This window comes from Magnolia sinica, chromosome 1 (assembly GCF_029962835.1).
Source record: "Magnolia sinica isolate HGM2019 chromosome 1, MsV1, whole genome shotgun sequence".
NCBI classification, from domain to species: domain Eukaryota; kingdom Viridiplantae; phylum Streptophyta; class Magnoliopsida; order Magnoliales; family Magnoliaceae; genus Magnolia; species Magnolia sinica.
Window position 1 is genome coordinate 3953006 of NC_080573.1, and position 144179 is coordinate 4097184.

Below are 144179 nucleotides of genomic sequence, written 5' to 3' on the forward strand. Positions count from 1 at the left end.
AACTTAGTTTGACCTAGATCCATGGTCAGGGAGCTTAAGTCTGACCGCACGTGAAAAAGGAGCCACCAGAAGTGCTCCGATGGGCTGAAACAGACACCCTTTGGATATAACCTAAGTATACCTTGGCCTTGGGGCCATTTCCATCAGTCGTGGGCCTATATAAGGACCTTAAACCCTCTCTCTCTCACCTCATACGAATTTGAGAAACTCTAGGGGAGAGAGGAGAGAAAAGAGAAGGGAACAGAGAGAAAGTGAGAGTGAGAGTGGGAGTTAGTTGTCGGGGTCTTTCCTTGACGCTCCACGTGCTTAACCACCATCCTTGTATCGCTATACGGGCGATTCTGACACCGTACTTGGGTAAGGAATCCTAATCCTAACCTGTTTTAGGGTTTTCAACTATTGTATTAGATGAAATAGCTAACCTATTCCCTAATATAGGTTGTTGTGGTGCCGTAGACACAGACTCAGTATACAAACTGAGTTCGATACGCGTTTACCGGTAAAAGGTGCAGACTATGAACGTATAGGTTATGGTTTTCAAGGCTTTCAATGTCGGTTAATGGTTTATTACTGATGTGGGTGCTATTTCACATGTCAAATGCGATGTTTGTTTCGCGTTTCAGATATATATGAACTATATTGAGTTTAGTGTATTCTATGTATTTGTAGAAAGGATCATATACGTATGGAATTTGAAAGTGTGTTTGCCATGATTAATTGTCATGTGTTCATACTAGTTATACGTGTAACAACTCCTTGGCAAAAGGATTTGCCCCAGTATATGTTATGGCCAACATACATTGTGTATGTTAAAAAGGGGTAGTCTAAGTGTTCGTAAAAATGTCTGAATGAGCAAGTACTTGGCATCAGGTACTTTATATGAGTGTTGAGATAAGATTCTCAACTATCTTGACTATGCGTATGATTTTCTCCATGCAACTTATATTATATTGTCTTTTTACTTATGAAATGCGCATGTGTGAATTTCTGTGTATGTTGTATTTCATAACAAGCTTAAATGGTTGTAGGATTGGAATTATGTGTTTATTACTGCTTTGACTATTTCATACGAATACTTGTTGGAATTGGATATGTTTGGGACTACAATATAGTCCAGGCAATCGATAACAGGCCCTGATTTAGTGGCTGAGGTTGTTTTCGCCCCACATGATGTGTTCGATGAGTCCGAGCCGTACTTCAGTTGTCGACAGTGGTTAGGCCACACAGAGTGCTCGTGCATTTCATGTCGATCAATTCGATGTGTGCTCGTACCGGTCGAGCTCGTTAAGTAACCCGATTGACCCGATGTATGTTCACCATGTATGGACGCTGCTGCTTGAATCTAAGGTACCAAACTCACCAGTGAAAACCCTTTAACCTTGGTACCTCGATCCGCTAAGACTCATGAGCTAGGCATGGTGGTATGGGACACCGTGGTTGAGCTGTCAGCCTACGTTGGGGTGACGAGCCTCCCCGTAGTGTCCAGTAAACAACACAGCCTCGTGAGCCGAATACGGTAGTATGGGACACTATATTCGAGCTGTCGGCCTACACTGATGAGGTGACGAGCCCTTTGTAGTGACCTCGAGCATACTCTAAGACTGCATAGAGGCGACGACCATTTCCATATCAACAAGAGTACAAATTAGGCCTACACTAATAAGGTGACGAGCCCTTTGTAGTGACCTAGAACCGTAATATCATATGAGATTTACTAGGACTGACAACCTTAGAATGGATCATCGTTTGGGAATTGATATAAGGGAGGTACCTTAGCTTCCCAATTCTGTTGTATGAAAAGGACTAATAAGAACTTGGCAATCACGCTCATGCACCGCACTGCATGTGCCGTTTGGCGTTGAGTAGAGAACACGAGGAAGTAACTGACATGCGCCACCGTTAGATGAAGATCACAGAGGGAGTGCAGGAGAGGGCATACATCATTTATTCATACCATTCTTGCATTAATCAGAGTACTTAAGGATGTTTGATTGTATTATTTTATCATTAGTGCTTGACTGAATTGAGAACATGTTAATCTTTGCTTTATTGTTCCACTGAGTTGATCACTCACTCCCACGTTACGGGACGGTATTTTAAACACCAACCAGACTCTGTCTTAGTTGCAGATGGAGACCCGACTAATGAGGAAGAGACGGACTTCGTAGACGATGAGGATGTTTTCTCATATATGCAGTATTCAAGCGGGTTTATATAGACCGCTTTGATCGGTGGGGCTTCAGGGTCATACTTGTGGACTATCACATTTTTAAAAAAAAAATTGTATTTTAAAATAGTACTTGTAATTATTGACCTGGCAACGCATACATACTTTGGGGACCTATACTGGTTTATAAAGTTATATATATTCGTTTCAATCTTCCGCTTACGTACTACAATTGTCCCTGGATTATATTTTGTTGTTTTGGGCTTAATCTTATTCATGTTTTATGCACTAATACAAACAACATGCAACCATCATTAAATATGTTGCATAAGTGATGTGTTGGAACTCGAGAGTTGGGTTTTACTCGACCCCCGATTTTCAGGGCGTTACAAGTTGGTATCAGAGCATGATTTAGATTAAACCAGACCTGGGTTATGGTCACACGATGTGTGCTGACGCATTTAGACCTTGGTTGGTGCGAGAAAAGTGTAGGAACAAGCTTAGGTTTCCCAGTTTCGCCAATTGGCGAAATTTACCGAAAACGATCGCTGAAATCGGGTCTGTACATATCTGTGATAGCTTGAGACAACCCCGGATCACCCTTAGACCGTCTATTGACGGGTTTAGACCACGATTTACCACATCCCAGCCTTCAGCAATCAATAAATGTGAATATACATCAGAAAATACACGTAATGACCTGAAACGACTCAAAGGGAAGTCGGGGGTCAAATGGGACACCTCCAGGGGGACCTAGGATGGGACCCACACATTTTTAAGGTCCAAGGGGCAGGAGGACCTCGCCCCACCAGCGAGCCATCACCGGTTTGTCAAAAGGTTGGCGAGGGCCTCGCCGGTTCCGCGAGGCCTCGCCGCCTGGCGGGCGGGTTCGGGCCGACGCTTCTAGGGGGTTGTATGACCCACTGATGTATGTTGGGTCGATTTTAACCCCCCCCCCCATAATACTCCCCCTCTTCACAACATACCCCTCCAAGCTCTCCCTTTTCTTCAAAAACTCTTATTTCTCTCTCAAATCTCCCTTCCATCCACCCATTTCCTCATTTTCCTTCAATACACACACCCCTCCACCATTTCCTATCAAAACCCTCTCCTATCTCTCTCTTTTCCTTCGATTTGAGTGCATAAATCTCTCATTTGTGTCTCATATACCTCCAAGCCCAACAACCCATCTCATTCCCACATATCATTCCACTCCAATGGCTTTATTCGAGCTTGTGACGGCCATTTTCTCGATTTCCACCATCATCTTTATCATGGGAAAGAAAAGGCCTCCGGTGGATGAAGCCGGGCCTAGTAGCCCTACTAGTTCAAGGAGGCTAAGAGGCATCACCGCTAGTGCAAGCGTTAATCGAGAGATAAGGACTAAGCGGGAGCTTGATCCCAGGGCTCTCCTTGAAAGAATCCTTCTGACGGATATGTCTCATGGGAGATTTCATGGTCGCAGGGTCCTTTTTGAAGCTCATGTGGATGAGAGGCTCTTTGGGCAATATCTGGTGATGGACTGCCTGGTCGAGGCCTGGTGGGATCCCGTATTTAAGGGCGAGTACAGCGTAAATGTGGGCACAGTCCGAGCCTTCTACACCCACATTCGAGAGCCTATGCTGGAGCCCTTGCAGGTCAAGATCCCAGTGGGTAGAGATCGGGAGGCCACAATTGATGCTGGCTTGATAGCCCGACTCATGAGAATGCCGCTTGGCGAGGCCCATGCAAGGAAGAAGAATTTGAGGAGTGCACGTGAAAGGGATCGCCGCACGCGATTCCTTTGTAAACAACTGGCCCACTGGAATCCAAACAACAGCGTCCTAGCAACCAATATGACTGACGACTTCCGTCTGCTCCACCATATCTTCACGTACAATATGTACCCCAGGTGGAGCAACCGCAGTGAGTGCACCCACCTGATGGTAGATTTCCTATACCAATTGGGGCAGGGAGCAAGGTTGTTCGTGCCTACTTATGTTCTGCGACAGATAGTTCTTATCGCACGCTCTACTAGAGCGTCTGATTCGTTCCCATTCGGCCGACTCACATGCAAGCATGTGAGTTTTGCTACAAACTTGGGGCGGAAATGCCGGTGCCGACCCATTATATCAACGAAACTACTCTCAATCAGATGGAAATCGGGTCATGGCAGCGGCAAGCCCGACTTGATGAGAGTGAGGATAAGACAGCTATGTGAGGAGTATGAAAGCGAAGAGGAAAATAGAGAAGAGATAGAGGAGGAACAGGAAGAAGAAGAGGAGCCTCAGGACACAGATGAGAGCTCCCCTCCTACGACATTGGAGCCTGACACTGAACGGGCTGCTAGGGAAGCCAGCTTAGCTCGGCTTGAGGAGGGCCAGGCGGCCCTGCGATAGGAGATTATTGATGTCAGGGCCCTCGTGAAGCATATTTTCTTGTTTAGTCCCTGCACATCTGCATGCACACACATATATGCCTTATATTGCATTAATAGGTGATCATGATCTCAGGCACTTGCAAAAAATGATTTACAGTTTAAGTGACAATCAAGAGACACATTTATTTGAATAGCTAGCAATGTTTTCTACACTCAACTAGAATTTTCATGGTAAATGATGATTCAAGGGAGATCTATATGAATCAGATTCTTGATCCTAATCTTAGCTGAGATTGTCTCACCATTCCCTCCCATAATATAAACAAAGCAGACATTGACTCATCATCTCACCTTTGTCCATAAGGTCATCCAAAAAAATACCAAAATCAATCCAATAACAACACAACAACTAGCTACGATGCGACGATTGCTCTAGCTAATAGCCTATGGTCACCACCTGCATCAAGTGCAAAGTCCACATGGAGAAAAGATCAAATATCATGACAAGGAAAGCTATGAAAAGAGAAAAGATCATATCTTCATGTCCAAGGATGTAGAACGATATAGGAAAAGAAATTCACTTTTTACAATGAGATGTATACGTCAAATCTAAGACTCAGTGTGTTAGATCTTTGAAAGTTTTGGTTTACTCTCTATTGCCATAATTGAAGCATACCTATAAAGATGAGAAGAAAAGAAAAAGATTTCACCACTTACCACCACTTATCAAACTAAAAACACCGAAACCAGAAGGAAGAAAAAAAGAGAAAATATCTAAGAGTGTTTTTTTTTTTTTTTGAAGCAACAAGATTTCATTAGAAAAGTGGTGAGATACTGCACCAAGAGTTGAGTTCTAGTGACATGTTAGAAGTTTTTGTAAACAAACTCTTTTCCATATGAAGCATCTCCAGACCTTGGTGTTATGCAAAAAGTGCATCCAGAGGATGGGAAACACCTCTCACTTTCATCCAAACTCAACAGTTGGTATAAAAATAAAAATAAAAAATTTGACATCATAACAAGATGTAAAATATGAACCACCACAAACTTCATCAATTTTTATCAGAAACAGTAATACAAAGTGGCAGCTGAATATAAACATGCATTCCAAATTAATGAGAACAGCCACGGCTACTTCCCTGTATGCCAACCTCGGCTTTAACTCCTCTAGAATTTCAGTACTATCTTCTCGACCGATTTCAAACGTACTCTTTTGATACAAGTGGGTAGATTGAGAACATGTTATAGGTGTGAACCACACATGAGAACCTCCACCAAGATCTAATGCAGAAGACATAATGATGCTGAATCTAACACTGCCAACTCCCAGGACAGGATACCTGTAATATGGCCAGCCTTCCATCACTAGATGGTAAACCAACCTTTATAATCTTGTCAAAACGACCATTTTAACAGAAAATTATATTATATTTACTCTAGAACTTAAAGGACAGTTCTTAATGCATGCCTGTGATGTTGAAACTTAATTTGAACCCATCCATCTTAGTTAGTATTTGAAGCAAACCTTGCACCCTTTCAGCGCCACCCTACAAGCCATATGTGAGCAAACCCATTATTTACCAACAGTGCCTAATAGTGATAGCTAAAATATAGAGGTAAGCAACTTTACATCTGGAATTTCCTCAAAATCATGAAATTTTGAAATAGAAGTGGCACCCTAAATAAAGGCTTTCAGCTATTGGAAACCACCATTGGTTGCATAAAGTGACATGAGGCGCATAAAGTAGATAACAACGATGAAGACTCCATGACAGCAAAACTCAATTTTGAAAGCAACTAATATGGTTTTTTTTTTTTTTTTTTTTAAAAAAAAAAAAAAAAACCACAGACTATACCATCCAAAATTTTTAGTAAAAAACCACGTCTAAGGATTATCCTGTCAAAAGATTCCAGCAAATCAAAACTGCATAAAAATATTTCATTTTTTCTTGGCATCCCTTAAGTCAAAAAACATGACAGCCATCCAATAGTATCTAAACCAGCCTTCTAAAACTTGTAGCATCTTAAGAATTAGGAAATGGGAAAAGATCTTTACCCGTCAATAGATGAGACTGTCACAGACATCCAACTACCTATCCACATTTTTTGCCCACTTTTTGAAAAACTAGCATTAATAGAAACTTAAATTTGCATGGAACTCCTACCAACCACCAAATGGGCAGTGGGGTATCTTGGTACAGAATCCCATGTCTACCAAAGGGAACGAGTGAGTCATGCTTTGGAAATTTATAACAAAGAGCAAAAATCAAAGCACCCGTTGCACATGAAACAATGGATTTTACATGTACCTAAAAAGCACGTTACAAAGATGTAAGACTGCCCACCAACCTAAGAATCTAGAATGAATGAGTAGAAGTAATTAAGAGATAAAGAGACAACAGTTAATTAAGATATGGTATCAAATGAGGGAATACAGATTCTATAAATTAGCTTATCTTAACTTACCATCCATAAATGCCCCCTTTGTGAGACAGTGCTCACATTGTATCTTGTATTGGGGAAATTGATCATTCTTGCAATTTAACACATCCAAACATGGCCTAAGATCAGCAGTACAGAATCTGCTGGATATCCATATCAACAGTACCAGAGCAGAAATTGTACTATGTTGATTGCTCTCCAATGCAATTGCTCTATTGGTATGTTTTTTTTATAGGTTTTTAACACATGCATTGAGAAATGAAGATGAACGAAAAATGCACCTATAGCCAGGATGTACAGTATATGAATGGACTGGATGAGAAGCTCGGCTTGTTCTGTTTGCAGTTGGAATTTCCGTATCCCTTCTCTGTAGCTGCTACCGAATGCCACTAGCAAAAAGATTGAAATGAGATATGTCAAAACTCATCATAAATTGCTTATGATTCAAAAAAGTCACTTTTGTTGGACAATCATAACCATCCATCCATTGCTCAGGGAAAGGATGGCTACAAGAATAGGGACAAATCACGAATAGGTTGGATCATCTGATCAATGTGATTTTTGAGCCCATAAAAATGTCATCTGGACTTTATAGGTAGTTCAGATTGATTTTTGAACCTAATTTGTTGTAGATAGTGTGGCCCACACCCCACTTAGAAGCAGTCAGGATGATTAGCTTGTGGTTGCATGCATCTGACTTTATGACACCCTTAACTAGGTTTTCTATTGTGATTACATGTAAAATATGCTATACTGTGGTGTTTCTCACCATCTTTATGAGATCCAAACCAATCATAAGGTAGCCTATAGGTTGAATGGGCCATAACCCAAATATATATCACACTGATTTAACAATCCTAACCATTCTATTATAGAACTTGTATGGAAAGAAATCATATGGTTATAAGAAGTGTCAAACAAAGTTAATTTGACCAATTCAATTTTTCCAAGCCAAGGGTTGGAATTGTCCAATCAGTCTGAATTTTGGGATATGAACCATCTAAGGTGGGGCCAACCTACCTGATGAGAGTTCAGATCTCATAAAAGTTTGCCACATACTATACAAAACATGCAGATCAATCAGAATATGAGATCCAATCAAGAAATTTAAGTTCATTAAAAGGTTGGAGCATGGCACAACATATTCATCATTTCAAAGTCCCATTTTTAATACCTTTGCAACATCAAGCACATGTTGGACAAGTACAGGATGCTTCCACCGCTCCCTATGGTGCAACATGCCTAACTCTTGGATTTGACTGATTCTTAGGATCCTTGGTGAAAATGTGACTGCACCTAATGGGCAGGGTGGATCTGATGATTTTTTTTTCCTACACAGCTCTCCGGCAGCGCAAGCAACTTTTTCGGTGTGCCTACACAAGTCAGCTAGCAGATTCCTATAAAATCCCAATATTATCCAAACAAATCATACTCTAATAGGTCACTATCCCTGAAATGCAAATCCATTAATCAATATAGAAAAACGAAAGATACAAACACATCACCTCTGCAACCTCAAATCCGATCCCGAAAATAAACAAAACCCACATCCGATATCTTCTCAAACCCAGATTAAAACAGCAAACCTAAATCAAATGTATGAATGTTCCCCCCTCAAACCAATCTCAAAAATCATCCAACATGATAAAAAACCAAAAACCCACATCGAATCCGCAAATCAAAATAGAGCAATTCCATACCAAATCAAATAAGAGATCCAATCAATCACCAAATCTCATGAGCTATTTAAACAAACAAGCAAACACCCAATTGAAAATCTCCATCAAAGCATTGGAACCAGACCCGATTCGACTGGTAACATCTTATACAATCCACATAAGCAATCAAAAGAAAACCCATCTCAGATTTCAGTCAAAGAATACAAACAGAAACGAGGAAAACAAACTTGAGGGAAAGTCTCGTTCTGAGCCCATATGCTTCTATCGTGTCCGATGAATGCCGCAGCCGTGAGAAATGGCTCTACCTATATAGAGATCTTCTTCTCCTTCTCCTTCTTATTCTCCTTTTTGCGGCGAAAGGGGTTTTTGAAGATTGAGAGATGGGTTTTGGGAGGTCTGTTGCATGCGGGAGAAAAGGGCAGACTGAGATGGAGAGGCCGAGTGCATGAGGGAGAGCGGGAGATCGAGAGAGGGCGAGGGAGATGGAGAGGCTGAGTGCGAGAAAGAGAGAGAGAGAGAGAGATGGAGAGAGAGATTGAGAGATGGGTTTTGGGAGGTTTGCTACGCGCGGGAGAAAAGGGCTAACTGATTTCTATTTGGGAGGGTGCGTTTCGTTTTGAGAGGGGCGCATGATGGACGGCCCATAAAGACTTTGGGTTTTAGGACCGTGGGGCCCACCGTGATGTATTTTATTTATCCATTCCGTCCATTAATTTTAAAATATTATTTTAAGTGTTTATGTAAAAAATGAGTCAGATCGAAGCTATAAGAAGACCACACAACATATTAACCATAGAAAATTAATTTTTATTATTTCTTATAGTGTGTTCGACTTAGACCTTTAATCTACATAATTTTTAGGCTCATCGAATGAAATTGTATATCAAAATTGATGGACAGCTTAGATCAAAAAAATATATTCAAATGGGCTCCATGGAGTCCCTTAAGCATTATCAATATCTAATAAGGTGGTGGCAAAGATGTAAGCTTTAGCTACGGATCAATCGGGTTTTAGCTACGGATTAAATTCGTAGTTTTGCTACTACGGATTTAATCCGTACCCAAAAAGTTTCAATGTCCAAGCCCCATGCTCGATTTTTTGGTATTGCGTGGTGATTGAATGCCTGCAATTGAAGATTTTCTACAACCCAGTGTAATATTTATTTGCCATCCAACCTGTTGGTAATGTCCCACAGACTTGGATGGAAAAAAAAAAACAAATAACAGCTTGATCCAAAATTCGTTGGCCCACAAGAAATTTTTAATGGTGGTAATTCAACCCTTACTATATGGTTAACCTGAGATTTGGATCTACCTCATTTTTTAAGACCATGGCCTAAAATGATCTGTCAAAATGGATGGACAGCACGGATATACAACACATACATCACATCGAGGTGGGTCCCATGATCAGGGCTTGACCGACTAAGCTGTTACCCTGCCTCACCTAATCGGCTAATCCTCACCGTGTATGCTGTGTTAGGTGTGATTTGGTGAAGTCTTACGATCAGACGGTCAACAAAGCGTGTGTTAAGGGAGAGCTGATCCAGTGTTTCCAGCGGAACACTAGCTGTCGCGCATAAACGTGGCATAGATCGTTCAGATCATGACCGTTCATCCTGTGGGGTCTTCCGCTGGTTGCCCACTAACTTAAAATTCCCTATTAGAACTATAATATGATTTACTCATTGCGATCGTTTCTCATTAGATGTTAGCCGTGATTTTTTAGTGTCCAATCGCACCTTCTAGATTAGTCGCTCAGAATCCTCAGAGCAGACAATTTTTGGTTAACCATCAATCCTCTGGTGCACGAGAGAAGTGTACAGTCCAGATCCTGGCTCATATATGCAGTGTGATCTAAGCATGATATAAAGGCGTAGTAACTTCAGTGCCCCCAGAGGCACTGGATCAGCCAGAAGACGAAAGAGAAGGGAAAAATGAGAATGATCATATAATGTGGCTGTATCACAAGTGATAATGCAGCCATTCTTTTACCACACGTAGAATATCTTATCCGTACATAAGATGGACCCCACAATGATGATCCCCTGATATGAAAATCAGGTCCATCAACTCAATTGGGTGGATCATATCTGTTTCTTGATATTCAGTGTCCCACTCAATGTATGACAGACGGTCCTTAGAACCACAACCAATCTAAGATTTGCCCCAACAAACAGACGGTCTAGTTTGTCGTTTGAGTCCATTTCTATATATATGATATGACCATCCATTTTATAACCTGTTGATTGGATGGTTGGGATCATCCCATCCCATCATTGTGATTGCCTCTGAAATGTGTGCTGGACGTAATGGACATCCCAGATTGATAGATAGTGTTCTCATGCAGTGATCAGTAGCACTGTAACGTTTTCCCAATCAAATACAAACGTGATATAATACAAAACATTCAAATCATTTTTCCGCCACAAAACTACCACCAACCAGCCAAACGGCTCATAAACGCGACCAGATCGTCCGATCCTCTCCATACTCTCCCGCTTCCTTCAACAGATTTAACCAAAAACTTCTGAGATTGTCGTGGTGGTAGGGATCACTTGGACACTCGGAATCTCCATTCAGAACGGGAGAGAACTGCAATTGAAGCAATGGTTCGACCATCGCAGACAATTCAATATAATTTTCCATGATAATCTTGTTGCAATTCAAGGAATTGCTGCTTGAGGGAGATGAATTGCCGAAAGACTGTTGGCCACACATGTGAATGTAGCTGGAATTTTCTGATCCTGTGATGGTTGGAATATTCAAGGGTGAGGGAACAGACCGTGACTCTTCCTTTGATGCTCCGGCGTTACATTTGGATATTTCCACGGCAGGCCGGCTGGTTTCTTTCATCGTTGGATTTTGTTTCTGCCGCCTTTTCAGGTGAGTATACCAAACGTTTTTAATTTCATTGTCCGTTCTACCTGGTAATCTTGCCGCGATCGTAGACCATCTATAAACAAGCGAAGAGCATTAGATAACATTTATGTAACTGTTTGGAGTGGAAGAACTTGAATGTAACACGCAATCTTCTAAGGAGATTTGGACAGGCTATATTAATGAGGTGATTTGTGGCTTGCCTGTGCAGGTCGTGCCCCTCCATCAAATGGGGACCACCTCGAACTTGTTTTGGGCCGAAAGCAAAGATGGTTCACTTGTCCAGTAGGCCTCATGTTTATGTTGAATATTATAGACAGTTGCTCAGCATTTTTTCCAAATTCCATTACTATTCTAGACCAGGTGTGACCCACATGAAAAGTGGCATGGGCTTATATTTCAGGTGGCTATTTTCATACAAGTAATTTAAGTTAATAATCCAGATTATGGGTTCTGGTTTAAATGTATATCATTAAAATAATATTACTCTTATTCAGTGATCTGGTTAAAAACGAAAAATAACCAATGGTCTTATTTCAAGAAATAAGTGTCCACTTATGAGGGGTTAGGATCATTCAACCAATCTCATTTGTGACAACAACTTAGTGTTGGGGTTCTGCCCTTTAAAGACAATTTTTATACTTTCTATACGTTTCTTTTTAATGATACATTCATTCGAATTCTTTCTTTTTTTTCCCTGGTGTGGCCCATTTTAAATGTATCATTAAAATAATATTACTCTCTATACATTCATTTATTCACTTATTAGTCTCATTAATGTGTGTGGAACATCAAAAACATGTTATGGAAATATGTTGGACATTAAGATTGAACACAATGGACATTGGCCAAGAAAGAACTGTGCCGTGGATCTCAATACCTTGTTGGCCATTACCACTTATTGGGCTGTAAGACACGTAGTATTCTTATTTTGGTTATCTTGTGTGGGGAGATTGATGACGAGACGAAAAGGAAGGTGTCCACCAACGTGATCAATGACGAATCAGTGCGCTTGTTCCCTACCCACATAAGAGTGACAATGCCATGAAATCGGTGGCGTTTGCAGGGACAAAAATGGAAATCTGCTTTTTGCTTTCTCGACTGGCTACGGGATGGGCTCCAACAATCTTGCCGAGCTGCGTGCAATTCATGATGGAGTTAGCCTCTGTCTGGATCCAGGGCTGCATAATATCGAAATTGAATCTGACTCCAAGATCGCTCTAAACCTCCTTGGGAAGGTGCGCACCCTTGGCCTCAGAGATATTGGGTCTCCAGAATTTCAACCTTGATTCAGATTGGTGCTTGCTCTCTCAACCATACTCTCAGGGAGGGCAATGGGCCGGCTGATGCCATGGCCCGTATGGGTAGTGAGCTCCAAACGACCTCTATTATCCCCCATGCATCTTCCCTTCCGAGGCAGATTAGGGGGCTGATTTTCCTAGATAAAGTCGGTCTTGGAACGATTAGAACCAGGCCAGCTAAGTCCGTTTAGTGATTGTCTGGTCTGATCTTTTGGTTGTTTTTTCTTTTCTTGATATAATAGGAGAGGCCCTAGCTTTTTGTGGTTCGCCCTCCCGAATCTCCAGTTTGTACATTCCCTGTTTATAATATCAATGATATGGAGGTTTTTTGGAAAAACAAAAAAAGGCTCCTAGTGTTGAATCCGTTGGACACTTATATTGACAGGAAAGATTCAAGTCTATAAACTGAAAGGTCAAAAATACCTAGACTAGATCGACTCAATCCGTTGGACCACAGGATTGGACACAATGTACAGGGACGACCACCCTTCAAACTTATTTTCCTCTGGTGTGGCCCACCTAAATCATGGATGAGCCTAAATTTTTATATGGCATCAATTGTTTGTGTAGATTTTACATTATCAGTACAGTGAGCCCTGTAATAAAATAAAATAAAATAAAAAAGCAATAGTGTGTCTATCCTCCAACTGTTTCCTTTGGTGTGGCCCACATAAATCATGAGTTGGCCTGATTTTTGGCCCCAGGCCTAACAATGGATGAAGCAATTATTGCTTGGGGTGAACTACTCTTGTGCATCAGCTCGGCAATACAGTTCTCATGCATCAGTCAGACCATACTCCAGTGCTAACATGTGACATTCTCCCTGCTCTTGGTATAGATAGGGGAGAGACTTTCTAACTTGAAGGATCAACATTTTCATTCTTCACATACGGACAGCGTTTTTTGGTTTTTTTTTTTTTCATTCTTTTTGTAGCAAAAGGGAGAATTTTTTTTGTTTCTTCTTTTTTTAGGAAAAGGGAGAAATATTATCGATACCGGAAGCCAACTGTACGTACGGGAAATTAATAACATTCAGGCAGACCCTTGATCTGGAGTTTTGACTTCTAGAAACTTGTTGATATCTAAACGAGAATCCTCGCGCTAATTAAGATTGAATCTTATTTTCCAAAAAAAAAAAAATCATTGTGCTTCGAAACTTAATACTTATCGGTAGTGGGTTCTACAATTTAGTCCGTTTAATTTCAGTTAACACATGCCACTTATACCATTTCTACCTACATACATATCAAGCATCCTACGAAGCCAGAGTATCAAATAACTCCTTATGGCATAGGTGTGGGATCAGAGCTTCCCATTACGGCACACTGATAGATCTTCTGGCCTCAGTGTAAACAAACGAGGAGCTATTTAAGCAACCCGATTTTTAGTACAGCAAGTTAACAGCGTAGTCCACGTAATGGAAATATCAGACCTCATGCACTTGTGCTATTTTGGCAAGTATTCATGCATATTAATGGAAAGGCTCCCCACCTGCATGAGGCCATCTCGGTCCATTCATACAACATGGGTTTTTTCATTCTACTTATAAGGGATCTTTACCTCACCCAGAGTAATTGGTATAAGGCGAAGATGATGATGATACAAAGAACATTACAAAATTCAGGTTTCAAGTATAGAAATGAATGGAAATTTGGATCCAAACTTGAATCTGGTCTTGATCCGAAGGCTTGCAAACGAAAATCATGCCTAATATTCATATTTTTGAAATAAAAAAGGCTCCTACGAAGCGAAAGTTGGTCAATCCATACCTATTACCAAGCAAATCATGTAATTCGATGATAGTTTCTTCCTCTTCCCTGCTATAGTTCCCTCTTTTAATATCTGGTTTCAGATAATTCATCCACCTGAATCTGCAACTCTTTCCACACCTTAATAAGCCTGCAAGTACGAATAATTAAATACAGTACGCAAAATAAGAAATTTTCTGAGCCCACCCACACCCTACTAATTACAAGCGCGTTCAAGATCTGAGATTTGCATAGGATAGGCCACACCATTTGGATCTTATGATCTTGGAAATCAGCTATTTAACATTCAAGTGGGGCCCACTGCATGAAACAAGTGGATATAAGTGTTTTAGCCATCCATTTTTTTCGGATCAATGAACTGTGGACCCCCACTTGTGTAAGATCAAGATTGACACCGTGGAATGCTGCCTAAATGAAGAGAGGAATGTCATGAGATTGGTAATCTCAATAAAAGAGTGCTCTTCCTTAATGTAAGTTGAATTTCTGGTGTATTTTATTTTATATTTTGTGTTCTCTTGCATATTGCAATGCGTTTGTTAATCCGTTCCTATATATACTTTGATCCACCAATATTGTAACAGTCGCGGATGATCAACTCGGCTAAGATGAAACAGCCCTCTCAATTGGAAAATGATAATTTCTTCTTAATCACGATCGAATACAGTTCAAAAATGGATTCAAAAAACTAAATTGCATTAATAATAATAGTCATACAAAATCAAACTGATTAAAAGCTTGATTGACATGACGATGTAGGGATTCCGGAGATCTCCACCACAAATGACTAGGATCAAAAGGCCAATGATCAAACATACACTGACTTAAAATCCAATCCCTCCCAAGAAGCTACGAGCCCAGGTATTTTAATACAGAGAGAATTAACTAGTATGGTGTATCCCTAGATAATATTAGCACTCTGGGATGCGGCATTTTACCTGCATTTTTAGGAAGATCACGCCAGTTGCCGGGTCCATTTCTCTCGATGTAAGCTATGAGCGTCTGATCTTCTTCTTGGGTCCATGTCCCCTTCATCAATCCAACCTTCCCACAGCAAGGAGTTCTCCCCATTTTCCCTACCCACCCCTTCTATCCAAACTCAAACAGCCCTATTTCCTTCCATGAAGACCATGGCAATTTATCTTGACATGCGAAGGCGACATCAAAATCAACGTTTGAAAAGTCTACAATTGGTGGGGCCCACCAACGCGACGTTATTAGCATTTTCTTCTTTCCTTTCAAAAGTCTACAATTGGTGGGGCTTGCTTTGATTCTCTCACTATGTTTTAGGAGGGAAGGAAATGTCCTTCCATAGAAACAGATTCCAAAATGTATAGCATAATATACTGTTGGACGACCTTTGATAAACCCACACGCGAGTACAAGTCAGCTAATGCACACGCCCCCACATACCCCATCATTGTCAGGCAGCTGCAATATCCAAGCCATCCATCATGTGGAACTCCATGCAAATTCTACTGTCAAAAGGTAAAGTGGTCCACTCAATCAGTGTGCCGTGATATTAGAAATAATTGAGTGGTTAGAAATTTTAGGTCAAGTTTTTCACAACCGTACATTTGTTCAGTTGATTCTGGCCCACCTTACCAGAGGGTATCTACATTGTGGTATAGTTCCGATGGATGGATTGGATATTGCATCCGACTACGACACTAGTATATATGTGAAGGCGTGTGGGATTAGCAAACCTATGATGGAGTGAGTAAGCACGAAACGGCTATTTAAGTTTGATAATTATTATATGATATTCCCGCGGACTATAGAGGACCGTACCCACGCGTAAACCCGCGGTACACCTAGAACGTGTGTATGACCAGATTAGATATTTTGATAATCGTGAGACCACGGATGTAGCATGGACAAACAATTAAGTAGCAGCCATCCAATCTTTCCACTTGAATTTGAACGGTTGGTCATTTTCTATTTCCATTGTCCAGTGGAAGACAACCTACTAGATCTGGATGATATTTACAGCATCCTCAATCCCTGAGCCCAGTAAAGTGAGGTACAAGGCCAAATGATCCAGACCATTTATCCAACTGGCCGTAGCTTGGATGGACCATCCGCTCTAAGTCTCCAAATTGGAAGATCGTAGACTGTCAACCTTTATCCTTTGGATAGAGGGAGATATCAGTGTACTGACTCTTAGTAGGGTCCTTACTCATGCTTGATCTTCTCTACCAAAGTTGGAGAAGAGCTGGTCTTGCTAACAGGCGCCTCCCCCCTTGGGTAATCTAATGACATGAGAAACCGGCATAGTTCCCACTCTGCTCCCGTGGATGATGTGGTGAACAGTTTTATGATGAAATGTTGGTTTTTTGTTAATGGTATTACTCTGCTGACATTGCCCATTTGATTGTTTTGGCAGGATTGTGATAGAATCATAAGTATTTCAACGTGAGGTTAAAGGTCCAAGTATGAAAAACTGCTGTGGTGTGAGTGCATCGAGCATAAGTACTTGTGTTTAAAAAACCAAAAAAATAAAAACAAAAACAAAACTAAACTAAATAAATAAATAAAAAGGGACCATGAGTACACATTTGGCACAATTAAGTCTCACAAGCTGTAGATTATTTTTGAACACCTTATTCCTATAATTTATTTTTCTTTTTTTAATCCAAGCATACATACCACAATGGATACTTGAACCCATAACTTCATGTTGAAACTCTCATAAGTCTACCACGGAAGCATAAGTAAAGACTCCGCTGATAACTATATAATTGTGTGGTGACATCACTTATATTTGAATGATGGTTTTACTGTATCGCTTATAATAGTTCGCATCACCTAAAAATATTAAGTTTATAATGTAAAATTATAATAAGTACAATTTATTTTAACTATTTCTTTACAAATGTATTTACTTTTGATTTAATCCTATTTTAACCAATAATAATAATAATGGCTAATTTATTTTGAATTTATTAGAAAAATAGAAAATTAAACGGGCCTTAATTAACATGGGATGAACGACTAAACATACATAAAATCTATGCCATTCATCAAGTATAGAATTCTATGTTAAAGCCTCCTAAAACTTCTAAATTCATGTTGGCCGTGAGTATTAGAATACGATGATTTTTGGGCAATTTTTTATCCAAATCAAGCTAGCACATCATGTGAATGCACTGGATGCAATATAAACATCATAACACAGCAGGGTCTACACAAACTAATGGCAATTGTTCCATCCAAACTGTTTCTTATGGGATGTCATACTTGAGATTTAGAAGATCATGATCTCTGGATTCAATGCTTAAAATGAGGTATCGTATCTAGTAGACGTGGTAGATCGAATTAAAGTCCCACCTACGTGGCTCAGCATAAATTACCCGAGGGCGGCTCATAATATTTTTCTCGTTTGCCCCACGTGAGCTGCGTTTCGTAGGCAAGTGACGTCTACGTGCAGTCAACCAAACGTGGGTTTTGAAACAACAAATAGTGAGAGCTGATCGGGTGCTTCAGTGGGCATGTGGATCAGCATACACGTGGCATGCATCAATGCGATCACGACCACTCATCCTGTGAGTTCAACCATGGTTGGCCAATAACCGATAATTTCCTAATAGGATTATCATAGTCATTCCCTTTTATTGTGAAATTTTGCGCCATTGGTTAGAATCCTGATATGAGACTTTTTTAACGGTCCACATCCTCTGCTTTACCAGCCAAATATACGGTCTAGATTCTGTTTCATTTCTGCCAAGTGGATGGCTAATCAATGTGGACCGTCCAGAGATGTTGGATCATCTTCCGTGATCAAGACATGGGGTTAGAGACAAGATACAGTACGGAAAGAGGAGATAAATGAGAAATAATCAGACATAGCGGCTCTATCGTATATTATAATACGGTATTTTTTTTTCAGACAATGGGTCAAATGGGAAGAATAATCTACCCCTATAAAAAGGTGGACCACACCATGATGATCACGCGATACAAAAATCTGGCCGTTTACTTGTTGAGTGGGCTCTACTAGTACCAAACTAAATCACACCATCGGTTGTTCATTGACACTGACGTTGTGTCCCACTCTATGCGTGGATCAAGCCTATTTTCATACCAGGATGTCATCATGCTGTGGCCCACATATGGTGTAGATCGGATATTCTTCATATTTGGCATGTTGAAGGGCTAATGGATGTATGGTATCTTATGATACAGCGGCCGTATGTGATCAAATCTCGAGTCTCGAAAAAAAAAAAGTGTTTGAACTGGTCTGATTTGGATTTTGCAACAGATTCATGGCCAACACCACGCGGAAACATGCGGCATGTACATTTGCAACTCTACCGGCATGTGCATGGATGGTCATACTCCTCCAGTGTATTAAATAGCACATGATTCTCTTGAGTAAATGTGGGGTTGCATCAATACATCTATAGGTGGTGGGCCATAAGTGGGGGACCCATCATCCAATGATGTGATGATGGCGCATGATCTATCGCCCGTGAGGCTGAAGAAGAGATCACTTGATCAAATGTACACGCTGATTTGAATCAAGAAATGGATATGTACAGATATCAGTTCCCAAATAAAATGAAGAGATTTGCTAATTGCACACGTGCCTGGAGTCGTACACATGCACATGTGCAAATCTGAAACTCGTGTGTATCTAAGCTTATCATGATGTTGGAACTAATGCCAGTTCTGCCTGAAAAAAATCAAACATTTTTACACTTTCAGTCGGCCACAATGTAAAAGGTCATTTGATGATTAAAAAAAATACTTTCATCCATTCATTTTCTTTAATATGTTGTGGCCCACCTGAGTTGTGAAATGGCATGATTTTTATCTCGGAAGATCTAAACTGTGTATCTTACCCAATGGAAAGCTCAGATCTCGTACATGTGTCACATTGTGACACAAACACCTGTTTGTGCACGTGAATGGGTCCTCGTGTAAATGAAATGTGCCAGATTTCAACCGATTCTTCTTTCTTGTGCTAGTGGAATTTTGAAATGGAACATTGCAATGTATGCTCCAAACACCCTTGGAAGTTTCAACCAACCAGTATATAATTGAATAAAAGCTACACCTCATTGAATGTGGGCATCCTTGAGATTGGTCATTCCATGAAAATTCTTACTCTAATTAAAATAATGGATGTAATTTGACGATTAACACCGTCCAGCATCAAGCATCTCACTCACTCACGCGGTAATGACCTAAGTACTTTGAAAAAAATAAATCAACCACAATGAAATTGCATGTTTAATCCCAGCTTAAAGACTTAATAAACATACTAAGGAAAGTACCATGTAGAACTGAAGAAACCTATACATTGGAAATGAACAAGAAGAACTTTACAATCTAATGCAAGATACAGTTAGATAGTTAAAAAGGAGGAGACTTACAATTAGTATGGTTTAACACATAATTCAGTTCCTAATACTATGTTCGTGACCATTGGATTTTAGGTTTGGCACATCATTGAAGTCATAATATCTCTCAATTTGCAGCCACTGATTGTACGAAATCCAAGTTCTTTTACAAAATGTGATGTAGAGCAGGTCGCGGACAATTTCATAGCCAAGATGGATCAGAAAAGGCCTGACCGATGACAAAAGTGATCCGGACCGTCGAACCTTAATCAAGCAGATCTCGCAATTTGGAATGAGTTATCGGATGCAAAATATATGATTTTGGGTAGAACAAGTTACTATAGCCATCCAACCCCACTACGCCAGGTTAAGCAAGCTGGATTTGCGAAATACCACCAGATCTACAGTCGTTTCCTTATTTTAATTTCATTTTTATTATAAATAGTAAGCTTTAGTTTAATTATAACTCTTCATCCGTTGGACTTTAAAAGTTGCGCCCAACGCAAGAAGTGCTTAGAATAATTAGAAGAACAGCTTGATGAAGCCAAATAGGACACTTACTAGTTTTGACCAAAAACCTTGCGCACTAGTAGACATCACAACAATCTTATAAATGGTAAACTAAATTACGAATTCTAGGAGTTTTAGTTATAGTTTGATTCTGATTTCTCTCTCATTGCTTGGTATCCCTTTTTAAAGGGTTTTTAACGCGTTTATTTCATTCATCGATCATATTATGAATTTATTAGAATTTATTTCTATTTTATTGCTTTCTTTCCTCGTGGATTCGAGAAATCTCTGTGAGGAATCCAGATAAGCTCCGTGGATTCGGAGTAGTTATCCTTGAGAACAATGGTGAATGTCCTCATCACGTTCATCCATGTCAAAATGGATATGCTAGAATGCTACAAATTAAATCCCAAGTCAGAAAATTTTTGGAATTTTAACTTAGTAGAGACTGGCCATTTGGGCACTGCATGTAGAAGTCAATTTACCTAATGCTATATGATATTGAAATTTTATTATGGACATGATTCATAACAATTAAAAGCTTTAAATTTGCCAGTAAATGCTCTGGGTAGAATTAATGTAAATTGGCTATCCATAGTAGATTATATCAAAATAGTTGCTTGTAAAGGTTAAAATTGATGCTCTATAAACAAAAAAAACAAAAAAAATAAATAATAAATAAATAAATAAACCAATCAAGTAGAATTGGAGCATGCAACAATCAAGAAGACGACAAAGTCCATGAAAGGAAAATCACACAGTAAAAATGTGTTTTCCACGAGTGTTCTGGCAAGGAAAACTACGCGTTTGGACTAAATAAATAAACAAGGTTCAGCGCCTCTATTTCTTTAATAAAACTTGAATAACAATAAATCTCATAAATCCCAAAAAGTCCATCTCTCCCTTTCACGAAGAGTTGTTTTTATTCCTAAATTCTAACTTGTCATGTAAGTTTGACTAATAACATTCAATCTACTCTAATAATTTTAATCCTATCACGGCATACATGTCCTCATGAAATCGGCCAAAATTTACTTGAATGGTGTCAAAATTGCACAGTCAAGGGCTCATTGGAAAGCTAATTCAATGCGCATCGTCTTCAAATGGGATCAATTCACTTGTTTTCAATATCATTCATTACCAAAAAAAAAAAATCTAGGGTTTTGACTGTTCAATCATGTGCCATACAAAAGTTAATGGTAGAGATTCCATTTGATTTTTTGGTAGTTTTTATGGCTGATACTAGGGTAGGTTTTGTTAAATTTTCAATAAACATTTGATTAGGTGTGAATAGGGGTGGCATCAGGCGTGATTTAGTCGGTAACGGCATCGGCCTGAGTTTGGCCCATTTAAGTCATTGGGCCTCAAGCAAATAGGGCCTTTGATTTCAGGCCCAAGCTTGCACATGAACATTATTCAAGGGCCTATAATCCTCAGCTTGAGCATCAGTAGAACATTTTGCACAACCTGAAAATGGCCATAGCCCATTTATTACTCCTACTTTAAAACGTAGTCCAAATTCTGACCTGCAAGACTCTGTCACAGGAGTGAGCCCGACCATTATCGGGCCGAAATAAAAAAACACAATGGCCCAGCCTGGCTCATGGCCACAATGTGACTTGCCTGAGAGAATTCCTGTTGACCCAAGTTCTGTAGGGCCCACAACGATGTTTCTGTTATATCCACTCCATCCATCTGCTTCCCCATATAATTTTAGAGACTCAGACAAAATTTGAGGAAGACCCAAATTCAGGTGGGCCACACCACAGGGAATAGTGGGGATGGAAATGCACAAAATTAAAACCTTCTTGTGCCTCACCCTGATGTGATTGGCATATTAATGAAGGGAAAACACAAATATCATCCTAATTCAAAATTTCCATGACCTGAAGAAGGTAATTTTAACACCTGGTCAAGGGTTCGAGTACCCATAGGCGGTGAAATCCCACTGCAGCATGAGTGTGTGGGGGTGTGTGTGCGTGTGTTAAAAAAATATAAATAAATAAATAAATAAAAACTTCCGTAACCTGAAGAAGGTAATTTTAATGGCGGGCATTCAATCCCCATTGTTTCTTGTAGTGTAACCCACTTGAGTTTTGCATCTCCTTCATGTTTTGGAATATTTCCTAAAATGAGTTAGCCAAACGGATAGAAGAAGTGGATATAATACAAAGATCGTGGTGGGGCCCTGCAGAGTGTGGGTTACAGTGGATTCCTGTCCCCTAGCCACCCCCAGGAATAAAGTGGCCGGTGGTCTTTATTTAATTTTTTATATGGATTGGAGTCACGTAAGAAGAGATTAAAAGAAGCGTAGAATTTCTTAAATAAAATATATCAACTTGGATCTAAGAAAACCCTTCAGGGTTTTCCACTCACCTTCACTTTATTTGACTTGCACTTTTACATGCAAATGGTAAACAGTTCTACATTGTAAAAGCACGTGTCCATTGACTGGACGGTCTTGATTGTCTAATCAGTACTTCAGTCTATCCACTTGTGGTCTACCAGATCAGGGGTCCCATATATGGTGGTGCATGGAACTAGTGACGAAGGATGGATTAACTTCGATATTAAACTAGTGATGAGGCCCACCTTTGGTGATTATGATGGATAGTTTGGTATGCCACAGGTGTAGCAAATTGCTAATCTAATGATCCTAACCTTCCAGTTAATGGGATTTTAATTTGATTACCGCATGTGAATTGTTGTCTTTTCAGATTTAGATCAACCCATTGATTGATTTAATTGAGGAATTTATGCACCATCCATGGAGTGGTTGTGTGGTCCAACATTTGAAGGAGGATCCGACGGTGTTGTTTTTCAAGGGTGTAACGGACCCCATCATAATGTATATGTTTTATCCATGCTGTCCATATATTTTTTAAGATCATGTTAGGGCTTGAGCCCAAAAATGAGTTTGATCCAAACCTCATGTGGACCACACCATAGGAAACAAGGGTTATTAAACGACCACCATTAAAAACTTCTTGGGGGCCACCAAAGTTTTGCATGAAGCTGATATTTTTGTTTTCCCTTCATCAAGGTCTATATGACCTAATCAACAGGTTGTATGGAAAATAAACATCACAGTAAACCGCAGGAAGTTTTTAATGGTGGGCGTTCAATCACCACTGTTTTCTCATGGTGTGGTGAACTTGAGATTTGGGTCTGTCTCAGATTTGGGCTCATGCCCTGAAATGATCTAGAAAAATAGATGAACGGCATAGATAAAACACAAATATCATGGCGGGTCCCACATAGCACTGTCCAGGAGCCATCTTGGTACTGGCAGACTCAGTAGCCAATCCGCGTCCGGTTAAAAAGCTCTGGCACGACTTGGTAAATTAGGCGAGGTTCAGGTGACGCCTATTAGTCATTTTCAGTTAGGCCCGTCAGTTGGCCCATTCACAGAGGTCCATATGCATCAGGACCACTCATCAAATGATTCCCGTTGCCCTCTTCACTTCCTCAAACACAAGCTCTGCCATGAGCATGTCATTTTCCTCAGGAGTAATACTAGTTGGAATGGGATCTAAAAAAATCTCCTACTGACTGCCTTTCTTCCATGACCAGCAACTAAGACAAGAATCTGAACTAAAAATAGCCCACATAAAATTTCTCAATGAGGATCACCATATCAGTTTGAGAATGTCTTTTCTTCTATAACTCTCTCCAAACAAATTAGTTAGTACCCTTGAGAAATTGGCTACAATTTGGTGGGCCCCTGAGTGACATAGTACTGGGAGTTTACTATCCGGCAGAGCGTTGAGGAGCTTGATGGGGTCGTGCGCTACGTGTACAAAAAATGCAATGAGGTAGCAGACCACCTTGCTACGATGGGCCACTCTCGGACGTCGACTTAGGATTGAACAACTCCATCGAATGCATAATTAGCATTGTGCATACTTAACAAACCCTAAAATATGAAATGAACTGATGACGATTCTACATGGAATTGTAGACAATGTGCAAGTGATATTAGAGAATACCAGGCTAGCCATGTTTGAGCTGGAGAATTACCAGCGGGTGGTTTATGTGGTGTTGGTTTTGGCTGCTTTTGCCATGAGCTTTGTCGAGTTTTTGGTTAACGACGGTTTAGATCCATCGCTCGGACGAGTTGAGCTGAGTTCCTATGTGAAGGCCTTAGGCATGAGTTGTTTGGGGAGCGGATTATGTGAGACCACCCCGGATGGACCGCTGACTGTGGGGCCCACTTTGATGTATGTGACTACATCTACACCTTCCATTCGTATTAAAAACTCATTTTAGGATATGATGAAAAAACGAAGCAGTTCCAAATCCCAGATGTACCGTAGTACGAGAAATAATAGTGATTGACCATTAAAAACTTCTTGTGGGCCAAAAAAGCTTTGGATCAAGATGATATTTGTGTGGTCTCTTCATCTATGTGTTTTTGACCTAATCAACAGATTGGATGGCAAATAATCATTCCGGTGAAATCCATGAAGTTTTTAATGGTGGGGACTGAATCACAACTGTTACCTGTGGTGTGATCCACCTAAGATTTGAGTCAGCTTCATTTTTAGAAACATGCCAGCTTTCAAAACGGTTGAAGGGTGTGGGTTTAAGGAACATACATCACCGTGAGCCCCACAGTCAAGGGTCTCACCCAGGTGGATCCCGGGTCCCATCTAATCCGCTGCCGTTGTTTTTTGACTACTTCCAGGATGTGGTTTAGCTGGTGACCCCAACACTAGCCAGCTATCGCCAGCAAGCTGGTGTCAAAGTTCCGTGGGTCCCACTATGATGTATGTGTTTTATCCAACTGTTCACCCATTTTTCCATCTAATTTTAGGGCATGAGCCCGAAAAGAGGCAGATCCAAATTGCAGGCGGACCACACCACAGGAAAACACTATTGATTGAATGTTCACCATTAAAAACTTCTTAAGGCCCACTGCAATACTTATTTTCCAACCAACATGTTGATAAGGTTGTTTACACTCATTTTCGGGGCCTGACGTGGACCAATAGGAAGACGTCACAGGAAGATAATGTGTTTGGCACAGTCAAAATCATACTCGCACTCGAAAAGGATTTATGTTTGATCTTACTTCTGCATTATGCATTCTGTCATTATTGTAAAGATACAGAATTTTACCAGGTCTTTAAAGGGGACGAATCATTGCACGTTGCGTGGTCATGATTAATATACCCGTTAAATAAGAGATGTGCGTAGCACGACTATAAAAAATCCTTTGGACGAGTATATCTTATCTCACTAGATATGATTTTATTCACGAGACTATCTCCTATAGACATTTCAAAATGAAAGATTTCCTTAGAGACATTCAGAAAACCAGTAGTGTTCTAGAAGATTCCGAAATTCCACATGTTGAACCAATCTCCAAACGAATCTAGCCTTGGATTAGGTCACAATCGGGAGAAACAGAACCTCACCTGGGTTAGATCCACAACCATGACCCATTCGAAATCAAGAGAGTAGGAAAATTAGATCCAACTTGGTTCGATAACAGATCGGTATCGTATGTCATATCGTATGTCAAATCTTATTTTACTCCAGACCATCACCTTAAGAACATTTAAGAATAAAAGGTGGTTTAATCCAGATCGTCCAACACCTCGAAGTTGACAAGTAAAAATATTAACTAGCTATGATGGGTCTAGGACTAGCCCTAGAGGTCCCTAACTCAAATCTTTAGTGAGTCACAAACATCTCCATGAAGAATCAACTATAGAAGTTGATTTGATAAGCCAGCGAGTCCGGAGTCCTTTCTTTCCAAAGCAAGTCATGGTTTGTTAAGATAAATATTTCCTATCCAAAAACCCTACATAAAGAATCCCGAAGGACCTAGAAGTTCAGCAAAGGGCTTTCATCACCTCAAAAAACTATTAGAGGAACACCCAAAGAAAAGCTCGAGGTTCCATTCCAAACACATTTATCTACATATCTACTTTGCATTCATGTCCATTTATGTGTTTTTTTTTCACCAACAACAGAGTAACAGTGGTGTGCTCTTACTTCCAAGTAAAATAAAAATAAATAAATAAATAATCATAATATGATGCGCTAAAGAGATCAAATTGATCCAACTGCCAAGTTGATCACACCATGGTAAAAATAAAATTGCACAAAAGATTTTCAAATTCAATTGACGGATTCCACCAATTGATTGGATTGTTTTGATTGACGGCAACTAACTATCACGATGGATCGAACCCTTTTAACGGGTTGGATTTGCAAACCCTGCCACTCGAATTTGGGGTTTTGGGGTAGTTGTTCGTTATTTCACATGTTGTTGCCCGCCTGTTAGTTGGATTGGGCTGATTTTTCTATCTAGGTGCACATCACAGTGGGGCACAGTTACTGAACAACTTGGATGTCATACACAAATCAGACAGGTCCCACAACAGCCCATACCACTTAGCATTACTTGAGGCTGTGCAGGTGCCACTAGAGCGTGCCTTTACAAGACATACATTGTATTTGCACCTCCCACAGGGACCTGGTCTTTAGCTTAAGAGCAGGTGCATCAGGATGCCGCTTCAGGGGATTGAACCTTGACTGTGGGACCCACCGCGATGTATGTGCTTACATCCACACCGTTCATCCGTTTTGACAGATATTTTAGAGTGTAATCCCAAAAACGGAGCAGATCCAAATCTCAGGTGGACTACACCACAGGAAACAGTGGTGATTGACCACTCAAAAACTTGCCGTGGGCCACAAAGTTTTGGATCAAGTTGACGCTCTTGTGATCCCTTCATCCCGGTGGTCTTTGTGATCTAATTATCAACAGGTTGTATGGCAAATAAACATCCCGGTGGCCCCCAAGAAGTTGTTAATGGTAGGTATTCAATCGCCATTATTTCCTTTGGTGTGGTCCACCTAAGATTTGTATCTTAGTCATTTTTTGATTCATGTTCTAAAATGCGCTGTCAAAACGGATGGACGGAGTGGATGTAAAGCACATATATCATGGTGGGCCACACAGTCAAGGATTCATCGTAGCCGTTCCACTTTTATTTGTATTTTAGTGACACGTATCGTGCCCGATCTGAGTTAAGCGTTACAGTATAACAACCAAAAGCAGACTCACCCGCTTTAAAACGCATCCTACAACTATGACCGTCCATACTTTCCAGACCGTGTACCCATGTTGTAGATTTAACACATCTGAAGATTTGCACTTCTGGGATGATCCTTACTAAGTAGACGGTTGAAGATAAAATAGTCATGAATCCAAACTGGACCGCTTGGGCTCGGATTCGATAGTAACACCACCAGTACTCAGTACTCAAGTAACTACTGGTCGGTGCTGCAAAAGTTCTGTGAGCCCACCATGATGTCTATGTTTTATCCACTCCGTCCATCCATTTTGCGAACTCATATTAGGGCTTGAGCCAAAAAATGAAACAGACCCAAATCTCAATTAGACCACACCACACTGTTTTGTGAAAGATCTGGTCTGTTCATTAGGTACTTGTATTTGCAATCATGGATGTTATTGACGAAAACGCTCTTTAAACGTTAAACGGGGCCGACGAGGTCGGCTGATGGCTTGTTATATACTCAGCCCCCATTAAGACTGGGCTTGGTCCAACGGGCTTAATATTTGATCCCAAGCCTGGACCGAATAGGCCTGCCAGGCTCATTGACAGCCCAACGAATGATTCTCCACCAGAAAGGATGGCAGTGATTTGTTTCAACCAAGCAACCTGTGCCATTGGATATTTTGGTAATCTAAGCCGTTGATTAGATTGCCCAAGTACGGCTATGGAATCAGGAACACCCGGCTAAGCATACGCCAGGTTTGAGTGTGGTGTACTGAACAGCAATCGAATTGGAATTGCGACCCGGGTAAGCAATGCCAGGTTTGGGCCTTGTTTTATCAAGTTGAAATATTAGCATACTGAGGCCCGGATATTCTACACCTCTACTTGAAAGTGGGCTAGGCCACTGATGGGGATTTTCTCCTCATTGTTGGGTTTGATGAAATCAAACCAGTTTCGATATCATCGATAATTGCTTGATTTTTTACCGCTGGTCACTAGACAGTTTTTTGGTCTTGTCGATATCATCAATGGACTTTAAAGGATATCGAAGGCTGTCATCGAGAGACCTTCGATGACATCGATAATTGTTGGATTTTTCACCCCTAGTCGCTGGACAGTTTTTGGTCCTGTTTGGATATCATCGAAGGACCGTCGATGATATCGAAGGCTATCATCAAAAGACCGTCGATATTATGGAAGAGTTCCGCAGATGCGATTGCGAAAACGCAAATTTTGTAAATTTTATTTTCTATTTTAATTTTACCTCTTTCTATTCTTATATAAAGGGGTATATGCGGGATTGGGGTATATTCCAGGGTATTCTAGGGTTTCCTAAATCTTTGCAAGGGTTTGTCAAAAGGCTTAGAGTTATCAAAGGTGTGAGAGAGAAAGAAAAACACTACAAGAAATTTCACTTTTACCTACGCAACATTTCATAGGTAAATGATATTATTTTGTAGGTAAAAAGTTTTACCAACGAAAACATTCGTCGGTAAATTCGTTGGTGAAAGACCGTGGCTAAAGGCTTTTACCAACAAAAAATGTCATAGTTGGCAATGGTAAAACTTTTACCTATAAAATTGAAAACGTTGATAAGACTTTTACCTACGAACGTTTTCGTAGGTAAACACTGTGTTAAGGACTTTCACCTCTATAAATGTTCGTAGCTAAAAACTTTTTACCAACGAAAATTTTCGTAGGTGAAAAGTGTGTTACGAAGACTTTTTCCTACGTCCTTCATTAAGAGCAAACTCTAGTAAGCCTTTCGCCTACGAAAGTTTTCGTAGCTAATAATTGTGTTAATCCTTTTACCTACGAAATATTTCGTAGGTAAAAACGTTGTTATGACTTTTACCTACGAAATGTTTCGTAGGTACAAACTATGTTAAAACTTATACCTACGAAATTAGTCGTACATACAAATGCTGATGAAACTTTTTCCTGCAAATCTCACGATTACCTACGAAATGATTTGTAGGTAAAAAAATGTGAATGAACCTTTTACCTGCGAAAAATTGCGTAGGTAAAAGTCTCTTCTTTTTTTTCACAAAGCTTTTCTTGATATACACCTGTTACAATATATTTCATTATATTCATCCATCCAAACACAAACTACATTCATCCAAACACAAACCACATCCATACATACACAAATAATCTTATCCACATCACATTCATCCACGCACAAATACATATAAGTTTAACATTCGTATATAAAATAAATCATAAATAAAATACAAAAAATCACAAAGATGAAGGCGGAGGTGGTGGGGCATCAGATGAAGGTGGAAGTGGTGGGACATCGATGGGTAAGCGTGCATCAGATCCACCAAAAACTCTACTCCAATTGAAATATGATAATCTAGGCCACAGAAAATGACATCGATAATTACAAATCGACCAAAATTGATGCAGAAAACTATGGATAATTCAAATTTAAGTTAGCACAATAAAATGAAATAACCACAAGAAATACATCCTAGTTTCTTGATGAGCATTGAGCTCCTTGATGTTGGTTGGGAATGCACTGAACTATTCATATGAGAGTCAGGTCCTGAATTGTACAAACAACCATGGCTTATTTAAAAAGAACGAACATCAAAAGAAAAAATGGACATCAGAGATGGGTGCTTTTATAGAAATGAATTCAAAGTGTGGAACATAAAAAATAAAAATAAAAATAAAAAATACCTGTCTGAAAGTTTTGAGTCCATGGTAATCTTGAAACAAGGCATTTTTTCAAAAAAGAGAAGATACCTGATAGGAGTGTGCAATGACAGATTCAGGTTTCCCTTTGGCCAGTGCAGGACAATCTAAGGAAAATTGAGAAGATCCATTACAATACATACTGAGTACACACTTCAGCCTAAATTCAAGACAAGTAAGATAGCTGTGACTTGCGAGCAGCAACTGAAATAAGAAAAGTCATACCTCGGTGAATTCCGGGGATATTGATAATTTTGGATATTGCTTGCTTAAGGCTAAGTGGTCCCTTTCAACGTCCACCAAACAGGATGGGTAAACCTGAAAATAGAGTATAGTTCAATTATCCCACCTAATAACTCCAAAGACACTACAATTCCCATATAGAGCAAAAGAAAGAAGTAAATGAAGCAGATTGTTTGAATCAGCTCTAGATGGAAAAAGGCAATATATATATATATATATATATATATATATATATATATATATATATATATATATATATATATATATATATATATATATATATATATATTGTAGTTGTTTCCTGACTCTCAGTTGTTGTTTCGTGTTCAATGGTTGTTTCTCTCCTAAAATAATCTCCTCGCATGACATTACTTTTGTGGCTTCATCATATCCGTTGTCAACACCAACAACAAATTGAAACTAGGCATAGCCACAAACAAAATGCATACCTTAAGTTATATATAGATTATCATAAACCTAAAGCAAGACCTATACCAAGTTGATCCTAGATTTCCAAATACAAATCGCATGAATATCTTGGTGTATTTAGAAAAAAAGTGTGAATCTAAGGAATTCCAGAAGAATATCTAGAAAAGAGGCAATGGTTAATTAGTTCAGAATTTTCTCATGAAACTTCAAGGCTGAGATGAAATCAGGAAACAGAACAGGAACCTTAGAAGCAGCCCTCTGACCCAGATACTCACGGCAGACTAATTTCCCAATATCACTGAAGATTCATGGTTTTACCTTTCAAACATATTCTCTCCTTTTTTCTTTAAGGGGTGAATGAGGCCTTCAGCATGACAGAGCACACAGTTAAGAAGGCTGGACCACAAATTTGCAAGCCAGCCACTGGCCAAATGTATTAAATTAACAAATTTTAGACAGTTTAACTAATTTGTTAACAAAGGTAATTTCAGATTCAGTATTTAATATTCAAACTTCAATAACAATTACCAAACAAGTGTTCAAGACTTCATATTCAAATTTCAAATTCAACCTTCAAACTTCATATTTAACTAACTAGGCCGCTGGATAGGAGTGGATTAGGTGAGACCCCGAACTCACCCAAGATGATGCGGCCCACACCGTGGGGCCCACCTTGATGAATATATTTTATATCCAAGCTATCTCATTCAGGCGCTTCTCTACTCTCACGGTGCGAACCTATACACAAGCATCACAACCAGTTAGAATTACAAGGATCCATTCAAGACATGGCCTACCAATCAGACCATTCAACTGATTTCCCATTTCATCTTGCATGGAACTATTTAAAATCTTTAAAGTCCACTGTCATGATCTAATGCTGAATTCTTGACATAAGGTGTTAGTCTAGAGGATTGAATAACGCAATAGAGAACAGCGGATTTTCATTTGATATAGAACTAATGTTATTAGTCATGAGAAAATAGGCATTGGTATTCAACTGGTTACCTGGTTTTCAACTGCAAATCTTGTTGGAGACTTTCTATCTTCTCATCTGCGTGAAAAGGTTGGATGGTTTTTCAATTCCCATGGCATTGCTACCACCAAATGCAGAGAAACTACCACTCCCTTGCAGGTTGCCAAAGGCCCCGTAGACTGAAATAAAGGAAATAAGTTGCTTTTGGAAGTTGAAAAGCAAAAGAAGTAACTTACTTTTTCTTAAGAAAAACTTATGTAAGTTTAATAACCAACCTAAATAAGAAGTAACTTCTTGACTTGCATAAGTTAGAAGGACTGTGAATGAAGTTAGAAGGAGCAGAGTTCAACCTGGTGTATGGAAGGGTACATTGAGTTTGTACAGACAGGGCACTTACGAAGCTCATTCACACCAGTAGTGGAAGATACACCTCCTTTAATGCTAGGAGCAATAGTAGGCTTAGTTAGCCGGAATTTTTCCAATTCATCACTTGCAATGGATAACTCATGATCTGCAGCTTGGGATTCAAGGACTTCCTTGCAAATGCTACTCCCAGTCCCAGGAGCCATGCTGACTAATTCACAACTCAGTTTCACATAGCCCAGACAAACAATGGCCAATGCTATGTTATAACATTCCAACTCCTTCCTGCAGCTGCACCTATCCGATGCATGAACCTAAGAAAATCTTTGCTCTCACATAAAATAAAATACATGATTAATGCCAATCCATTCACTGCTGCAGTGGCAAGAACCGTTGCAGTTGCTAAGCCTTGTGCCACTTGGCTAGGATATGCACAGTTTCACGATCTTGTTTGTCAAGCACCTAAGGAAAAATAAAATAAAAAAGCAGATTTGAGTCCTCTATGATGCACTAATCACAATTACTGGACTATAATTTTCTTACCAACCAAATGATGTAGTTGCAGGAAAAACAATAGCAAGCCTATTGAACTGAAACCATAACATTATTTGTACAAAACCGTTCATAATATAGAAAATTGAATAGTGAGAGACAAATTCATCCTTTTAGAATCCACATTGCTGGCAAAATAAATGTTGTATGCATATGAGCCAATGGATGAACTTGGAAAGGAAACTCATGACTGAAGACAAATAAGTAGAAATCCGCGAGGAAGCAGAAATTAATGGTGTTTTGCATTTATAGGAAGGTAAAACAAAGCATTATCACAGCTCCAGGTGCTGGAAATTGACATCATGAGAGTATTTTCTGTAAAGGAGTGATAAGATTCAAAAAGAATACAGATTATAGCTTATATGCGTGTTTGCTTACAAGAAGAGGAAGCAAAGGTGAAATACATGAAAATTATTCTTGAATCAGATCAATAGTGATAAAGCTTGTGCAAATGAATGGCGAAAACACCAAGTTCTTTGATCCATTTTAGAAATATATAAATCATTCCACAAAACAAGCAATAATGTCATGAGTAGAAACACAACAGGAAGTAAATGCAAACATATTAAATTTATTTGTTGATAGATAGTCTTTAGCAAATCACATCCATATAAGAATACTCAGCTTTTGATATCACTGTTCTCTCACATAAACTTGTATAAATTTAGCTCAGGCACCCTTCTCATGCCAAAATGGAAATTAATAATCACCATGACCTAAACTTAAATAAAAAGAAACCAGAGACATACATCACTGCCATACAATTCCAATCCAATCCCGATTCATGAATTAAAGGAAATTATTCAAATTTCAAACTTACATTAGGAATAACTCACTGAAAAACCCACACACACTAAGGTTTAGAGGATTCCACATTTAAAACATAAACAATAATAACCGGGAACGGAACACTAAGGGAAGATGCTGCATTTTGAACGCATGAAATGATTCAGCCCAAACCCAACTTTGATTCAAAGACATACAACTCATGAAGCAGTTTTTAATGTGATACTGAGACTCAAGGCAATATTTAGCCTTTCAGTTCTAAAGTTTGACCAGACTGAGTTGATAAAAACTTCCCTATAATCAAAGGAAGACATGGCCCCAAGCTCATGTTCCAACTGCTGCATGGCAGCAAGGTTCTGCCTGATCCTTGCATCAAGTCTATAAATCTGCAGGAATTTCAGTTTACTACAACTGAATATCAGAAAAATGAAATGAAGAATGTAGAGAAAGTTTCTTCTTCTTCTTCTTCTTCTTCTTCTTTTCTTTTGCATTGAATGAATTTCAGTTTAAGCCATGCTTGAATCCAAGGTTACTTCAAACATGAGGAATTTGAATTCACAAAAATATTGTTTAATTTTCTAAGTTGTGAATCAAATCTTTCTCAATACAAGACTTCTTTAATACAATGGAATATCAGAGAAGTGAAAAGAAGAATGAAGAAAATGTAAACTTCTCTGTCCTTCTGCATATGCCACTTCAGTGTCCTTCCTCCTTTTGTATTTCCTTTTCGAATAACACAACAGACAAAAACATAGATCATAAATCAGAGAAATGAAGGGAAGAAAATGTAAGGAAAAAAAAAACTTTCAGTATGAATTTTAAACTATACTAGTCAACTCCAAAGTTAATTTCTTATGCTACAATTCTATCGTCCTTAACACTACCATTATTATTTTTGGATTGGATTTTGTCGGGTGGCAGGCCAGAGTTTCAGCAGATTATATTTAATGAAGGCTTTGCATGATATCTAAATCCAAAGCCCAAGGTAAAAACCTGTTTGTCTCAATCTAGAATCCACGCTGCATTGCATGCCGGACATGCTCTTGGGCCTTGTACTTCTATTGTTTTGATAGCAGCATTGCACAATTTTGGAGGGTTTTAACAACAGATGGATGGGATTGATGGGTTTTATTTCTTTTATTTTTGGATTCTTTTTGTCACTGCAAAACATACTGTAACGTCTCGGAAAAATCCGTACAAAGACCCAAGTACCACCTCAGGTAGAAATCACCCAGGACTAAAAACTTTTAGAAATTAGGTTAAAGTTAGCAAGTGCTGAACTAGAGTGTTTGTGAAATTAGTACTAATCACTTTAAATATGATCTGCAAGACCCAAAACATGCAGAATCATTGACACTACATTACCCTGAAATCTAGAATCCAACCCTAAACCCGGTTGCTCTCGGGAGCATCTTGAAACTCCGTATCAGACCTGGACCGCACGTCGAAAGTCCGATTACCCTGAAACTATACGGATATGACCGCATTACTGGACTTGACAACCCCTTCAGAAATCAAGTCCTAATTGTGTCTAGAAATGCACAACTTGAGCCTGGAGTAAAGTGTGTGAAAAATGTGAAAATATTTAGAAATAAAATCTGAATTTAAGTAATCTGAGTCGTGTCGCTTGTGGGCCAAATATAAGGATTTAGACCGTCAGAATCTGACCCAAATATACTCTCGAATCAGGAGAAATGTCCCACACATGTCAGTGTACTTGTGACCCTGATCGAATGACCGTGACCGTTGAAGAAGTAAAACAGGCGATCTCAGAAATTCCGATCGATGGAGCCCCAGGTCTAGATGGTCAGGGAGCTTAAGTCCGATCGCACGTAGAAAAGGGGCCACCAGAAGTGCTCCGTTGGACCGAAACGGTCCGTAATTGGACATAACCTAAGTATACCTTGGCCCTGGGGCCATTTCCATCAAACTTGGGCCTATTTAAGGACCTTAAACCCCCTCTCTCATATCTCATACGAATTTGAGAAAACCCTAGGAGAGAGAGAAGAGAAAAGAGAGAGGAAAAGAGAGAAAGTGAGAGTGAGAGTTGGAGAATCTTCCTGGGATTCGATCCCACTATTCCACACACTCAACTACCTTTCCTGTGTCGCTATATAGGCGATTCTGATTCCGTTCTTAGGTAAGCAAACCTAACCCTAACCTGTTTTAGGGTTTCAGATAGTGTAAGTTATGAAATAGCTAACCTAATTTATGCTATAGGTTGTCAATCTGCCATAGACAAAGACTTACCTTTAAAACTGAGTTCGTTACGAGTCTACCGGCGAAAGGTGCGGACTATAAACATATAGGTTATGGTTTTCAAGGCTTTCAATGTCAGTTAATGGTTTATTATTGATGTGGGTGCTATTTCACATGTCAAATGCGATGTTTGTTTCGCATTTCTGGTATATATGAACTATATTGAGTTTAGTGTATTCCATGTATATGTATAAAGTATCGTATACGTATGAAATTTGAACATATGTTTGCCATGATTAATTGTCGTATGTTTATGCTAGTTGTATGTGTAATAACTCCTTGGCGAAAGGATTTGCCCTAATATGTGCTATACCCAACGTACCTAATATAGGTTGGGATATGTAGTCTAAGTGTTTGTAGAAATGTCTGAATGATCAGGCATGTAGTAAATTGTACTTTATACGGGCGTTGAAAAGAGATTCTCAACTACCATAACGATGTATATGATTTCCTCCATGTAACTTATATTCATTGTCTGTTTTACTTAGACACTGCATATGTGTGAATTCATGTTTAAGTTGAAATCCATCAAGTGCTCATATGCTAGTATGATTGAAAGTGTTGATCCATTACTGTTCTGATTAGCATGTATGATTATCTATATAATCGAATGTGTTTGGGACTACGGAATAGTCCAGGCCATCGGTAACAAGCATTGAATAGGTGGCTGAGGTTGATTTCGTCACATATGACGTGTTCGATGAACCCGAGTCGTACCTTGGTTGTCGGCAGTGGTTAGCCCACACGGAGTGCTTACGCACTTCATGTCGGTCAATTCAACGTGCGCTCGTACTAGTCGAGCTCGTCAAGTAACCCGATTGACCCGATGTATGTTCACCATGTATGGACGCTACTGCTTGAATCTAGGGTACCAAACTCACCAGTGAAAACCCCTTTAAACCTTGGTACCTCGATCCGCTAAGACTCATGAGCCGGCCATGGTGGTATGGGACACCGTTGTCGTGTTGTCGGCCTACGCTGGGGTGACGAGCCTCCCCGTAGTGACCAATGAGCAACCTAGACTCATGAGCCAAATACAGTGGTATGGGACACTATATTCGAGCTGTCGGCCTACACTGATCAGGTGACGAGCCTTTTGTAGTGACCTCCAGCGTACTCTGAGACTGCGTAGAGGCGACGAGCCTTTCCGTAGCAATAAGAGTACAAATAGGCCTGCACTGATCAGGTGACGAGCCCTTTGCAGCGACCTAGAACCGTAACATCGTATGAGACTTACTAGGACTGACGACCCTAGAATGGATCATCGTTTGGGAATTGATATAAGGGATGTACCTTAGCTTTCCAATCCTGCTATATGAAAAGGACTAATAAGAACTTGGTAATCACGCCCATGCACCACATTGCATGTGTCATTTGGCGATGTGTAGAGAGCACGAGGAAGTGACTGACATGCGCGACCGTTAGATGAAGATCGTTGAGGGAGTACAGGCGAGAGCATACATCATTTATTCATATCATCCTGCATTAATCAGAGTATATAGGGATGTTCGATTGTATTGCTTTATCATTACTATTTGACTGAATTGATAACATGTTAACCTTTGCTTTATTGTTCCACTGAGTTGATCACTCACTCCCACGTTACGGGATGGTGTTTTAAACACCAACCAAACCCTGTTATAGGTTCAGATGATGGCGTAGCCTGCGAGGTGGAGCCGGACTTTGAGGATGATGAGGAGGCATTCTCATATATGCACTATTCAAGCGGGTTCACATAGACCGCTCTGATCGGTGGAGACTTCAGGGTTATACTTGTAGTGGACTGTTACATTTTTGATATTTTACATTTTGAAACAATACATGTAATTTTTGACTTGGCAATGCACACATACTTTGGGGACTTATACTGATTTGTAAACTTATATATATTCGTTTCAGTCTTCCGCTTGCGTATTACAACTGTCCCTGGATTATGTTTTGTAGTTTTGGCTTAATCTTATTCATGTTTATGCACTAATACAGATAATATTTAATCATCATTAAATATGTTGCATAAGTGATGCGTTGGAACTCGGGAGTTGGACTTTTACTCGACCCCCGATTTTCAGGGCGTTGCACATACGGATAGCATAGCTCTTTTTCTTATATGAATGAATTGGTTGCATGGAACATTTAGCTTCTTATATGACATAATGTATTAAAATCTGCTTCAATTTTCTATTGTATCTTGATTTTGAGTAATATTTCTTTCTATCTAGAACAACATGTAAGGAAAATAGGGAAAGTTAAGAAGAGAATTGATCACCTACAACGAATGTATGTTAACTTAGCTTGCAGTCTCGCCATTCCCACTGACACAGAACATGCCATCCATGTAAACAGCAGGGCCCACAATGAAAGATCACCTGGTGTAAAAACCAGGCTCATCCACTCATCAGGCAGACTGCACCATTGAAATCCATGGATGTCAATGTTCTGTCTCAGCGTACTGATCTTCATGGTGGGCCCATTTGTTTATATGGCTTGTATGCCCTTCACAAGAGACACTTAGGGAAAGATGGTCTACATTCTCTAAGCAAGCATGCAACAGGCTGTAGTGGATCAGTTTCTAATTTAGAATGGCATTTGAGTGATCCAATTTTCTGGCCTCTGACCCTAACTAATTTTCGAAATCCCTAAATCCCCAAATCCCTAAATCGGTATTGAGATTGAGAAAGATTGAGAGAGAGAGAGAGACACCTCACAGTCCCCAAATCCCTACCCCTCATGGCGTGGGTAGGGCGTTCGGCAACAGTCTGCCCGAGAGAGTTCCGAGAGAGAGGAAGAGAGATACAGAGAGACAGAGGGAGAGGATACGTGAGAGAGAGAGGGCCGAGAGAGACAGAGAGAGATAGAGGATGCGTGAGAGAGATAGGACCGAGAGATATAGAGAGAGAGATAGACGATGTGCGAGAGAGATAGGACCAAGAGATATAGAGAGAGAGAGAGAGAGAATGCGAGGAGTCGCTGACGGAGACGGACGGACGCGGATTTCCTGCGAAAGACTTTCGCAGGAAGTTCTGCGCAAGATTCTGCATGGGTCCTACTTAGTTGCTTGTGTGAAATCTAACCCCTCTATCCATTTTTTAAGCTCATTTTATGACAAGGGACCAAAATTGAGGAGGATCAAAAACTCAAATGGGCAACACGAGAGGAAACAGTGGAGATTTAGTGACCACCGTTGAAATATTTATATGTCCATAAAAGTTTTTGACGATATAATTTTTTTGGTTTTTTCACTTTATATAAGTGAAAATGACCTTATAAATGGTTTAGATGGCATATAAATAGCAAGGTAGAGCCTACAAAGGTTTTAACGGCAGGCATTCCTTTCCCCACTGTTTCATCTCCTATAGCCCACTTGAGTTTTGGATCCTACTCATTTTTGGTAAAATATCTTAAAATGAGGTCAAAAAATGGATGGACGGCTTTGATTTCTCACAAACATCGCAACAGGCCCCACCTAGAATCCTTGCGCCGGAACTTCCTACAAAAGGCTTTCGTAGGATCCGAGACGGATTGGTTACTCTCCCTAACACCAGCCCCGTGGCTGGTGGTCGGTGCTCAGTGGGCCCCACCATGATGTATGTGTTTCATCCATTCCGTTCATCCATTTTTACAGAGAATTTTAGCGCTTTATACAAAAAATTATAGGGATACAAATCTTAGGTGGACCACACCAGAGGAAAAAATTAATGATTGGATATCCACCATTAAAATCCTCTTAAGGCCCACTGTACTGTCTATTTGACATCCAATATGTTAATTAGGTCGTATAGACCTAGATGAAGGGAAAAAATAAATATCGGCTTGATCCAAAACTTTTATGGCCCCCAAAACATTTTTAATGTTCAACGTTCATTCAACACTGTTTCCTGTAACGTGGGCCACTTGAGATTGAGATATACCTCATTTTTTCTTTCATACCATAAAATGATCTATAAAAATAGATGGACGAAATGGATGAAATACATAAATCATGGTGGGGCCCATAGAGCACCGACCACCAGCCAATTGCTAGTGGGAGGGGGAGTGGCCAATCCATTTCCGTCGCTGACATAGGGCGTCTCTTGGATGCCCTACAGTCAGTGACGTCACTAAGTTTTGTAGGGTGCCCCACTATGGTGTATTTGTTATATCCACACCGTCCATCCATTTTGAGATATCATTTTAAGTCATGAGCCAAAGAATGAGGCAGATAAAAATCTGTAGTGGACCCCACCATAGAAAACATCGGGAATAGTGACTTCCACCATTGAAACTATCTTAAGGCCCATCGTAATGTTTATTTGAAATCCAACTTGTTCAAAAGTTAAAAAATACATGAAATATGAGAAAACACAAATATCATCTTCATATAAAACTTTTGTTGCCTTTAGAAGTTTTTAATGGTGGGTGTCACTGTCCCACTGTTTTTTATGTTGGGGTCCACTAGAGCTTTGGATTTAACTCGTTCTTTGGATATTGCCCTAAAATGATCTCTCCAAATGGATGGAAGGTGTGGATATAAAACATACATCATGGTGGGCCCCAAAAATGAGAGGTATATAAATATCAGGTGGACCACACCACATGAAAACAATAGCGATTGAATATCCATCATTAAAATCCTCGTGAGGCCCACTGTACCGTTTATTTGGCATCCAATCTGTTTATTAGGTCATACAGGCCTAGATGAAGGGGGAAAACAAAAATCATCTCGATCCATAACTTTTATGGCCCCCGAAATGTTTTTAATAGTTTATGCTCATTCAACACTGTTTCCTGTAATGTGGTCCATTTCAGATTGGGATATACCTCATTTTTGGTCTCATGCCATAAGATGATCTTTAAAAATAGATGAACGGCATGGATTAAACACATACATCATGATGGGGCCCACATAGCACCAACCACTAGCCATTGGCTAGTGTTAGGGGAAGTAGCCAATCCGATCCCCTTATTTGTGGTGCGGTTCATTTAATCTTTGGATATGATTCATTTTTTGGATAATTCTCTAAAATGATCTCGAAAAATGGATGAACGGTGTGGGTTGATCCCAAATTTTCGGTAAATCCAAAACTCAAGTGGACCATGCCACACGAAACAATGTGAAATAATGATTTCCACCATTGATACCTTCTTTGGGCCCACAGTAATGTTTATTTGTCATCCAACCTGTTCATAATATCAAAAATATATGGATGAAAAGAACATAAACATCAGCTTGATCCAAAACTCCTATGGCCTCCAAGAATTTTTTAATGGTAGAGGTTCAATCACACTATTTCTTGTGGTGTGGTCCACTTGAGCTTTGGAAATGCTTCCTTTTTGTTCTTTAGACCCCAAATCATCTGTTAACATGAATGAACGGAGTGGATAAAATAAATAATTAATGGTAGACCCCACAGACTTTACTCAGGGTAATTAGTAAATCACCTAAATGGAGTGGAGAGGGGTTTCCTTTCATAATCATATATTGGGTTTGCCTAAATGTGATTCAGATATCCAACCCACTCATCATGTGTGTCCCACTTGGATGAGGGGTCAGACCAAGTTTCAACCGCATCCAAAACTCACGTGGGCCCCACCAAGTTCTTTTATATTTTTTATGATCTCTTCACATGGTTTTAGATGGCATAGCCCACATGAGTTTCGTATACGGATGATTTTTTACATATCTCACAACCTGAAGGGGACACATTAAATTCACAGTGTTGATGTTCGACACACATTATGATGGGGCCCACAAAACTTACTAACATCAACACTTGGGTTCTCACGAGGTCAATAAAGTTGGGTCACAATTTTGACCGAAATATTTTCCCCATTTTACGTGTCTAGTCCATTCACTCTGTTTTTCTGATCAATACTCAATTTCACTAGTTACTCGTCCCGATCAGGTTACATATGAAAAAGATATTAGGCATACAAGATTGATCAACAATTTTAGTGAAATTTGATTTAAACATCTGAAGTTATTTACTCTTCAATTTGGATTGATTAGATTGTCGAAAAACGGTTAAAGGAACAATTAGTGGATGTGCCTAATAATTTAGTAAATTTTTTTTCAAACATAAATTTCAGTTTCCATTTAAAAATAACATTCTTTTTCAACATGTATATTTTTGAAAACATTTTAACAAAATAACATTTTTATTATAAATTATTTCTTTAAAAAAATTAAATACAAATTCTGAATTTTTATTTTCAAAATTTCAAAATATTTTCTCATATTTTAAATTTTTTCTCAATAATTTCAAAATGCCGATTTTTTTCATCAAAAGCATCATTTTATTTTCAAAATTTTTCTCAAACATTGTTAAAAATTTTAAACTTCTTAATATTCTTTTTCATGTGACAATACCAATCATTTAAATATTACTTTTTAATTATAAAAAATAAAAATATATCCACTCATATGATATAAAAACTATATATATATATATATATACACACACACACACACATACACAGAAAAACAGAGGATTATTACTGACGCCTTCTGTTCGTCGGTAAAAATATTAGCGACGATTACCTGCCATTGGAAAAAAATTTAATTTTCATTTTTACCTAAGAAATTAATCATCGGTAAAAACACTTTTCCGTCAAAGTGTTTTCGGTCGCGGTGGGAGTATTTGGTACGTGTTGGGAACCTTTTCCCGACGGTTTTAATTCGTCGGAAAAACTATCAAGCTTTCATTCATGGCCCAAGGGCGGGAACCTTTTCACGACGGTTTTAGTTCGTCGGAAAGACTGAGTGCCTTGGCAGGGAACTTTTTCCGACGGTTTATGTTCGTCGGCAAAATTAACATCCATTCATGACTATTTTCCGACGGTTTTAGCTCGTCGGCAAAACGGTCATGCTTTCAGCCGTGGAGGGCATCTTTAGTCATTGGCGAGAACCTAGTCCCAATAGTTTTAATTCGTCAGTGAAAAGCAATATTACTGACGAAAACTAGTTTCGTCCACAATAACATTGTATGGGATTTATGCCGACGGTTGATGTCCGCCGGGAAAAACAATTTTACCAATGACGATCACGTTTGTCGGTGTTGACATCCAACCAGAATTGTTCCGACGCTTGGAGTCCGTCGGGGAAAGCACTTAGCGACAACTAGTGGTTTTCGTCGGCCAAAACGCTTTATCGGATTTTTGCCGACGGTTGATGTCCGTCGGTAAAAACACATACCAACAAACTATATTTCATCAGAACTACCATTGTACCAGATTTGTGCCGACATGTCACGTCCGTCGGGAAAAAGACTAACCAACGAAGATATATTTAGTCGGTAATTTCATCGTACCAGATTTTTGCCGACGGTTCATGTCCGTCGGGAAAAACACTTTCACCTACGAACATCACATTTCGTTGGTAAAAGTAAATTTTTCGAAATTTTTTTTTCAAAAAATAAAAATAACCATTACCAACGAAAATTTACGTTGGTAAAAGTTTACTTTTACCTACGAAATTACAATTTTCGTCTATAAAAGTAAACTTTTCCCTACGAAATTAAAATTTCGTCGGTAAAAGTCTTTTTAACCTACGAAAAAAAAAATCGTTGGTAAAAATCTTATTTCTTGTAGTGAAAGAGAGAGAGAGAGAGAGAGGGGGGAAGCTTGTGAAAGGGAGGCTATACTCGTAGAGGTGATCTACCATATCTCAGGCTTCCACGTCCTCGTAATCGGTGAGATCTCTCTGTCTTCTTTGTTTCTCTTATTGTTTATCAACTTCTGCGTAAGTGAAGAAGGTTTGATTTAAGTAGTGTGCTTCTGATCGGTTGTAACGTTCTGCTTTATAGTGAATTGTTGATCTGGATGAGATCTCGTGGTTTTTACCTCTTTGATGGTTTTCCACGTAAAAATCTCTGGTGTGGTGTGGTTTATGTTTTGATTTAGTTCATTGCATTATTATTCCATAATTCAGGTTTGTTTCGGGAGGCTAGATCCTAAGGTTTTGTGCAAGGCTCCCAACAGCCACTCTCACTTAGGCTGCATATGAAGCAGTGCCATGCCATGACCCAGGAACTGAAAAAGAGTTAGACCTGGTTTGAATACTTAAATATCTCACAGTAATTATACAGGACAGCCCAACAGACCTTTAAAAGGACTACAGGCTCGGCTCGTGCCAGAATGGGACTGGATACAGAGCGTAGGCTGGGCTCTGAGTCAGAATAGGAGTGGATACAGCACGCTCTGCCTCGGCAAGTACATGGACTACCATCAGTACCTCCACCAAATGCATGGTCCAAGATTTCCAAACGTGTACAAAGGAGGAGATGGCCATCTTTAATTGCATCCTTGGAACGTTCACGAGACTTCACAACATGCTGGAAGGGCCAGCCCCAGTTTGAGCAAACAAGGTCTTACCAGCTGGGCCTATCTGCAGCTAACTCGGATGTAACCCTGCCATTGTAAATCATGTGTATGAATCACGATGGATAATCACTAACCAGCATTCTCAAGAAGACTTGGCCACTCGGACTAACTCATCCAGCCTCAAGTCAGAAACTGCTTGAATCGGAGGTGAATTGGCCTGGCTCAGCCAATTCGGGCATGACTCAACCAGGCAACTTGTGGTATCGAACCAGATCACACCCGATTAACTAAAAGAGTCTTCTAGGACAATTAGAGACCTAGTAACACTCGTCCTAGTCTCAAATCCATACTCAACAAAGAATAGGATTTGAATCATATTTCCCAAAACATGCAAACAAGGCAGCATGCCCTGTCCACATCGCCGATCAAGTGGACCACTAACATAAATAGGCCCAAAAGTCAGGCTTGGGCCATCCAAAAAAAAAAAAAGAGGATTAAACATTCAACTTGTGTGCGGACCACCTGATTACTGGACATGCCTAGCAGTCGGAAAGCCTAATGAACACATGCCAATTTGGCACATACAGATATCCAAGTAACCATAGCAGGAAACATGGTGTCTACACACAGTAGAATGACTGTCCGTTATTGTTGGGGCCTGGTGTTCCACGTACCCAATCCAGACATTCGAGAGCTGATTCTCTGCCTTCAAAGCCACAAAACCAATATCAAATGCCATTTCAGCTCCTACCTGAAAACAAATCGAATTTGGGTTGAAAATGACCCCACCAACCTGCGTTTCCAGGGACGTCCAAACACAACTACAATTAAGAAGCAGACGAGCGAGAGATGAAAAGGAATTCTGTTTTATTCCCACTAAGGAGCGGGTGTATCAAAAGTCATTGTTGATGTGAACCAGAGCACTTGAAAACCAACAGAGCATCCCTGTGGCTGATAAAAACAAATTGCAGCCATTCTTCAATCAACAATAACCGGGATTCCTATGAGCTTTCAGCATCGAGCAATCACTTCTGTACTCTTTAACCATCCATTCTCTCAAAAAAGTACAAGTAGCCCATGTCCTTAGGAGGGTCGATGGATGCCCCAACCTTGTTGTCATTGAAGATGACCCATCTCCCATCTTTGTACACATGTGCGACATAGTAACCGCATTGGGTAGAAGTGCCCATGTGACTCACTATTGCCATAAGCTTGTATCCTGCAGAACACGTGAAACACATCAGCATTGGTATATGATCGCACCCAAAAATAGCAATAATAATAAACTGAAACACATGAGGTCCCACCTGATGTTATAACAATCTCATTTAAAGAGTATTTTAGACATTTAACACTAAGTAGGGGCAACTGAGTAAAAACACATTATCTGAGACTATAAAGGGGGGGGAGGGGAGAACAGCCACTCTTTGCTTCCCTTGAAGCTTTCTCTTCCTGTGAATGGATTCTCTTGTGAATGGAGATTAATGGTGTGATGCCAAAGTTTGAAGCTCAATCTTTCCTCTCTTATTTTTCTTTGATAAGATATTTCTCTCTTCTCTCTTCTTATCAAAATCCTTCTTTTCTTCTCCAAACATAAATATCTTTATTCCTTTCTTGTAAACCTCAACCCACTACTTGAAACTGATCTTCTCTTATCCCTCTCTCCACCAAAACCCAACCCACCCCATCTCCGTCAAGCCCCACATGTACGAACTGCCTTTCGTACAAGTCAGTCCATATGTCTGTACGGACATGGCCATGCAACCGAATGGTCAGCCACCTTCTCTCCTCTTTTTTTCTTTCCTTTCTTCGATCCTTCTTCCTAGCATAAAACCCTAATTTATATTCACCTATAAACCCTAGTTTTAAATTTTTCCCAAGCCTTAATCTCTAATTACCTATGAAACCCTAATCCCTTATTCCTTATAAAATCCTAAATTCTCAAATCCTTTCAAAGCCTTAATTCATTTCAAATCCTAACCTTACATACTCAAACCCTAACCCTAGATAGTCGTATCCTTAACCCTAGAATGACCGAATCAGCCCCTTTGAATTAGGCCCAGGCCTATGCTATGGAAGTTCTGCCTTCCATTGATCCTTTGAAATTCATGTTTTATATGCTGTAGTTTATTGCGGGATTGTGATTTAGCCTGAAATCTGAATTTTATTGTTTATTTGATTTCTTAGATTTGTGGTAGGATAGTATATTTTATGTTTTGAACTGCTCTTTAATTCGTTTATAATTTCTTTGCATCATATTTAGTCTAGATCACGTGTCCTGCATCACGCAGCCAGGAAGCTGCTTAAATAAATTGCCATTTTCCTGAGCATTCATCTTCAATGTTCACTGTTAAAACAGTTGCTGCTTCACTTTAGATCAACTAACAAACACGAAAGCCTAGACTATTCAAGGCAAAGAATCTCTAACTACAAATAGCTACTGTGTGAAATCTTCATAGCTTGGAAAGGAAGTTTTGAATTAATTAAAATTTAAAGACATATCTAGCATCGATTCTTTTAAAGTGCATGCAGAAGAAAAAGAAAAGAAAAGAAAAGGGGCTCAAAGAAACTAACTTCCTCCCCCATCAGGCAGTTCTGGATCAATGGAACTCTGTTCACTGCTTGTTGTAGCATCCATATCCACTGAGCTGCAAGCATCTGGGTGGCTAAATATCCAATCCGTAGCTTTCTCTATATCTCCACCCTGTGAAAAATGATTAACCAAACAAATCACTAATTATTTTCTTTCCAGCACCCTTTTAAGAAATGGAAACTAAAAAGCATGCCTGGATTTATTTTGTCTGGGAAAAGGACACCAGAATGTAGAAGATCTTGAAGATATAAGGGCAGATGGAAAAGGACTGCAGATTAGACTAGTGTAGCCATTTTAACCAGAGCAAGACAAAAATATGTGCCATCTTAGTATCACAGCCTTTTTAATTAACAAGTTCCATATATGTCAGGCCCATGATTTAATGATCCATTCCACACACCTGGTGAGTCACACTCTACTGGCGATATCTCAAAAAATCTCCCAAAACTGGATTGAAGATCATAAATTTAATGTGGAGCATTGGCTTCCCTCTTTTTTCTTTTTCCTTTTTTTCCTAAACCACCTTGTTCTAGCCTTGCAGGCCACTAATTGAACTTTGAAGGGTTAAGATTTGGAATGCTGGGGGATTCTAAGGGCATCCTCAGCAATGGCAGGACCCAACAGATCAATGATTCAGATCACTAACCATGGGCTCTGCGAGTATTGGATACTGCAGCTTAGAAAAGTTTACATATGCCAAGTTTTTTACTTTATACCAATCATCCAACAACACGACCAAATACAATCTGACAATCTCGAAACGTCATATTGTAAAATCGACGGTCTTACCGAGGCCTTCAATGCTTTTCAGGCAACCTCTTCTTGAAATCCAAATGAAATCAAAGTATTGACACTTTCTTCATCAACAAAGGACATCAGAACTTCCGCACCCTGCATCTCTTGAGAAATAGGATCATTTATATCTGCAAAGAGGTTCCACAAAATGAGTAATTAATAAGCCCTATGTGATCCTATTTAGGTATCAAGGAATGAATGGCACCTGAGACCTGGCAACTGGACAATCCGCTGAGGAAATTCCATAGATATGGAACCATGGCTCAGAGATACAAACTGTTGATCTTATGGGCTCTGCCATGAAACCACGGGATGCAACAATAAAATCCCACGTTGGAAATATTCATTCCCATCCTTCAATCTTTGCCCTTCCTTCATTGAACATACAGACTATCGTTGTGTTGTGTTCCTAATAGTCTATTTGTAGGCCACCACATCTGGGAGATTTTTTGTACCATCCCTGTCCATGCTGGATACGAGTAGACTGACGACCTGGATCATCAAACCATGGGCACTGGGCCTCTGCAAACTGTATGCTCGCTGAGGCTCAGGACTCAACAATGCCTCTTTAAGCTTTTCATCTCTCCTGGAAGCCTGAATCATGTCAATTCAAATATAGCATCAACGCACATATTACACAGATAAATGACAGACCTGGATCATCAAGGTGAGACAGCAGCCAATTCATGGCCTCCTCTACCCCAACGTTTGAGGTGCTAATGGCTGGCTTTTGACAATGAAGATAATTAAATCCCATGCTTAAAAGTTGGGATACGATTTCCTCATTGGCTGCAGGTTTCGCTGCTTCACTCTTATCACCACCAGCAACTGCACCATGGTAATCACAAACTTTAGTAGCACTCATATCAGATACCATTCCTCAAGTTAAAGAAGAGCATCTTAGAAGAGAATTTTGGGGGCAGCTTAGTAGAGCAGGATTCTCAATCCAACTTCCCTGAAGAAGCCATACTGCCAATGAGGGACTTGTGTGCAAGATCCAGTGAACCCAAGTGTACATGTTGTGGCCCAAGAATCAGGCCGGTCCGTTCTTCAGGTGGACACAAGCATATGAAAAATTTTGACAGCTAGAAATAGAAAAGAAAGAATGGTCCACATTCGAGGTACATGTACAGCCCACGTGATGATCCAACCAGCCAGCTGATTTTCAGAATACCACACATACAGTGGGGTCCGCCAGATGAACAGCCCAGATCTGGCCACATGGGGCCACATTGGGCAAGTTGCGGAGTAGAATTGAGAATCCTACTTGAACTAGCAGTCTCAGCAGGACCCTAGGATGTACAAACTTTTACATGTGCTAAACTCAATGGGCAAGTTAAGAGCGGCCTCGTCAGTGTCACTGACATGCTTCTGGTAGTAGCTCTTCCCCTGGCTGCAAACCCTTGCTGCGCATGTGACTAATATCTATGATATCTGGGACATCGATATAAACATCTGAAAAAGCATAGCGTATACAACATTATTAATATTTCCCAAATAACGAGACCCAATACAGTAATTTCCACAATCCTGCATGTCAAGAAGAAGATAACAGCAAAAAAAAAAAAAAAACCCAGCAAAAAGGATAAGCTAGGCAACAAGAAAGATACCAAGCTTTTTTGGCACCCAGCCTGCCTCCATCACAAACTTCCGCATATGCAACACCAAGTAATCTGGGAACGAAGTCAGTCCAGCAGTTCTGCAAATACGAAAATTCAAATTTCCATTAACAGTTAAGACAACAATGAATATTGTCACTTACGACTTCAACTGTCTATTTCTTATTTAGATAATCTTGCTTCTTGATCTTTTTAACAATGAGAAACTGACAATCACACACAAGGTTTCAATAATGGTATCCGTAGCTGTATTGGCTGGGCCCAAAAACACTATGGTACAAGGCATATCTGACCTGTTATCAGACTCTTTTTTAAAGGAGAAAAAAAAAAAAAAAACCTTGAAAACTGTTGGGAAAATAAGAAAAAGTAAAACATTCAATCGATGTTTAAAAAGCAAGCCTTTTTGCAACGGTTCATATCTGTCATTGAACCAAGCTAGTAAACATCAAATTGTAATTCACATGTTATACATAAATTACTTAGTGAGCTCTATCACCTAGATTCCAAAAGTCCATTGGCTCTCTAATCAAATATATATTACCATACCATCATCTCACATGAATATAGGAATTCTAGAGATTCATCATTCTATGGAAATTCTTATACGAAGTAGTTGATAGTTGTAGTTTAACAATTAGTTTGTGTTTTTCATTTCTTTTCCTTTCTTTACTTTTCTGGATTTCTTTTTCAAACCCATTGAAATCGCGTGTTTAATCCTGGCTTAACGACTACACAAGTTTGACTAATAAGATTACGAAAAAAAGGTTGACCAACGAGGTTCAATCCTACTCTACTCTAGACCGTGGTGATTGAATGCCCACAATTGAAGACTTTCTACGACCCAGTGTAATATTTATTTGCCATCCAACCTGTTGGTAATGTCCCACGGGCTAGGATGAAAAAAAAAAAAAAAAAAAAACAAATAACAGCTTGATCCAAAATTCGTGGGCCCACAAGAAATTTTTAATGGTGGTAATTCAACCCTTACTATGTGGTTAACCTGAGATTTGGATCTGCCTCATTTTTTAAGACCATGGCCTAAAATGATCTGTCAAAATGGATGGACAGCACGGATATACAACACATACATCACATCGAGGTGGGTCCCATGATCAGGGCTTGACCGACTAAGCTGTTACCCTGCCTCACCTAATCCGCACCGTGTATGCTGTGTTAGGTGTGATTTGGTGAAGTCTGACGATCAGACGGTCAACAAAGCGTGTGTCAAGGGAGAGCTGATCCGGTGTTTCCAGCGGAACACTAGCTGTCGCGCATAAACGTGGCATAGATCGTTCAGATCATGACCGTTCATCCTGTGGGGTCTTCCGCTGGTTGCCCACTAACTTAAAATTCCCTATTAGAACTATCATATGATTTACTCATTGCGATCGTTTCTCATTAGATGTTAGCCGTGATTTCTTAGTGTCCAATCGCACCTTCTAGATTAGTCGCTCAGAATCCTCAGAGCAGACAATTTTTGGTTAACCATCAATCCCCTGGTGCACGAGAGAAGTGTACAGTCCAGATCCTGGCTCATATATGCAATGTGATCTAAGCATGATATAAAGGCGTAGTAACTTCAGTTCCCCCAGAGGCACTGGATCAGCCCGAAGACGAAATAGAAGGGAAAAATGAGAATGATCATATAATGTGGCTGTATCACAAGTGATAATGCAGCCATTCTTTTACCACACGTAGAATATCTTATCCGTACATAAGATGGACCCCACATGATGATCCCCTGATATGAAAATCAGGTCCATCAACTCAATTGGGTGGATCACACCCTCGTCTGTTTCTTGATATTCAGTGTCCCACTCAATGTATGACAGACAGTCCTTAGAACCACAACCAATCTATGATTTGCCCCAACAAACAGACGGTCTAGTTTGTCGTTTGAGTCCGTTTCTATATAGATGATAAGACCATCCATTTTATAACCTGTTGATTGGATGGTTGGGATCATCCCATCCCATCATTGTGATTTCCTCTGAAATGTGTGCTGGACGTAATGGACATCCCAGATTGATAGATAGTGTTCCCATGCGGTGATCAGTAGCACTGTAACGTTTTCCCAATCAAATACAAACGTGATATAATACAAAACATTCAAATCATTTTTCCGCCACAAAACTACCACCAACCAGCCAAACGGCTCATAATTGCGACCAGATCGTCCGATCCTCTCCATACTCTCCCGCTTCCTTCAACAGATTTAACCAAAAACTTCTGAGACTGTCGTGGTGGTAGGGATCACTTGGACACTCGGAATCTCCATTCAGAACGGGAGAGAACTGCAATTGAAGCAATGGTTCGACCGTCGCAGACAATTCAATATAATTTTCCATGATAATCTTGTTGCAATTCAAGGAATTGCTGCTTAAGGGAGATGAATTGCCGCAAGACTGTTGGCCACACATGTGAATGTAGCTGGAATTTTCTGATCCTGTGATGGTTGGAACATTCAAGGGTGAGGGAACAGACCGTGACTCTTCCTTTGATGCTCCGGCGTTACATTTGGATATTTCCACGGCAGGCCGGCTGGTTTCTTTCATCGTTGGATTTTGTTTCTGCCGCCTTTTCAGGTGAGTATACCAAACGTTTTTAATTTCATTGTCCGTTCTACCTGGTAATCTTGCCGCGATCGTAGACCATCTATAAACAAGCGAAGAGCATTAGATAACATTTATGTAACTGTTTGGAGTGGAAGAACTTGAACGTAATACGCAATCTTCTAAGGGTTAAATCTGTTGAAGGAAGCAGGAGATCGAGTATGAGGTGATTTGGACAGGCTATATTAATGAGGTGATTTGTGGCTTGTCTGTGCAGGTCGTGCCCCTCCATCAGATGGGGACCACCTCAAACTTGTTTTGGGCCGAAAGCAAAGATGGTTCACTTGTCCAGTAGGCCTCATGTTTATGTTGAATATTATAGACAGTTGCTCAGCATTTTTTCCAAATTCCATTACTATTCTAGACCAGGTGTGACCCACATGAAAAGTGGCATGGGCTTATATTTCAGGTGGCTATATTTTCATACAAGTAATTTAAACTAATAATCCAGATTATGGGTTCTGGTTTAAATGTATATCATTAAAATAATATTACTCTTATTCAGTGATCTGGTTAAAAATGAAAAATAACCAATGGTCTTATTTCAAGAAATAAGTGTCCACTTATGAGGGGTTAGGATCATTCAACCAATCTCATTTGTGACAACAACTTAGTGTTGGGGTTGTGCCCTTTAAAGCCAATTTTTATACTCTCTATACGTTTCTTGTTAATGATACATTCATTCTTCTTCTTTTTCCCCTGGTGTGGCCCATTTTAAATGTATCATTAAAATAATATTACTGTCTATACATTCATGTATTCACTTATTAGTCTCATTAATGTGTGTGGAACATCAAAAACATGTTATGGAAATAGGTTGGACATTAAGATTGAACACAATGGACATTGGCCAAGAAAGAACTGTGCCGTGGATCTCAATACCTTGTTGGCCATTACCACTTATTGGGAATAAGACAAATCTGTAGTATTCTTATTTTGGTTATCTTGTATGGGGAGATTGATGACGAGACGAAATGGAAGGTGTCCACCAACAAGATCAATGACGAATCAGTGCGCTTGTTCCCTACCCACATAAGAGTGACAATGCCATGAAAATAGGCTCCTAGTGTTGAATCCGTTGGACACTTATAGTGACAGGAAAGATTCAAGTCTATAAACTGAAAGGTCAAAAATACCTAGACTAGGTCGACTCAATCCGTTGGAACACAGGATTGGACACAATGTACAGGGACGACCACCCTTCAAACTTATTTTCCCCTGGTGTGGCCCACCTAAATCATGGATGAGCCTAAATTTTTATATGGCATCAATTGATTGTGTCGATTTTACATTATCAGTAAAGCGAGCCCTGCAAAAAAATAAAAATTTAAAAATTTTAAAAATTTTAAAAAAAAACAATAACGTGTCTATCCCCCAACTGTTTCCTTTGGTGTGGCCCGCCTAAATCATGAGTTAGCCTGATTTTCGGCCCTAGGCCTAACAATGGATGAAGCAATTATTGGTTGGAGTGAACTACTCTTGTGCACCAGCTCAGTAATACAGTTCTGATGTAGAACGTGTCACAGATACGTTCCTAGCATGGTTGAGCCAAAAGAAGATGGACCGTGAATTGAACATAACTTTTGATCCGGGTATCGTTATGGGGCGTACAACCTATCAATCTTAACTAAAATGGGCCATCCGAGGTGAACCGACCCACAAAGTGGGTCGCATCTGTCCGTTTCGTCAGAAAATGTGCACTTTCAGCTCAAAAACGAATTTTTAGAAAAAATTTACTATTTTTAGTAATTCCGGTTTTTTTAATATTTTTAGAGTTTTAGATTTTCTTTCCTTTTAGAAATAACTTTTAGTTATACTAAGACTCTTCTAGAGAAAGTTTATTTGCAATTTTTATTTTTAGAAATTAGGCCTTAGAAGAGTTTTATTAGAATTAGGATTTTTATTAGAGTTAGAATTTTGCTATTTTTGGTAATTACGAATTTTAGTTTATTTTTTTCTATATTAATGGTGTAAGGACACACATTAGACAATTATCAATTATTAATTAATCAATTTCAAATTTATTAGAATTTATTTCTATTTTCTGTTTTCTTTCCTCGTGGATTCGAGAAGTCTCTGTGAGGAGTCCAGAGAAGCTCCGTGGATTCGGAGTAGTTATCCTCATCACGTTTATCCCTGCGTCAATTGGTATCTGAGCGAGGATTCCCCTCGGGCCGATGTCAAACAATGAAGGTATGAATCAAAATCCTGTGGACGGTGATATAGGGATTCGTTATCTTTTGGAAAGAATGAAAGCTTTCCACCGGGAGAGTCAGTTGATCATGCAAGGGCTGCAAGCAACCCTCAAGCACATTGCGGATGGGCTAATTCCGCCCCGAGCTCAAAGTGATGCTCAATCGCCTATGACTATTGTACGACACAATCTCAATTTCTACAAAGCACCATCAGATGATGGTAAATCACAGGTCACCACTCCAATTATGAGGAAGCCGTTATACATGCCAAAGGTAGAAATAAAATTACAGCGAGACAATATCTTTCGAACAAGGTGCACTGCATACCAAAAAATCTGCAATGTGATCATCGATGTCAGGAGCGATGAGAATTTCGTGTTGAAAATAATAGTGGAAAAGCTACAACTGAAAACAGAAAGACACCTATCTCCATACATGATTGGATGGATTAAGGAGGTCAAAAAAACAAAAGTAACTGAACGATGTCGTATATCTTTTTCCATTGGTAAATATTATAAGGATGAAGTAATGTGTGACATGGTCGACATGGAAGCTTGCCATATGTTACTTGGTCAACCCTGGCAAAATAATATTAATACTACACATAGGGATCGGGAGAACCTATTTATCTTTATTAAAAATGGTAAAAAGATTATCCTTGGCCCTATGGGAAGGGAGAACCAACCCAAGACTTCTAAAGTTAAGGAACAGTCTCTCACAACTAAACAGGCTTTTGTCAAACAATCTGAGGAAATAAGACATATATATCCATTAGTTGAAAAAAAAAAAGAATATATGGAGCCTGTGAATATCCCAGAAGATTTGAAGCCAATTTTACAGGAGTTCAAGGAGATTGTGCTCGATGAACCCCCTAATAAATTGCCTCCCATACGAGATATACAAAATCACGTTGATCCCGTCTCAGGAGCAAGTCCGCCTAATTGCCCACATTATCAGAAAAAAAATATAAGATCTTGAAAACAGATGTAAAGGAACTGATCAATATTAGTCAAGGAAAACATGAGTACATGTACTATGTCAGCTCAAGAGCTTAATGCCAAGTACAAAAAAATGGTTAATGAACATCGGCGTCAGAAGTTATCTCAGACTTACGTGTCAAGTCTCTTGCGTAACTTAAGGATGAGTTTTTTTCAAGCGAAGGGGTTTGATGTAGAACGTGTCACAGATACGTTCCCAGCATGGTTGAGCTAAAAGAAGATGGACCGTGAATTGACCATAACTTTTGATCCGGGTATCGTTATGGGGCGTACAACCTATCAATCTTGACTGAAATGGGCTATCCGAGGTGAACCCACCCACAAAGTGGGTCGCATCAGTCCGTTGCGTCAGAAAACATGTGCCTTCAGCTCAAAAACGAATTTTTAGAAAAATTTTACTATTTTTAGTAATTCCAATTTTTTTAATATTTTTAGAGTTTTAGATTTTCTTTCCTTTTAGAAATAACTTTTAGTATACTAGGACTCTTCTAGAGAAAGTTTATTTGCAATTTTTATTTTTAGAAATTAGGGCTTAGAAGAGTTTTATTAGAATTAGGATTTTTATTAGAGTTAGAATTTTGCTATTTTTGGTAATTACGAATTTTAGTTTATTTTTTTCTATATTAATGGTGTAAGGACACACATTAGACAATTATCAATTATCAATTAATCAATTTCGAATTTATTAGAATTTATTTCTATTTTCTGCTTTCTTTCCTTGTGGATTCGAGAAGTCTCCGTGAGGAGTCCAGAGAAGCTCCGTGGATTCGGAGTAGTTATCCTCATTACGTTCATTCCTGCATCAAGTTCTCATGCATCAGTCAGACCATACTCCAGTGCTAACATATGACATCCTCCCTGCTCTTAGGATAGATAGGGGAGAGACTTTCTAACTTGAAGGATCAACATTTTCATTCTTCACATACGGACGGCATTTTTTTTATTTTTTTTTTCCTTCTTTTTGTGGCAAAATGGAGAAATTTTTTGTTCTTCTTTTTTTGGGAAAAGGGAGAAATATTATTGATGCCGGAAGCCAACTGTACAGGAAATAACATTCAGGCAGACCCTTGATCAAGGTATTTCTAGCAATATTATTTGGAGCTTTGATTTCTAGAAACTTGTTGATATCTAAATGAGAATCCTCAGGTTAATTAAGATTGAATCTTATTTTCCAAAAAAAAAAAATTATATTTCATTGTGTTTCGAAAAACTTAATACTTATTGGTAGTGGGTTCTACAATTTAGTCGGTTTAATTTCAGTTAAGACATACCATTTCTACCCACCTACATATCAAGCATCCTACAGAGCCAGAGTATCAAATACATAGGTGTGGGATCAGAGCTTCCCATTACGGCACACTGATAGATCTTCTGGCCTCAGTGTAAACAAACGAGGAGCTAATTAAGCAACCCGATTTTTAGGACAGCAAGTTAACAGTGTAGTCCACGAAATGGAAAGTTCAGACCTCATGCACTTGTGCTATTTTGGCAAGTATTCATGCATATTAATAGCAATGCTCTCCACCTGCATGAGGCCATCTCAGTCTATTGATACAACGTGGGTTTTTCCATTCTACTTATAACGGATCTTTACCTAACCCAGAGTAATTGGTATAAGGCGAAGATGATGATGATACAAAGAACATTACAAAATTCAGATTTCAGGTATAGATATGAATGCAAATTTGGATCCAAACTTGAATCTGGTCTTGATCCGAAGGCTTGCAAACGTACTGAAAATCATGACTAATTTTCATGTTTTTGAAATAAAAAAGGCTCCTACAATCGAAAGTTGGTCAATCCATACCTATTACCAAGCAAATCATGTAATTCGATGATAGTTTCTTCCTCTTCCCTGCTATAGTTCCCTCTTTTAACATCTGGTTTCAGATAATTCATCCACCTGAATCTGCAACTCTTTCCACACCTCAATAAGCCTGCAAGTATGAATTAATTAAATACATTACTGCAAATAAGAAATTTTCTGAGCCCACTCACACCCGACTAATTGCAAGCACGTTCAAGATCTGAGATTTGCATAGGATAGGCCACACCATTTGGATCTTATGACCTTAGAAATCAGTAATTTAACATTCAAGTGGGGCCCAGTGTATGAAGCAAATGGATACAAGTGTTTTAGCCATCCTTTTTTTTTCAGATCACTGAACTGTGGACCCTCACTAGTGTAAGATCAAGATTGAGACCGAGGAATGCTACCTAAATGAAGAGAGGAATGTCGTGAGATTGGTGATCCCAATAAAAGAGTGATCTTCCTTAATGTAAGTTGAATTTCTGGTGTGTTTTATTTTATATTTTGTGTTCTCTTGCATATTGCGATGGGTTTGTTAATCCGTTCCTATATATACTTTGATCCACCAATATTGCGACAGTCGGATGATCAAGTCTGCCAAGATGAAACAGCCCTCTCAATTGGAAAATGATAATTTCTTCCTAATCACGATTGTAAACAGTTCAAAAATGGATTCAAAAAAATAAATTGCATTAATAATAATTGTCATATATACAAAATTAAACCAATCAAAAGCTTGATTGACATGACGATGTGGGGATTCCGGAGATCTCCACCACGAATGACTAGGATCAAAGGAGCAATGATCAAACTTGTACTGACTTAAAATCCAATCCTTCCCAAGAAGCTACGAGCCCAGGTATTTTAATACAGAGAGAATTAACTAGTATGGTGTATACGTAGATTATAGTATCACTATGGGATGCTGCATTTTACCTGCATTTTTAGGAAGAGCACGCCAGTTGCCAGGTCCATTTCTCTCTATGTAAGCTATGAGTGTCTGATCTTCTTCTTGGGTCCATGTCCCCTTCTTCAATCCAACCTTCCCACAACAAGGAGCTCTCACCATCTTCCCAACACACCACCCCTTCTATACGAACTCCAACAGCCCTATTGCCTTCCATGAAGACCATGGCAATTTATCTTGACATGGGAAGGCGACATCAAGATCAACGTTTGAAAAGTCTACAATTGGTGGGGCCCACCAACTAGACGTTCTTAACTTTTTCTTCTTTCATTTGTCTTTGCTTTCACAATTGGTGGGGCTTGCTTAAGATTCTCTCACTAGATATGTTTTAGGAGGGAAGGAATTCTCCTTCCATGGAAACACGTTCCAAAATGTATAGCATAATATACTGTTGGAGGACCTTCGAAAAACCCACACGCGTGTACAAGTCAGCTAATGCACACGCCCCCACATACCCCATCATTGTCAGGCAGCTGCAATATCCAAGCCATCCATCATGTGGAACTTCATGCAAATGCTACTGTCAAAAGGTAAAGTGGTCCACTCAATCAGTGTGCCGTGATAATAGAAATAATTGAGTGGTTAGAAAAATAAGGTCAATTTTTTCACAACCGTACATTTGTTTAATTGATTCTGGCCCACCTGACCAGAGGGTATCTACATTGTGGTATAGTTCTGATGGATGGCTTGGATATTGCATCCGACTACGACACTGGTATATATGTGAAGGCGTGTACATTAGTGTAACTTGTACAGGCGTGTGGGAATAGCAAACATATGGTGGAGTAAGCATGAAAACGAAAGGGAAATTTGCGACTGTACGACCCATTTATGGCCCTATTTACGAGACCAAGCCCATCTTATTTTCGCTTGCGAGAATACGGCCCAGCTGTACGGATGGCTTGCCAAAGGTCGAAAATGCCCCTGCTTGTTCCTTCAAGCGGATAGGTGGTGCTCGAAGACGAGCGCTGACACTCCTCGAACTCCGAGTTGTACGAACGGTTCAAAAGATATCAAATTTACATGGGCCCCACAGTTACGTATTTATTATATCCACAACGTTCATCCATATTTCGAGATCATTTCGGAACATTATCCAAGCAAAAAAAAATCATATCCAAAGAGCAACTGGACCACACCACAAAGAGCAGCAGAAAATTGATTTTCACCGTGGAAACTTTTGTAGGGCCCACCATAACATTTATTTTCCATCCAATCTATTCATAATGTCACAAAGAGCTGGATGAAGAGGAAAAACAAATTTTGTAATGATCCAAAACTTCTGGACCCCTAAAAGGGTTTCAATGGTAGACGTTCAATCTTTCACTGCCTTTTACAGTGTGGTCTACTTGATAGCTAAATCTATCTTATTTTTTTTCCCAAGTGTTAGTACGAGTTCGCCAAATAGATGGACGGTTTGGATATAACACATACCTCATAAAAGGACCCACAAAGGTGGTGGGGATTACAACAGGAAAAAAAAAAAAAAAAAGGCCTGGTATCTATGGCTACGGATTAAAACCGTAGAGATAAACCGCAGCCAATGCTTTTTCAATATGTCTTCTACTATGCATGCATCGAAGGTCTTTCGATATGTACTTCGAAATATCGAATGTCTTTCGATTAATCGAAAAGGGTCCAAAACTGTCCAGCAACTTTGCATAAAAAATCCTGTAATTTTCGATTAATCGAAGTGTATTCGAAATGTATCGAAGATATAGCTACAGATTATAGCCATAGTCATAACTGTAGTTTGTAAAAGTCTATGCAAATTTTTTTATTTTTTATTTTTTATTTTTTATTTTTACATGGAGAACTTTATTCTACCTACAATTTTCTCTAATACATATTTATATAAATACGTATATATAAGCATATAAAAAAAAATTCTCTCATTTTTTCATTTATTTCTCTATTCATTTAACAAGAATATCTTCTAAACCAAAATTAGTCATTTAATGTACCCTATATGATTTTGGGGTAGGAGAAGATACTTTAGCCAACTAACCTAGTTATTTTCCAAGATTCCATCAGGTCGATGGTCGAAAATCCATTTCGTTCACTTTGCGGTCAATTTCAATCAGTTCGTGGTCATTTCCATGCATTTCACCGTCAATTCCTTCCACTTCACGAACAATTCCATGCATTTCACGGTCATCCCAAACTATTCCGTATTGATTCACGGTCGTTTCGAGGCATGAACTGACCGTGAAATGAAGGGAATTGACCGCGAAATGCCTCGAAACAACCGTGAATCAACACGGAATTGTTTGGGATGACCGTGAAGTGCATGGGAATGATCATGGTTTGAAGCGATTTGACCGCGAAATGCATGCAAATGACCGTAAAGTGAAGGAATTGACCGCGAAATGCCTCGAAACGACCGTGAATCAACACGGAATTGTTTGGGACGACCGTGAAGTGCATGGGAATGATCATGGTTTGAAGCGAATTGACCGCGAAATGCATGCAACTGACCGTGAAGTGAAGGGAATTGACCGCAAAATGCCTCGAAACGACCGTGAATCAACACGGAATTGTTTGGGACGACCGTGAAATGCATGGGAATGATCATGGTTTGAAGCGATTTGACCGCGAAATGCATGCAAATGATCGTGAAGTGAAGGGAATTGACCGTGAAATGCCTTGAAACGACCATGAATCAACACGGAATTGTTTGAGACGACCGTGAAATGCATGGGAATAATCATGGTTTAAAGCGAATTGACTGCGAAATGCATGCAAATGATCGTGAAGTGAAGGGAATTGACCGCGAAATGCCTCGAAACGACCGTGAATCAACACGGAATTCAGAACACCCTTTAGCTACGATAATTTTCGTAGGTAAAGTGGGCTTAGGAAAAGACAATTTTCATAGGTAAAGTGGTAAAGTGGGCTTAGGGAAACACAATTTTCGTTAGGAAATATAGTGTCGTAGGTAAAAGTAAACTTTTTGATTATATTCAGATCACCCTTTAGCTACGAATATTTTCGTAGGTAAATAAAAATTCAGAACACCCTTTAGCTACGACAATTTTCGTAGGTAAAGTGGGCTTAGGAAAAGACAATTTTCATAGGTAAAGTGGTAAGTGGGCTTAGGAAAAGACAATTTTCGTAGGTAAAGTGGGCTTAGGTGAAAGTAAGGATTTTGGCGATGATTCAAATCACCCTTTAGCTACGAATAGGTTCGTAGGTAAATATGTTCAGCACACCTTTTAACTACGATAGAGGGCTTTTAGCTACCAACTTAGATTTCGTAGCTAAAAGTAAGGTTTTTGATTTCTGTATTTTGAAAATTTCAAAACACCCTATGACTTTTGCCTACGAAATCCAATTTCATTGCTAAAAGTAGGCTTTTCAATATAAATGAAAATTTCAAAATACCCTTTACCTACGAAAATATTCGTAGGTAAAGATGGATTGGCAAATATGGCCTTTTGCTAGGTATAAGTGAATGAAAAATTCAGAACACCCTTTAGCTACGACAATTTTCGTAGGTAAATAGGGCTAGGTAAAAGTAAGGCTTCCAATTTTTTATATTTTAAAAATTGCAAAACACCCTTTACCTGGCAAAGTTTTTCGTAGGTAAAGATTCAAACCCTTTAGCTACGAACATTTTCGTAGGTAAATATCGCTTTTCCTTACAACCTTGCATTTCATAGGTAAGGTCTTCGATATATGAAATTTCAAAAGACTCTCTACCTACGAATATTTTCGCAGGTAAAGAGGGGTTTTACCTACAAAATCTTGTTTCGTAGGTAAAAGTATCGATTTTTTTAAATTTAGAACACCCTTTAGCTATATAAATATTTTCGTAGGTAAAGATTGCTTTTGCTTCGGGAAAAGTAAACTTTTACCGACGAAAATTACTTTCGTAGGCAAAAGCCATCTTTACCTAAGAAAATTATTTTCGTCGGTAAAAGTTTCGTCAGTAAAAACTATATTTCTTGTAGTATAGGGAGATATCAGTGTACTGGCTCTTAGTAAGGTCCTTTTTTTTTAACACACGCACACACACCTCACACACGCACACCATAGTGGAATTTCACCACCTATGGGTACTTGAACCCTTGACTCGGTGTTGAAACTCCTAAGAGTCTACCACCCAAGTAAGAGTAAGGACCCTAGCTCTTAGTAGGGTCCTTGCTCATACTCGATCTTCTCTACCAAAGTTGGGAGAAGAGCCCTGGCCTTGCTAACCAAGCACCTTCCCCTCGGGTAAGCTAATGACATGAGAAATCGGCAAGCAAACCGGCATAGTTTACACTCAGCTATCTTGGATGATGTGGTGAACAATTTTACAATGAAATGTTGGTTTTTGGTTAATGGTCTTAATCTGCTGACATTGAACATTTGATTGTTCCGGAATTGTGATAGAATCATAAGAATTTCAACATGAGATTATAGGTACAAGTACTTATTGTGATGAAAAACTAATGTAGTGTGAGTGTGTCGTGTGTGAACTCCTGTATTAAAAAAAAAAAAAAAAAAAAAAAGGACCATGAGTACACATTTGGCAAAATTAAGTCTTGCCAGTTGTAGATTATTTTTGAACACCTTACTCCTATAATTTTTTTTTTAAAAAAAAAATCCAAATATACACACCATAATGGATATATGAACCCATAACCTCATGTTGAAACTCTTATAAGTCTAGCCCTAAGGCATAAGTATGGACTCATCTAATAACTATGTAATTGTGTAGTGACATCACTTATATTTAATTGATGGTTTTACGGCATCGCTTATAATAGTTTGCATCACTAAAAAATATTAGTTTTATAATGTGAAATTATAATTAGTACAATTTACTTTATCTATTTCTTTACAAATGTATTTACTTTTGATTCAAGAGCCGTAACTCCTATTTTAACCAAAAATAATAATATATAATAGCTAATTTATTTTGAATTTTATTAGAAAATAGAAAATTAAACAGCCATTAATTAACATGGGATGAATAACTTAATATACATAAATCTATGCCATTTATCAAGTACAGAACTCTAGGTTAAAAGCCTCCTAAAACTTCTAAATTCCTGTTGGCCGTGAGCATTAGAATACTATGATTTTTGGGCAATTTTTTAACAAATCAAGCTAGCACATCGTGCGAATAGACTGGATGCAATGTAAACATCATAGCACAATGGGGCCTACGCGAACTAATGGCAAGTGTTCCATCCAAACTGTTTCTTATGAGATGTCTTCCTTGAGATTTAGAAGATTGTGATCTTTGGATTCAATAGTTAAAATGAGGTATCGTATCTAGTTGACGTGGTAGATCGATTTTAATTCCCACCCATGTGGCTCAGCAAAAATTCCCCACGGGCGGCTCATAATATTTTTCTCGTTTGCCCTACGTGAGCAGCGTTTCGTAGGCAAGTGACGTCTACGTGCAGTCAACCAAACGTGGGTTTTGAAACAACAAATAAAAAATAAAAAAATGTGGTGGTTAAAGAAGAGCTGATCAGGTGCTTCAGTGGGCATGTGGATCAGCATACACGTGGCATGCATCAATGCCATCACGACCACTCATCTCGGGGGTTCAACCATGATTGGCCAATAACCGATAATTTCCTAATAGGATTATCATAGCCATTCCCTTTTGTTGTGAAATTTTGCACCATTGGTTAGAATCCTCATATGAGACTTTTTTAACGGTCCACATCCTCTGCTTTACCAGCCAAATATAAGGTCTAGATTCTGTTTCATTTCTGCCAAGTGGATGACAAATCAATGCGGACCGTCCAGAGGTGTTGGATCAGCTTCCGTGATCAAGACAGTACGGAAAGAGGAGATAAATGAGAAATAGTCAGACATAGCGGCTCCATCGTATTTTATAATACAATATTTTTTTATTTTTTTTCAGACAATGGGTCAAATAGGAAGAATAATCTATCCCTATAAAAAGATGGACCACACCATGATCACGGGATATGAAAATCTTGCCGGTTAACTTGTTGAGTGGGCTATACTAGTAAACTAAATCACACCGTCGGTTGTTCATTGACACCGACGTTGTGTCCCACTTTATGCGTGGATCAGGCCTATTTTCATACCAGGATATCATCATGGTGTGGCTCACATATAGTGTAATCTATGGTCCATGAGGCTTCTATTTTTTTTTTATTTTTTTTTTTAACGCACGCACACACTCACGCTAGTGGAATTTCACCACCTATGGGTAATCGAACCCTTTACCAGGTGTTGAAACTCCTGAGAGTCTACCACCGGAGCAAAAGTAAGGACCCACGGTCCATGAGGCTGAAAAAGAGATCACTTGGATCAAATGTACACGCTGATTTGAATCGAGAAATGGATATGTATAGATATCAGTTCCCAAATAAAATGAAGAGATTTGCTAATTGCACACGTGCCTGGAGCCGTACACATGCACATGTGCAAATCTGAAACTCGTGTGTATCTAAGCTTATCGTGATGTTGGAACTAATCCTAGTTCTGCCTGAAAAAATCAAACAATTTTACACTTTCAGTCAGCCACAATGTAAAAGGTCATTTGATGATTTTAAAAAAATATATATACTTTCATCCATTCATTTGCTTTAATATGTTGTGGCCCACCTGAGTTGTGAAATGGCATGATTTTTAGGTCAGAAGATCTAAACTGTGTATGTTACATAATGGAAAGCTCAGATCTCATAAGTGTGTCACATTGTGACACAAACACCTGCTTCTGCACGTGAATAGGTCCTCACATAAATGAAATGTGCCAGATTTCAACGGATTCTTCTTTCTTGTGCTAGAGGAATTTTGAAAATGAACATTGCAATGTATGCTCCCAAAAACACCCTTTGAAGTTTCAACCAACCAGTATATAATTGAATAAAAGCTACACCTCATTGAATGTGGGCATCCTTGAGATTGATCATTCCATGAAAATTCTTACTCTAATTAAAATAATGGATGTAATTTGACGATTAACACCGTCCAGCATCAAGCATCTCACTCACTCACGCGGTAATGACCTAAGTACTTTGAAAAAAATAAATCAACCACATTGAAATTGCATGTTTAATCCCAGCTTAAAGACTTAACAAATATACTAAGGAAAGTACCCTGTAGAACTAAAGAAGCCTATACATTGGAAATGAGCAAGAAGAACTTTACAATCTAATGGAAGATACGGTTAGATAGTTAAAAAGGAGGAGACTTACAATTAGTATGGTTTAACACATCATTCAATTCGTAATCCTATGCTCGTGACCGTTGGATTTTAGGTTTGGCACATCATCAAAGTCATAATATCTCTCAATTTGCAGCCACTGACTGTATGAAATCCAAGTTCTTTTACAAAATGTGATGTAGAGCAGGTTGCGGACAATTTCATGGCCAAGATGGATCAAAAAAGGCCCGGCCGACAATAAAAGTGATCCAGACCGTTAGACCTTAAATCAAGCGGATCTCGCAATTCGGAATGAGTTATCGGATGCAAAATATATGATTTTGGGTAGAACGAGCTACTATAGTCATCCAACCCCACTACACCAGGTTGCGCAAGCTAGATTTGCGAAATACCACCAGATCAATAATCGTTTCCCTATTTTAATTCCATTTTTACTATAAATAAAAAGTTTTAGTTTGATTATAACTCTTCATCCGTTGGGCTTTAGGAGTTGTGCCCAACGTGAGAAGTGATTAAATAATTAGGAGAACAGCTTGGTGAAGCCAAATAGGACACTAGTTTTGACCGAAAACCTTGCGCTCTAGTAGACATCACAACAGTCTTATAAATAGTAACTAAGTTACGAATTCTAGGAGTTTTAGTTGTAGTTTGATTCTGATTTCTCTCTCATTGCTTGGTATCTCTTTTGAAAGAGTTTTTAACTCGTTTATTTCATTCATCAATTATATTACAAATTTATTAGAATTTATTTCTATTTTATTGTTTTCTTTCCTCGTGGATTCGAGAAATCTTTGTGAGGAGTCCAAAGAAGCTCCGTGGAATCGGAGTAGCTATCACTGAGAATGACGGTGAACGACCTCATCACGTTCATCCTTGTGTCAAAATGGATATGCTAGAATGCTACAAATTAAATCCCAAGTCAGAAAATTTTTGAAATTTTAGCATAGTAGAGCCTGGCCATTTGGGCACTGCATGTAGAAGTCAATTTACCTAATACTATATTATATTGAAATTTTTATTAACGACATGATTCATAAAAGCTTTAAACAGCCAGTAAATGCTCTGGGTAGAATTAATCTTTGCAACGTAAATTGGCTATACATAGTAGATTATATAGAAATAGTTGCTTGTAAAGGTTAAAATTGATGCTCTACAAAAAAAAAAAAAAACGAATTGAATAGAATTGGAGAATGCAACAATCAAGAAGACGATAAAGTCCATGAAAGGAAAATCACACAGTAAAAATGTGTTTTCCACGTGTTCTGGCAAGGAAAACTACGCGCTTGGAGTAAATAAATAAACAAGGTTCAGCGCCCCTATTTCTTTAATAAAACTTGAATAACAATAAATCTCATGAATCCCAAAAAGCCCATCTCTCCCTTTCACGAAGAGTTGTTTTTATTCCTAATTTCTAACTTGTCATGTAAGTTTGACTAATAACATTCAATCTACTCTAATAATTTTAATCCTATCACGGCATACATGTCCTCATGAAATCGGCCAAAATTTACTTGAATGGTGTCAAAATTGCACAATCAAGGGCTCATTGGAAAGCTAACTCAATGCGCATTGTCTTCAAATGGGATCAATTCACTTGTTTTCAATATCATTCATTACCAAAAAAAAAAAAAAAAAAATCTAAGGTTTTGACTGTTCAATCATGTGCCATACAAAAGTTAATGGTAGAGATTGTCTTCCACCATATGCAGTCTGCAACAAAAAGTTTTGTTGGTAGTTTTTATGGCTGATACTAGGGTAGGTTTTGTTAAATTTTCAATAAACATTTGATTAGGTGTGAATAGGGGTGGCATCAGGCGTGATTTAGTCGGTAACAGCATCGGCCTGAGTTTGGCCCATTTAAGTCATTGGGCCTCAAAGCAAATTGGGCCTTTGATTTCAGGCCCAAGCTTGCACATTAACATTATTCAAGGGCCTATAATCCTCAGCTTGAGCATCAGTAGAACATTTTGCACAACCTGAAAATGGCCATGGCCCATTTATTACTCCTACTTTAAAACGTAGTCCAAATTCTGACCTGCAAGACTCTGTCACAGGAGTAAGCCTGACCATTATCGGGCCGAAATCAAAAAACACGATGGGCCAGCCTGGCTCATGGCCACAATGTGACTTGCCTGAGAGAATTCCTGTTGACCCAAGTTCTGTAGGGCCCACAATGATGTTTCTGTTATATCCACTCCATCCATCTGCTTCCCCATATAATTTTAGAGACTCAGGCAAAATTTGAGGAAGACCCAAATTCAGGTGGGCCACACCACAGGGAATAGTGGGGATGGAAACACCCACAATTGAAACCTTCTTGTGTCCCACCCTGATGTTTATATGCCATCTAACCTGTTTATAGGCAATTGGCATATGAATGAAGGGAAAACACAAATATCATCCTGAAACTTCCATTACCTGAAGAATGTAATTTTAATGGTGGGAATTCAATCCCCATTGTTTCTTGTAGTGTGACCCACTTGAGTTTTGCATCTCCTTCATGTTTGGGAATATTTCCTAAAATGAGTTAGCCAAACGGATAGAAGAAGTGGATATAATACAAAGATCGTGGTGGGGCCCTGCAGAGTGTGGGTTACAGTGGATTCATGTCCCCTAGCCACCCCCAGGAATAAAGTGGCCGGTGGTCTTTATTTAATTTTTTATATGGATTGGAGTCACGTAAGAAGAGATTAAAAGAAGCGTAGAATTTCTTAAATAAAATATATCAACTTGGATCTAAGAAAACCCTTCAGGGTTTTCCACTCACCTTCACTTTATTTGACTTGCACTTTTACATGCAAATGGTAAACAGTTCTACATTGTAAAAGCACGTGTCCATTGACTGGACGGTCTTGATTGTCTAATCAGTACTTCAGTCTATCCCCTTGTGGTCTACCAGATCAGGGGTCCCATATATGGTGGTGCATGGAACTAGTGACGAAGGATGGATTAACTTCGATATTAAACTAGTGATGAGGCCCACCTTTGGTGATTATGATGGATAGTTTGGTATGCCACAGGTGTAGCAAATTGCTAATCTAATGATCCTAACCTTCCAGTTAATGGGATTTTAATTTGATTACCGCATGTGAATTGTTGTCTTTTCAGATTTAGATCAACCCATTGATTGATTTAATTGAGGAATTTATGCACCATCCATGGAGTGGTTGTGTGGTCCAACATTTGAAGGAGGATCCGACGGTGTTGTTTTTCAAGGGTGTAACGGACCCCATCATAATGTATATGTTTTATCCATGCTGTCCATATATTTTTTAAGATCATTTTAGGGCTTGAGCCCAAAAAATGAGTTTGATCCAAACTTCATGTGGACCACACCATAGGAAACAAGGGTTATTAAACGACCACCATTAAAAACTTCTTGGGGGCCACCAAAGTTTTGCATGAAGCTGATATTTTTGTTTTCCCTTCATCAAGGTCTATATGACCTAATCAACAGGTTGTATGGAAAATAAACATCACAGTAAACCGCAGGAAGTTTTTAATGGTGGGCGTTCAATCACCACTGTTTTCTCATGGTGTGGTCAACTTGAGATTTGGGTCTGTCTCATATTTGGGCTCATGCCCTGAAATGATCTAGAAAAATAGATGAACGGCATAGATAAAACACATATATCATGGCGGGTCCCACATAGCACTGTCCTGGAGCCATCTTGGTACTGGCAGACTCAGTAGCCAATCCGCGTCCGGTTAAAAAGCTCTGGCACGACTTGGTAAATTAGGCGAGGTTCAGGTGACGCCTATTAGTCATTTTCAGTTAGGCCCGTCAGTTGGCCCATTCACAGAGGTCCATATGCATCAGGACCACTCATCAAATGATTCCCGCTGCTCTCTTCACTTCCTCAAACACATGCTCTACCATGAGCATGGCATTTTCCTCAGGAGAAATACTAGTTGGAATGGGATCTAAAAAAATCTCCTACTGACTGCCTTTCTTCCATGACCAGCAACTAAGACAAGAATCTGAACTAAAAATAGCCCACATAAAATTTCTCAATGAGGATCACCATATCAGTTTGAGAATGTCTTCTCTTCTATAACTCTCTCCAAACAAATTGGTTAGTACCCTTGAGAAATTGGCTACAATTTGGTGGGCCCCTGAGTGACATAGTAGCAAGGGTTTACTATCCGGCGGAGCGTTGAGGAGCTTGATGGGGTCCTGCGCTACGTGTACAAAAAATGCAATGAGGTAGCAGACTACCTTGCTACTATGGGCCGCTCTCGGACGTCGACTTAGGATTGAACAACTCCATCCAATGCATAATTAGCATTGTGCATACTTAACAAACCCTAAAATATGAAATGAACTGATGACGATTCTACATGGAATTGTAGACAATGTGCAAGTGATCTTAGAGAATACCAGGCTAGCCATGTTTGAGCTGGAGAATTACCAACGGGTGGTTTATGTGGTGTTGGTTTTGGCTGTGTTTGCCATGAGCTCTGTCGAGTTTTGGTTAACGACGGTTTAGATCCATCGCTAGGACGAGTTGAGCTGAGTTTCTCCTAGTTTTTAAACTATGATTGAAGTTGTGTTCTCTTCCGAGTACTTGGCTAGTGATCGGTGATCTGTAAGCCCCACCATGATGCATGTGTTTCATTCACACCGTCCATCCATTTTTCCATGTTATTTTATAGTACGAGACTAAAAATGAGTTAGTTCTAAATCCCAAGTGGACCACATCATAGGAAATAATGTTGATTGAACGCCCACCATTAAATGCTTCTTGGGGGCACAAAAGTTTTGGATCAAGCTTATATTTGTTTTGTTCTCTTCATTCAGGACTATATGACATAAGCACTGTGGATTGGACGTGTCCCTCTCTCTATGACAATGTCACGCACAGGTGGCCTTGGGCAGTTGTTTGGAGATCAGTGGGTTAAGTGAGACCCGGATCCCTGACTGTGGACCCGCTTTGATGTATGTGACTACATCCACACCGTCCATCCGTATTGAAAGCTCGTTTGAGGGCATGATGCAAAAACTGAAGCAGATCCAAATCTCAGATGAACCATAGAACAGGAAACAGTGGTGATTGAGTATTAAAAACTTCTTGTGGGCTACAGAAGTTTTGGATCAAGATGATATTTGTGTGGTCTCTTCATCTAGGTGTTTGTGACCTTATCAACAGGTTGGATGGCAAATAATCATTCCGGGGGAATCTATGAAGTTTGTAATGGTGGAGATTCCATCACAACTATTACCTGTGGTGTGGTCCACTAAGATTTGAGTCAGCTTCATTTTTAGGATTGTATCCTAAAATGAGCTTTCAAAATAGTTGGAGGGTGTGGATTTAAGGAACATACATCACTGTGAGCCCCACAGTTAGGGGTCTCACCCACCCGGTGGATCCCGGGTCCCATCTAATCCGCTCCAGTTGTTTGACTTCTTCCAGGACACGGTTTAGCTGGTGACCCCAACACCAGCCAGCTAGCTGGTGTCAAAGCTCTGTGAGCCCACAATGATGCATGTGTTTTATCCAGTTATTCACCCTTTTTTTTTCCATTTTATTTTAGGGCATGAGCTTAAAAAGAGGCAAGTCCAAATTACAGGTGGACCACACCACAGGAAAACAGTATTGGTTGAATGTTCACCATTAAAAACTTCTTATAGCCCAATGTAATATTTATTCACCATTAAAAACTTCTTAGGGCCCACTGTAATATTTATTTTCCAACCAACATGTTAATAAAGTTGTTTATACTCATTTTCGGCACCTTAACATGGACTAACAGGAAGACTTCGTGTGAAGATGTTATGCATTTGGCACAATCAGAATTATACTCACACCAGAAGAGGATTTACATTTGATATTCTTTCGATGTTATACATTCTATCATTATTCCGACAATAAAGACTCTTATCTGGTCTTTAAAAGGGATGAAACCTTACATGTCAGTTGGTCATAATTAACATGCCATTAAATAAGGGATATGCCTAGTATAGTCATAAAAGGTCCGCTGGGCGAGCATATCTTATTTCACGAGTAAATATAATCTCATCTACAAGACCGTCTCTTACAATCATTTCAAAATAAAAGATTTTCTTAGAGACGTTCGGAGAACTAGTAGCATTCCAAAATATTCTTAAAATCCGCATGTTGAACCAATCACCAAACGAACCCAACCTTGGATTAGGTCATGATCAGGAGAAACAGAACATCACCTAGGTTGGATCCGCAACCACTACTTTTCAGAATCAAGGAGGTGGAAGAACTATATCTAACCTGTTCCTAAACAAATCAGTATCGAGTGTTAAATCACGTCTTACTCCAAACCATCACCTTAGAAACAGTTGAGAATAAAAGGTAGTTTGATCCAGGCCGTCCAACACCTCAAAGTTGATAAGATGGGCCATTAGTAGAGATGTTGACTAATCATGATGGGTCTAAGACTAGCTCTAGAAGTTCCAAAGCCTAATCTTTAGTGGGCCACAAACATCTCCGCAAATAATTAGCGCCAGCAAGTCAAGAGTACTTTCTTTTCAAAGCAAGTCCTAATTTATTAAGGAAAATGTCCTGTATCTAAAAAGCCCACACGAAAAAATCTGAAAGGCCCTAAGCTTAGTGAAGGGCTTTCACCACCTCAAAAAGGCTATTAAAATTAAAAACACTCAAAGAAAAGCCCTAGGCTCCACGTCAAACATATCTATCTACATATCTACTTTGCATTTGTGCCCACTTACATATTTTTTCCATCATCAACAAAGGTGTACTCTCACTTTCAAATAAAATAAAAATAAATAATCCTAATGAAATAGACTAAAGAGATTAACTGATCCAACTACCAAGTTGATCGCACCGTAATAACAATAAAAGGGCACAAAAGATTTTTCAAATTCAATTGACGGATTCCACCGATTGATTGACACTCCTGTGATCCTTTCATCCAGGTCTTTGTGACCTAATTATCAACAGCTTGTATGGCAAATAGACATCCTGGAGGCCCCCAAGAAGTTGTTAATGATAGGTATTCAATCGCCACTATTTCCGTGGCGTGGTACACCTAAGATTTGTATCTTCGTCATTTTTTGCATCAAGCACTAAAATGCGCTGTCAAAACGGATGGACGGAGTGGATGTAAAGCACATATATCATGGTGGGCCACACAGTCAGGGATCCATCGAAGCCGTTCCGCTTTCATTTGTATTTTAGTGACACGTGTCGTGCCCAATCTGAGTTAAGCGGACTCTACAGTATAACAACCAAAAGCAGACTCACCCGCTTTAAAACGCATCCTACAAGTATGACCGTCCATACTTTCCAGACCGTATGTGTACCCACATTGTAGATTTAACACATCTGAAGATTTGCACTTCTGGGATGATCCTTACTAACTAGACGGTTGAAGATAAAATAGTCATGAATCCACCAGTACTCAGTACTCACCTGGCTGCTAGTCGGTTCTGGGAAAGCTCTGTGGGCCAACCATGATGTCTATGTTTTATCCACTCCGTCCATACATTTTGCGAGCTCATGTTAGGGCGTGAGCCAAAAAATGAAACAGACCCAAATCTCAATTAGACCACACGTGACCGGCCTACATGACAATTGAGATTATCCATTTCTAAACTATAGTACAATCCGGACAAACAGTTCGGATTCCATAGGCACGTGCCAAGCTGGCACGGCTTCCTTCTGTGGAGATGCACGTGGAGCACTGCATGTGAGGCCACCTAATCCCGCATTATAAAAGATAGAAAGCCACGGCTCTCACCGTTCCAACTCCAACCCAAACCAAACCAGTGCCCCCAAAACATGCAAATCCAGTGGTGCCTTCTCCTTCTAGTTCTGGTTCTCCACCAGGCATCCGCGACCAGAGAATCTCCGCCGTTGATGGTGGGCGGATGGCGATCGATCAAAGACGCGAGTGATCCGCACATACTGGAGATCGGCGAGTTCGCGGTGTCAGAGTACAACAAGGAGAAGAATGCAGGGCTGATGTTCAGACGTGTCATCGATGGTCAGACCCAGGTCGTTGCTGGGATCAACTATCGGCTAACGGTGGAAGCCATGCATGATGGAGTAGGAAACAGGTACGAGGCTGAGGTGTGGGAGAAGGCTTGGGAGGGGTTCAGGAGCCTCACTTCATTCAAACCCGCTGGGCGAAGCTAATGTGCACGTGGGGTGCGCATGGTAAGGATCATCTTGTGAATGGGGTCACGTGCTCATATGGGATTAGGTTGCCCGTATCCCTTTGTCTTCTAGTACCTTTTTTCTTTTTTTCCTTTTTTCGTCTTCTAGTACCTTAATAAATATATAAGTACAATAACTGTTTTGTGAAAGATCTGGTCTGTTCATTAGGTACTTGTATTTGCAATCATGGATGTTATTGACGAAAACGCTCTTTAAACGTTAAACGGGGCCGACGAGGTCGACTGATGGCTTGTTATATACTCAGCCCCCATTAGGACTGGGCTTGGTCCAGCCGGCTTAATATTTGAGCCCAAGCCTGGAACGAATAGGCCAGCCAGGCTCATTGGTAGCCCAACAAATGATTCTCCACCAGAAAGGATGGCGGTGATTTGTTTCAACCAAGCAACATTTGCCATTAGCCTCCATATTTTGGTAATCTAAGCCGTTGATTAGATTGCCCAAGTACGGCTATGGAATCAGGAACACCCGGCTAAGCACACGCCAGGTTTGGGCGTGGTGTACTGAACAGCATTCGAATTGGAATTCCGTCCCGGGCTAACCAACGCCAGGCTTGGGCCTTGTTTTATCAAGTTGATATTAGCATACTGAAGCCCGGATATTCTACACCTCTACTTGAAAGTGGGCCAGGCCACTCCAACTCAGGCTGCATATGAAACAGGGCCATGCCATGACCCAGGAACTGAAAGAGAGTTGACCTGGTTTGAATACTTAAATATCTCAAAGTAATTATACAGGACAGCCCAACAGACCTTTAAAAGGACTACAGACTCAGCTCGTGCCAGAATGGGACTGGATACAGAGCGTAGGCTGGGCTCAGTCAGAATAGGACTGGATACAGCACGCTCTGCCTCGGCAAGTACATGGACCACCATCAGTACCTCCACCAAATGCATGGTCCAAGATTTCCAAACATGTACAGAGGAGATGGCCATCTTTAATTGCATCGTTGGAACGGTCACGAGACCTCACAACATGCTGGAAGGGCCAGCCCCAGTTTAAGCAAACAAAGGTCTTCCCAGCTGGGCCTATCTGCAGCTGACTCAGATCTAACCCGGCCAATGTAAATCATGTGTATGATCACGATGGATAATCACTAACCAACATTCTCAAGGAGACTTCGCCACTCGGACTAACTCGTCCAGCCTCAAGTCACAAACTGCCTGAATCGGGGGTGAATTGGCCTAGCTCAGCCAATTCGGGCATGACTCAACCAGGCAACTTGTGGTATCGAACCAGATCACACCCGATCAACTAAAAGAGTCTTCTAGGACAATTAGAGACCTAGTAACACTCGTCCTAGTCTCAAATCCATACTCAACAAAGAGTAGGTTTTGACTCATATTTCCCAAAACATGCAAACAAGGCAGCATGCCTTGTCAACATCGACCATCAAGTGGACCACTAACACAAATAGGCCCAAAAGTCAGGCCTGGGCCATCCAAAAAAAAAAAAACGAAAAAGAGGATTAAACATTCAACTTGTGTGCGGACCACCTGATTACTGGACATGCCTAGCAGTCGGAAAGCCTAATGAACACATGCCAATTTGGCACACAGATATCCAAGTAACCATAGCAGGAAACATTACTGTCCGTTATTGTTGGGGCCTGGTGTTCCACGTACCCAATCCAGACATTCGAGAGCTGATTCTTTGCCTTCAAAGCCCCAAAACCAATATCAAATGCCATTTCAGCTCCTACCTGAAAACAAATCGAATTTGGGTTGAAAATGCCCCCACCAACCTGCATTTCCTGGGACGTCCAAGCACAACTACAATTAAGAAGCAGACGAGCGAGAGATGAAAAGGAATTCTGTTTTATTCCCACTAAGGAAAGGGTGTATCAGAAGTCATTGTTGATGTGAACCAGAGCACTTGAAAACCAACAGAGCATCCCTGTGGCTGATAAAAACGAATTGCAGCCATTCTTCAATCAACAATAACCGGGATTCCTATGAGCTTTCAGCATCGAGCAATCACTTCTGTACTCTTTAACCATCCATTCTCTCAAAAAAGTACAAGTAGCCCATGTCCTTAGGAGGGTCGATGGATGCCCCAACCTTGTTGTCATTGAAGATGACCCATCTCCCATCTTTGCACACATGTGCGACGTAGTGACCACATTGGGTAGAAGTGCCCATGTGACTCACTATTGCCATAAGCTTGTATCCTGCAGAACACGTGAAACACATCAGCATTGGTATATGATCGCACCCAAAAATAACAATAATAATAAACTGAAACACAAGAGGTCCCACCTGATGTTATAACGATCTCATTTAAAGAGTATTTTAGACATTTTACACTAAGTAGGGGCAATTGAGTAAAAACACATTATCTGAGACTATAAAGGGGGTTGAACAGCCAGCGCTAGGGATGGATTTTTTTATTTTAATGAAAACTCTTTGCTTACCTTGAAGCTCTCTCTTCCTGTGAATGGATTCTCTTGTGAATGGAGATTAATGGTGTGATGCCAAAGTTTGAAGCTCAATCTTTCCTCTCTTATTTTTCTTTGATAAGATATTTCTCTCATCTTTCTCTTCTTATCAAAATCCTTCTTTTCTTCTCCAAACGTAAATATCTTTATTCTTTTCTTGTAAACCTCAACCCACTACTTGAAACTGATCTTCTCTTATCCCTCTCTCCACCAAAACCCAACCCACCCCATCTCCGTCAAGCTCCACATGTACGAACTGCCTTTTCGTACAAGTCAGTCCATATGTCTGTACGGACATGGCCATACAACCATACGGTCAGCCACCATCTCTCCTCTTTTTTTCTTCCCTTTCTTCGATCCTTCTTCCTAGTATGAAACCCTAATTTATATTCACCTATAAACCCTAGTTTTTAATTTTTCCCAAGCCTTAATCTCTAATTGCCTATGAAACCCTAATCCCTTATTCCCTATAAAATCCTAAATTCTCAAATCCTTTCAAAGCCTTAATTCATTTCAAATCCAAAACCTTACATACTCAACCCTAACCCTAGATTCTCATATCCTTAACCCTAGAATGACCGAATCAGCCCCTTTGAATTAGGCCCAAGCCTATGCTATGGAAGTTCTACCTTCCATTGATCCTTTGAAATTCATGTTTTATATGCTTTAGCTTATTGTGAGATTGTGATTTAGCCTGAAATCTGAATTTTATTGTTTATTGATTTCTAAGAATTGTGGTAGGATAGTATATTTTATGTTTTGAATGCTCTTTAATCCGTTTATAATTTCGTTGCATCATATTTAGTCCAGATCATGTGTCCTGCATCACGCAGCCAGGAAGCTGCTTAAATAAATTGCCATTTTCCTGAGCATTCATCTTCAATGATGTTCGCTGTTAAAACAGTTGCCACTTCACTTTAGATCAACTAACAAACACGAAAGCCTAGACTATTCAAGGCAAAGCACCTCAAACTACAAATAGCTACTGTGAAATCTTCATAGCTTGGAAAGGAAGCTTTGAATTAATTAAAATTTAAAGACATATCTAGCATCGATTCTTTTAAAGTGCATGCAGAAGAAAAAGAAAAGAAAAGAAAAGGGGCTCAAAGAAACTAACTTCCTCCCCCATCGGGCAGTTCTGGATCAATGGAACTCTGTTCACTGCTTGTTGTAGCATCCATATCCACCAAGCTGGAAGCATCTGGGTGGCTAAATATCCAATCCGTAGCTTTCTCTATATCTCCGCCCTGTGAAAAATAATTAACCAAACAAATCACTAATTATTTTCTTTCCAGCACCCTTTTAAGAAATGGAAACTAAAAAGCATGCCTAGATTTATTTTATCTGGGAAAAGAACACCAGAATGTAGAAGATCTTGGAGATATAAGGGCAGATGGAAAGGGACTGCAGATTAGACTAGTGTAGCCTTTTTAACTAGAGCAAGACAAAAATATGTTCCATCTTAGTATCACAGCCTTTTTAATTAACACGTTCCATATATGTCAGGCCCATGATTTGATGGTCCATTCCACACACCTGTTGAGCCACGCACTGTACTGGCGATATCTCAAAAAATCTCCCAAAACTGGATTGAAGATCATAAATTTAATGTGGAGCATTGGCTTCCCTCTTTTTTCTTTTTCCTTTTTTTCCTAAGCCACCTTGCTCTAGCCTTGCAGGCCACTAATTGAACTTTGAAGGGTTAAGATTTGGAATGCTGGGGGATTCTAAGGGCATCCTCGTCAATGGCAGGACCCAACAGATCAATGATTCGGATCACCAACCATGGGCTCTGCAAGTATCAGATACCGCAGCTTAGAAAAGTTTACATATGCCAAGTTTTTTACTTTATACCATTCATCCAACAACACGACCAAATACAATCTGACAATCTTGAAACGACATAACGTAAAATCGACGGACTTACCGAGGCCTTCAATGCTTTTCGGGCAACCTCTTCTTGAAATCCAAATGAAATCAAAGTATTGACACTTTCTTCATCAACAAAGGACATCAGAACTTCCGCACCCTGCATCTCTTGAGAAATAGGATCATTTATATCTGCAAAGAGGTTCCACAAAATGAGTTATTAATAAGCCCTATGTGATCCTATTTAGGTATCAAAGAATGAATGGCTCCTGAGACTTGGCAACTGGACAATCCGCTGAGGAAATTCCATAGATGTGGAACCATGGCTCAGAGATACAAACCGTTGATCTTATGGGCTCTGCCATGAAACCACGGGATGCAACAATAAAATCCCAGGTTGGAATATTCATTCCCATCTTTCAATCTTTGCCCTTGCTTCATTGAACATACAGACTATTGTTGTGTTGTGTTCCTAGTCTATTTGTAGGCCACCACCAATCAAAGGGTTCTTCACATCTGGGAGATTTTTTGTACCATCCCTGTCCATGCTGGATACGAGTAGACTGACAAGCTGGATCATCAAACCATGGGCACTAGGCCTCTGCAAACTGTATGCTTGCTGAGGCTCGGGAGTCAACAATGCCTCTTTAAGCTTTTCATCTCTCCTGGAAGCCTGAATCATGTCAATTCAAATATAGCATCAACACACATATTACACAGATAAATGACAGACCTGGATCATCAAGGTGAGACAGCAGCCAATTCATGGCCTCCTCTACTCCAACATTTGAGGTGCTAATGGCCGCCTTTTGACAATGAAGATAATTAAATCCCATGCTTAAAAGTTGGGATACGATTTCCTCATTGGCTGCAGGTTTCACTGCTTCACTCGTATCACCACCAGCAACTGCACCATGGTAATCACATACTTTAGCAGCACTCATATCAGATACCATTCCTCAAGTTAAAGAAGAGCGTGTTAGAAGAGAATTTTGGGGGCAGCTTCGTAGAGCAGGATTCTCAATCCAACTTCCCTGAAAAAGCCAGACTGCCAATGAGGGACTTGTGTGCAAGATCCAGTGAACCCAAGTGCACATGTTGTGGCCCAAGAATCAGGCCGGTCCGTTCATCAGGTGGACACAAGCATATGAAAAGTTTTGACAGCTAGAAATAGAAAAGAAAGAATGGTCCACATCCGAGGTACATGTACAGCCCACATGATGATCCAACCAGCCTGATTTTCAGAATACCACACATACAGTGGGGTCCGCCAGATCTGGCCACATGGGGCCACATTGGGCAAGTTGCGGAGTAGAATTGAGAATCCTACTTGAACTAGCAGTCTCAGCAGGACCCTAGGATGTACAAACTTTTACATGTGCTAAACTCAATGGGCAAGTTAAGAGTGGCCTAGTCAGTGTCACTGACCTGCTTCTGGTAGTAGCTCTTCCCCTGGCTGCAAACCCTTGCTGCGCATGTGACTAATATCTATGATATCTGGGACATCGATATAAACATCTGAAAAATCATAGCGTATACAACATCATTAATATTTCCCAAATAATGAGACCCAATACAGTAATTTCCACAATCCTGCATGTCAAGAAGGAGATAACAGTAGGAAAGACCAAAAAAAAAAACCAGCAAAAAGGATAAGCTAGGCAACAAGAAAGATACCAAGCTTTTTTGGCACCCAGCCTGCCTCCATCACAAACTTCCGCATATGCAACACCAAGTAATCCGGGTACGAAGTCAGTCCAGCAGTTCTGCAAATGTGAAAATTCAATTTTCCATTAACAGTTAAGACAACAATGAATATTTTTACTTACGACTTCAACTGTCTATTTCTTATTTAGATAATCTTGCTTCTTGATCTTTTTAACAATGAGAAACTGATAATCACACACAAGGTTTCAATAATGGTATCCGTAGCTGTATCGGCTGGGCCCAAAAACACTATGGTACAATATCTGACCTGGTATCAGACTCTTTTTTAAACAAAAAAAAAAAACTTGAAAACTGTTGGGAAAATAAGAAAAAGTAAAACATTGGAATCTTTTTTTTTTCTTCGTTTTTTGTCTGTGTTTTTATAACATGTATTCAATGGTGCATCATACCACTCTTTGATAAGAACATTATCTGTCAGCTCGACCTGCTGAAAGTCAACCAAATAGGTCCTAATAAAACAGAAATCAAAAATGACTTGATGGATTAGGGCCCACTATATATGACCAGAACAAAAGGAGATGAGATGACAAAAAGGAAAAGGGGTGATGATTCACCCTTCTTTCAATATTTCATAAATGGTCCATTCCACTTCAATTCGTCGAATCTTACCCATATCTTGTGTTTTGTCATCAAAAGAGGCCCTAGATCTAGTCTAAAATTAGTTCCTAAGATTACTTCATGATTGACATGAAGAAAGAAGTGGATAAACAAGAGCAAATTTGAAAATAAAATTTTCAAAATGGGGCCTTTATGGCTGTGTTTTTTAAATGGTCATGTATTCATTGGTGCCAATACAGTTCGCATCGACTTGCATCAGCCAACATGACCCTTTTTTTGCCCTTAATGGACAGTATCACCCCCACATCGCACAACGACAGTGGCCAATACAGCCATATCCTAACCAACATATAAAATCACGATCACACAGTATGTAGGAGTATATTCTGGCCTAGCTCTCTTTGTTCAATATCATTCATAAAGCTTAACAAGAAATAGCTTCCCTGGGGTAGAAAAATCACAAAATCCCATGAACAATTATGATTAATTTTTCTTCTCATTTTCATAACGACGAACACTAGTAGGATATTTATCACATGGAGATGTTGGAATTTTCTAAATGAGAAACACTACATTTATTTCTAAATCTCATTTATTTGCAAACTGTAGGAAAATAAAGTGGGCATCAATTAGACTTGGAAGTTATAGCATCAACAATTGAACCCATCAATACCAACCATCAACCACAGAAGATAACACATGTGATGAACTCATTTAATGCCACAACACCCTCTGGTAGGCACAAAGATGCATATTCTGCATGATTTGCAACTATTGATGTTGAAATTCAGGAACCAGCTTGGAACCAACATTTGCACATGCTATATCCTAATCTTACTAATATTTTTTTGGTTCAGTAACCTTACTACTGTTATTGATGATGTTAATGAATTATTTATCCATGGTCAGAGCAGAAACAGCTATGCATGTGTTGCCTCAAATGCCTTCCATCAATTGGAAAGATTTGACAAAATATGAAAATGTAGTCTGATAACAGTGTAGAGCAAGGTGTCCCGTATCGGTATTGGTTGGCGTAACGGTGCCCTCCGAAACCGATACGGATACGGGGGCGTAACGGCGATACGGGGGCGTAACGGCCCATAACGGCGCAATTTTTTTTTTGCCAAAAAAATATGAAAAAATATGGATTAAATCCGGAATATTTTAAGCATTCCAAATATGCATTCATTTATAAATTGGAACATGTTTATGGTGGTGTAACGGTCCACTCTTTGGTGAGAAGTTGTATCGGACTGTCTAATTAATTTTTTAACCAGGTAACTTGAATTTAACTACAAAATTCATATATTTAATTTTTTAAATATGTAATTTATATACTTAACAACTTGATATCATTTCACCCAATAGTTCTTTAAAAAAATGAAATTAAATTCAGGTAGATGGCGTTGCCAATTTGGGGCTGACTTGGAGGACCAATCTATTCTCCAAATCAGCCTCAAATTCATGTCATTTATTGTCATTATCCCACTTATAAATTGGTGGACATTTATTGGATAGTGAATCATATAAAATACAAAATAAATCAAAAGGCCCTATTTTAAAAAATAAAAGTTCACAAATTAACAATTAAAACTATTTAAATAATTTGATTTTGGCATTGTGAGTTAGCAATTGCAGTCCATAATTTAATTGTCAAATTTTAAGTTAATATATGTCTTGTGTACAATTTTTTAAGGCTTGAATTAAGAGAGACTCGGATGTAAAGTGCAGCACACGTGTCAAAATTTTTTGGGCCTTACCCATGATGAATGTGTTATATCCATATCGTCCATCCATTTTGCCAAATAATTTTAGGGCATGAGCCCAAAAATGAGGCACATCCAAAGCTCAGATGGATTGCACCATAAAAAACAACAATAATTAAACGATCACCGTTAAAAATTTATTGGGGGCTAGAAAAGTTTTAGATCAAGCTGACATGTGTGTATTCCCTTCATCCACGTCAATGTGACCCAAGTAACAAGTTAGATTGAAAATAAACATTACGGTGGACTTTAAGAAATTTTTAATGGTGAGCATTCTATAACCACTATTTCCTATGGTGTGGTCCACCTGAGATTTGGATATTACTAATTTTTTGAATCCTGACCTAAAATGACGTGGCAAAATGGATAGACGATATGGATAAAATATATACATCATAGTGGGGCCCACTCGAGTCCGATTGGATGGAAAATAAACGTTACCGTGCGCACTACGAATATATTAACCTGAAAATCATTATCTCTGTTGCTATTTCTAGTGTGGTCCAGATGATCTCTGGATATAATTCATTTTTTAGGTTGTGATCTAAAATGATCTTTGAAAATAGATGAACGGTGTAGATGTAATAAATACATCACTGTGGGGCGATATAACTTTGATCTCCTTTGAACCGTTCGTACAACTCGGAGCTCGAGGAGTGTCAGCGCTCGTCTTTGCGTGACACGTACCTACATCAGGCAGCAGCTAGCTGCTGCAAACCAAAAAAAAAAAAACTGGAGAGAGAGGGAAACGAAAAGAAAAAAAGAGGGAAAGAAGAGAGAAAAGAAAAAAAAGAGGGAAAGGGGGAAAGAAGAGATTGAGAGAGAGAGAGAGAGAGAGAGAGAGAGAGAGAGAAGAAGAAGAAGAAGAAGAAGAGGAAGAAGGCCGCAGCCAGGGCCGCAGCCGCAGAAGAAGAAGAAGAAGAAGAAGAAGAAGAAGAAAGAGAAGAAGAATAAGAAAATAAAGGAAAACAAGTATGTTTTTTTTTTTTTTTTTTTTTAAAGGCTCGTAACAGCCGTTACGGGTCCGTAACGGCCGTTATGGCCCGTAACGGCCGTAACGGCCCTGTAACGGCCGTTACGAGCACAGAATTTCGTAACGGCCGTTTCGACCCCGTATCGCGTAACGGGTCCCACCGTTACCGTTACGTATCGGCCGTTACGGCCGATACGTAACCGATTTGGGATACCCTGGTGTAGAGTTGAAGTTCAATTCAAAGGAATTTGTTAGTAGACCATTAAAAAATTATGGAACATGAGATCATTCACAATACCATGAGATAAAAGTACAAGAATAAATAGACAAGGAAATTTTCTTATGCAAATACAACTGAACATAGATATGCAAATAATTGCTGTGATGTAACTATGCAAATTCCCATCTTACAAGTATTCTGACACATAAATGCATGTGCAAAGACAGAACAGATGAGGAATATCGCCAAGCTTACTTGATTGCTGTAGTCTTGGATTTCAAGGCACTGCTGTAAAAACCATGAACTTCCTCTGGAGCTGAAAAGCTTGCCAAGCAAGCTTCTAGGGGCACCCTTGGCCGTATGATTTCATCAGAAGCTCTGCTAGAATTCAGAAGCTCTACTTATCAAGACATTGCAAACAGAGAATGACAGAAACACAATGTCTAATCAATGCTTCTATTACTTACACTTCCTTTCCCTCCAAAGCCATTTCTGATTTTAACTTTTGAAAGGCTTCTAGCTGTTCTGAAATCTCAAATTACAAGATTATCAGAAAAAAACAGTCACGGTAGCTTAAAAACAGGAGGTATTATGTGATCATTAACTCGACCATATACATAGTATCCTTGGTCCTGAGTTCATACAAGTGGGGCCCATGGATTGGTGATCCAGACTATTGATCTGACAACCTTGACCATTGATAGAGTCCCAAACATCTCCTGATTGGAAGATCCTAGTCATCCAGTATTTGGCCTGTCTTCGATGAATGTGGACCATTGCTGTCTTTTTTTCAGAACCTTCTATTTGCAGGCTGTAGATTGAATGGTTAGGCATGCCCCATAGGGAAGAGTTTTGGTGGATGGTCTATTCACGATGGAGCCCATTAGATCAATGGTCTGGATCACAGAATTTTGGACCTCACTTATTCAGACTCAATGCCTACCATGCATATCCTCCCCAGTTCAAGGATTATGTGATTTCACTTACACCAGATGCTAACATGCAGGAACCTACCTTTATTAGTAGCTTCATGCAATGGAATGCTTAAAGAAAGGATGTAGTCAACCCTTTTATTGTAAGCAACTTTTCCAGAAGGGCACGAAAGACGCTCTTCAATACCAAATCTGAAACTCCTTGAGGGATCCAATTCAGGCTTTCCAGCATTGGCTCGTTCAACTTGATCAAGAAGATGTAGAAAGAACTCCAAGGCGTCCTAGAAGTTGATGGGAAGCAACTAATTAAAGAACATAAGTGAATTCTGGTGGTCTAGATCTTGCTGAATATACACACAACGCAAACAAATTTATATGCACTTAATGAATATGCTATCCCTGCATGCATGCTCACGCAATGCACAGATGTAATTAGTAGCTTTTGGTGACAGTAATGCAACTCTTACGTCCTGGGCATACAAGCAATGGAATTCTTTCCCAGGCTGCTCCAATTCTCAGAAGGAAAAGAGGTCCTTTCAATGTTCATTTGGGGGGGGGGGGCTTAAATTGAGATGGGTGCCTTCCAGTAGACTCACTTGTAAATCAGCTGCCGCCACACATTTTGGGCTTCAATTCCACACACACACAAAGCACTTGCAATCTTTAGACTGACTTGTAAGTCAGTTGTCAACCCCACATTTTAGCAGGAGCTCAGCATTAAAATCAATTGCCAAGATTAAATTGGAAAAACAAACCCTAAAGCTAATCTTTTGGTGAAACATTCCATTCAGCAAAGAGAAGTAACTTGCAATAAATATCATTATGACTCTATGGAGGTTACCTGTTGCCTCATAGAAGAAAACTCAGGATGGCTAGCAGCAATAACCGCCTTGAACATACGAGGGGCTATTCCTTCCTGCTGCTGAAAGAGGAAAGGAGTTACAAGCATTCACTCCAAGAAGGAAATTAAAGTTTGAACACAATGAACAAGAAATGAAATTGACTGCATTATGGACCACCTGAGAAGTAAGATGATAACAAATTCTAATAATTACAATTGTTACATATATGGGTGGAAAGTAGGTCTACCATGTCCTTCCAAGCTCATTCTTTTTTATCAATAAGATTAAAACTTTCACTAAGAGAAATGAACACACACACACACACACACACACACACACACACACACACACAGAGAGTAACAACAAGAGAAGGAATCTGGACACCGCTATCTAGCAAGTGCATTCACATCTGATGTAACAACAAGAGAAGGAATCTGGACACCGCTATCTAGCAAGTGCATTCACATCTGATGTGGATTCCCTCAAGATATGGGAGAAGACAAACAACAAATGACTACTTAGCTCTCTATTTTTTTTCCATCCAGTCCCGAACCTCCCTAGTCTTCATCACAGTGCTTGATTACTAAATGTACTCCCACCAAAGTTCCCACCACACCATATGGTACATCAACAAGTCGAACAAATGGTGTGTGCATAAATTGGTGGTGAATGATGAATCCTTTATTTCCTATAGTTGCCATATTCCTTCCATAATTGTTCGGATTTGCACATGATACAGGCAGATCAAGTATAGATGTCATATGCCAATCATGTTTTTCACATGTTTCCTCTATTTTCCTTCTCCTTTTGATATTTTCTTAGTAATTCTTCTATGCAAATTCCCTACCACATCTATGCTTGTTTGAAAGATCAAAATAAGGAATTTGGGCTCGAAGCAAAGAAAAGAATGCCCAGTGGCTGATTTGGGAAAAATAAAGAAAAGGGGGCAAAAAGCTACTTTTTTGTTTAATATTTTTGTAATCATGTCGAATCAACATGACAACCCCAAATCAATCAAGTCATAATTGATTTGTATTCAGTTTGGGGATATTTGAATTTTTTTTGTTTTTCGATTTTCATTGGTTTTTTTGAAATTATAGCAATTTTCTTACTTTTTTTAACTTTTTTCAAATAATTCTTGTAATAATGCATGATAATAGCAGGCAACCGGCCAACACACCAAAAGCTCTAGTATTGTTAGGAGAGTATTGATTTATCCCCATATTCTAGCTCTCCCAGGCAAACCCACACGAGTCCTCCCCGTGTCGAATAGGTCCCCAAATCGCACAGTCCCACAATGGGTCCCACCTCATGACCATCCTGCATATCACACGCGCCACCTCATGGGCCGCCCCACCCCTAGTGTAGAGATACGGTGCATCCTTAGAGTCGCACCAAGATGCCCCCGCATCATCCACCCACACCGGTGAGGAGACTCAATTCCTGGGCTCCCACTCTAATATCACTTTGATAGCGGACAACCGGCCAACTAACCAATAGCTCCAGAGTTGTTAGGGGAGTACCGATTTATCACTATATTCTAGCCCTCCCAGGCAAACCCATACGAATCCTTCCCGTGGGCATCCCCTGCATCGCATGGGTCTCCGAATCGCATGGTCCCACAATGAGTCTCACCTAGTAGCCATCCTGTATCTCATATGCCCCACCTCATGGGCCACCCCACCCCCAGTGTGGAGATACAATGCATCCTTGGAGTCGCACCAAGATGCCCCCACATCACATGAAGACAATGTTACTACTATAGATCTACACATGCATTGCTTAAATTAATTTTTTACAACATTGTTTTATATTTTCAAGCCACACTTTGGGGCATTTTCTGAAATCTCTAAAATAAGGAATGATAAATCCAGATAAATCTATGTTTCCTTTTAACATAGATTAAGCATTCACTACTGAATTTTAATTGCAAATGTTATTTTGGGCCATGTTCAACCATTTTTTGAACATTTCCTGACATATTTAAAATAAAAATTAAAATTAAAAAAATTGGAGGGGAGTGCTACATCTAGGTGGATCTATATTTTTTAACATAGATCTACCATCTGTGTTGGATTTCAATTACGTGTTTCTCAGGTCACTTTCAGCCATTTTTGGGCAATCTTCTGCAATTTTTAAAATTTTTTCCAAAATTATTTCAAGGGAATAATATATCTAAGTAAATCTATGTTTCTTGAACATAGATATACCATCTATGTCCTGGATTTCAATTATGTGTAGGCTTGGCATGGGGTTAATTTAGGCAAGCAAAGATCTCGGTTATGGAGAATGGCTATTCTAGTAGTCTGGTGGTCTGTTTGGGAAGAAAGAAATGGGAGATGTTTCAGGGATTCTTTTAACTCTATTCAATCAGTTTCTGCTACGGTGAAGCATCGTATCTTAAAATGGGCTGGCCAACTTGATTCTCTAAAGGGCTACGATCTTTTGTTTATTGGAGTTTAGTCAAGTCTGCTCCCTCAGCAGACTCTCTCTTCTCCTTTTGCTTTTCTTTTTTCTGTGTTTCTCTTTTTTCTCGTTTTCCTTTTCTGTATTCCTGTTTCGTTTTAATGCAAGTCCCGCGATCTTTCCACAAAAAAAAAAAAAAAAAATTTGTGTACTTTCAGGCCATTTTCAGCCTTTTTTAGGCAACTTTTTACTTTTTTTTCTAAAATTCATTTAGTGGAATGATAGATTAGGTAGATATATGTTTTCTAAACATAGATCTATGTCTATATACTAATTTTAATTATGTGTATATTTTCAGGCCATTTTTTGCCATCCTTGGGCAATTTTTCAATTTTTTGTTTGTTTAATGATTATGGTTTTTATATTAGGCGTTTTGCTTTATACATCATGAAAATAATCATACTAACAATATTAATACATCATATAAATTTATGACATTGGATACCTCTTTTTTTTTCCTGACTTTTTCCATAATTTTTTTGCTCAAAAAAAAATTATTTTCCGATACAAGGTTGATACCGATACGCAAGGGAATGTCATATAGGTTTTCGGCTCTGCCTCTGCCTATATCGATGTTCAGAGTCATGGGCCAGTATACCCATCAAGTGGGCCACAAAAAACAAAGAAAAAAAAAGTTAGAAGCTAAGGAAAAACAGTGCCAAACCTTCCTCTTCAGAGCGGTAACGGATGTGGCACAATCAATCTATGTTCAATATACGTGTTGCCTGCTGACAAGAAGACTGGCCTGATTTTGGGGCCAGAGCACATTTATGATGAGCACTGCCTGATGAATGGCCTGGATCACACACGTGTTTCACATTGGCACATGTGCCATGAAGATCCTCATTGCATCTATTCCCTTAGTATGTTGGCACAATTATCATGCATAACTTTGCAGATAGACTGACCATCTGACATTTTTTCTTATGATGGCATCAGGACATTAGTAGGCTCAGCAAAAGGATAAAAGGTTTACCAAGAGAACTTACAGCACTTGGAGTTGAGTTTGCAGAATTTCCCATCTCATCTGTCTGGTTGACAGTATAGAAAATGTCATCCTCCTGACGGAAAAACAGAAACATGACACGCCAAAAAAAAAAAAATTTGAATTTCTATACCTCTTGAGCCGGAACTGAGTATTTACCAGAAAGCAAACCATGCCCCAGTTTTGTCCTATTACAAAACAAAGCACATCAAGAATGTGTACAAATGATATGGAACCAAATACTGTCAAATTATTACTTGTCTGCCTAATACCCATGCACCATGAACAGACTAGATGGACCTGGCACATCTCAGAAAATTTAAAATTAAAAATTTTAAAAAAAAAAAAAAAAAAAAAAAAAAAAAATCGCAATAAAATAATGATGACTTGCATACAACAAAGATTGCAAACTGTGGAGACTTTTCGCAATAAGATTCCTGATCTAGTTTCTAGGTTAGGGGCTAGTTTTACAAAACCATGGGTTATTTAGCACCATTAACATTTTGCAAGACACGCCAATCTGCCTCCACAAAATGCCCATTGGTTGAGCCTCATTCCATTTTGGCATCCAATGTTACATGCAACCATTCCCAGAATATTTCTCTAGCTTGTGTAAGGTATAGAGGATCATGAGAAAGGTACTAGCTTAGTTAAAGACATTGCATATCGTTTGCTGTGGGAGCTCACACATGTTTTTAATGAAATTCATCTCTTTGCTTCAAGGCCAAACAAAACATTTACCCATGTAGGAAGGGAGGCAAACAAGATAGACAATTTATTAGCTGGGGGGCATTCACCCCTTCTTTTCCCATGGGAAATAATTCATTTAATTTATATCTGCTTTTCTTGTCAACAGAATTTGCATTCTCCTATAATAAATAATAATAATAATAATAAATAAAACTTTACGTGATTGCATCTTTGTCCCAAAAATGGGTCTCCTCTCTTAGGTATTTCTTTTTCTTTGTTTTTTATCGGTGGTTTCCTGTTTCACAAATCATTATCATCATCTAAGCCTTATCCCAACTAATTGGGTCAGTTACATGAATCCCCTCCCGCCATTCCACTCAATCAAGGGCCACAACTTCAGTTAGACAACAGGTCGTCAAGTCTTTTCTTACTACCTCCACCCACGTCATTTCCCTTGCCCTTTTAGAGCCTTCAACTTGTAACAACCAGTGTTCGAAATATCGATACTATCGGCCGATATTATCGGTATCGCACCAGTGCAAGGCGAAACTCCGCCGATAACACCCGGAAGATACCAAAAATCCAAAACTTCAGATATCGTACGATATTATCGTCGATATCGTGCGATATATCGTCGACATCATGCGATACATCGTCGATATCGCCGATACAACCCACCCCGATGCCGTGGGTTGCGGAAAATCAAAAAATTTTGAATTAGAAGAGAGAGAGAGAGAGAGAGAGAGAGAGAGAGAGAGAGTACCTGTAGCCGTAGGCTGTAGCGGTGATTGGAGGTGGGCCATTCGACTGGTAAGTATCTGTATCCCTCTTTCTTCGAATTTTTCTCGCTATTTACCCACCCAGATGCCGTGGTTTGTGGAAAATCAAAAATTTTGAATTAGAAAAGAGAGAGAGAGAGAGAGAGAGAGAGAGAGAGAGAGAGAGAGAGAGAGAGAACCTCGCTGCGTGAAGGAGAGGGAGAGCGCTCGTGACAGAGAGGGAAAATGAAGAAGATGGGGCGGGAGGGGTGAAATGGGGATCGGCACGGGTGTGGTTTACTGAGCACGCTCCTATCGTACTCGGTAAACTCAGTTGGGGCCCACCTTTAATGTATGTGGTCTATCCACGCCGTCCATCTGTTTTCCCATCTAAATTAAGGGGTTGATCCCAAAAATTAGAACGAGAAGTGGATCATACCACAGGAAATAGTGGTGACACTGATTTCCACCGTTGAAACCTTTCTGGCCCCCGCAGTGATGTTTATCAGTCATCCAAACCCTTAATAAGATCATATGGATGTGGATGAAAGGAAAATACGAATTTAATAAGATCATATGGGCCCTGCAGTGATGTTTATCAGTCATCTAAATTTAATACTTCTGTGGCCAAAAATGGTATTTCAACGGTGGATGTTCAATTCAACTGTTTTGTAAGGTGTGGCCCATTTAAACATTGTATATGGTTTATTTTTGGGCTAAAGCCCTGAAATTATCTGTTAAAATGTATGGACGGAGCGGATAAAATACATAAATCGTGGTGGACCTCACATGAGTTTACACAGTACGCTAAGCGTACTGAGTTACTCACTGTACAATCATATAAAGTGGTGTCCGTGTTCTGTGGGTCCAACGGTAATGTGTGTGTCATATCCACACCATTCATTAATTTGGAAATAATTTTTTAGGGCATGACACAAACAATGATGTAGATATAAATCTTTAGTGGACCCCGCCACAGAAAAAAGTGGAGAGAGTGACGCCCACCATTGAAACTCATAGCATTCTTGAGGGCCCATCATAATGTTTATTTGTGATCTAATCTGTTGATAAGTCCAAAAAGATATGGAATAATGGAAAACGCAAATATCATCTTAACCATCCATCTCTTGTGGCCCTCAATAAATTTTTAATGGTGAACGTCACTCTCTCCATTGTTTTCTGTGGTGGGGTCCACTCGAGCTCTGGATCTGACTCATTTTTTGGTTCATGCCCTAAAATGATCTGTTCAAATGGATGGACGGTGTGGATAGAAAAAATACATCATGGTGGGACCCATGTAACTTGGTGACGTGACTTCAGTAATCCGCACTAGAAGTGGACTGCGTACCGAGGGAAGCGGATTGCGTACTAAGTAACTCAGTACCCTTAGGGTACTGAGTAAACTGTGTGGGGTCCGCTATTATTTATTTATTTTATCCACTCCGTTAATCCATGTTAAAAGATAATTTTAGGGCTTGATCCCAAAAAACGAAGCAAATTAAAATCTCAAGCGGACCACACCACAGGAAACAGTTTGATTGAACCTTTACCATTAAAAATTTTTTGGAGGCCAAAGAAGTTTTGGATCAAGCTGAAGTTTGTGGTTTCTCTTCATCCATGTCTTTGTGATCTTAGGAACAGGTTGGATGACAAATAAAAATTACTTTAGACACTGGGAAGGTTTCAACGGTGGAATCATTATTCCACACTGTTTCCTATGTAATGGTCCACTTGAGCTTTGTATTTACTTCAATTTTGGGATCAACCCCTAAAATTATCTGTAAAAATGGATGGACGGTGTGGATAAACCACATAAATTCACGGTGGGCCCAACTGAGTTTACTCATAGTGGGCCCATAGCGAATCTCGCTACTCGTCCTGTCAGTAGCGAAGCGGAGTAACTCACTACGCTTAGCTTACTGAGTAAACTCTGTGGGATCCACCATGATTTATGTATTTTATCTGCTCCGTCCATCTATTTTAATAGATAATTCTAGAGCTTCAACCCAAAAATGAAACATATACAATGTTCAAATGGACCACACCATAGGAAACAGTTGAATTGAACGTCTACCGTTGAAAATTTCTTGGGGGCCACATAAATGTTGGATCAAGTTTATATTTATTTTTTCCCTTCATCCATGTCTGTACGATCTTATGAATAGGTATGACAAATAAACATCATTGTTGGGCCTAGCAAGGTTTCAACGGTGGATATCATTATCCCTGCTGTTTCCTGTGGTATGGTCTACTTGATCTTTGGATATGATTCAATTTTTGGCTCAACCCCTTAAATTAGATGGAAAAACAAATAGACGGTGTGGATAGATCACATACATTCAAGGTGGGCCCAACCCACAGAACTGCCCGTTCGGGGCTAGAGACGAGCAGGGGTTGGACGCAATCCGCGTCCGTGACGTGCAAAGACGAGCGTTGATGCTCCTCGAGCTCCAGTTGCACGAACGGTTCAAAGGAGATCAAAGTTACATGGGCCCAAAGTGATGTATTTATTATATTTACACTGTTCATCTATTTTTAGAGATCATATTAGATCATATTAGAGCAATATCTACACCATTCAATTTAAAAATAGTTGTATTAGTTCAATTAAACATCGCATAACTTAGGAACCTATACAAAGGAAATTTATTATGTGCATCTTTTTTTTGAGATATTATGATTTAAAAGTGTGTATTAAGGGCCTTTTTAACAATCCCCAAAGTTTCATTAAAAAATTCAACCATTTTCCTAATGTTTCCCCATGTTTCCCAAAAAGTGTGATAAACTACGCGATACAAACGATATATCCCGTGCGATAACCGATACGTATCTGTATCCCAAGGGTGCGATACATTGTGCGATACCGATATTTCGAACACTGGTAACAACTCACTTCTAACCCCCATCTTATTACCCATTGGTACTACTCCTAAATTCCCTCAAATGCATTCTTTGCTAATTCTATCCTTCCTTTTAGAGACTTCAGTTTGCACCAACTCACTCCTAACTGGCACAATCCTTGGTCTCCATTGCACATGACCAAACCATCTAACTCCACTTTCCCTCGTCCTATTACCTATTCATGCTACTCCTAAATTTCCTTGAATGAATTCATTTCTAATTCCCTCCTTCCTCGTCTTGCCACTCATCCATCTCAACATCCTCATTTCGACAGAACTCATCCTATGAACATGTTGTTCCTTAACTGCCCAACATTCTATACATCTATACATAAACATATATGTGTATGTCTAGAGATGTGTGTGTGTGTGTCGTAACAGTCGTTACAAGGGTAGTAACAGCTGATTTGGCCATTGTTACCGTTATTGAATACCTAGGTTTGATTGGTACACGATGATCACATAAAACTCAAGAGGCACATCTCTATTTCTTCCACATGCTTAATGCCAACTACTCAATTTCTCCACTCTAATGAATTATCAACCCAAGATATCGAAAGTGGTCATTTTGGGAACTTCTTGATCAACAAACTTAACTAATTCTTCATTCCCACTCCTATTGATACTAAAATTGCACTCCATATACTTTGTTTTAGTCCAACTAATTTTAAATCCTTTAAATTCTACAGCACCCTTCCATAATCAAGCTTTATGTTTATGCCCTCCCTCGTCTTGTCAATCAAAACTATGTCATTTGCAAATAGCATACAGCATGGGATCTGTTCTTGCAAATGCCTCATTAACTTTGTCCATAACCAATGCAAAAATATACAGGTTAAATGCTGACCCTTGGATCAAGCCGGCAGCTATTGGGAACTCAATTGTCTCTCCACTAGTGGTCCTCACATTTGTTACTGCTTCCTCGCACATGTCCTTAGTCATGTCAATATATTCTATTGAAACTCCTTTCTTTCCCAACACCCACCAAATCCACTCTCTAGGGACCGTATCATAAGCTTTCTCTAAGTCAATAAAGACCATGTGGAGATCCTTCCTCCTCTCCCTATATTTCTCCATCAATTGTCTAAGTAAGAAAATGGCTTCAATAGTAAACCTCCCTACATGAAACCAAACTGATTTTCTGATAGATTCATCTCATACCTTAGTCTTTGCTTAATCACTCTTTTCCAAAGTTTCATCGTATGGCTCATAAGTTTAATCCTATGATAATTAGTGCAACTTCATATGACTCCTTTATTCTTATAGATGGGTACTGCGGTACTTTTCCTCCATTCATTGAGCATTTTTTTTTATCTCACAATCTTGTAACTTCCAAACCTCTATTGGTATAACATATGCTCCAAGGGCTTTTTTTGTTTTCATCCTCTCAAAGCTTCTTTCACTTTAGATATCATAATCTACGGACCCCCACATCATTTAAATTTTATGATTCCATCTATTTGTATGCTCGCAAAGTGATTGTCATTTAACAAGTTCTGAAAATAGCTCCTTCACCTTTCATTGATCTTATTGTCCTTGACCAGCACCCTTCGGTCATCACACTTAATGCATCTAACATGATCTAGGTTCCTACTCTTCCATACTGTTCCAGCTTATAATAAATCAGACACCAAAAAGAAACACTTTCTTGGTAATTCAGTGATATATCTCAAAATCCATGTTGAATAATGTAAGGAATCATCATCATATATGACTCTTTTAGCTTCAAAAATAATCCTAGAGGGCTTTCAGAATCAGAACTGCATCTGATGCATTCTTCACGAAAGAAGAAACTATAAAATAAGCATATATTTTTCATGTACAAGAAACATTCATATTTTGTGATTGCCAGGTAAACCTTCAAACCATAACAAACCAAGAAAAGATATAAAGCCTTTACGGTGCATCAATTACTTACAACTGGGTATTCAAGTCTACAGTTGGATCAGAAGGGGCAGTTACAAATGCTGTTTTCAAGCTCTGGTTCACATAATATCTGAAATGGTATCACCGAAGGGTTAAAAAATTTAAGTAAGAAATAAAAGATCAACTGAATGAAGGCATATCAAGTAAAATAATCCAAAAACAGCATAGACTGGCAATACTAACCGTGAGCAGAAAGATCGTGTTGAGAACGCTACTTGCATGGTTGAGGCCATATAACAGCTGGAGAAAATAAATGAACAATAACAACCTGAGAATTAAACAACATAATCATCAAAATCTTCAGAATGAGGTGAAGCATCCTCCAGGGAATAATTACCTGTTCCCGAGATTGACAAGTCCTGTATAGCCTGGTCCAAATAGTGGCTCAACTACCTTTCCACTTTCTTGTATGCGATTCCAATCAAAATTGGTATTCTGGTCAAGCTCCCTTTCAGCAGTTGTCATTTCAGTCTGAAAATAAGAAGGGTTCATTTTGGAATGATGATCTGACTCACAAGCACCAGGAAACACTAACACAGTATTGGCACAGTAATTGGGATTCGGGAACATGTTTACAGTTATAAGTACTAAGCATTCATTACCTCACAGAAATATCTATATAGAAGTCAATCAAATTATCACTAACTTCCACTCACTAGTCACTATAGCTTTCCATAGGTGTTCCTCAGCATTCACAACCAAAATTCCAGTGAAGGAACCATATGCATGTTAAAATTTCCGTTCCCAGAAAAAAGCAAATAAAATATAATAACTGTTAAGAAGGATTTCACATATCAGTATGTGTACATGTCATCCACAACCAAAGCTGATGCAATCGTCCCACATCTCACATGTACAAGCTCCACATGTGTGTACAAGAAAAGGACCACCTTCCTTTTTTAGCCCATCACCACTTCCCATTTCTTTCAAATCTCTATATTAGGAAATTTGTTCTTTCTTTCGTATCTTTATTTTAGGCAAGGATAATTTTAAATATTTTTCTAATCTAAGTATCTTCTTATTTTAGGCATTTTCTTAATTAGAATGCCTTGTTATCTAAGTGCTTTCCTATTTTCGCAGATTTTTAGATTCTATGGCCTTTATTACAGATTAAAAGGTTTGATTATAAATAGGGCCTATGGCCTATGGAATAAGACAAGCTGATTAATATTCTCTTTAAGAAATTTTCTTATTTTCTCTACGGTAGCTATTGAAGGGAGGGGGAGTGGTCTCTAGTTCAAGACTAGAGGACCGTTGAGATCAGTCTTGCATTTGTAATCTCTAGCATTCAGCTAGAGGATTGTTGGGTATTTTCCCACAATCTCTTTCTTTTCTTATTAATTTATTTGCTTTCCCTTTCAGGTTTGCATCAAAAACAATTATTAATGCTACAACATATGGCTATGAACTCGTATCAGATATGGGATATCAAGGGACCGGAACAGGTGGGTGGTCACACAGGCTCCATCAATTTACAAGGCTTCTGCCTTAACGAAGAGGTAACCTGAGTGGTAGGTGAGTCCTCGAGGCAGTTACTGGGGAAATTGGAGGCGAACGTGTACTCATTTTTGGGAGACATGCTGTAATGAGTCAGCATTATGGGACACTTTTCATAGGTTGTACTAGATGATCTATGAAAAGGAAACAACAGTATTGCAGGCTTTCGGCAGAATGGAGATCAGATAGTTTTGTCAACTCTATTCAGGAAGGCCTCGAATGATATGAAGAATTTGTGGAATACACAAGTCCCATGGAACGCTTCAATGGTTGCTGCCCATTGCAGGTGAAGGCAATGTTTAAAATATCGCTATCGCGTTACATATTGCATCCTTGGGATATAGATACGTATCGGTTATCGCATGGGATATATCGTTTGTATCGGGTTATTTATCACACTTTTTTAGAAATATGGGGAAACATTAGGAAAATGGTTGAATTTTTCAATGAAACTTCAGGGATTGTTAAAAAAGAAGTGCACATAACATCTCAAAAAAAGAAGTGCATATAATAGGTTTCCTTTCTATAGGGTCCTAAGCTATGCATTGTCTAACTAAACTAATGCAACTATATTCAAATTGAATGCATAACATTTAGAGTGTATGTGACGATCATTTCATCAAACACTCCTACATACTTTGAAATTAGTCTCTATTGACAACTAGTTGAAGGAAAATTTCAAAATAAAATATTTTAATAATTTTTTTAATTAATTTTTAATTTAAAAATAATTTTTATTTTCCAAAAATTGATAAGGACTAAACAAATCAGTAGATCAGCCCTCATACATGCTTGATTTCATGTTTGGAGTGCAACATTGCAAGCAATTTGGAAGAAATTGGGGAAATTTCAAAGTTTCTCCAATTTTCCCTAAATCAGACAACCTACACTCGAATTTTGAAATCAGAGTGCACGTGATGATTGTTTCATCAAATACTCGTAAATACTTCGAAGTTAGTCTCAATTGATAACTGGTTGAAGGAAATTTTCGAAAAAAAAAACATGGATGGAGAACACGAAGAACCAATGGATATCGAAATCAAAGCTCCAACTCCATGATTTTTCATGCAAAACATGAAGAATCAATAGATTTATAACCATTCGACACTGATTTTACATTATTTCAACAAGAAAAAAGGGATCAGAACTTGAAAATGCTCACCAGATCGAACATGTGGGACATATTGGCACTACCTGTGCGTTTCGTATCACACAGGTGGGATACAAGATATATCGTGGGATATATCAGCCTATATCGTCGATATTTAAAACATTGGGTGAAGGGATGAGTAGCATTGGAAACTGGAAAGGGGGGATCTTCTCTGCCAAGTCATTTATGTAATGGTATCTGGGGATTCCTGTTCTTCAGAAATGGCACCAACCTCGGGTGAGCATCTTTGGGTGGCTTGTTGGGAGGTACAAGGTCAAGGTCCTTATCATAAATCACGTGAGAATGTCCAAATTCTATGCCTTTGCAATGAAGAATGGACCACCTTTTCATACACTAACTTTACATGGAACAGTAGTGGAGGTTTGCTGCCTGCTCGGAATTGATTGGGTAATGTTGTTGACTTTTTGCTAACGTGGTATCATCGGCAATAGAAGAAGATGATTATGGTCAATTTCTACACCTGCATAATTATGGTTGTTGCGGAACGAGCGTAACAGAACCTTTAGCAATCTTGCTAGGTAAAAGTAGGTTGTTTGCATGGGGGTCCATTGAGCCATGAGCCTTAAGCTATCCCGCGAGTTGAGGATTCATCCCTTTTCTTTTATTATTATTGGGGAAGGAGGGGTCATTTCCTTCTCTTTCTAATAAAACTATTGTTGCCTTCCAAAAAAGAAAAAAAAAAATGAGATGACACAATGGATGTACTAGCTACCCAAAACCAATGCATATACCTTCAAACAAGGGAAGGTTTGAGATTGGCAGGTTAACTTAATTTGAACAAAATACCCAAATGAATCAGATGATACAAATCATATCAAACAATACCATAAGCTATGAGAATAAAAAGAGTTGGCCTGTCGATAGAAAAGATTCAAGAAGTGTCAAATACATAGCTAAGTGTAGTAAAATCCCTAACACCAAAAGCTTCCAACTAGTTAACTCCAAGTAACATGACTAGTGTGTGTGTGTGTAGGATTATATGGACACTTCAATTGGATTTGCATATCCATATTAGAGGCATATCATGTTTCACATGTGCATAATTTCTCATAGCTGTATACTATACATAATCTTAATTAAAAAAGAACTAAGTTTGCCAGACGTTACTTAATTTTTGCAAGCATTTTTTAGGAACATGATGTGTGTGAGCCTTTTCTTTTAAAGGCTGCATGTGCATACTTTTTTTTTTTTTAAAGGCTTGTGCGTTTGCATAGATAAACAATTTTATTCTGAATTTTTACTTTGCTGGACCATATGCTGCATACCAAAACAATAACACGTGCTCATTATCCAAAACTTGGAAACAATCACACGTGTGTTGTACGCACCACACAAACACATGAACCACCCTCCCACACACATGCAGAACCATGCGCCAACCGCCAAGCAACACATACCACACACACACACACAGAAGCAATGATGTCTAGATGTTCGTTTTTAATATCCTAATACTATTTACAGCACAACCGCACAAAAAGTTACCAGTGGTTTTAGGTTTAATGACCAGCAATAGTAGAGATGTAGACTTGTTCAATCACCATCAATCTCTAATGACATAAAAACTTACCAAATGTGGATATAGCAAATTCCTAAATGCTTAAACATAAAAGATAGTACCCTTTAGACTGTAAGCGTGTGAGTTGAAAGCGATAACTGACCTTTTTCAAAGATGAAAAATCGATGCCAAAAAATGCCAGGTGTTGAGCTAATAATGGATCCTCAACACTTTCATCCTCCGGATAGGAGAAAACGTCTGAGCTGCCACAATAGGTTTTCAATACATAGATAAAGAAAAGAAAAAAAAAAAATCAAACCATCAATTTTCCTGAAGTAATAGTGCACTTCAAAAGCCTTCTATACCAAAAAGAAATAAAAATTAATAATTTAAATTAAAAAAAAAATGTACACTTCAAAAGCAGGGGGCTAGATGAGAATGTTAATTAAATAACAGTTCCAGTGGGATCATTTCTATACCAAAAGAAATGACTTCTAAAGCTAGTTTTGTGAGAAAAACAAATAGGAAAGTAGATCAAATAAAGGAAAGACTATTTCGTCTTAAATAACAATCAAGAAGGACAATGAGATGAGTTTGTTGTCAGAACCACGAGCAACTCATAATCACACAATAAAAAGGTACTGCATTTTAATGTGCAGATGGCTACAGCAATTAAATCCCAGCATAAACAGTAGACGGAAGAGATTTTCAGTGGTAAAAGTATGCAAGAAGACATTACCTGCCCCTTCCAGATCAGCTGTAATTGTTCCAAGCTTTACAGCAAGAGGGTAGTTAGTCTCTTTATAGTGTTCAATGGCATGATTGTTGCCACCACTACCATCCCAGTTTCTCCTCCCACAAAAGATCATTCCATCAGTAAGATTAAGCCAGAGATTATCAACCTTGTCACATTTGCAACATTTCCACCCAGATGGAGGCACAACAACACCATTGTCAATCTGTAACAAATTCTCAGCATATGCACTAACTTTTTTCTTATCAGCCATCCAAGATGCTACTTGCTCTTTGCGTTCAGCACCCTCAGCCATTAAAACCTTATCAACTGCCAACCTGACCTGAAATTTTTAAATATAATAACAAAATACATATTCAATAGCTGCAACCAAAATAGCATGCCTCCAAGGGAGCAAAATAGCTATTAACTACCTTTTCAGGCAACTCAACCGATGGAAACAGTAGAGATACGTAGTCAGGCAATATTACGATACTGTGTGTTTCTTCGTATTCAGGTTCGTGGTTGTCAACAAATCCTCCATCCACACCTGCAAAATCATACCAAGTTGCTGTAGAAGAATGTCCTCTCATTTAATAAATCACTAAATATATGTTAAATTCACTGACAAACAGATGGATATTGAATCCAAGTTAGCCATATAAATTTATTTAACTGCTAGAGGTCATCATAATAAAACGTGAATCACCCATGCTTAAAAATAATGTTTCAGGTTATGAATTAAGAGCAAGATGCAAGTCTATAGCAGTGGCAGCCTGCCTGCCTGGCCAGCCTGGCAAGCCCGGACAGCTTTGAACCAAGCTTGGACCTATTAGCTTGGCATGTGGGCAGGGGATTGGACCAGCATTTATAACCTAATTACTTCTAGGACCAGGCTTGGACTTAGGTCATTTTAGCCCAGCTTGGCCCAGCCTGACATCATGAATGTGTTCAGAGGTCGTGCTTTGGCCTGCAGTGTTAGGCCCATCCGGGCTCAAGATTTGTGCCTTATAGTGCTGGGCCAGTACCTTATAGTGCCTGGCCCGGCCAAACCTGGCCCATTGCGACCCCTACGAGTCTAGAGCTATCATGTGATCAAATATGCAAATCTTAACAGCAAATGGAGATGGGTGTCACTAGGTCTTACAAGATGCCCATTACACAATACTGTTCTCTAGTGGAAGAGCATGGCACATGTGGGTTATCCTTCTACAAAAAATCATCCCAAAAATTAAACAAATTCCCAGCAAAGCAAGGCTGTTAGATTTACGAAGTATTCGCGAATACAAGTGCATGTGAGTCAGAGTACCTTGAACATCATCATGACCCAAGTACATACAAAGTCCATATATGTAAATAGAAACAAGTCACCAATGCAACGTGGGAACTCAAATCACTTTTTTCATAGATACGAAAGGAGTTTTATTAACAGGAAAAAAGATAAAACAGAAGCCCTGCAAAGAGGGAACGACGGCTAAATAAATAAAAGAAAAAACACAGCAAGAAGGTGCACCCAAAATTACAAATTTACAATAGACATAATCCAACACAATTACCCATCCCTAACTAAAGAATTGTTTCTACATGCAGCAGCCTTCGCTAAATAGTTGGCACCCGAGTTCGCCTCTCCAATGGTCCTAACCACTGCATAAATCACACACTTCATCAATAATATCTGCAAATCTCCACGAATAAGACTTTCCCTTGGCATTACTCGAATCACCTTCAATGATGACCGGGCCCCAAAGAAACATCAACCGTAATCTTACAATCTTATAGGAGGGCAGCAGCTTCTGCAAAATTAGTGTCCCTTAAAGCAACACCCCTTGAAAATTTCTTGATCAGTGATTAATACTGGACTGGCAAGCATGCAACATGACAGAGAGAATCCCCTTGAAACTGGAGTGGGTTTGTACACCCTAGCCCTCCAATACTCGGGTATTGGATGTCCTCGTGCATTACCCGAATATGCGCCGCACGTGCACTCATGTGTCTCTTAACTTGGAAACCTTAGGGTGTACCAATGAGCCCTAAGTGCTAAGAACCCAAACTGCTAGGTTTCGCGCGATTGAGCAGTCGAACCCTACGAAATAACTCCCCAAGTGGAACATTCAACGTTTGGGACCATCCGTAAAACGCTAGCAAAACAACCCTAGAACCCCTGGACTTGGTTGGGCCTCATTATAAGTCAAATTAATGTTCTGTCGGCCCAACCAACAGCCCTATCGGTCTAACCGACCTGTGCAAGCCAGAAAGAAGAAAAACAATGTTCAGTCGGTCCAACCGACCTATCCGTCGATTCCTGTCAGTCCGACCGACATAAGCTGCCAGTTCAACCGACATAAGCTGCCAGTTCAACCGACATAAGCCGCCAGTCTGATCGACAGTGTGCATTAAGTCACAAAATCTTTCACCAGCAAATCAACCAACCTCAAGCCTAGGACTATAAAATCCCCTTTATTTTGATTTCTTCTCTCAGAAACTCATTTCCTAGCCTGAGAGAGAGAGAGAGAGAGAGAGAGAGAGAGCAAGAGAGAGAGAGAGAGAGAGAGAGAGAGAGAGATTGGGAGAGAGTGTGAGATTGGCCCTAACCCCCACTGCCTTAAGCCAATCTCTGCAAGGTGGACCCATTTCGTGACATTCCCGTCAATAGCTCTTCGTACATGAGCCAGCAAATCCTGTCTCTGTTAGGTAAATGATCCTTTAGGCCTTGCATGTGTACCTTCCTTGTTTTTTTCCAAAATTTAAGGATCATCAGGTGAGGAATCCTCCTCGCTTGCTCGAATCTCAGAGTTCTAACTGTACTGTGCCATGCATGTTAGGTTTGGGGGCTCTAGCAAGCATCCAGGGCATCGTAGCCAAATTCGAAAGCCCCAATGCTAGGTGGTGGTGTCAGATTGTCCCGAGTGAGGGCTGAGTCATTGATTTGGGTCAGCACGTAAAGCGAGGTGAGTCAATCCCTGAATTTGGGGTTGTTTGAGGTTTGAATTAAGAAGCAATTCAGGGTTAATGTAATTAAGTTGAAACTGACAGTAATTATTAGGTTTTCCCCAAATTCTAGTACGTTGGAGCACCCATACTCCAGAAACCCTAACCCTAAAAGGTGAAGATCTATCCCTTCAAGCTTTTCCCGGAATTTTAGTTCGATAATTGCTTCTATATATGCTTCGTGATGTTATCTTAAAACTGTAGATAGCTCTTAATCATGTTTACTAGTGTACTTATTAATGTTACTTGCGAATGTGAATTTTGGTGTGCAAATTTACAATTTCCACATGCTAGGCTGATTGTCATGTTTTGGACCGTGAAACTATGAATTGTTTCTGTGGGTTTGTTTTGCCACTTTCATGAAATGTCCACATAAGATAGAATGTTATCATAGTACCCTGTTGGAAGCATGCCCTGGACTCGTGGCCACAATTGAGTTAATTGAACCTATCGATGGAATCCATCTTCGATGAATGGGCCCACTGTAGCTTTCCCTCGGGAAGAGACCCCCCTCCTGTTATCTTTCTCCGAACTTTTTCCACCCAAGTGGCTTGCAGGTTGAGCCTCTTTATTTGTTCGCGACTGGACTTTCGGATGGAAAGGGTTTACTTCATATATTCTACAAAATTCTATCGACTTGGAAATTGAGGGGATAGTGGATCGAAGGACTACTCTTCTACTTTCACCAAATCGGAGATTTCTCCACAAACACTTCTATATTCCATGCTTTCAACTTCAGCTTTAGACTCTGGAGCATCAAAGACAAATGATGAGCAGCACTCCCAGTTGGATCGAAGGACTCCCATCACCCTTGCATGGTAGAGAGTCTAGAGACCAAATATGGATGGATGTCAACCCACATAAACTCAAACCTAGTCGGACCAAAAGCTATCCTGATGGTGATTTATAGGTGGAAATCACCCCTTCTAGAAGCCAATCCAGAAAAAACATCAGCCCAATCTGGGCACAGAATGGATATACATCCATATCACCACAGGTATCAAACACAACAGTGATTTGGGTTAAGACTCGAACAGCACCTAAGTTCCTCATTTGGGTGTTCCCACTGTTCAAGGTGGATGGGTTGTACTCAACCCAGTCGACATCTGAACAGCTATGTGCCATTTCCCAAAAAAAAAAAAGAATGCATGCAGAACCAAATAACCTGTGCTGAATGATTTCTTTAAAATTCTGGCATATATTGAAATTTATGCCCCAGCTTATAGAATTAGAAAACCCATTACTCAAATCATATGCACATGCGAACATCCACACATATACACAGTAAATGGACTATAGTATGATTCTAATAAACCAACTATAGAAATTATAAAACTGTACTGTATGAAGATGACTGAAAAAACATCAAACATGTAACAGACGCATTTATCACTGGCCTGAATTAGTTTCGCAATGCATCCGTTGACATATTCGGAGTACCTAAAGGTGGTGTTTCCAATCTCAATGTAACAATGAGACTAAGCTGAAGGGGGGAAAAAGCACAATTATGAATACCAAGAAACGTCATCAATTCTTGTCATTCCCTCATGTTCGCAACTCAATTCAACTGCGCATCCAAACAGCAACATAAAAGAACATGATCAGATATTTAAAAATAAATAAACATATTTATTCACCTATGGCCAAAAGAGTCGGTTTCTTGAGCGGTCGATCCTCAGAAACCGGCTTCTGCTTCTGCTTGATATGCAAATAAACAGGGTTTCCGGTCTTCTCGTAATTCCATCCCACGTAGTCCTTTCCGAAAGCAAGAAACGAGCTCATGTCGACGTATAAACCCCCTTCGGATTTCTGAAAATTGCCATGAAGCCATCAATACAAGAAACTAGAAAATCGATGCCATGGAAGGAAGGAGGAGGGTGGATGGATGGACGGACGAATGGGATTTTACCGGGGTTTCGAAAGAGATACAGCATTCTTGCTTGTAGATTCTGTTGGTGGGCTCTGGAATTCGAACTCGAGATAAGTTTGATCGGAGCAAATCCATTGGGGTTTGAGAGAGAGTTTAGGAGAAAAAATGGAGAAGAAAGGGTAGAAATGAAAGGAACAAAGGAAGAAATGAAGGGTTTTAAGAGAGAGAATGTTCTTTGCCCTAAGCACTTGCTCTCAGTCTTTTTCTTTCTCTGTGCCGCCGAAAGATTGAAAAGAAAGAAAAGGAACTTCGCCGACTTCGGGGGGAGAGAGAGAGAGACGGGCCTACGTGGAATATCAGTTGGCCCGAAAGCGGATTGCGTACTGAGTAACTCGGTACGCTTAAACTCTGTGGGGCCCACACGTGATGTATGTGCCTTATCCACGCCCTCCATCCGTTTCATTAGAGTATTTTAGTATATGCTTCCAAAATTGAAGCAAATACATATATCAAGTGGACTACACCACAAGAAAAATTGGGTATAATGATATCCACCATTGAAACATTTCTAGGGCACACGATGATGTTTATTTATCATCCAACCCGTTCATAAGGTCACAAATACATGGATGAAGAGAAACAACAAATATCAGCTTAATCCAAAACTTCTGTGGCCCAGGAAGTTTTCAATATTAGGCGTTCAATTCACACTATTTCCGGTGGTGTGATCCAATTGAAATTTATATAAGCTTCAATTTTGGGATCAGTTAATAAAATGATATGGAAAAACGGATGGACGGCGTGGATAAAAGAAATAAATCATGGTGGGCTCCACTTTGTTTACTAATCAAGTGGGTCCGCTGTGTACTAATCAAGTGGATGCCGAATCTGGGCTGTTCATTAGGTGTGACCATCATCATCAGAAATGGCAAAGATAACCTTCAAACCTCAAACGGGCCAGGCTATGTCGGGCTCTGGAGGACTGTTGAGCTCTTAAACAGAGACCAGACCCGGCCCATTATAAAAAAAAAAAAAAAAGGGTTTAAATTTAGGTCTGGGCGGATCGTCGGGCCTAGTATCCAAGCACAGCCCTCCCAACCCGAGTAGCCAGGCCAAAAGACCGTGGAGAAGCGGGCCCATTGAAATGCCCGATTAGTGAACCATCATTATTTTCCGTCCTGGACGTGTTCTCATGGAGTCAGTGGTCTTCATGCGGCTTAGATCCTTCACACGCGTGAGACAACGGCACGTGAACCATGAATCAACCCTTCAATTCTCCAAGCGCGAGTCTCCGTACACCGCTCATCGGGTCTCGATTCGTTGAAATGAAGGGGAAAATAAAATGATGCGGTCGAGCCCTTAGCACCAGAACATGGTATAGCCCTCTGCAGTACACGTGGCAGGAGAATGTAAAAATCCGAACCGTCCATCGAGTCTTCCCTATCATGGATGGACTAATATTCTAACTTCATTCCTATTGGACAGTCCTAAATACAATTTTCTTGCCCTTCTTGTTACATCGTCTACTGTTATACATTTATGTTTCTGAACGTGCTTAAACGGTGGTGATTGCATGTATTGGAAAATTTAAAAAGTAGCCATGAATATTTCAATCCACCACGAGACCCACTACTTGGACGGTTCCGATTGGATAAATAGGATGAATGTGCAGCGATCGCTCTATCCATCTGATTATCCCAGCTTCCCAGGACGGAAAACGCAAAGGACACGACACGATGCATATCATCTAGAAACATCGAGACTTAATTCTTTTGATTTAAGACCATCTCTAACCGATCCAAACCGTTTATACAATAGGCCACATATTGGCCATGGAATATATTTACAATAGAAGCTGCTAAAGATGAATATTTTAGCAATTTTAACTTTGAATTTTTATTTTTTTCTTCGAATATGGACGGCCGATGTACGCTTTGAATAATCAAAGGGTTGATGTATTTCAATTTAAGCTTTCTTTCAGATATCGTCCGTAATATCAAATAACGGTTTGTGTTGCTGAAAAGGACAACGATCCAACGGCTAAAGTCCGGATGTTTCCTATTGTAGTACATGCGGATGTATTTATAGCTTCGCTAGGCCGACGTGTACCTAAACGCGTGCCAACTGGTACGAACCTGATACCTGTGTGGGCATTGGATACGTGCGTCGAGGACCTACGGTTTGGATGACGTGTCTGGAAAGTTATGCTGGTTCGGTAGCGGATTAGGTGCGACCCAGCCTTGCCCAAAACGTTGTGGCCCTTACCGTGGAGCCCACCTTGATGTGTTTATTCTATATCCACGCCGTCCATCCGTTTTTCCGTATCATTTTAGAGCTAGATCCCAAAAATGAAGCAGATCAAAATCTCATAATGACCATATAATAGGAAACAGTGATGATGAATGTCCTACCACTAAAAACTACCCTGGCCCACCGTAATCTTTCCGTAATGTTTATCTGGTTGATAAGGACACATGAACCTGGATCAAGGAAAAAAAAAAAAAAAACAAATTTCGGCGTAGCTACTTAAAGATCCGTTTCGTTTTTGGTTTCATGCCTTGAAATGAAATGGCAGAAGGGATGAACGGCAATAAATAGATATATAGGTAAGCTCCATGGTAGAGGCCGCATTATTTTGAGCCAGACCACGCCGCACCTAATACATTACCTGTCAGATCACTCATGTGGTGGCTGAAGTCGCCTAAGAAAGCAACGACATGTCGACACGGAATGTGTGGTGAGGACATTGTGGGGCCCACCGTGATGTATGTCTCTTATCTAGGTAGTCCATCCATTTTTAGCACATTTTAAGTTACTGGCCCAAAATCAGCATATCCAAAGCTCGAGTAAAACCACACCACAAAAATTGATAGGGATAGAAACTACTAAGACAACGACATCCAATGTAGTTAATATTTGTATTTTTTTTCCTCTTATTGTGATTTTATGAACATGTTGGATGACAAATAAATATACCTATAGATCCTAAGAAAGTCTCAACAAGGGACTTCATTGTCCCCACTGTGTTCTATGATGGGGTTTGAGATTTGGATATGCTTTGATTTTAGGATCATGGCCTAGAGGTGGCAATCCCAGACTAGGAGATGTGGACTTGCGTTCATTCCGAAGAAACGTCGCGCGTTGCGAATCTCTACAATATGTCCCATCAATCAATCAATGTCAAGTACAACCATACCTCAAGTACAACAATCCATCCCTACTTTTTCAAAAGTCCACTCTCTTTCGACCTCACCATTCCTCTTTTTCTCATTTTCAAGCACAATCATCTCTCTTTCCCACAAATTTCAAACTAAGCCATACCTCTCATCATCCTTTTCTTACAACCACCACTCCACCCATCCCTTCATCCATTATTTCTATCTCTCCCTCTCATTCTCTATCAATTTTTCAAAATCTCATGAGAGCTCCAAGTTTTCCAAACAACAAGTGTAGCTCACCCTCTCATCCTTCATCCACACTATCAATCTCCCATCAACCTCCATCAAAAGGCAAGGCATGGAGTCTAAGAGACCAAGAAGAAGGAAGATAAGGTGGTGATCTACCGTTATTTTCAATTTTAAGGGTCACTTGTTGTGGACCTACTTAATGTATGTGTTATATCAATGGAGGGCCCATAGTGGCGGGGTCCCTCCTCTCTAACTCTTTCCTTCCCCTCCCTTGAATGAAATGGGCCCCACCAAATCATGTTAAATCTACTCCATTCATCAATGAGGCCCACCACATTTAAGGAAGATGCGCATATGTGTGTGTGTGTGTGTGTGTGTGTGTATAATATATATCTAAATATACATGCATGGTGGGCCATGTATATGCTGGACCCACCAAGTTGCCTATGTTAATCCACGCCGTCCATCTGACGGCGTGGAGTGCGTGTATCGTCATGGGTGGTACTGTTTTAAAAAAGGGAAGCTTTTGGGGTACAAGTAGGCCCTACCTTGATGTATGGGAACGCCGTCCATTTTGTTTTCTTCAGGGAGGAAATATAAAGCCAAGGTCATAATGATGAAAACAGATACTTTTCACCATGAATACATTTTTACCTTTCTACACAGGAAAGACTTGGTTGGCTTTGAGCCATAAGAAGTGGACGGGGTGGATTCCACAGCGCGGGCCCCAACTGGATGTGCGGCGTTGTTCGCGGCGTTACTGCAGTACGTGGGCGGGCGAGATGCGTGGGTGCTCACGAGGGAGAGGGCCCCACAGCGTTTGAAACATCAACACCGACATCCACCCAATCAGTAGTATATGAAACTCTAGGGCATACCATCTAAAATCATGTGAGAGATGAACATATAAAATTACTCGGTGGGGCCTACGAAATTTGGATGCGGTGAAACTTGGTCCAACCGAGTGGGACACGCGGGTGGACTAGATTTGTGAACCACATCTACGGTGGGCCCTAGTCCACGTGATCTCATTAGATTGGATGGCGATAAACATTCTGTGGCCCTTGGTCCACAACAAACAAATAGTGGGCCCTCTTTTGAGTCCGACCTTATAATCGATTGGAAGATAAATACAATGATGGGCCCTACTGGACACATGTGACCAAGCAGTTGGTTGGAAAATAAACATTATGTTGGGCCCTAGATTGCTTGGAAAATAAACGTAGGTCCGAGTGACCTTATCAATGGGTTGGATGGGAAATAAACATTCTAGTGGTGGCCCACATGGGACCCACTTATTAATTGTAAACCACACCCTCCATTAGAGTGGGCTCCATCATGATGCATATGTTTCATCCTTTCCGTTCATACATTTGGAGATAATTTAAGTCCGAGGTCATCGATTTATGGCCCAATTATGATGATTGTGATGGAACAAATGTGACTAAATGCAATGAGCCCACCTTGATATATATATACGAACCCATATTTTTTGTCTGACATGGGTCTCATTGAAATAAGGCCCATTATAGTTTTCCACCATGGTATATATGTGATTTTGTCCATTGGTAACATTGGGATAAGTTGGTTAAATTCCGCATTTAACTCTCCCTAAGGCTCTTAAAATAAGTATCTGTGCCCATGTTATAATTAGATAGATTCATGATTCATGATCATTCGCATCATATGCATGCTTGATGAGAGTGACATCATACATATACATGTTTATGGGCTCCACGACGCCCCATATAAGTGCATAGTACACGCAGGATTGTTGCATGACCGATAGTGTGACTCATGCACTTGCATTGGTGTGATTGTAGTTACTGTATGCTCGCCTCCACAGATACATCGTGGATGGAAGGATTGCTAGCATATGAGCGCCATAGATGTCCGGGTGAAATTTCCTAAACCCGATGGTACAGAGGATGACTCCAACGTAGAGAGACTGAGTGGATACACGCGCGCAAGGGTCGTATACCAGTAGGGCCGCGTCTCCCACCGTATCGTGGTCGGTTAAAAGGGGTGTGACCTTACCCAGTGAGGGGCCAATTTCTAGGTTGAGTTTGGCCAGCTTAAGGAATCGGTCCGCTCTCTCGATGAGCCGGGCCCGATATTGGCTGGATAGTGAGGTCTCTTCCACCCTCCCGGTTGTGCGTCCGGATAAGGGCGACAAGTTGGCGTAAAGTGTACTTGATCTCGGTGATTATCCAGAGTGAGATTTGATGATCAGTGATGAGCAGCATTGATATGTGGATGAGGATTGACATGCTTGACATCTGCATCGCATGGCTTTGATGTGGCCGATCGCATTCATGTTTTGCATGCAATAGCCTTGGTATGGTGATTGACATACATGTGTCCATCGGCAAGATCCTGCATTTCTCCGACATTGCATCCAGTACGCTCAATATGCGCACAACACTCACACCACCCTCTAAGCTTTCTATAAGTTTATGCACGATTGATGCGTGCGGGTGCCCGTCCAAACACGCCCTAAGACAACGACATCCGGTCGAGTCTTTGGAGTTTTGTTATTCGCATTATCTTGTATTTCCCTTGATCCACATTGTACTTAAAGTATTTGATCATAATGGATTTTGTGATGGTGTTCCTCTGTGGTTATTGTTCGTGGGTTATGCTTTTGTTATGCTCATTATGATTGAATGATGATTTGAAATCCTCCTTGTAGTATTCAAGGATCGGAACCACATAGGTGGCGAGAGCCGAGAATGGGGTACTACGGAGGTCGCAAGATTTGGCGATCGAAAATTTTGTGAGCCCGGTTTCAACGAGTTCGAGGCGTGACAGACTCGATATTCAAATATCGATGATCTATGATGGGGTTTGAGATTTGGATATGCTTTGATTTTAGGATCATGGCCTAGAGGTGGCAATGGCCTGGGCGACCTAGACTAAAACGGTTAGGATATCACATCCTAACCATTTATATAGAGTATTTGTCTGTTGGATGCATATTTATGAGCTGTTCAGATTTATTATAAGCTTTCAGTTTTCTGTTTTCTTTTCTTTTTATTTATTTATTTTTTAAATAACACCATCCCTTATCCCATATGATTTATTTATAAGCAACTCCCTTTATTTTATTTTTTTTAATATCAAAAACTAATTTCTCTTAATTTTCTGCACAGAAAACTAACCACATTAGGCTCATGTCCTAACATAAGCGGGAAAAATGGATGGGTAGGATGAATTTCTAACAAACAACATGATTAGTACCAGTTAGCTTCGGACCTAAGGAAGTGTCAGGCAATCCACATCCAAACTGAAATAGACACATTTGGATGTTTCATTAGTCAAAAAGTATACTTTTTTTAAATCATATTACCATGCAATTGGTGGACATTTATTGGACCGTTTAATTGAAATATATCCAACTGATTATTCAACCAATATGATTTCAGTTAGCTGCTGCCACATGTACAATTTCTGTCTGCCAGCTTATCAAGCATCAGATGGTGCCAGAGTGACAGAACTATGGGCCCCACCTGTGTAGACTCAAAACCAAACGCATAATACAAAATGTTATCCCGATCATTGCATATACATCTAGAAACCATGTGGGCAACGGTCCATATATTAATGGTGATGGCCCAACGTGTGATTCTTCCATAACAAATGCTTAAAAGTAACAGCCCATGAATCGTGTATTGGTTTGTGTCTGCCTCAACCAACTTCACCTACTTCTACAACTTCAGCATTGATTAGCCAGAATTTACTAAATTGTGGAATTTCCCAGGCACCTTGACTACTTGTTAGCAGTACATACCTAATGATGATAGAATCGGCTCATGACAAGTATATATTCTCCTCTTTATCCTTTAGCAAACCTATACTTACCAAAAATATAGTGGCACAAAATCGTAAATACATTTTTATAGAAAATGAAGCAACAAATGACACATAGGTCTAATTCATGTGGTGCGTAGTCAAGGAAGCATACCCACCACACTTATAAAAAGGTCATCTCTCGTAATCTTTCAAAAATAAGAGATCCTTTCAAAGAGGTTAGAGCACTTGTGGCAATTACACATATTAGAAGATTGGGCCAATATCCAAGTGGATTAGAATCAATGGATTGGATCACAATCTAGATTCAATGGGTTTAGTTCCACCAAATTTATGAATATTCATGATCACAATAGGGGTATCTAAAAATGGTGAATGATCAAATCAATTCTAATGATTAGTCAAAGCACTAAAAACAATTTTTGATACATAGAGATCATTACAACCATGTTGGTAAGATATCTGAAAAAGGTTTCTAATTTATAGAGATATCTTATGAGAAGAGAATATAAAAAAGTTGTAGTTGTGAAGGATTCTAAACCAACAAGAAAACCTAATGAGATTTTTGCTACCTCTAGGAACTATAAAAAGAGAACACGATAAAGAACTCGAGGCCCATGGCAAAACAGTTTATATTTACAATTTTCATCTTTTTTCTTAGCCTAGCTTAGGATAGTTTTTAATTACCTCTACTTTTGCCCAGTCATGCTAAAAATGTTTAAGTTTTATATTAGATCACTATTATCCATCATTATGCTACCGTAAGAATAGGATAAATATTCACAATTTTTCGTTGTTGGATCTCAGTAAACTAAATCTCTACTTTGGAAGTTCAAGCACCTTAGTCATACCCTACAAATCATTCACCTAAATCATTTATCCATATAGATATTGGTTCAGACAGCTATCTCTTTTTTATTTTGTTCTCCATTTTATTTGATACTTTGTTGATTGTAATACACATTAAGTTGTAAATCAATAAAAATTGACATTTTTTTAGCCTATTCTATTTTAGTCCGTCAATCTTTAATCCTTTGAGAATTACATTGGCTATAATTATTAGTAAAAGAACAGGTCTTTAAGACACAAGTCAAAAAGAATCCATCATAGAGGACTAACCCACTCTTTCGCAAATCACCTAATCATTGTAATTGTTGATGGTTGACGAGTGTGGCTAAATCCTACATCTCTGTCTTAAAGGGTCCATCTCAACGCGGGAGTCACCAACGTTCAATTAAACATTGACTCAAGTACAACTCTACGACGCCCATCATCTAAACCGAATACATACCCTCATTGACAAGTGTAACCTAGTGTTTGATTAAATTACCCAAACATCACCCCGAAAAAAAATAAGTCCACTTACAAGCTAGGTTATGTTATCGAAACAATGGATGAATGAGATGATCCATTTAACTCAATGTACACAATTGGCCCATCCAGTGACCAAATTGTTGAAATTGGTCTTTGGATAATCAGTGGGAAGAAACCATATCACAAGAGTGAGAGACCTACAATGGCCCACCCAATCAAAACATGATTGAATCCTCTAAATGTTGTCGTGGTGCACAGTCCAATTCCATGATGATGTCCATGAGTCATGGGAACGTGAGGCATGCTTAGTAGTAGATAAGATAATGACGCAATTAGTTGTGTGTTGGGTCAGACCATGGTATGTGTATGACATCCAATCCATCCAAGATAATCTGCCCGCCATGAAATTGCGAGGCCATAGACATTTGGCCAATCCAACCATCAGGTGTGCCCTGCCTAACAACTTCATAGAGGCTTTTGGATCTATATATAATTAGTCAATGACTCAAAAACTTTCAGTTCTAGAAGGTTCTAAAGTTTAAGATTGATTAAACAATTTAAATACGAATATATTTACTAAAAGGGCCATGATTGGGTAGAGCTGGGAGAACTGGAATCTGGTACGTAGAGCCGTCTCTCCACAATACAGCAGCGGAGTGGTGAATCTTGGGGTCCACCTCGTATACATGCATAGAGACAAAAGGCTTATATTTTAGACAATAAAACCATGCGACAATCATGTCCGTTGCTTTTTCCAGAAGTTTGTCCTCACATCTGCTTTTAATTTTCACCGTATCTTTCATATTCGGAGAGGATTGTCTAATAGCTGTAAATTTTGAAGCACAAATCATTCATTTAGAGCCATACATATGGGCAGACCTGATTTTTACACGTCACCAGAGGTATGATGTAGATGGTGGGTGAGATCCCGAATACGGAGCCCAACGTGATGTATGTGTGACTTACATCCACGCCATTCATTTGTTTTGACAGCTCATTTTAGAGCATGAACCCAAAAACATGTTGGGTGTCACTGGAATGTTTATTTGTCATCCAACTTGTTGATAAGGTCACAGGGACCTGAACGAAGTCACCATACAACTATCATCTTGATCCAAAATTCCTATGGTGCACAAGTTGTTAGAAGTCAATCACCATTGTTTCCTATTGTAGGGTCCACTTGAGATTTGAATCTACTTTGTTTGCCGAGGACATGCCCTAAAATGAGCTGTCAAAATGGATGAACAGCATGGATATAAGTCACATACATCATATTGGCCTTGCAATCAAGGATCCACCTACCTCAAATCCACTTAAGTTGCCCTTATAGATTGCATATCAACCCTTTTATCATAAACCTATGGTGAGATGATATGGCGGGATTTGATTAGATAAATTGTTCCTGTCAAAGATAGAGCTTGGTTGAATAATTACTTGACCTAACAACTATATCAAACATACGTTGATGTAAGGCATGTTTGAAAGTTGTTAGGTCAATAAGTAACTCTTTCATATTATGGTTCCGGCTTTGGTGTACCATCCTCCTCTGCTTAGGATGAGAGGGAGTAGACATGGATGTCAACAAGCCAGGCTAGGGTTTGGTTTTGACTTAGAATTTGATTTGTTCAGGCCATGCCCGTTCAAAATTTTGATTTTACCTGGCCAGGCTTAGCTGATTAATAGCCCTAAGACTATACACCATGGAAGAATTAAAAAAGAAAAATAACAGCTTTTACTTTGTAAAGAGGCCTAGCCTTCTCGAAGTGGCCCTTTTATTCAGCAAAAAATCATTCGTTATTGACATTAATTTCTTTTTATTATATTACAATTTCAGTCTATTAATATTCTCGACAAAGTAATATTCTAAGCATACTGATGGGTCTACGAAACTATTTTTTTCCACAAAGGAGAGATTGGATACAGAATAAAAGTGTGATGGTTTCCTTTGTTTTGTGCTATCCTAAATGTAGATCTGTGTGATTCCGCAGCACAAATCCCCAACAACATCTTCCCCTGACAGGATCCTCTATGCAACGGTTTACTTGCCATGTTTGTGTGATGTTTTGATCCATCATTACGCACCTTTTCACACGTGTCATGGGTGTCGAATCCGAACGGTCCATAAGATGCGGAATCCCATGAAACTTTAGGGGATAAAATTTCACCCTGATATAATATTCTGGTGGGCTATAGTAAAGAGAAATTCAAAATATGTAGCTGACATGAAATCATAGAAGATATCGTCTCTGTTGCAAGGCATGGGACGAGATATGAAAAGGAGAGCATGTCAGGCAGCCTAAGTGAATGTAGGCTTTTGATCTAGTCCACCAAAACCATGCAGGTGGGCCATGATCTATCCATCCAAACCCCAAGTCCAAAAACCATGCTATGATTTTTCCAAGAACAAGATTCGTAATTTGTCACCATGATCAGCACGTGGGTGGCTCACGCACGCATCGTACAAGCAGATGACACATGTCATCTCTAGAACACTGCAACGTGGCATGCATCTCTTGAAAATGTAAATGAATTGAGAATGCCAGCTTCGAAGAGAAGAATAGACTCATTTGAGATTTATATTCCATGAAATAATTAATAAAGATTCCATGCGGTTGTGAGAGTGGAAAGAAATTTCTCTCGTTTGTTACACTCAAACATCACAGCTGTTGAACGAGACAGGGTTCTTTGTATCGAGTAGGGAAGTTTCTGCTGCCCACCGAGTTTATACACATGAATCCCATTGTTGGATTATCCAAGCCGTTGAATCTCATGGATTGATCACAACCCCAAAATATCCGAAATTGAAAGATTCCTCAGTTGAATTTGGGTTGTTGGTGCATTTGCTTTCAGACAATGGAAAGTCTAAAGTTTACTAAGTGAGGAGATTTTTTAGTCATGGTCCATTGATGATGTGGGCCATCAGATCAATGGTTTGGATAAATCATCTACGATTAAGAATGTATAATAAAGTGAGGTGCGAGTAAACTGACTCTGGTGCATCGCATAGTGAAGAAGTCATGGTTCATCGCCACTCCACCGTACCATTGTTGTTCAGTTTGTTCTGAACCGTCCATGTGGTAGGGCCTACCTTTATGATCCGTAATACAAAAACTATACTGGAAAACATTCCTGGAATTTGATTAATATAGTCTTCAAATGGATGGTGAGAATTAAAGACGGCCAGTGGTCTGAATTTTTAAAATTATATATTCATTAATCAGATGATTCTTTTAACAAATTGATGTAGAGCGGGTTGTGGATAATTTCATGGCCAAGATGGATCAAAAAAGGTCCGGTCGATAATAGAAGTAATCCGGACCGTCGGACCTTAAATCGAGTATATCTCACAATCCAAAATAAATTATCAGGCGTAAAATATATAATTTTGGATAGAAGAAGATACTTTAGACACCCAACTTAGCTATGCTGGGTTGTGCAAGCCGAATTTGTGAAATACCACCGGATCGACGGCTATTTTTCTATTTTGATTCTGTTTTCATTATAAATAGTAACTTTTAGTTTGATTATAACTTTTTCATCAGTTGGACTTTAAGAATTGCGCCAACGTGAAAAGGGATTAAAATAATCCTCCTAAAATTGAAAAGCCTCCATGAGGAGCTCATAGAAATTCCGTAAACTCGGAACAGTTATCCTATTGAGGAAGATGATGCTCAGCCTCATCACATTCATCCCTTTGTCACAAATCAATGTCTGTTTTTTAACCATAGGCCAACAAAGGTAGGGCCTACCAGTTGAACAGTCCGGATTGGCTAAATACATTGCCACGTGTACGTATGTAGTGGCAATGAGCTGTATATGTGCAAAGGACTCGTTTCTCGGTAAGAGCGATAACTAGTCAAACTCCGACCGTTCATGGGCAACGCGGTCAAATGCGCGTACAGGTACGGACATCATTTTCTACGCGTGAAAAATAAGAAGTTGATGGGAGATAGCTTGTCAGTTCTCAGGGTTCACTAATGAAATAATATACACCGTTCAATGGAGCAATTCGGTGGGCCCCAACAAGCTGTGCACCCTTGGTTGTATATTGTTGGGTGGCTATGAAGATTGATTCTAAAAAGGGAAGATGAGGGGCATGGTCTCACAATATATGCAGATTAAAATTTAAAATCACCCAAAGGTGGGAAGCGGATTGGCTGGTGTACCACACAACACCAACCTAGCTGGTGTGGCCGTGTGGGTACAAACGGTTTAAAGGAGATCAAAGTTACATGGCCCCACAGTGATGTGTTTATCATATCTACACTGTTCATGCATTTAGCGAGATCATTTTAGATCTTGATCCCAAAAGTGAGTGATTTCCAATGCTCCAGTGGACCACACCACAAATAACAGTAATCAAGATTTACTAGGCAAACAAAATACATCCAATTATTATCTTAAAACATCTACTAATAAATCCCACTTTGTATTTTTTACGATTCTAAATTAGCAACCCTTTGATTTGATTATTCTAACATTTTTATGGCCAGTGAATAATGGACAGTTATAACAAATTGGCCCCATCATCTGATCAGCATGACTCTTGCACCATGTGCCATTAAAAGGTTTGAGGAAGAGAGAGAGAGAGAAATGTTCACACACAACTGGTTGGGCACCATGTATATGTACATTTAATGAAAAATGTGTCACCCCCCCATAATGGGGTTTCAAAAAACTTGTCATAATTATGAAAGATGGCACACGTGTCAAAGATTTGCGACGTTTATCAGTTGACACCCACGAAGGAGATAATGGGTGCCAAAAATTAATAAAATTAGGTGAACCAGGCATCTATGCTAGCCTGGGCTGTAAGATATTTTAATAGACATGTATGGCATCCAATCCATCCAAGATAATCGGCCTACTATGAAAATGGGAAACCTTAGAAATCTAGCCTATCCAACCACCAGGTGTGCCCTGCCTACTGACTTTATGGAGGGTTATGGGTCCATATAGAATTAGTCAATGACTCAAAAAATTTCGTCTCTAGAAGGTTCTGAAGTTCAAGATTGATTGGACAATTGAAATAAGGATATATTAAATTAAAGGGTGATAATAGGATAGGAGAACTGGAATATGTAGAGCCGGCTCTCCATAATATAGAGGCAGAGTGGTGAACCTATCGAATCCACCTCATATGCTTGCACAAGATAAAGACTTATATTTCAGACAATAAAACCCTGTGACAATCACGTCCATTACTTTTTCTAGAAGGTTGTCCCCAATGCTGCTTTGATAGTTAATTATTTTTTCTTTGTACTGTGGCTAGCTTTCGTACATGGACAGGATTGCCTAATACCTGTTTATTTTGAAGTATAGATTACTGATTTAGGGCTATATATATATATGATTAGACCTAATTTACATATCACTTTACCACACATCTCATATATGAGATATAAATTGTATATTGATCATGTCATCATAGACATCCATTGAGACCTGGGTTTTGATTAGGCCACTTGCCGTTGGTAGAGATAAGGCTTGGTAAAGGATTTACTTGACCTAACAACTTTCAAATAGGTTGGGAAATGTTTGAAAGTCATTATGTCAAATAAGTTTCTAACGGCTGCATGTAGCCCAATCAAATCCTGCAATAGAGATTTGTGATGGCAGAGTCACCATACAATTTGCCTTTTGAGAGATATGTCTCAACGGTGTCATGGTTCTTCCTTTTCCACCATACCATCTCGTTTAAGATGTGGGAGGGAGTAGACATGATTGTGACATGGTTGTCAATGGGCCACCTTAGCTTTGAATTTCAACTGTTCAGGCAAGGCCAATTCAAATTTTTGATTTTGCCCAGTCGGAGGTGGGCTGATTGATAGTCATGGGAGTATATATATGTGAAGGAAGAATAAAAAACAAAAGGGCTTTTGCTTTATAAAGAGGTTAGCCTAATCAAAATAGCCCTTTTATTCATCTAAAAATCATTTGTTATCTGGATTTTCTTGTATTATATTACAATTTCAGTCTATTAATATTCACCACGAAGGAGGATTCTAAAGTATAACGACGGGTCTATGAATCTCTCTCTTTTTCACAAAGGAGAGATTGGACACATGGAATGAAAGTGTGATGGTTTCCTTTGTTTTGTGCAGATTGATATTTTTTATCTTGTTAAATTTCCACAACCCGCCTTCTCATAACATCTTCCCAGGAGAGGATCTTCTACAATTAATTGATGTTATAACTAGTACTTATGGCACCTGATCTCTGATGGGTCTATCACTATGTGTGTGTGTTTGTGTAGGACATTTGCCCTCTTCATTGAATGGGCGTCGAGATATCTACCTAAGGTGGCCCACAATACATAGAAAACTTGGGAACTATACTACCATGGAAAACAAACGGGGCTCCAAAATTCAGGCGAGCCATGCTGCATGGATTAAGAGTTTTTAGGCGTTACAATGTTACCTATCCTGTGGTCTACGGCGTGCACCTGATGGGTTGACTCTGTTTAGGTAGTGACCCCTTGAGTATGCAGCTCGGTGCTGGTTGGTGCTGTGGCCCCACAATGATGTAGTATTTTATCCATGCTATCCATCCATTTTGTTAGCTCATCTTAGGTAGTATTTGGGAAAATAAAAAAGAAAAGAGAGGCAAATCTCAATCTTAGGTGGACCACAACACAGGAAAGAGTGGTGATTGAACGCCAACCATTAAAAACTTTTTTGGACACAAAAGTTTTGAATCAAGCTGATATTTGTGTTTTCTAGGTGCATCCCGGACTCCTCGAAGTCAGTGCATAATTGCTTACTTGGTTCCCACCTTAATGTATGTATTATCCACTTCATTTTAAGGCATGAGCCCAAAAAACAAAGCAGATCTACTTTTCAAGTGGACCAAACAATAGAAAATAACAGCAGTTGACCATTAATGATCAGTGTAATTTTTGGCTATTATTTATTTTTTCACATTCATCCAGGTTTATGTGACCTTATCTACAAGTTAGAGGGTAGATAAACATTATGTAAATGCTACGTTGAGCCCTATAAAGTTTTTAATGGTAGGGCATTCAATTACTGTTGTTTCTTATAGTATGGTTTATTTGAGATTTGGACCTCCTTTATTTTTGGGCTCATACTTTTAAAATAATCTAGCAAAACATATGGACAACATGGATATAAGACACATGCATTAAGTTGGGGCCCATCGTAAGGCTTATACCTAATCCACTCTCCCTTCATCCAGGTCCGTGTGACCTAATCAAATAGGTTGATGTTGTATGGCAGCTAAACATTAGGGGGCTAGACGCTTACTCTTGCTTCGGTGGTAGACTCTCAGGAGTTTCAACACTGGTCAAGGGTTCAAGCATCCATAGTTGGTGAAAACCTACTACGGCGTGAGTGTGTGTGCGTGTGTGTGTGTATATAAATAATAATAATAATAATAATAAACATTAGTGGGCTGTAGGAATTTTTTTATGGTAGGCATTCAATCACCCATGTTTCCTTTGCTGTGGTCTACCTGAGATTTGGACATGCCTTATTTTTTGACTCATGCTTTAAAATGAGCTGAAAAAGGAAATAAATGAATGCCATAGTTAAACACATACATCATGGTAGGTAGGGCCCACAAGACCGACCAGTACTCAGACCTCAGTAGTGGAAGGGTCACCACCAAATCCGAGTCGCTGATGGATAGAGAAGAAGTCAGACACACGACAATGTAGACCCAACGTAGCTTAGATACTGCAGCCGCTGGCACTAAAAGAAATCAGGCATGAGACCTTTACTAGGCGAACGATGGCAACCCCACACACGTGTACAAACGTTGGTGCGTGTATTGTTTATAGGCATCTAAAAGTCGGACCAAAGACAATATGCAACGGTTGAAACGAGGCCCACCACGGATTGACAATGAAAGATGAAGCTGACAATATGAAAGGTTTAACATTTGATACCATATTACTCGTAGTTTAAAAACTCCAAAACTTTATTTCTAGCCAGGTCTGGCTGAGTTAGAGATTCAAACAAGTATGACTCCACTTGATATTTAATAATTAAATAATATGTATAACATAGAAAATATACACCCACCCACCCACAACATTTGGACACTCAATCTAATGATCACAATATTAAAACAATGTCTATCTACCACTAAGGGAGGAAGACTGAAACAAAGTTACAAGTCTCCATTTTTATTTTCTTATATATATATATATAGAGGAATGCTCACCCCAGCACCCTTTTATTAGTGTTACGTCATGGGCACATAATCTAAATGGTCCCTATGATGCAGCACCCTTTGGAACTTCACAAGCCCAACTTTTAGCTCAATACAAAACTCGTGTCGTTTGGCTATGAAAAAAGGAAACAATGTCTTCCCTTGATTTGCATATCACTTTGCTAAGTTTTGAATCAGACTGGAAATTAATTAGACTTACAATGTTTCAAAGGGTGCTGCAACAAGTAGACCATTCAAATTCATGCTCAAGACATAAGTGCAAAGGTGCTCACATAAAAAGGTGTCAGCATTCCTATTCGGATGATCCGAGCCCTAGGAAGACAAATTAAGACCAAACGGTCTAGATTCTTTCCATCACTTCTAAGAAATTGATCCAAGAAATTTTCTAACAAGATTCGTTAATTGTCACCGTGATGATTTGCACGTGCGTGGCTCACACATGCACCTCAGACATGCACCGCAAGGTGGTTGACATATGTCATCTTTAGAGCACTGCCACCTGGCGTTTCTTGAAAATATAAATGAATTCAGAATGCCAGCTTCAAAGATAAGGCTAGACTCATTTGAGATTTATATTCCATTAAATTGTTAATAAAAATTCCTTACGGCTGTGAGGGACTCTGATTCGCTACTCAGAGTTTCACTGCTGAAGTGATGTTACTGAGTTGTATTCACACTGTCCACCATCCATTTAAAATAAACATTATGGTGGGCCCTGGGAATGTTTCAACGGTGAGTGTCACTGTCCCACTGTTTTGTGTGGTAGAGTCCACTTTAGCTTTAGATATGCCTCATTTCTTGGCTAGTATTCCAAAATGATCTCTACAAATAGATGAACGGTGTAGATAAAATACATACATCATGGTGGGGCCCACAGAACTTGGTCAAGTCACTTCATTTGTCACCTCGCAGGCCCATATGCGGGGATGATATGATGATTCTGAGCCCTCCATCTCCTCCATGGTATGATTAAATGAGCGATGGTCCAATAATCACACTTCATGGATGATCATGACCTGTGAATTTTGGAGTTGAATGTAAGCTGTTCAAAATGTTATCGTCAACGTTCCATCTTCATCTGTGTATGGTGATGGTCAGGATCATCCTCTTCCTGCAATTTCGTATGATAGTCTCTAAAGCACATTGTCCATAGCATGGACCGTTCAGATCATCAGAACGTATCAGCACGTAGGACCCACTTGGGCAACACATGCTGGTGCATCGCATAGTATGGCAGCCATGGTTCATCGTCACACCTCCGTACCTATAGCTGTTCATTTTGTCGTTCTGGACTGTCCATCTCGTAGGGCCTACCTTCCTGACCTACAATACAAAAACTATACTGGAAAACATCCGAGAATTTGATTAGTGGTCTTCAAATGGACGGTGAGAATTAAAGATCGGCAGTGGTCTGGATTTAGAAAAAAACAAATCCAATAATCAGATGATTTTTTAAACGAATCAATCTTATTTGTTTACCACAGGCCAAAGATAGTAGGGCCTACCATCTGAACAGTCCGGATTCGGTAAATCCTTATCCACGTGTACGATGTAGTGGCAATGAGCTATGTCAGTGCGAAGGACGAGTTTCTCGGTAAGAGCAAGAACGAGTCAAACTCCGTCCGTTCGTTTGCAACGCGGTCAGATGCCCGTACGCCTTCGGGCAGCATTTTGTAGGGAGCGGATTAGGTATTACCCGGGTAACACATTAGTGGGTGTTACCCTTACCTTGGCGCCCGTCTTGATTATATGATGTATATCCATGCCTTCCATACGTTTTTCCAACTCATTTTAGGATGTTATCTCAAACTTAAGTACATCAAATTCTCAGATGGGCCGCACCACAGAAAACAATGGTGATTGAACGTCCACCATTAAAAACTTCCTAGGACCCATCGTGAATTTTATGTTTATAAGGTCAATAAGATCTAGATGAAGGGGAAATGCAAATATCAGGTTGATCGAAAACTATTATAACCACAAAAAGTTTTTAATGGTCACTCACCATATTTTCCATTTGTGTGGCCCACTTGAGATTTTGATCAGATTAATATTTTGTATCAAAATCTAAAATGTTTATGTAAAAACGGTGGACGGCGTGGATATACATAAAAGCTAATCAAGGTAGCCCCACACAATAAGGGTATCACCAACTAGGTTTTTACGCAGGTAACACTAATCCGCTCTCCAATTTGTAATCGTGAAAAATAAGACGTTGATGGGAGAAAGCTTGTCAGTCGTCAGTTCTTAAGTTCCCTAATGAAGTAATATACAGCTACTGACACGTTGAGACTGCTACTGAAGTGACGTCACCAAGTTCTGTGGGTCCCACCATAATGTATGTGTTGTATCCACACCGTCCACCCATTTGGAAAGATTATTTTAGGGCATGAGTGAAAGAATGATTAGGACACAAATCTGTAGTGGATCCCACTACAGAAAAAAGTGGAGAGAGTGACATCCACCGTTGAAATCTTCCTAAGGTCCATCGTGATGTTTATTTGAGATCCAACCCGTTCATAAGTTAAAAAAGACATTAAAAAAGAGAAAATACAAATATCAGCTTCATGAAAACTTTCGTGGCCCTTAGAATTTTTTAATGGCAGGCGTCACTTTCTCCACTGTTTTCTGTGGTGGGGTCCATTGGAGGTTTGAATCTGACTTATTCTTTGGCTTATGTCATAAAATATTCTCTCCAAATAGATGGACGGTGTGGATACAATACATACATCACGGTGGGACCCACGTAACTTGGTGACGTCACTTCAGTAGCCAATCTGGCTACTCAACCTGTCAGCAGCTAATCCGCGTCCCCGTTCAATGGAGCAATTTGGTGGGCCCCAACCAGCTATGCACCCTTGGTTGTAAATTGCCCGTTTGAAACATATTGTCGTGTGTTTATGAGGATTGATTCTAAGGGCCCGTTTGGTTTTCCGCAATACCTGTAATTTGCGGTAAAGAAAGCATTCATTGCAATTTACATGTAATAGCAAAGATAGGGTAAATTACAGTTGACTGCCATCCACGCTTGATTTCTTGATATGTAACAGTGTAGTAGGTTGACCTTCTCTAATCCTGTGTTTGGGTGTGAGCTGTTATAATCCTGTCATCACATATGAATGTTACAGTGTCCAACAGTTCAGCTCTACAATGACTGCATACTAGTGTTTGATTTCCACAGCAGTATATACCATGGATGCGTACTATATTTTGCAGCCATTTTCAAACTTTAGATGGACAGCGGTCACCATGACATGGTAGGACCCACTATCTAGGATGAATCCAAGTACCACGCAGTGATGGGGTGCATGTGGGGCCCATATGAATGTATGTACTTTTGTGCCCACGCGAGATATATTTACGTACATACGTATTTATCAATTTTTCGATATAATTAAACAATTCTTCACGGACCGACTACCGGTCAATCACCTAAGCGTGGATAAACAAACTATAACCAAATATTAGCTTCAATGCCGGTATGTTCTATGACCGTTTATCGATCAATTACCGCCATCTTCATCTTCCTACCGTCTGATCCACCTGATATTTGAATCTACCTCATGTCAAAGACGAAACTGATCCGGAAAAAGACATGAACATGAAAGATGCGTATTATGACATATAGGTCACAACAGCTCAAACAAGTCCGTCACCTCACCTAATCCCTATAATGAATCGAAAATACACCGGCACATCTACGTACCCAATTACCCCACTGTAGGTAAGGTCAAAAACTCATGCTATTCTAAACATTGCAAAATAGAAATAAAAAAGGCATAATATACAGACAAACATCAGGACATACTATCAACGTCCTAGGCAACGTCCAAAATAGTCGATCTTAAGCAGTTTATCGACAAAAGAAAAAATAAAAACAAGAATTTAAAATATCCACATCAAACATGTCAGTTCAGTTAACGCCAGTACATGATCTGAACGGTGATAATGAAAACCAGGAAGCCAACGATAAGGTGTATCAGTGCCCGAAGTGACTCTGGTGTATCTTCTAGAGCTTCATGCTGTTTCTCGTATTCTTCATTGAAAGACCGGAAACTGTATTATGATGGGGCAGTCGTCGGAGGGAACGAGTAACTACATCCGGAACCCAGTCCATCGTTCGCCATATGATTGTCCTGTTCCTACTCGACAACTGGTTTAGGTGCATTTCTACGCTCCAAAGACTTGCAATACGATTTCCACTGAAAGAAAGCCTTAGACGTCGATTTGTATCCCTGGAAGAGGTCTATTGAATAGCTATCGACATTCGCCCGACACTCTTCCCATGTGTAGTAGATGCCTGGTCGCCGTCCAATAAAAACAACATATATCTTCTTACCCATCTGCACCTATAACAAAATTATCGTAAACAATATCAAACAGATGGTTTTAGTACTGTAACATAGTAATATGAAAAATTGAAATTTCAATGTAACTATATAAACAATTCTTCAATATATATCTTCTTACCCATCTGCACCTATAACAAAATTATCATAAACAACATTAAATCTATGGTTTTAGTATTGTAACATAGTAATATGAACAATTAAAATTTCAATATAACTATATAAGCAATTCTTCAATTTATGTAAAGATGATTCAATTCCTGAAAGACGGAGTGAAACTGAAATTGACATACCTTTGTCTGTATCTGTATCGTTGTGTACATATAACCATCATGGTCAAAAACATGACATCAAACATGCAATTTATATGAGGGAGATTATAAGCAGGTTGACAGACATTCGTATGATTAAGCAGTGATCGAACATGAATATATAAAAAAAAACATAGAAAACCCCCATATAATCTAAAAATTACAACATCTGAAAAGCTAGTATGCTTCACTAGCAGCAAAAACCATAAACTATTGTCCAAAAAACACATTGGTTGTCCAGCCATATCAACTATGTTACGAACAGAAAAGGGCAGACAATCTGTGATCAGTCAGAAGACTGATCTGGTGCAAGCAGCATCAACATAAAGTTTAGCCTCCTGGACTCAGTAAGAGAAAGGAATGAGGCAGATTGTTGTTCATCTTTCGATAGGATCCTTGTTGCGCGTAGGATCTCGTTACTTGTGAGGCCTTCAATTTGCTCTAGTGCAGGTACAATCTGCTCCATATGTATCATGTCCTTCCCTTTGTGTATGGTTATAGTTAGTGACTTGACAGTTTTTGCAACATCACTCATCCCTTTACCAATGACGTCGCAAGGACGTTCCAATCTAACTCTCTTTCTGAAACTGTTTGTGCTGCCTGTGTTCACGGATGTGTTGTCATTGAGATTCGGACTACAATTTGCAATATGAGTACCGTCATGACTTTGAAATGACCACTGGATGTTATGCCCACTGTCTCTCATCTCCTCATTGGATAAAACAAGTATATCGTCATTCAGATCAACCGATCCCATCGGTATATCATCGTCATCGCGAGACTTCCTCGAACGCATCTTACATCCCATATTTTCTGTCGAAGCACGCAATCCAATAGCTCGGTCATTTGCAAATAAGTACGTGAGGTCATTATACCTTCGCACAGGTTTACCGTGGACATGTTGCGCATAGGAATGTGACTATTGCAAAGGACATAGAAAAATTAAAGAATTGTTAACACCATTCAAGAATAAAGTAGACAATATAAATGAATAATTTATCAATCTCACCCGTATGTAATCATCCCACACATCATCTAGCGCGGTTACTACCTTCTTATCATCGTCTCAACCAAACCCACTGGCATTCAGGGTGTCTCGAACCTCAAAATACAATCTCTTCAATGTCCTCAGGCGATTACCAACATGCTTCTCCTGAACTGATATCCCTAGTGCACTCTTCGCTGTTTCGACGACTGTTTTATACGTCTCCTTTTTAAATTTGTTGGCACTCTTTCGGCCGTTTGCAACCACATCCATCAACGTATCGATGAGACAATCATCCATTTCATTTGTCCAACGCATTACACCGCTAGACATAGCGTTTTCATCAAATGATTTTGATTTGTATTTGCGTGGTGTCCTTCGTGGTGTGATGCATCGGCCTTGCATGGGTTATTTTGTTGGTGTAGTTTGGTTGGCTTGCCTATTCGGATCCATTTTATCGTCACTATTAACTTCGATAATCTACAAATAGTACAATGAACATATTCAGTACAGTTAACCACAAACAAAACATTGAGCACGTCATGTGAATGCAATAATTTGCCAAATCTGAAATATAATACGCGATTACGTAATATGGTATATACGTGTGGGGATAATGATCATCTTCGTAAAAGCATTCAAAAACATCATGTTCTCTAACAGAGGCCTTATAGGGCATCTGAGTACATTCCTGTGCTGGTATTACATACTACAAAATTACATTTTACAATTCAAATATCAAACGATATGACTCACAGGATGAGATTCATTCCACATCCTAGTTGCAATATTGCCTCGATAAATCGCCCATTCGTCCTTCTCACGTTGTGTCACATTATTATCGCATGGTAATAGATCTATATTCTTCGTCACATCTGTAGATGCAAGTTCATTTTCTACCAAGCTATATCTTCCAGATATACGGATAAAGTTGTGTAAGACACAATATGCGATGACTATCTTCACCTGTGTTTGAAAGTTGTAGGGTGGAGCAGATTTTAGGATTGAAAAGTGGGCTTTTAATATTCCAAAAATTCTCTCTATAACGTTTCGTAGTTGAGTATGCCGATAGTTGAATAGCTCTTTCTTATTGGAAGGATTGCGACCAGTGCGATATTCATTGAGGTGGTACCGTACACCACGATAAGAAGCCATAAATTCAGGAGAATGAGCGTAACCAGCATCAACTATGTAATACTTACATACAATTAATTATGAAGAAATATTAATCTGAATCCAAGTGAATAAGCGTAATCAGCATGAAACATATAGACACGCAATACCCACGAGGATAGTAAAGCGTTCGATGAATGTGTCAAAGCACTTTGTAATACGCGTGCGTCAGAGGCAGAGCCCTCCCATCCGGTGAGGACATATACGAACTTCGTGTTAAATGTACATGCACCCATTACGTTCTGAAAGAGTACCCCGTTCCTGTTACGGTATGTTGCACTTTCCAATGCCGGTATGTAGGCGGGTATATGAGTCTCATCAATTGCACCAATGCAGTCCTAATTTCACCTTCAATAATCAGGATATCAAATATAGTATATAACATTTGCCAACATTGCATAATGTGTTTGAACATACCTGAAAGTGATCACTCCAATTGGGATTGGCTAGGATCTCGATTGGTGTTTCCGATCCTGAGAGTTTCACGAACTCCGAATATAAGCTGACAATGGCATCCACCGCTTTACTAAAATATCGGTTTACCGTTTCACCAGATCTTATAAACCGATGCTCGATGACACGGTTTTTAACATTATGCCTTATCATGTGAAGAAAAATGACAAGTTGTTCCTCCATAGATACATGTTTGCCATTTGGAAGGAGATTTCTATCTCTGATAAACGAGCACAGGTTGAAGAATGTGGCCTTGTTCATTCGGAGTTGTGCTACACACTCATTATCACCCGCTCTAATAATCTCATTTATTACATTCTTTTTTTCAAAGTCCCCGAACCTCGAAGGTGATTTAAATATTATATTATTGAAATATTCTCCGATTGCAATTGTTGTCATTGCTGCAGCAAGTGTAGCTGCAAAGGCAGTCATTTCCTCCTCTGTCCATCCATGTCCATCCATGTTATGTTGTTTTATTATATAACACACCGAGTGAAACTGATTCAGCAGCATCATCCACATCAATATTCGGCTACATTTTCATATTAATGGAATAAAATTTTAAAATGTTTGTCAAGAAATACGAAGTTCAATATTTCGAATAATAGTTGGAAAACTATGTCCTGTCGATGGGAAAGTGTTCGAAGCACATCAACTATTGCCTTTATCATGTACTTTATGCATATTTAATATTGAAAGTCTGGTTCAAACTGTATTTCTATTTTTCATTTTTTCTTTTTTATGTTAGCTATTTTAAGGTGTTGTGTCTTTTGTAAACAGAATGAGATAGTTAGTAGTCATTTCTCTTTACATGAATCAGACAGGTGTATCAGCATTGATCTCAGCTGCTCACTCTCCATATCATTCGCAACATACATAAGATGGATAAACGGGTGCATTTATAAAACACTCCATCCTAATAATAAGACACACATAACAGGCAATAGTAATTTAGATCATTGATAAGATATGGATAAACAGATATGGAGAATTCAGTGGTTAAATATTTTCTATTGGTCAGTATCACATTCATAATCAAATAAGATGAAGAAGAAGACTAAGATGTCAGTTGGCTGTTAAGCAACAATACAGATGTAAGCATTTGAGCCACTGAATATTCCATCTGTAATTTAAGAGTTCATTATGGTTATGAAGGGACAGATTTATGGTTATGATCTTTCAATTTAAGAGCTCTTTAACACATCCACCATTTAGAGTTGAACCCATCAGACCATTGAAAGTGGAAACATTGGCCCCATTCATACAATTGTGGCTTGAGGATCATATATTGATACTTTATGTAACGCATCTCACCTTTGTTATTTCCACCATTCTTATTTTGGTATACTGGTAGGGATTTGAGCCTCAACAATTTCAGTGGCCAAATTCCAGCCTCTCTCTTCAATTTGAATTCTCTTGCTTACTTGTAAGAAACTAACGTGCATTGACCATTGAAGATCCTAACATAGAGAAATGATCCAGTGCTCTCAACGCACTAATATTGTCTTTACTATAAAAATGATGCTTCAGAAAGAAGGTGATCCTTGATTGTCCAAACATAAGCATTTGAGCAGATTAGTGTACATGTTTAACATAAAGCAGCTACTCATGTAGTGGGCAAAAAATTTATTTAAACAGAGCAATGTCCTTACCAGGAGTTGGAAAGGAGCTACATGTCTAACATCAAGCAGCTACTCATATATAACATCAAGCAGCTACTCATCAGGTGAAAGGAAAGACTATCGGGAGTTGGACATTCTATCCGATAGCTACAATCACAATTGACCACGGGTCCCATAGGTCTTTCGGATTGGGAAATTAGCAACCGGGATGCTACCATATCAACCGGGATGTGGTTATTCAATGATTGAGCTCCATTCGAACCCATCGGATGGAGGCTGGATATTTTTCAGCAACATAGTAACAATAAAAGTTATGGGAGAAGAAGAAGAAAAGGCTTGTCGGCTCCCTATAACGACATCGGATGGCCCACAATTCTTTTGTAGAAGAATAAATGTCAAACATGTGGGCCACCAGGGCCCGACCACATCCAGAACAGGACAATTCTTCTTTTCCACAAACCACATTAGGCATCATAACTATAAGAAGCTATTGAATCCAACAGATTACCTATTTTGAAGTTGCCATAGCTGGTGGATGGGGGGATGTCAGTCGTAGACGGCAGAGAAGATCGCTACATGATAGCAAAAAATATTTTCCGTAATAAATGTTAAAGACCACAGAAAGTGGAATACGCGATTTTCAGCCGTAGTCAAGTAGTTTTCATACCTGTTATAGACTCGCCGTAGGTTATGGAGAAGATGTCACTCCTAGACAGCAGAGCGAATCGCTGATAGAGAGAGGTAACAGGTACAACAAGGGGTAATAAAGACGAAAAAACTGGAATACAGGAGATTCCCACAACATGCAAGGCTGCTTACTTCATGTAGGATGTAATATCATGGATGCCAAGAACCAGGGACTTAACATGCAAGGCCGGATCTTTCGAATAACATACTAATCATCCAAAAAAATGAAGAAGATGAAAGTAACACGTGATTTATCTGAATCAAGCTTAAAATGTACCTGCAATTAGATAGAGGTGATGCGGAATCCGCCGATGAGAGAAGCTCTGAACCCCTCACCCTTCGACAATGGAAACAGAGTAGAGGAATGAGAAGAGAAGAAAAACTTTCCCTACAAGATAAAACAAGATCAGATTCGCCGGCACCAAAGCCAAGAGAACGTTATCGCCGTCTACCTTAGGGTCGCTCGATCGCTATGACTGGTTTCTTGTCTAGGCCTCGGACGATGCAAATGAGGAACGGGTTTCGTTTTTATGAAGTATTTGTTTCCCGGTGTCAATATTGCAGCCGTGCTCCTGCGGACCACGTTATTTGATGGGAGGCTAGTTATTACATCGACTGCCGATCCCTGTAGTTGGTAGAGAGATATTACATCAGGCGCCTCTTTTACACCGGATTACCGCCATTTCGGACGGGTCACCTTTACGTCTGAATCCAACCATTTTTAAATGTCCACCGCTAATTGTTGGTATTGCGGAAAACCAAACAGGCCCTAAAGGAGAGATGATGGGTATGGTCCCACGATGGTGAGCCCCACCATATGTTCATATTTAAATTTTAAATCACCCAAAGGTGGGCCACGATGATGATCTCACACACAATCATGGTGGCCCCGCAATTTTTTTTCCCTTGTGTGAAATCACGGTGGGCCCCATAGACCTTTTTAGTGCACTGACTGCCTAGAGCAACTGTTGCAGAAAATTTGTCTTTTCCGTCTGGTTTGTGGTTGATGGACACAATCACTTATCGAAGTGATACAATCTCCACCCATATGGGTGTAACTTAAAAATGATCGGTGATGGAATGATTTAAGATGAGATCACAACCATCCAAAACCTAACCAGCCTGTCAATTGGCAATGACATCTTGAAATATATAAAATGTCATTTAGTCATTATCAGGATTCATAATAAAAATAATGGTTAAGGTTTCATGTTAGCTGCCACCGATCTTTACTTGGTCAGATACACTTCAAATGGATTCTTCTCCCGACTATAGTGCATGGTTTTAAGAGATAGGCAAGTCATTTGAGAAGACTTTAAGGCCTGTTTGTTAACACTGAATTTTTGCACTTAACGCGGAACTAGGAAAATGCTCTGTGTTTAGTGGTGTTTGTTAATGCGTCGTTAATGCGGAAGAAGGAAAGCGCTAAGTGGTTTTTCACTGAAGTCTCTCCTTGATAGGAGTCTAGCTTAATGGTGAATGCCGAATGCGCTTAGTAAATTTTTCATTAAACAAAATTTTTTGCTTCCAAAATTACCCTTTTTCAAGTTGCCGTGGCAATTTCTTTGCTTCAAATAACCCACCATGATATTTGTGTTTCATCCATTTTTAAAGATCATTTTAGGGCTTGATACCAAAAATGAGAGGAATATAAATCTTAGGTGGGCCATACCACGGGAAAACAATAGTGATTGGATATCCACCATTAAAATTCACCCAAGGCCCAATGTACTGTTTATTTGACATCCAATCTGTTGATTAGGTCATATAGACCTAGATGAATATAAAAAACAAAGATTAGCTTGATCCAAAACTTTTATGGCCCCCAAAAAGTTTTTAATGGTCGACGTTCATTCAACATTGTTCTCCCGTAATGCGGTCCACTTGAGATTGGGATATACCTCATTTTTGGTCTCATACCATAAAATGATTTAGAAACATAGATGAACGGCACATACATCATGGTGGGGCCCACATAGCACCGACCATCAACCATTAATGGCTGGTGGCAGGGGAGTAGCCAATCTATTTCCGCGGACGCGGATTCGGATTGGATACTGACAGGTTGAGTAGCGAAGACTTGCTTACTGAAGTTACGTCACCAAGTTATGTGGGCCCATCATGATGTATTTTTTGTATCCACACTGTCCATCCATTTGGAAATATAATTTTAGCTAAAGATTCAAAGAATGAGTCAATTCCAAAGCTCCAGTGGACCTCACCATAGAAAACAGTGAAGAGAGTGACACCAACCATCAAAAACTTAAATAGGCCACAAAAGTTTTTGATCAGGCTGATATTTATTTTTTCCCTTCTTTCTTGTCTATGTTAACTCGTGAACGGGTTGGATTTCAAGTAAAAATCACGGTGAGCCTTAGGAAGGTTTCAACGGTAGGCATCAATCTCACCACTTTCTTTTTTCTTTTTCTTTTTTTTTGTGGTGGGGTCAATTACATATTTGGATTTGCCTCATTCTTTAACTCATGCTCTAAAACTAAATCTCCAAATAGATGGACAGTGTAGATAAAGCACATACATCATAGTGGGCCCACATACATCAGTGGGCCCATGGAACTTGATGACGTCACTTCGGTAGCGAATCTCGCTATTCAACCTGTCAGTAGCTAATCCACGTCTAAGTAGGATGCGGATTGGTTGGTGTACCTCACACCAGCTATATAGCCGTTGTATTGACGTCAGCAAGTTCTGTGGGTCCCGTCATGAGGTATGTGTTATATCCAAATCATCCATCCATTTGACGAGCTCATTTTAAAGCTGAAGACAAAAAAATAAGCTGCAAAAAGCAGCAGGGGATTGGACGTTTACCATTGAAACCTTTTTTGGGGTCACAGAAGTTTTGGATCAATATAATATTTTTTTCCTCTTCATACAAGTATTTGTGGTCTTATGAACATATTGGATGGAAAATAAACTTAAATAGGTCACTGAAGTTTTGGATCAATATGTTTTCACTTCATCCAATTGGAAATGACCTTATAAACAGTTTGGATTGCATATAAATACAAGGTGGGCCTTATTTGAAGGTTTTGTTGCTACTGGTGTTCAATCTTATACAACACATAGTGACAATCTTCCCGCTAAGAGGAAGTGAGGGCCTTAAGATGATATTTTAGTTTTTTATTAAGTATTTTAGTTTATTTGAATTAAATATAATGATTTTATTTTCATTTATTAAAAAATAATTTCTTTATAATGTATAACATTTCCAAACGAGAGATAGGGGCAAACGTGTCAAATTAACATATTTTAGACATTTAAGATGTTTGTTAACAAACAGCTTGTTCCATATTCAGTACTTAATTTTTAGACTTCAGCCATAATTATCAAACAAGTTTTTTTTTTTAGTTCAAATTTCAGATTCAAGCTTTAGATTTCAGATCCAGGCTTCAGATTTCAAATTCGATCTTTAGACTTCAGATTCAACAAACAGGACCTTAGATTCCATCAAACATAATCTCCTTTGACTCATATGAGTAGGGTTCTTATTCATGCTTCAATGGTTAACTCCCGAGAGTTTTAACTTAAGGTCATAGGTTCGAGTACTTATTATGGTGAAATCTCACTATATATGAACAATCAAGATTGACCGGAAAACAAAATGCATCCAACTGCACCACGTGAATTTAGAGCTTTAGTACCTTGTAGTGTGGCCCACTGACTTCCATGGATCCAATTCATTTTCTTGATGTACTTTATTAGGATGAAAAGAATTGCCAACAAATATTAGTAGTCTAATTTTTTTTGGGCTATACCATCTGAATTTAGAGGCTTTAGGTATAAATTATTTCGATGGCCCACTTTAGCGTTGAATTAGCTTGATTTTTAGGATCAAAGTTTTAAAAAAAGGGTCGTATGAGCAAGACTCTTTACCCTATTTTTGGTTGTTCGTGGAATAGCTAATTCAGAAAATGACATTTGTTGTTGCACAAAGAAGATATAACATATAAAAGGATCTTAGAAGATATTTAGAATAATTTTTACGGAAGCACAATTGTCGTGGAGTTGAACAATACACGTAATCTGATTACAGGGCATGACTAAGAAGTTCGAGGGACAAATCTTTATACTGAATTCATTTACTATTTATAGCCTTAACCCAACCATCCGGATGATTCTCATGTTTTGACGGCTGTCGTAACCTTTCCGGCACTACACGACCTTTTGGATGCTTTTCACATTTTAACAATTATTGTAATTGCTTCAGTACTATATGACCTTTGGAGACTTTCTTCTAAACTTGCCACCTGTTCTAATCACCACTTTAGGCTTTCTTACTGAGTCGACTACGTTTTACTTGGCTACTTGATTGACTTTCAGTATGAATATCGGTCACTTGATCAACCTCCTAAATGATTATCAGTTACTTGGTTTACCTCACGTATGATTATCAATAACTTAATCACCTTCTTAGATAATTATCAATCCACTTAGTATACTTTTGAATTTCTTTCAGCTACTTTTTTACCTTTTTATCCTGTTGACTTTGATTTCGTAATACTTAATTTTTTTTTTTTTTTTAAAAGACAATCCAAACATATTTGAAACTCTTTAGACCGAAATATCGTTCCCTTACTACAAGGCATCCTTTCTAATTGGGTTTCCATTACCAGTGAGGAATGTGGTACGACAATCTTCTCACCATAATTATTCAGTTATACTCCATCCACATCCGGGTCAGTGGTTTGACGGAATAGATTGCCATGTAACAAAGCTATGGGTATGGTTGACAGTCAACATCGTTTTTTAGACGGCACAAAACTAACGTACGAGTCTCGTTCAATCTATAATGCTCTGGTCAATGGATTGTACATCACGTTTGGCTTTTTGCTTTTACAAGTTGATCTGAACCATTGATATGATCGGTCTCAAGTTTAGACATCCCGTACACTAGAAAACTCAGTAGATTGTAAGATCTTAGTAATAGATTTTATTTTATTTTTCATTTTTCTTTCTTGTTGAGTGTGGACCACTGATGTGTTTTTTTTTGGTCATTGTCTGTTTGTTGGGCCACTTTTGAAGGGTTGAAAATTTTCCATCTAGGATTCTTTTCAACGGTTTTGATCATAGAATTAATCATGGGCTCCACATGTACGGACCTAATGCATAAGCAGTACCGTACGAACAGTCAGCGGATGATTGAAACCGATGGGAATTATCGTTGTTCAAAGGGTCTTTTTAACAACGGGTAGTTTTTGATACTCTGCCAGGTGGTGGTTGATACACGAGCTCCCAAAGTTGGCACATGTCAGACATTAATTCAAACTAAAACGTCTAACTCGCGGGACTTACTACAGATAGGATGTAACCCCCAAATCAGATTGATTGAATGATCAACCGTCCAGTAGTGGCCCCAAATTGGATGATTCGGTAAGCAAATCAATGTAATCGTTGGTCTGTTATTAAGGTACATCTGGTGGATGTTGGGCAGTTTAATTTGAATTACTTATTTGGCACGTGTACAATTTATTAATGTCAGAGTATCAACCATGTCAGTCTATCAGAGTATCAAAATTTTCTTATTTTAATAATTCAGATATAAAAATAGTAAATGGCCCAAATGAATTATCTATTTCTAAGCTTCAAGAGATGGACAAAGACGGCTAACGCCCTCAAAGAGACCATTGATGGAACGTCCACGGGAGAGGATTATGTGTTAGCTGGTGAAACGTTAGTGGGTGTTAACCTGACCGTATGGGGCCCACCTTGATGAATGTGTTTCATATCCACACCGTCCATGCGGTTTTACTTCTCACTTTAGGACTTGATCCCAACGATTTTAAGAATATCCAAGTCTCAAGTGTGCCACACCACTGGAAACTATGCTAATTGAACATTAAAAACTTATTATGGGCCATAGAATTTGATCAAGATAATCTTTTCATTTTCCCTTCATTCAGGTATGTTTGACCTTATCAAGAGGTTGGATATGGAAAATAAAAATTACGTTTGGGCCTAGGTAGATTTTAATGGAGAGCATTCAATAGTCCATTCATTTGGAGAACTAGCTTTAAGGCACGATTCAAAGAATGAGGCAGATCCAAAAAGTTTTAGTGAACCCCACTATAGAAAACACTGGGCAGAGTGACGCACCCATCTTTGAAGCCTTCCTAAGGTTCACCATGATATTTATTTAAAATCAAAACTATTTATAAGTTAACAAAAATATTAAAGAAGGGAAAATACAAATATGAGCTTGATCTAAAACTTTTTTGGCCCTTTGAATTTTTTTAATGGTGGGCGTCACTTCCTCCACTGTTTCTTGTGGTGGAGTCCACTAGACATTTGGATTTGATTCGTTCTTTAGATCATGCTATAAAATGATATCTCCAAATGGATGGAAGGTGTTGATACAAAACATACATCATGGTGGGACCCATAGAACTAGGTGACGTCACTTCAGTAGCGAGTCTCGCTACTCAACCTGTCAGTAGCTAATCCGCGCCCAGCACGGGCAGCACCGATTGACTTGGCAGCAGCCTCACGGTTACGTAGTAAGGCCGCCGTTTCTGTACATCGCATGTGGACAGAAAAACTAGCCATCCTTCGGGTACGACAGTCATAGCCATCGGATTGGTAGGCTACAGATGCAACGGTTGAAAAAGGTGGCTAGCAGATACAATTGGCCCGTCAGCCTCTTCATGGTCACCAGACATCTCAAGAATCATCTCCGCAAAAAAAAAAAACTCAGGTGGGATACAATACATGAAGCAATATTCAGTCATGCCTAAAACCTGTTAATTCACTTGTTGTGGCCTCTTTTAATTTTTGTAACTGATGGAATTCAGTGTCTCTGTCTTGGTGACGAACAGATTAAAATGACATATGGTAAACTTGATTTTAAAAATTGAATAGTGCATTGGAGATAGAAATCTAGTCACAAACAAACAGATTCAAATGACATTGTGAGCAGCACATAGAGATAGGAATAGATTAATTTAAATGATTCGGATGCCATTGTTGTAGACCTAATGTCATTGTCTCCATTACTTTTATATTTACTGAAGGTGAGGAATTTATACCCCATAGGTGCTTTTCTCATTAAGCTTCACCTGAATTTAGTATTTCTAGCCTAACTAAAACATATGTGTGGTACAATTACTTTAGATCAATTGCAACTATGTTCATAAGTACACGTGTTATACTATCCAATTCTTAAGAAAATCCAAACTGTTGATCAATTAAGCCGGCGTCATATAATTCTTACATATTTCTTCTAAAATTTCTGTAGTAGGTGCCCTTCCTATCCAATGTCTCGATTGTTTCCTTTGCTATGGCCTACCTGAGTTCTTGATCAGGCTGAGTTTTGGAATTTAAGTCTAAACATCAAGGCTAGATCTAATCCATCCACTAGATGGCACTCATACATCATGGTGGCTCTGCATGGTTTTATTGTTGTAACATACATTCTAATAATGTACCTGATCATTCCCCACCATGCACCATCCTTATGTATGGTGATTGTACACTCCATTCATAGGCCTTATCACGTTGATTAAGTAGTGAGGTCCTCCCAACATTGGGATAGTATATTTGTTGAAAGTAAATAACAATTTAAATACAAACAGAATAAAAAATATATATTTTTTGAGATAATTAGATTTATCGAGTTCAAGGCCCAACTTGAATAGTTAATTTCTTAAGTCAAATTTGTTGTCTTTTTAAGTAATTCCAATAAGTACAAACGAAGAAAATTTATAAATTGTTTTCAGAATACAATGAACTCCCAATCTAAATTTTAACATGAAACTTTATATATTTAAGTGTTGAATAAATCTCTAATTTTAATATTGATATACCTTTTTAATATATTAGAAAAACCTAATAAAAAATAAGATTTGAGAGTTCTGCACAGTAGAGAGATTTCTCCGAGTAGACAGAAAAAAGTCATCTAACATTTTAAAACTGTTGCCACATACCATATGTGCAACATGTATAATTCTATTACAGTTTAAGTGCGCCTAATAAAGCGTACATGCAACCTTACAACCCATGCAATGCAAGCAAAAATGCTCTCTCTTATATATTAGTTATACACACAATTTATAAAAATTTTAAATAATTAATATATTTATTTACTTTTTAAAAATAATTTTTATTTTTATTAAAAATATAGTAATATTCACCTGACAAGATTTGATTGATGGCTCACTGGACTCCCATTAGGCGGCGCAGCTTTCACCATCCTCAACAATGGTAAGATAAAGGATAAGATTTTTTGATTGGTGGGGCCTCTGCTGTCCGAGATAGCCCCAGCTTTTTTCAAGGTTTTCAGCCGAGTACCTGCTGGACCATAAATAAAATGTAGTCACTAGTTCCGCCAATCAAATCTCGCCACATCATTACACTACCGTTGAAGTTAAAGGTAGTGAACTCCCCGCCTATTCCACATCCGTCATTATGCTCCGCAAGTTAATTAAAGCGACCGTGGCCATCTATTGTAGCCCACAAGTGGAATAATCAAAAGACAAAAATGGATGGCTACAAACAAAAGTTACTCCAACAAACATTCAACCATCCTCGTTCACCATCACAAAATCCACCAATCATATGGTTAATTTCCTCAGTGTAGTCCATTCACGATGGGACCATTGGATGCACGGTTGGACCATCCAAACCGTCCATCAAGTTGAAATCACGATGGAAGTTGTTTTTAACGATTAAGATATTCTGAACATAGAATTCATGAAATCCAAACGATGATTAAATAAAACTATACAATGGTCCAGTTCCAATGAAAAATATCATATACTTGATAATTAATAATATACTATTTTAGATCATGGCCTATCTACAAAGCTAACCACCATTTGGACGGTTCAGATCATATAAACATTCAACAATGCGGTCCCCATCCAACTATACATGATCCACGGTAGTGTGATTGCCGATTCTCCATGGCCTACCATCCACTCTCAATGCTTGCGTGTAACTCACGGGGGCCATCTTTATGCAGCTCTTCTTAGCCATCCATCTCAAGTGGGACGCAAAAATCCAATGGTCACTCTTACAGAACCACGTGCCCCGCTTTTCATCACGTTATAAAGAGATAGCTGGCGCATGATGCTACGCTAATGGACCCGATTCATCGATAACACGTGTTTTATGCATCTAATTAAAACACCTAAGCTCTGTGGGCCCACCATGTTTTATACCATCTAGAAGGTAATAACCATTATTTTAACGTCACATACGTAAAGCTTATGGGGATTTTTAAGACAAGATTCCTAGTAGCTTGTCATTTCTCCCAAATAACCCTCCTGATGGCCAATTGCTTGACAGGTGATTTTTGAGGGATAAAATTATCAAAACAATATCAGTTTATTATTATTATTATTATTATTATTATTATTTAAATTGTAATAAAGTCCAGAATTATAAGGCCTACCAAGTCGATGCATGACATCCAAACCATCTAACACATGTATCTTGACATGATGGCGACCAAAGCTTATATATGTGATTTCGATTCATCCAGGTCTTTGTGATCTAATCAACGGGTTGGATGGAAAATAAACATTACAGTGGGCACTAGGAGGTTTTTAATGGTGGCCGTTCATCCAACACTGTTTTCTTCTGGTGTGGTCTACTTGAGATGGAGATCTGTCTGTTGTTTGGGCTCATGCACTGAAATGATCTGAAAACATAGATGGACGGCATGGATATAATATATACATCATTATGGGGCCCAAATAGCACTGTCCAGTAGCCACCTCGCTACTGGCAGCATCAGTAGGCAATCCACGTCCGGGTTCGTGATAGGATCCGGGTCCTATATAAATGAAGGGGGCAGGTACCGACAACTCAGGAGTAAAAACCGGCTACAACCAGTCATCGACTCCAGAGAGAAAAGAAAAGAAAGAAAAGAAGAGAAAATTGAGAAGAAGACGAAACAGCGGCAATTGCCGGCCCCATTCTGTATCCCTTGCTTTCTCCGTTCCTTCATTTCTCCTTCTTCAAATGCTCCAAGTCCTAACCCTAACGCTGACCCTAACCCTAGAAGCATGAAAACCAGAGGCAAAAGCCGTCTCCTCTGCTTTCGCCCCTTCGCCGTTGATGAAGCCGATGGCGACATGATCAAATCCGCCGGAAAAAGGACCTCCCTCGCCGGAGATCCTGTTTTCACCTACATCTCCGTCTCCACCGCGGATCTCGGCATTTCTGGAGAAGAAAGCGAGGAAGGAGCTATCGCTGACGGCCGTCGACGGAAAATCGCTCGTCGGATTCTCGCTCGGTTCGTCAGATTGAAAGTTCCAGAAACCCAATCCGTGAGTTTCTATCGTTTTCGTCATTAAAAAAAAATCTCAACTGAAATCTATCAAAATCTCTGTTTTTTTCTAGTTTTCTGAGGTTGTTTCGTAATTTTATAACAGGCGAAGGTTAGAAATGGAAAGTTCAGATCAGATCCGATTCACTCTTCGAATTCGTCCGAGAAGAACGCTGCCGTCGTGAAATCGGTTGCGGAAACCTGCCGGAAATCCTCTGAAGTGGACGACCGGAAAATCAAGGCGCCGACTGCTTCTTCTTCTTCTTCTTCTTCTTCTTCCGTTTCTTCCTCTGGCCGGAAGAACCTAGTCGTCTCAGATTCCGGCGTTTCGCGCTCTCGTCGGAGGATGGAGAAAGGGTCAGGAAAGTACGATTACACCACTGGATTGTATTTACTTCTGATTAGCCTATCGGTGCTGGTCTTGTGGGGCCGGCTTTGCGCGATCCTCTGGACGTCCACGTGTCTCTGTTTCGCGCCTCTCCGGAAAACTGACGACGTTCGGTCGGAAAAAGACGACCAGCCGGGGAACATGAAGAAGTCACCGGAGATTCGTGGGAGGGAGAATCGGAAGCAAGTCATCATGGAAGGGCTGTTTGAAAGGAACCACCACAGTGTTTGAATTTTCACGCGTGTACAAAAAAAAAAGAAGTATAGTAGTCCCCTGCGGACGACGATCCTCTCGCAGCATACGAGCCAGCACATTGCGTTTCCGTGAAATCAAGGCCGTCCATCATGTGGGGCCCACAGATAACCGTAAAGTATACTGATCGTCCGGGCATTAGGTATAAGAGAAAACTAACCAATAGACCGAATCCAACCACACATCCTGCCCCCTGTATGCGGATAACATCCACTCCGTTCATCAGTTTCACGAGGCCCACTCGATGGTTATATACCATCTAGTCTGTTCATAACGTGGGTCCCATCGCGACGGAGGGAAAAACAAATGTCCGCCTCATCCAAAACTTCACCATGGACCCAAGAAGGTTTCAACGGTGGGTGTTCAATTTCGTACTGTGTCTTATGGCCGACTTGAGTTTCGGATCTACTGAATTTTGGGCAATGGATGGACGGATTGGATATGACAGTAGCCAGGTTTTAAGGGGGTTGTGCCACGTGGACGCGTGGCACGTAGAGAGCAACCCAGCATGCATCTCAGGCAGGCGAACCGTGGCCCCCACTAGATTTTCTGGTGGTCCTGGTGTGTAGTCCGCGGCAGGCTGCTTTTACTGGGTCCTATTAATCTATGCGTGAAAGATCTTCTTTACGTATCGTATTCGGATACTTAGCTCTGCTTCTGTTTCAGTCGTTGCCGTCAGACACGTCTGTGTAATTTATTTCTCTTCATGATGTTCGTCTTGCAGAAAATCACTGCTCCTTTTTCTTCTTTTCCCTTTTTACCCCCAGCGGGGAAAGATCCAAACATTCTCTTTTTCTCTTTCTTTGTTTTTCCTTGTCTGTCGTTCTTCCGAGAAACGATTGCGTGGTTGTATATCCACTACCGGAGAGAAAGAAATTCAAAAAAAAAAAAAAAAAAAACCTTTGAATTGTATGAAGTGTGGCCATTTGCTGCCATTTTGTAGGCAATCCAAACCGTTTAAACTTGTGTATTCCCTCATTGTATAGGTGGTCTTAACAGCCACCACCCTTTATAATATAAGTTGTAATGATTATTATGATCTCCTTTTTATTTTAAAAAAATAAAATTATGGTCTCATATAAACTATAACAAGGCCTGTCATTGGATCCTCTACTTTTGAAAAATAAAAATTTTTCCATTTTTATTAAGCCATGTCATCACAGAAAACATCATTGCAATGGTATTGATATCATTAGTGATGATATGTCCCAATAAAAATGTGGGGATGAAAAATCTCTGTTCCTAGCAAGTGAGGATCCAAGCACTTTATAAGAGTGCAACGGATCATTATAAGAGTTGTTATGGTCTTTAACAAACGTGTTTTCTATCTTATAATAGACCAATATGATGTCGTTATGAATTTTAAATGAGGCCTAATGGGCCATTACAAGGGTTGTAATGATCTTTCCAAGTCACGGTTCACGCATTCACCGTGATAACCTTTATGCGGTTATGACCCGTTGTTTTCTTGATGTAACAGCCTTTACAACTTTATAAGAGCCATTGCACTATCAAATGGTGAAAAACTAAAAATCACATTGATTATGTGATTGTAAGTGTATTATTTTCTACATTAAATTTGGACTACTCAAAATACTTTTAAGTAGGCATTTAATAGCCACTAATTGGATGGTTATGATCACTCTTTATGAGAGTGCCACGGATCATTATAGGAGTTGTTACGCCCTTTACCAAACTCTTTATGAGAGTGCAACGGATCATTATAGGAGTTGTTATACGGTCTTCACCAAACGTGTTTTCTATCCTGTAATAGACCATTAAGATGTCGTTACGAATTTTAAATGAGACCTAATGGGCCATTACAAGGGTTGTAATGATCTTTCCAAGTCATGGTTCACGCATTCTCCGTGATAACCTTTATGAGGTTATGGCCCGTTGCTATCTTTATGTAACAGCCTTTACAACTTTATAACAACCATTGCACTATCAAATGGTGAAAAACTAAAAATCAGGTTGAGTATGTGACTGTAAGTGTATTATTTTCTACATTAAATTTGGACTACTCACAGTACCTTTAAGTAGGCATTGATAGCCACTAATTGGATGGTTATGATCACTCTACACGTGCCACATGGTGCCACCTTTAAGCGGATGGGTCACTATCAGAAAATGGTGGTGAGCCGACATGGGTCCAATAAATGTGAGTTGAATGTAGACCACCTTCCAATCATAATTAGCTGGGTGGTTTGCGCGAGGTCCAATTTCCATCACTTCCATTCAATGTAGGTGTTGTGATGCACGTTGATGACAGCCACTCCTGCCTGCAATTTTATGATTCTTTCGTGTGTTTGGATACCACCATTTTCTGATTTTCTTATATCTACGAGTGGCATTGCAGATGCAGGGAAGCGTTCTGGTTTTCTTTCAAAAAATTGAGGTTGGTTGGGTGTTACTTGATTGTCCCGCGTACACGTGTTAAGATGTAATACGCTTGAATAACTGAACCGTTCATCAGACTCGATGTACCAGAAAACACATACTTTTAAAATTTCAGCCCTGTTGGGTACTTGAGTGGGTCGCCATCCTATATCTAACTCTGCCGATGGTGGACTCAGATTGGCAAGCGATCGTTGATCAGTGCTCTGTGGGCCCCACTATGATGTATTTGTTTCATCGACACTGTCCATCCAATTTTGCAGGTTATTTTATGGTATTAGACCAAAAATGAGGTAGATCCAAATCTCCAATGGACCATATCACAGAAAACAGTGTTGATTGAACATCCACCTTTAAAAACTTCTCAGGGTCCACAAAAGTTTTGAATCGAGCTGATATTTATTTTTTCCATCATCCGGGTCTGTATTAACTAATGAACAGATTGGATTTCAAATAAACATTACAGTGGGCTCAAAGAGGTTTTTAACGGTGGACGTTCAATCACTACTGCTTTCCATTCGTGTAGTCCACCTGAGTTTTAGATCTGCCTCATTTTTAGGATCACGCCGTAAAACGATCCGGAAAATGGATGGACAGTGCGAATAAAACACATACATTATGTTCGGTCCATAGAGCACCGGCCACTATCCACCTGGCTAGGGGCAGGGTCAGTAGCCAGACCGCGTCCACCGTTCATCAGACTCACCGTCCCAGAAAACACATATAGGTGAAATATCAGAC

At 39.4% G+C, this 144179-nt stretch overlaps 6 protein-coding genes and 1 long non-coding RNA gene across 13 annotated transcripts; 2 read left to right on the top strand and 5 right to left on the bottom strand.

Moving 5' to 3' along the window:
- Window positions 1-11104: 11104 nt before the first annotated feature.
- On the bottom strand, window positions 11105-15668 carry LOC131223075 (transcription factor MYB4-like). The gene is made up of 4 exons (XM_058218399.1): window positions 15533-15668; window positions 14598-14727; window positions 11513-11603; window positions 11105-11332 (listed from the first exon to the last, which is right to left on the bottom strand). The coding sequence occupies exons 1-4, from the start codon at window positions 15663-15665 to the stop codon at window positions 11105-11107; spliced, it is 582 nt and encodes a 193-aa protein (XP_058074382.1). The 5' UTR covers window positions 15666-15668.
- Window positions 15669-29632: 13964 nt separating this feature from the next.
- Window positions 29633-33585, bottom strand: LOC131237043 (uncharacterized). Of its 2 annotated transcripts, XR_009166994.1 has the most exons (4): window positions 32191-33585; window positions 31873-32019; window positions 30178-30510; window positions 29633-30040 (listed from the first exon to the last, which is right to left on the bottom strand). It is a non-coding gene; the product is annotated as an uncharacterized LOC131237043 (long non-coding RNA). The 2 variants fall into 2 exon arrangements; XR_009166991.1 differs by lacking the exons at window positions 31873-32019; window positions 32191-33585 and having other exon boundaries at window positions 30178-30299; window positions 30418-30590.
- An 11220-nt stretch (window positions 33586-44805) lies between these two features.
- LOC131237088 (ubiquitin carboxyl-terminal hydrolase 14-like) lies at window positions 44806-47494 on the bottom strand. Its single transcript, XM_058234739.1, has 3 exons — window positions 47481-47494; window positions 46673-46802; window positions 44806-45317 (listed from the first exon to the last, which is right to left on the bottom strand). The coding sequence occupies exons 2-3, from the start codon at window positions 46734-46736 to the stop codon at window positions 45139-45141; spliced, it is 243 nt and encodes an 80-aa protein (XP_058090722.1). The 5' UTR covers window positions 46737-46802; window positions 47481-47494; the 3' UTR covers window positions 44806-45138.
- A 4-nt stretch (window positions 47495-47498) lies between these two features.
- Window positions 47499-57792, bottom strand: LOC131223154 (transcription factor MYB30-like). The gene is made up of 8 exons (XM_058218502.1): window positions 57657-57792; window positions 56718-56847; window positions 51299-51760; window positions 49097-49185; window positions 48852-48941; window positions 48262-48314; window positions 47942-48080; window positions 47499-47614 (listed from the first exon to the last, which is right to left on the bottom strand). The coding sequence occupies exons 1-8, from the start codon at window positions 57787-57789 to the stop codon at window positions 47499-47501; spliced, it is 1212 nt and encodes a 403-aa protein (XP_058074485.1). The 5' UTR covers window positions 57790-57792.
- A 14771-nt stretch (window positions 57793-72563) lies between these two features.
- LOC131237080 (cysteine proteinase inhibitor 5-like) lies at window positions 72564-73062 on the top strand. The gene has a single exon (XM_058234732.1). It carries the CDS (start codon window positions 72607-72609, stop codon window positions 72961-72963), a length of 357 nt encoding a protein of 118 aa, XP_058090715.1. The 5' UTR covers window positions 72564-72606; the 3' UTR covers window positions 72964-73062.
- A 1741-nt stretch (window positions 73063-74803) lies between these two features.
- On the bottom strand, window positions 74804-104136 carry LOC131237049 (ubiquitin carboxyl-terminal hydrolase 14). Of its 6 annotated transcripts, none has more exons than XM_058234692.1 (20): window positions 103849-104136; window positions 103577-103748; window positions 99386-99501; window positions 98958-99294; window positions 98382-98476; window positions 94390-94523; window positions 94236-94292; window positions 94045-94122; window positions 87912-87966; window positions 87783-87854; window positions 84327-84407; window positions 83568-83766; window positions 83021-83078; window positions 82809-82934; window positions 78986-79074; window positions 78737-78826; window positions 78042-78215; window positions 77367-77500; window positions 76557-76686; window positions 74804-75172 (listed from the first exon to the last, which is right to left on the bottom strand). In XM_058234692.1, the coding sequence occupies exons 1-20, from the start codon at window positions 103942-103944 to the stop codon at window positions 74994-74996; spliced, it is 2472 nt and encodes an 823-aa protein (XP_058090675.1). In that variant the 5' UTR covers window positions 103945-104136; the 3' UTR covers window positions 74804-74993. The 6 variants fall into 6 exon arrangements, with proteins under 6 accessions (XP_058090675.1, XP_058090695.1, XP_058090686.1 ...); XM_058234712.1 differs by having other exon boundaries at window positions 82809-82931; window positions 87783-87824; window positions 103849-104135; XM_058234703.1 differs by having other exon boundaries at window positions 87783-87824; window positions 103849-104135.
- Window positions 104137-139956: 35820 nt separating this feature from the next.
- On the top strand, window positions 139957-141028 carry LOC131237094 (uncharacterized). The gene is made up of 2 exons (XM_058234751.1): window positions 139957-140402; window positions 140508-141028. Exons 1-2 carry the CDS (start codon window positions 140139-140141, stop codon window positions 141018-141020), a joined length of 777 nt encoding a protein of 258 aa, XP_058090734.1. The 5' UTR covers window positions 139957-140138; the 3' UTR covers window positions 141021-141028.
- The last annotated feature ends 3151 nt before the right edge of the window (window positions 141029-144179 follow it).

What these genes read in the sequence shown, in the direction of transcription:
- LOC131223154 (XM_058218502.1), bottom strand. Translation starts at nt 57,789, where the DNA reads ATGGTGAGAGCTCCTTGTTGTGGGAAGGTTGGATTGAAGAAGGGGACA. An exon ending in CTGGGTGCCAAAAAAGCTTG is followed by an intron (nt 48,942 to 49,096) that starts GTATCTTTCTTG and finishes ATGCTTTTTCAG; the next exon opens with ATGTTTATATCGATGTCCCA. An exon ending in CTGCAGCCAATGAGGAAATC is followed by an intron (nt 48,081 to 48,261) that starts GTATCCCAACTT and finishes GACATGATTCAG; the next exon opens with GCTTCCAGGAGAGATGAAAA.
- LOC131237049 (XM_058234692.1), bottom strand. Translation starts at nt 103,944, where the DNA reads ATGGATTTGCTCCGATCAAACTTATCTCGAGTTCGAATTCCAGAGCCC. An exon ending in ATTTTTCATCTTTGAAAAAG is followed by an intron (nt 94,524 to 98,381) that starts GTCAGTTATCGC and finishes TCTTATTTTCAG; the next exon opens with ACTGAAATGACAACTGCTGA. An exon ending in AGAGCTACTACCAGAAGCAG is followed by an intron (nt 78,216 to 78,736) that starts GTCAGTGACACT and finishes ACCATGGTGCAG; the next exon opens with TTGCTGGTGGTGATACGAGT.
- LOC131237088 (XM_058234739.1), bottom strand. Translation starts at nt 46,736, where the DNA reads ATGGATGCTACAACAAGCAGTGAACAGAGTTCCATTGATCCAGAACTG. An exon ending in ACTGCCTGATGGGGGAGGAA is followed by an intron (nt 45,318 to 46,672) that starts GTTAGTTTCTTT and finishes CGTGTTCTGCAG; the next exon opens with GATACAAGCTTATGGCAATA.
- LOC131237094 (XM_058234751.1), top strand. Translation starts at nt 140,139, where the DNA reads ATGAAAACCAGAGGCAAAAGCCGTCTCCTCTGCTTTCGCCCCTTCGCC. An exon ending in AAGTTCCAGAAACCCAATCC is followed by an intron (nt 140,403 to 140,507) that starts GTGAGTTTCTAT and finishes ATTTTATAACAG; the next exon opens with GCGAAGGTTAGAAATGGAAA.
- LOC131223075 (XM_058218399.1), bottom strand. Translation starts at nt 15,665, where the DNA reads ATGGGGAGAACTCCTTGCTGTGGGAAGGTTGGATTGATGAAGGGGACA. An exon ending in CATGATTTGCTTGGTAATAG is followed by an intron (nt 11,604 to 14,597) that starts GTATGGATTGAC and finishes GCTTGTTTATAG; the next exon opens with ATGGTCTACGATCGCGGCAA. An exon ending in TGAAAAGGCGGCAGAAACAA is followed by an intron (nt 11,333 to 11,512) that starts AATCCAACGATG and finishes AATTCATCTCCC; the next exon opens with TCAAGCAGCAATTCCTTGAA.
- LOC131237080 (XM_058234732.1), top strand. Translation starts at nt 72,607, where the DNA reads ATGCAAATCCAGTGGTGCCTTCTCCTTCTAGTTCTGGTTCTCCACCAG.